The 118,953-nt window shown below is 37.9% G+C and overlaps 4 protein-coding genes and 1 long non-coding RNA gene across 10 annotated transcripts; 3 read left to right on the top strand and 2 right to left on the bottom strand.

Moving 5' to 3' along the window:
• Nucleotides 1-23,786: 23,786 nt before the first annotated feature.
• Nucleotides 23,787-26,654, bottom strand: zfp36l2 (zinc finger protein 36, C3H type-like 2). Of its 2 annotated transcripts, none has more exons than XM_058406641.1 (2): nt 26,394-26,654; nt 23,787-26,214 (listed from the first exon to the last, which is right to left on the bottom strand). In XM_058406641.1, the coding sequence occupies exons 1-2, from the start codon at nt 26,442-26,444 to the stop codon at nt 25,141-25,143; spliced, it is 1,125 nt and encodes a 374-aa protein (XP_058262624.1). In that variant the 5' UTR covers nt 26,445-26,654; the 3' UTR covers nt 23,787-25,140. The 2 variants fall into 2 exon arrangements, with proteins under 2 accessions (XP_058262624.1, XP_058262625.1); XM_058406642.1 differs by having other exon boundaries at nt 23,787-26,211; nt 26,394-26,653.
• A 17,077-nt stretch (nt 26,655-43,731) lies between these two features.
• ppm1bb (protein phosphatase, Mg2+/Mn2+ dependent, 1Bb) lies at nt 43,732-65,191 on the top strand. 3 transcript variants are annotated; one of them, XM_058405938.1, is made up of 7 exons: nt 43,732-43,889; nt 44,015-44,101; nt 55,636-56,481; nt 56,842-56,959; nt 58,690-58,801; nt 58,914-58,971; nt 59,639-62,039. In XM_058405938.1, the coding sequence occupies exons 3-7, from the start codon at nt 55,651-55,653 to the stop codon at nt 59,909-59,911; spliced, it is 1,392 nt and encodes a 463-aa protein (XP_058261921.1). In that variant the 5' UTR covers nt 43,732-43,889; nt 44,015-44,101; nt 55,636-55,650; the 3' UTR covers nt 59,912-62,039. The 3 variants fall into 3 exon arrangements, with proteins under 3 accessions (XP_058261921.1, XP_058261922.1, XP_058261920.1); XM_058405939.1 differs by lacking the exon at nt 59,639-62,039 and adding an exon at nt 62,128-65,191 and having other exon boundaries at nt 43,733-44,101; XM_058405937.1 differs by having other exon boundaries at nt 43,733-44,101.
• An 18,329-nt stretch (nt 65,192-83,520) lies between these two features.
• LOC131363429 (uncharacterized) lies at nt 83,521-100,943 on the top strand. Of its 3 annotated transcripts, none has more exons than XR_009206325.1 (7): nt 83,521-84,959; nt 91,616-91,688; nt 95,170-95,225; nt 95,743-95,807; nt 96,057-98,000; nt 98,153-98,212; nt 99,442-100,943. It is a non-coding gene; the product is annotated as an uncharacterized LOC131363429 (long non-coding RNA). The 3 variants fall into 3 exon arrangements; XR_009206324.1 differs by having other exon boundaries at nt 91,616-94,895; XR_009206323.1 differs by lacking the exon at nt 83,521-84,959 and having other exon boundaries at nt 84,969-94,895.
• A 2,322-nt stretch (nt 100,944-103,265) lies between these two features.
• six3b (SIX homeobox 3b) lies at nt 103,266-105,818 on the top strand. Its single transcript, XM_058405745.1, has 2 exons — nt 103,266-104,204; nt 104,985-105,818. The coding sequence occupies exons 1-2, from the start codon at nt 103,513-103,515 to the stop codon at nt 105,151-105,153; spliced, it is 861 nt and encodes a 286-aa protein (XP_058261728.1). The 5' UTR covers nt 103,266-103,512; the 3' UTR covers nt 105,154-105,818.
• Nucleotides 105,819-112,138: 6,320 nt separating this feature from the next.
• On the bottom strand, nt 112,139-114,938 carry six2b (SIX homeobox 2b). Its single transcript, XM_058405761.1, has 2 exons — nt 113,997-114,938; nt 112,139-112,847 (listed from the first exon to the last, which is right to left on the bottom strand). The coding sequence occupies exons 1-2, from the start codon at nt 114,557-114,559 to the stop codon at nt 112,505-112,507; spliced, it is 906 nt and encodes a 301-aa protein (XP_058261744.1). The 5' UTR covers nt 114,560-114,938; the 3' UTR covers nt 112,139-112,504.
• Between the last annotated feature and the right edge of the window lie 4,015 nt (nt 114,939-118,953).

Below are 118,953 nucleotides of genomic sequence, written 5' to 3'. Positions count from 1 at the left end.
TTGTGTGTAGAATTGTGAATGGTCAGCACAGATCATGAGCCTGCCTTAAACAATAACAAGGAACATTATTTTATTATAGTTATTTATTAAATGAAAATAATGGTAAAAATAATATTGTGATTTTCTTTCCTTCAAAGTAATGACCTTGATCATAAGGTGCATGTCAGAGTGCTCCACATGCTGAAGGTGGAAAGCTGAGAGGACTTTACTGAGGCCTTCTACTTTGAAAAGGCCCTGGATGCTATAGAGCTGCTTGGTAATAGGACTGTAATGGATGTGTACTGAGAGAACATATTGTCTGCGTTGACTGGATTGAATCAAAGCAATAGCCTATACCCATTACAACCCCTGTAAAGCAAACCTAATTTATGAGCAGTGCCAGTTTCACTTAAAATAAAACCTCACCACATCTGGAAATCATTTTAACCCACACATTCCTGCCTTTAAAAGTGACTTACTGCAGAACCCCATGAATGTTGGTCCGTTCCATCATTTTGACTGATGCAGATCGATTAGGAATAGGACAAGCGGGGATATTTAACCAGGCAGTGAGAAAGCTTCGGCCATTATCATGCCTTTGTAACATTTTAGAAGCATTTTTGATTCTAGCAACTTAAACTATAATATTAACACAAGCTAAACTAGCTCAAATTGTGAGGATACATGGCACAGAAGTGAGAGCTGGCTGCTCTGTGTTGGTGTATTATGTAACTAATTGACAATAAGGTGCACAATGTTAACAGAACAGTTTGGGAATCAAATTAAATTTGCATAGTTTTCCTCTTACAGCAAATGTGCTTGATCAGACAAAATGTTTGACGTATGAAGTTCTTTAGTGTTGCACTGGAGCTGCATGGTTAACTTAGCTTATAGCTTATAGCTAAAGCTTATAGCTGCCAGCTTCATGCACATATCATGGAAACAAAATCACCATGTATTCGCTCACTCTTACTTCAAACAGTATTTCCTGGAAGTAACACCATTTGTACACAAACAGTGTTGTAAATGTGCAGAGGAAGACTGAGTTAAAGATAATATGGGTTACAAATCAAATTGAAGCTATATATGTATATAATGAGATTACTGAACCACGACACAGCTTCAGTTGTGTTATGACTTAGACATGCAGTTTGCATGATACTGTACTGGTAACTATAAGCTACCCTTTGCTAGCTAAGTTACACAAAGGACTTTTATTTTACACATCTGTTTTCAAGTAGCTTTACTTTAATTTTCTTTTTACATTTTACTTTTACGCAATACTTTTCAAAAGAAAAATCTCTCCATCCCACTCATTTCTCCATAATCTACTTATTTTTGCAAATCACAAGGTCCCTGATTTTAGCATCAGACAGCTTCAAGCAGTTGATTAACATTCTTAAAAAATCTAAACTGTTACAGATGTGACAACAGTCAAAACTTGATACCTATCACTGTAATCTTTCTAAATGTTAGCTACATTTTGTATTTACTTAGGCAGTTATCTGTTACGTGACAGTTCTCAATTAGCCTGCAGACTAGCGTTCCTTGTCAGAGCTATTAGAATGCTAGTTTCCAGTTTAGAGATTAGGGATATAGCTGTTGTCAGTTAGCATTAGCTATTGTTCCTATATTCATTTACTGTCTGTAATCAATTCCATGTGTAAACTGAGGCACAGACTTCTTTCTCATTATTTTCTCATTCTTTCTTGTACTTTTACTTTCATGCTATATATAAGCATGAGTTTGTAGCTTTGTACATTAATTAAAGATAAAGATGTAATTTATTACTAGTAGTATTATTGCATTTTTTACTAGAATTTTTTTGTTTATATGAGTATTTGCACTTTTTCCACTGAATAAGGAGTTTTGTTAACTTTACCAGCATGTTCTGGCTGAAGGGGGAAATTGCATGAATTTGATTTTCTGTCTAACTATTGCTTTAAGAATACAAGTCCACTGGAGCTTGAAGGAGAGTCTGCTGTGAAAGACATGTAGGAAAAGTACATTGTAGGAACCAATGTTCAATGTGTTGACAGTCTTTCATTTTTTTCACTGGAATGCAGCATGTGAAAAAGAACATGGCACTACAACTAAAGCAAAGCTACTTTTTCCTTCTATAAAGCTTGCATTTTCACTATAAAACTCCCCAGTCTTCTGTCTAAGAGTGGGCAGAGATACTAGCAGGTCAGGGATCAAGGATCAAAAGGCTTCAGAGCAGTGTTTAGGAACAAAAACATCTATTATGGACAGTAAATCTGATGTGGAAGACCAGAATCAGACAATTGTGCTGGTTTGTTGCAAACTGAAGATGTATGTTTCGATTAAAAAAAGTCATACAGATGACAAACAAATGAAGCAGAGCACCTTTTCATGTATCATCACTAGGACTTCTACTCCTTTCCTGAGTTCTTATCAGTCCTTGTCACCTTCAGAGAGACAGAAAGATTTCTCCTCAGATCTGGACTTTCCATCCTTCACCACCCACCTCATCTCCAACTCTGATTTCTGCATCACTCAGCAGGTTTAGAGACAGAGATAGGCATTGCCTTTTTGGAAGTCATGAGCAAAAGAGTTTGCTTGAAGCAAGACATAGAAGCCCACAAAAGAGAGAGAGTGATGTTGTTGACTTAACCAGGTTGTTTTTGTTGTGGCCAGTTTCCTATATTACCCCTGGGTGCTGAGCGACAAGCCCACAGAGAGGAAGTGATCTGGCTGTGTTGGTCCTGGGTCCTCAGCAGGAATCTAGGTTTGTCCACCTGGGGTAAGGGGTGATGTGGGAAGAGTCCACATCCCCCATTTCTGAGCTGCTTCCTGTTCCTATAAACATCTGCAGCCCAGCAGGGTTGCATCACACCGTTTCATCTGTAGCTGTCAAGCCCCAGCAAGGGCAGCTTCCCCAAAGAGCCTGGATCCTTCTCCTGACCCCATCTTCCAAAGTCTGCGTCTCCTGAGTCCATACTCCCCCCAACCCCAGAGATAAACTGCAGCGAGTCAGATTACCCAGAAACTCCACTCCTCTGAAGCAGCCCATTCATGGGCCCCTGGAAGCCGATAAGAGGATGAATCACAGCTCTGTTTGGAGGTCTTTGTGGGAGCCGCACTGCTCCATCTCTTAGGCCCTCTTTGTGTATTGATGCTTCAGCTGTGTGTGTGTGTCTGTGTGCACGTGTGTGTTTGTGTGTGTGTGTGTGTGAGAGAGAGAGGTTGTCTGTGGTCTAGAATCTGTGTGTCTCTTTACAGACGTAGGGACATTTGTTTGAGTCTCCACAATAAAGAGCTGCAGCAGGAATGGGCTTTTATCCCCTGCAACCATGAGAGAGAAAGAGCACATCTTTCTATTTCCAATAAGGAGATCAACTGTGTGATCTCCATGGACTCTACAGTAAAAAGGATATCAGAGCATGTAAAAAGTGATGTTTTCCTTCACTAAAATGATGTTGTAGAATGTCATGGCTGTTTAAGAGTGTCACTGGGTAGCAAGTTGTCTTATAGTCTTATAGTAACCTTGCCACACCTTTCCCATTTCCAATATTTACTCTGATCTAAGATAAATAAATGAATGAATTAATTTATAAGGCAGCGTGTGTAGCATTACCACCTCACAGCTGCAGGGACTCTGGTTTGATCCTGAACTATGGTTACTGTCTGTGTTTCCTACTAAAAATATATCACTAGAAACTTCACTGACCTATTAGTTCCTCAAGAGGCCTTGGTTCCTGTTGTAGAAATGACATTATCAACAGTTAAATTATTTAATGTCTAGTGTCATGCAGATGAGGATGCCTGGTTCCTCTCAAGGTTTCTTCCTCATATCATCTTGGGGAGTTTTTCCTTGCCACTGTTGCCTCAGGCTTGCTCATTAGGATTTTTTTCTATGTTTCTATACTTCTGTAAAACTGCTTTGAGACAATAGCCATTGTTAAAAGTGCTATACAAATAAATTAAATTGAATTGAAAAGTAGGTGGATTGGCTACTCTAAATTGCCCCTATGTGTGTGTGTAGACATGGTGCTCTGTGATGAACTGGTATCCCACTCAGGGTGTACATACTTTATATCTTAATCTCAATTTATCAATGTTTTAGTTTTATGTACCTTTCTAATATTTTAGAATATTTTAGTCCAGATTAGACTCTTTTTCCCACTTTGATTGGCTCATGGATTTTGGTGATCTATTGTGGATTGTAATGACTCATGATCTAGATTGTTCTAGACTGCATCCAATGCATTTAATTATTTCTGCAAGTTATTATTAAATTATTTCTTTTTTTGTTTGTTTGTTTTAAATAAAAACAACTTTTAACTAGCCAACTGGCTAAACTCACTTTTTGGGAGGTCTCTAACACTAGTATGCATGGGGTTGTTGTTTAGGGAAGTCTTTTCAAGTGTAAACAACAGTACCATTGGCACAAGGGGGACAATATAAAGGTCTAAGTGGACAAGTGGTGGAGATAGGTATGTTCTCCGCTTTAGCAGAAAACATGGCTCGTATGGTTTTTAGCTCAGAGTGCTTGCAGGCTACGTAAAGAAGCCATTCATGTTAGTCATTCAAATGATCTGTTTTGACCAGTCCAAGAGGAACTTTTCTAATGTATTCTATAATTGTAGAAATGTTTTATATAATTCTTCAGTATTTTATAATTGTATTGTAATATTTATTTTCTATACAAATAGACATGAGTACAATAATATATTTCAGAGAATGGCAAGTGCAAAAAGGTGCCAAGGAATCAGACTGATTACATTCGAAAATATTTGTGTACAAGTCTTTGATTTGTGTAAAGGCTTTCAGGGAAATGAATAGATTGTGCTTCCAAACTCTTTATAAGTTATAATGCAGTTCCCGGCACTCTATCCTTAGATGGATCATTGAAAAGCCACAATGTATTGAGAGCAATAACAGAATAAAGTGCTAGGATATGCTGAAGTGTTAAACACTTTTACTACTTTTAATGGTGCTCCTAATTTTATTTTTTTTTATTTTACATTTGGATAGATCCAGCACCAAAGCAGTGAACTATGACGGTGTTTATCATGACCAGGTCAAAAATGCACATCAAATCATTCGGATTAATGGCAGACTCCAAAAGCTCTTACATCGTTTGTCATACTGGGGGAGGTTTAGCCCTGACAGTCTAATGACTGCTCTCAGTAAAGCCCTCACTTGGCCCCCTTGGTTCAGATTCCTCACTTTGTCACACCTGACCTTGAGCTGTCCATCAGAAGAGCCTACCCTGCCTACCCTGCTTATGCACAAAGCTGGGTGTCTGGTTGGCTGGCTGCTGGAATCGGTTGTCAACATTCAAAATCAAACACAATGGGAAAAGAGTATCTGTGCCCAAAAGCCTTGGCAGAAAATTTCAAAGGCAAAGCAAGAGAATGAATCTCTCAAAACAGCTCCTCTTTGGTTTGGATATGAGCTGGGAGAGATGCCTGGTGCTTTCCCTGGCTAAGAGATGCTCTTTCATGTTAATCTAGAACATGCACCCAAATCCTCACCATTATCATTATGAAAGAAATCGTGAGACTGATCTCAGATTATTATAAGACTACCAGCAGTCTGAGGCTTTCCAGTGCCTGTGCCACACAGCTGGCAAAACTCAAGCTGGAAAATACTTTCTCTAAGATGGCTCCCATGGGTTCATAAATAAAGCACATACTGAGTGTGTTAGTCATAATCCCTTCCATGAAAAATCACTCCTGACTTGTTTGGAGAGAAGTTGTGTGGGGTAATTGGCTATTGTAAACTGTGATAACTTATACCATCTGTGGTGATCTGTTTCCCTCTATGCTTTTGTAAAATCAGAGTTATTTTTGGTTTGGACTGATGTACAGAGAGACATCTGGGAAGTCGCAACAAAGAATGACCACAATTGCTGACGTTTCACTTTAGACATTTCCTTTCATATGTTACAATCCCTTATTATATAGACCTGTTGCTATAGTACAGTACAATTTCTGTTAGCTAAATCGTAATCAGATATGATATTTTGTTACTTGTGTGTACATTATAGATGGATACACTAATGTGAAATCCTATTAAACTACTGCAGTTCAAAGGGTAGGATGGATATGTATGCCTGGCCTGGATTACATTCGTGGTTTTCCTTTCCAGGTCCTGGAAGTTCAGTCTACACATTCTGTCTAGTGTACATTGTGTGGAGGCCAGCACTCAGAGTTGGAGAATCTTCTCTCCAGATGTGTTCCACCTGAAGAAGATCTTCTCTCTGACCTGCCCTCCCTCCACCTCCCCACTCTGTCTCTGGTGCCGCAGGCCATATAAACTCCTTTTCTCATAAATATTATTTCAGAATGGGATTTATTAACCTGCTGATGACGCACATATCACTCTGGAGATCCAGCAGCCATTGGAGAGACGGTACAGTGGAATGAAGTAGAAATGATTAACAATTTAAAATGTCAAACATTGGGGTTAGGGAAGAACAGAACTCTTTTGTAATGAGAAATAATTACTAAGCCATTTTAAAATTCAATTAGGTATATAAACATAGAATGAAGAGCAGGTCTCTGCACTATGAATTAAAATCACTGCAGCTTAAAGAGCAACTGCCTGGGCAAAAAGCTGCTAAAAAGGAACAAAGTGATGCAAGGTGTCAAAGGTTAGCCATCTGGATTTGCCATTACTTTATCCTCTGACTTACAGTAATGCTCTGTGTCCGCATTAAAAATGTTAACTGTTTACAACTTTCCCTTTTAAACGCCAACCTCTGCTTTCAGCTTTTTTCTCTCAGACATGGCCCTTTGCTCTGTTGTGTATCTAACTAGCAAGGCCAAAAATGGAGGCAGAGTGGAAGAGGTTTACAGGCTTGGAGTTGTGTGCTTGCTGTCAGTGCAGGATACTGGGGGAGTGGAGGATAAAATCCAGACCTCTTAAAACCCACACAGAGAATCCAGTCAGGAGAGGGTTCTGACCCAAAGCTTGCTTAATCTCCTGCTGAATTATCCAGAAGAAATATTTCACAGTACTCTCTCTCTCTCTCTCTCTCTCTCTCTGGGTGTGTGTAAATGGGAGGAAAGGGGGCAAGGGGCTGTCATTTAGTTATGTAACAGGCTCAGGGGAGAGCTGCAGCCTGGAGGGGGGAGTAAACAGGGAAGTAAGAAGTGGAAAAAAGAACTGAAACACACCAACAAAGCACTAACAGTGACATCATGACACAGATCCTTCACACACACACACACACACACACACAGACACACACACACACATGTTTGTCTTACAATTTTTGGGAGGATTTTTCATTGACATAATTATAAGTATTGCTGTAAACAATTAATGTTATGCCTACACCTAAATCAAACTTTATCCTTAAAATCAATAACCAAAGGAAACATAATTTAGGTTTGTTTTTCTTCTTCTTATTATTTTTCTTAAATAAGCTACTATTTTGAAAAAGCATTTTTCTTTGGTGGAATCAGCCAAACATACCCACAAGGTCAAAACTCTCAGTTATTCCTATCCTTGTGGGGACATTTTGCACATACTAAGACACAAAAAATCCATGTCCTCTCCTGACACACATATTTAAATAACTTTGATCATTTCAATTCTATCTGAGGTATAAGACCTAAAAAAACAAGAAAGAGAAGGTACTTTCCACGTTCAGCACAATGTACGAGTGTACAAAGAACTCTTTAGAAAGTAAATCAATTTCTTACAAGTATTATGTGTGTGCCTAATCCATGTAAGGCTGCCAATCTCTATCCCTAGCAAATGATTGAAGGAGCAATTCAAGGATTGCTGTATTCATCCTGCTACTGCCAGGCTTCCGATCAGACTTGCTTTCTCTCTTTTCCCCAAAAGAAAGCAAAGGGCTTTCATGAGAGGCATGCAGCTGTTAGTCAGTATTAAACTGGACATCAAAAGAGGCTTTAGAAGCTTCAGTGGAGGAGTGAATAGCATATGCAGGGGTTAGTGCTGCATTCCTGTGGATCATTATTCCCAAAATGCACCTTTATCTCTGTCTTGGGAGACCGAAAGGAAAATGGGTCTTAATCAAGAACTGTATTCACTTATTGATATTTTCTTCAAGATAATAATGTAAAGGCTCTGTTACTGTGGGAGTTTTGTATATGTATGTTCCTTTTATATCATGCCTGTAATAATGGCACCAATTTCACTTCAGTGCCTCTAACCAGTCATTGGCTTAGGTTCTAGGGTTTCACAGCACAGGTCTTGACCTTGCACTTGCCACATGCTTGGTTAGACGTCTGGAATGACATGATGAGAGGCCACCTAGACCAAGCTGTTGTTTGTGTGTGTGTGTGTGTGTGTGCTTTGTTTTGTCACAGCTGACACTTAACAGCCCACCCTACCTCACTTCACTACCAAATGTTTGTGTTCTGCTCTAGATACAAGCTTGTGTGAATTCCACCACACACTGATGTAGATATTTGCTAAAGTGTATACACACACAGACACACACACACCGAAACCTTCCTAGTCTCCACTGATTATGACATTTTGGTTTAGGAGGTCACCCATTAGTTATGAGTAAATCAATTACACACAATCCCCTTCACTACTGTCACTCTGCTAGCCCTGAAGGGAGTAGCACGTACCACCCAGGTTATTTTGGAGGGAGGCTGTGAGGCATGTCTCAGCTGTTAGGAGTGAATCTGCTTGTTTCAGACACGCATGGGCATGCCTGCTGCTCCACAATCAGCTGTGAAGCTTCATCTGAATACATACAGGGTGGTAGCCCAATTCTTAACGATCTCAGCTGTGCAAGGCCTGAACGGCTTTTTGTTCATCCCGACACCAGCCCGAACTCTACAATCAAATCCTGGTTAATTCAGTTAAACAGTTACACACAGTTGAGTTTGCAACTAATCCTAGAGAAACACCTTCCGAAATTAGTCACTCATTGCTAATGCTTTACTAAGTATAGGTAGATCGAGTATTTCTTGCATTTTGGTTTCATAAATGAGTTCTTCTAAACCATTTTCTGCAAAGACTCAACTTCTGCTACAAGTATTTTTTACATCAAACCACAGTTTTCAACTTCTAATGAACTTTACTTTATAGCTCTGTAATAATCTTTGGTTTATAAACAGTCACACTAGAGATGCAGTTTCCTTGAGTGTGGGGGAGTTAGCATTTTTTTTCACGATGCAGCATTTTAGCAGTGGTTGGTTTCACAATATCTGGAAATGCAATTCATGCACTTTCTTTTATATATATATATATATATATATATATATATATATATATGCAGTTTCCTTGAGTGTATATATATATATATATATATATATATATATATATATATATATATATATATCATCAAAGTAGGGCATTTAAGTAGAAGCACGCAATGGTGATTTCCTCATCTCAAACAATTTATTGAAACAAAAGCCAACTACAGTGGTGGGTATACCACAACAAAAAATGTCAATGACTCAATAATTTGTCATGTGCCCTTGACCATCAATTACAGCTTGACAATGATGTCTCATGCTGTTCACGAGTCGACTTTTTGTCTGCTGAGGCATGGCACTCCACTCTTCTTGAAGGGCGGCCCTCAGGTCATTGAGGTTCTGGGGTGCAGGATTACGAGCCTCTACACGGCGACTCAGCTGATCCCATAGGTTTTCTATGGGATTCAGGTCTGGGGAAAGTGCAGGCCACCCCATTTGAGGTAGCCCAACCTCCAGCAGCCGTTCCCTAATGATGCGACCTCGATGAGCTGGAGCATTGTTGTCCATGAAGATGAAATTAGGCTTGTGTTGCTCATGCAGGGGCAGAATGACTGGATTAATGATGTTATTCAGGAAGTATTGGCTTATCACTGTACCATTCACAAGATGTAGGGCAGTTCTGTATTGAGTAGACACACCTGCCCAGACTGTAACACCACCATCACCAAAGGCTCGTCTGGTGGCAACAGTGGCTGATGCATAGCGCTCTCCTTGATGTCTCCAACATCGTTGGCGGCCATCATTTCTGCTCAGCGTGAATCGACTTTCATCAGGGAATTTTCTAATTGAACCAGAAAATTTATTGGTCGATTTATGGATCAAACACCAGTTGTGAATTTTGCCGTTAAGCACCTTGTTAGAGAACAGCAAGTTATGCAAAAAGTACTGAAACACTGAACAGTTGGACATGTGTATTCAAAAGTGTAGGGAAGGTGAAATTAAGTTCACCTGTAAAGGTTATAGTGCATTTTAGGTGCATCCTGAAATTTCACCCAAAAGCCGAATATCCTTAAGTAGTGTATATGTATACATATATTTAAAGGTATGAGTTTATACTATATTGAGAGTTAGCAATCTCAAACAATACCTTGTTTGCTAGTTATACAATCTAATTCTGTATACCATGCTATGAATCAGTCACACAGTCAGACACTGTCTTCTTTATTTTAAATTCTTTATTAGGAATACTTCACCACATTTGTATAATTTCCCAATCAGCAGTCATGTGACAGCACTGAAGTGCATCTTTTGCATCAAAAAGCAGAAGTGGAACAAAAGAACACATTACAGTGAAAATTTTTTCTACTTCTACTCGTTAGGTAGCTGGCAGTCAGCCATAATACAGTGCCTCTGTAGTAGAGAGGTGTAAGGGCCTTGCTCAAAGGCCCAGCAGTGGAATCTTGGTTGTTCTGGGGCTTCAACCCCTGACATTCTGATAATTTATCAGTAATTTGTGCCTTAACCACTGTAAGAATTCAGAGGAGTATGGCAAAAGTAACCAAGTTAAGCAAAGTTGAAGTAGATGTGTGAAGTTTTGTTTTATTTTCACTGGGAATCTGTGATGTGAAAAACAAACAAACAAACAAACAAAAATAAACCACATTGATAATTTTCATCGAGTTCATGATGAAAGTAATTTCACTTTCATAACACTTGCTGTCAGCAAACTTCCAGTCAAGCGTCAAGCTTATGCTGCAATACATTTGCAAATACATTTGTTAACTCATGTGTGTTAGCTATGTGTCATTGTCACTATAAGAATGACCTTGCAGCTTAAAATATTTGTCACAAGATACCAAATCTGTTGTGTCACATTAGAAAGAAAAAAGAAAATCACACAGATATGGCTCTACTGCATACTGTTGGAACCCATGCATGCAAGCTGAAAGGTGTGAAGTATGAAGTTTTGAAGCATTGACAGGGTAGGTGCTAAAACCACATATACACACAGATTAAACACAAACATGCTTATTCTAGGTAAACTGGTTTAGAGTGACAATTGTCAAGGTAAACAGCTTACAGGTAACAAAATTGTTTAAGAATATCTAGGTCCTTAAAAGAAGTATCTGTATCTGTTTTCTGGGTAACAGACCTGTCCAGATGGACCTTATAAAGACCTAAACAAAACAATGCACAAACCTCCTGCCTCGTCAGTCTCCATAAACCACTGAATGGGATTCACAACACAGACAGGCCCAATGAGGGGAAAATAAACCCAGAATACCAACCACAACAACAAAAAAAACCTCCACAAAAGTTTAAGCACCCCTCCCCAGTAGCCTTGTGTGTTGTGAGGAGCAGCAGGAGGAGCAACAAGAGGCAAGAGAAAACAGAGCTGTAAATACTCACATGTCTGTCACCATGACAGCCAGGGAGCGCAATTTTAGGCAATCCCATGAGGTTTCAGTGCCAAGGGCTAGAGCAGCCAACTGGCACATTGCTGTTGCGTCTGACCGCTGGTGTGCCTGGTCCGGTCAGAGGCACAAGAGAGGTCTTCCTTCTGAGTGACTGCTTAAGATAGGGGCTGTGTTCTTATGTTGATCTGGACCAGGGGCCTCCTAATCTGTTGGAAATTAACATTTAAATAGCCTAAATACTACTCCTACTACCACTTTAAATATTAAATTAATTTAACTAAATGAATTCAAATGCCTGTGTTACAGAGCAATATGACATGTCAAAACATGGCTGTATGCTATGGAATGGACAAATTCCTCCAGTCTTTCATAAAGCATGTGGAGCTCATCTGCTACTATGGATTGGATCTTAATTTTGATGGGGCCACATTCACTGGAAATGTTAATGCAGCTTTTTGTCATGCTGTTCATTAGGGCGCCTGTGACTCTTGCTTAGAGTGCGAGAAAAAGAGAGGGAAAGCCTCTATGCCTTAGGGAGAAAAGGAAAAAAAAAGAAATCTTTTGGAGACCAAGTACAAAAGACAGAGGGAGACTGTGAATGTGGTGGCTGCCAAGCACTGGGAATTCATGGTTAGGTTTTTTATTCCCTCATTGGCAGAGGTTCTGGATTGAAAAGAAGGTCGATGGGGCGAGTTTGCTAGAGGCGACAGATTGCAGATGTCTCTATTGCACTTGTGAAAGTGCCACTCCCCTCCATCACTCCCTTGTATCAAAAAGCTCCATACAGTAGACTGTTCTTTAGTTAGTCTTGAGTGTAGGAAAAGAACATTTCCCGAGAAGGGAACGTTATACATTTACAAATTCACAAAGGCATCAGACTGATTTTTGTTATAATTTTTTTTTACATCTCACATATTTGGTACAAAAAACTAAAAGACTTTTTTTTTTTTTAATTTTTGCAGTTCTGTCAGAGTGTTTGGCCTTTTGTTTTCAGTGTATCCTGTCTCATTGTTTTTTGAGGTCTGAACATGGCACACTTATTCACTCACATGCTGACATTCTGACACAGTTCCCAGTCATTCGTTTTCTGACACATGTTCGGTGTTCCTCAGAAAAAACACTGCAGAGGGATTTCTAGAATTGAAGGGAGTGTATTAAGCACTTCATTCTAAATTCATGCAGAGTTTCCTATCACACATAATATAATACAATCTCCAGATGCTTGGAACTGTGACAAATGGTATTGCGTCAGTTTAAATTCTGCTAGCTAATGTCAGGGCCAGAACATATCTCAGTAACACTATTCTTGGGAATGCTCACAGGTGTAAATAAACTGACCTACATTGCTGAATATGTACCAAGGCCCAATCCTTGCACTCTGAAGGAAAGCTGTGTAAGCTTTTACGTCTTTGCTGCAAGAGTCTATGTTGATTAATAGAGTGATGATACTGACTCTGATATTTACTTGCGCTGGAATTTCTCTAAAGTCTCTCTGTGTAGTCAGGGGGTTGGTGAGATGTGCAGGTATGCTGTGCTTGCACTGCAATCCCTTGTGGCTCTGTTAGCTGAAATAGCGCCTGCCCGCTGAGTAATGGCAGCTCAGTGTGAGAGCTCTATAGAGCGTGCCCAGATGAGCAAAACCCTCCTGGGAGATGGCCGTTACTTTTCCACTCCATCAGCCTGGAGCCAGCCACAGCATCCACCAACCTGCCTAGAGGTTTGAGAAATACAAATATTTTTGTAAAACCACCACACGGATACTCTTGGGGTTTAAAATTTGCTTTAATTCAGCAGTGCTAATGCTCCAGATGTAGGCTAGGGTTTGTTACTGGATGAGGTACGAGATTCTAGTCCTAGTAATCTACATCACTTTAATGAGCAATATATGTCTTTTTATATTGATCATTAAAATCAAAGACAGATCAATTTCAATGGTCAGGTATGTGTGCAGTGATAATTCTGTCGATAAGGCTCTGTACTGTACTCACTGCAAATACAGCGTATACCAGAGAGAAAATGTTGTATCTTCTCTCAGTTTTAAATGTAATTTTCCCAATTAGGTCCACATATATCATGAATACAATTGTCAACAAATACAAAAACAGAAAAGTTAGACTTGACCATAGTGTTTTCCCAAGCACTATTACACCTAATTTAACTCATCAAGAAATCAGCAAGCATTTTATTGCTTAAAGTTGAAAGAGAAAAAATCCAAAAACACATTAGTTGTTGATGGTGGTGGGGGTGTTTCTTCTTAATTAATTAATTTGCTTCAGAAGTGTGAGTTGCGTTTAATTGCTGGATCCTAGAAGTACCATGCCCCATTAATGAACAGGTTTCTGGGAACTGTATCTGATCTGTCCCAAACCCTTTTGGATGTGTATGCTTTTCCATTTAACACACAACAAAGGGTTGTTAGGTTGGCCCATCTGGGGGAACCACTAAAAGTCCTATGTGGAATACAGCAACACTTTTTTTCACTTTTAGGAAAGATTCCAAATAGAACCCCTTTTGAAAGCTGCACAAACCTAAATTCTAGATATGTTTGAAGGTGGTTGATTATGTAAAATCTTACAATGGAGGGTTTCCCTTATAGAAAATATTTCATAACCACCCAAAGAAACCTTACAGAGCTCATTTTTATGTTATTTCAGTTTTGAATGAGGAATTGGATTTGAAGCACTTTTTTAATGATTTTTACCTAAATGGCTGATTCCATGCAGTAAGTAATCAATTATTTACACATCTGCTGGCCACTATATTTGAGTTATTGTGTCAGAGCTCTCTCAGAATATGGCAAATTTCACAGAGTAACAGCTGCAATTTAGCTGTTGAACTTCAAAGGTTCACAGTATCATGCAGTCAATCATTAATCGAAGGGTTAGCAATGGTGGCAGTGATAAAGCCATACAGTATGAGATCTCTTATGCTTCACACTTGTGCATGAGGGTATTTCCACAGTTCACATGAGTGAAGGCTTCAGTAATTAACACTACTCCTTTTCAGCTTTAGTCTGAGCATGCGTGTGAAAGCTGCAGTCTTTCTAAGGCAGTTCAACATTTTATGGCCCTGTGATGATGCTCCTGCAGAAGCATGTCAGTCGGGCCTACGCTGTTATCTGCTGTGGGGGATTGGGAGAGGCTGTCAGAACAAGTAAAAAACAAGTAAGTGGAGTCGGAAGACACACGTCAAAGCAACCAAGTATTTTTATGTACGTGAATATGCACTTGTCCTTAGGATGTCTCCCTTGTGTAATAATGGAAAGTATGCACTGTCGATTTACTTTCCACTGTGAGTCAAGCATGTAAAAAAACATTCTCTCTCTAGCATGACTATCTATCAGATGAATGGGATAAGTTCCTTCAGAATAAACATGCATGGGCACCTTGCCTCTTTCAGCATATTCATGTCAGTACTTTTCCAGTGTCAGTTCTGGAGCACCCCAACATGGCAAAACTCAATTTTACACTCAATCCTCTACGCTTAAGCCAAAACATCACCTCGTCATGACGGGGAACACTAAACTGTGCACATCAGGAAGTTATAAGGCCAATTTTACTTGACTTATCACACAGTATAGTCACACTCAGAAACAGCTGGAAGGTGTATGGTGCATGGTGTACATAGTGAACATGCAAAAGTGTGAAATGTATTTCTATATCAGGCATGTGGTTTTTGGCTTATGACATGTAAGCCCAAACACACACATACACACACAGATGCATACATTTGCATATATCTTGCATACATCTTACTGTCCTTGTATGGACTTCCTTTGACATAATTATTAATGCACTTAATTAACTCTGATGTGGCACAGTGAAAAGCATTGTTGCAACACAACTCTAGGATCCTGGGTTTGATCCTGAGCTCTGTTTGCTGTCTGTTTGGAATTTTGATTGGAATCATAACCACAGTGACCCTGAGACGGATAAAGCAGTTACTGAAGATGAATAAATGAAAAATTTATGTTATGTGTACACCTCAATTTGACAGTAATCTTAAAGTTGGCAACCAGTAGGAAATATTTATTCATAAAACCTGCTGTTCTTATTTTAAAATAAGCATTTGTCCATGTGGCCAAAATGTCTCCAAAAGGAACAAAAATGTTTAGATATCCCTATCCTTCTGTGGACATTTGGTCCCCAACAAGATAGAAATACATGGCCCCACCCTCACAGCCACCATACCACCCAAACACCCACTCACCCACCCACACACATGAGATGATATGAGCACATGCCTGACATGCAGCAACTGTGTGGTTTTCTGATTAACTGATAAAGCCCAAAATGCTCTTAAGATGTCTGTTCTTTTTCCTGAATCATCACACACTCTTCTGTTTTCAGTCTCTACAAACACTTGGACTCCTTGTTAATGATCTGTAGATCTTGGATATCCTGTTATTATTTGTTGTTGAACATTATCCTGAGCTGACTGTCAGCAAGAACGAAGTGAATGGCATAAAACCTTGCAAACATTTTACTCCACTTTAGCTCCCAAGCCCTAATGGCGAAAGACATCTTAGATTTTCTCAGTTAGTTGGGTGGCAGTTAGTTTTGGGTGGTGGTAATCACACTAATCATATACAGTTTTGCATGTTCTCCCAGTGTTCATGTATGCCTAAAATAAAGTGGATACAAATGCTAAATGAACAATTTACATACAGTGCCCAAGAAAATAGGGGCACATTTAAATAACATCATTGAACATCTTTGCATATATACAGTGTGTAATTCACTGATTATAAGACTAGGGTTTTTTGGACCATCAAGACAGTGAAGCCTGGAAAATTAAAGTAAAATTTACAGGCTGATCCAACTTACATTAATTTGATCATAACAACTCATAATTTAAGACAGTGGGGTTTATGGCCAACATGAACCTATATGCACTCCTGACAACATCTGATTCTCAACTGGATTCTGGTCTGGGGAACATGACAATGGCATCATTAGGCAGTTCCAGAAACTGCCTACACACTCCTGCCACATGAGGCCAGGCATTGTCATACACCAAGAGAACCCACTGCACCTGCATATGTTCTGACAATAGATTTGATAAAATATATTTTATCCCCAAACATAAATGCAGCTAGGGTAATGATTGCTAGCATTGTAGAGGCCTGTGTGACCCTTCAAAGATATTCCTCCCCAGACCATCACTAACTTACCACCAAACTGTTCATGGTCATGCTGGATGTTGTTGCTGGCAGCATAACGTTCCCCACTACATCTCTAGACTATTTAATTTCTGCCACATGCTCAGTGTGAACTTGGTCTCATCTGTAAAGAGAAGGGGCCACCAGTGGTGGACCAGCCAATTGTGGTGTTCTCTGGCAAAAGCCAATCAAGATGCATGGTGCAGAGAGTGTCAGGCCCCCATGCCACATTCATGTAGTCTGGTTCGGACACTTTGGTAATACACCTGCACACCAGTAGCCTGCTGAAGGTCAGTTTGTAGGGCCCTGGCAAAAACTGATTCACAATCACTTATAAATGTAATAATCACTTATATAATGTTCCACTGATACATTTACAGCTTCAGGACATAGTTTAGATAGAATCGGCTTTCTACAGTTTTATCTTCAGTTGTGTCTGAAATAGACACATCTAGCACAATAGAAAACCTGAAATGAACCCTTTGGTCTGTAGCTTTACGTATCTGCAAACCAAATCAAGCACTTCAGTTGTTGCTACTATTCTAAGTTTACTATCAAATTTAGAACAACCAGAAACATATAAACATCCAGAGAACTCTTTGTGCTTTCACACATACCCTTATTTAATTGGGAATTAGGGAAAAAAATGTTTACTTGATCAGGGTACATTTAGTTCTACACTTCATTTAGTAGTGCTGTACTGTACTGTCCAGGTGAAAATACTAATAGGGAACCTTCACTATAAGCCACCCCACCCCCCACCCCCATGTATGATCCCTTCATCGCAGTGTCACTTTAGGCCACTTCACTCTCACACCTAAATTAACATGAACTTTTAACCTCCCACACACACCTGGAGATGGAAAGCCAGGCCCTGGGGCAAAAAGGCTTGTACATACAGCTCTTCCAGTCCAAAAGTACAAGTGAAAGAAATATACATCCTCCATAAACTGTGTAAGCCAGTGCAAGATCTTTCCTACAGAATTACTGCATACACAAATGTATAACAAGGCTTTATAGCTCATGATTGATTTTTACAAGGCAAAATTACCAAGAGCATGAGTAGGTTTATCACTAATATATAATTTGTCTAGGACATGGTGCTGTGGCTATGCTTCATCTTGCTATTCATGGGGGACAAAGTCCTATACCGTGAGGCTGGATATTGTTTTATATGCTTTGGTGTGTCTGTGAGTATAGTTCAGTTCTCACAGACTTGTGTTTGTTTACTGGTCTCTCAGACACAGAGTGAATATTACTGAGTGTTACTAAACTACAACACCTGGTACAGGACAAAAACAGGGTGATTAAAATAATTAAAACCAAACTGAACACCCTTAGCCTTACAAGCTCTTTTAACTGTTGACTATATACTAGATGAATGATTTGTAACAGTTGCTTACACTGGGTTTAATAGGTAGTTATGATATTTCCTTATCCACATTGGTTGTTATCACCATGTTACTCCTCTAGTTAGATGCTGGTCTGTAATAGTCCCCTTGTTGTAATGGAACTAATAGATTTGTGTGAATAACAAATATTATTGAATAATTAAGCATTACATAGAGCATTCACGTTTAGGGGTTTAAACTAAATATCTCTAGCATTTGTAGCAACAAATGTAGCATTTTTATGGAAAAATGGTTTAATGGGAACCACTAGGACAATACCCATTAGGAAATTAAACAATGAATTTTTGATTTAAAACATGTCTCATCTGAACACACTCTTGTATCTCAGAATTTTGGGTTAAATATGGCACTAGTCAGTAAGTGAATATTAGGCTTGCAACAATGACAAGGGATCAGTCAATGCAGGTGCCACTGCAGAGAACCAGCTGTTCTCTAGCCTACAGATAATAGCAAACATAAGTGTGTATATATGATTTGTGAAATTATTACCTGACAATTATCTGACAAGGCAGCTATGCCTCGAAAACCCAACATGGGATTAAGTGAGCGTCAGCAGACATATTCAAGTGAAGCAGTCAGGCAGCTGGTTGGAGGTTTTGTAATCCATGCTTTTCCAACATTAAACTTCTCAACATGGTCACAGATTACACACATTCCTGCAGATTCTCTCTCCTTCTCACACAACACACCCAGATACACATCATTTGAAGTGTTTACTTAATCAAACATTCAGCAAATTCAAGTTTGAACAAACTTTTGAAGTATAATAGGATTTTTGCAGCATAATACTGAAAAATAAAACAATTTACTACTAACTTGAACATGACATTGGTACTGATTTTCTATGTTTGTCTGCAAACTTTGGTCTCAAGCAGTTCTTTCTGTGACCTATATGAGGGGGAAGTTAATGATTGGTCGTGAACATCTCATTTCCAGTCAGGTGAAACAGAGCAGCCATTCTCTCTCATCAGCCTCAAACTCAAGGTCAGTTTCGTGCATGCTTCACACTGACGTCAATGTAGGTTCCTAGCAGCATGTGTGCCTAGCTGCATATTATGCCTTTTGACCTATTTAGCATGCAAGAGGAAGACATCACAGAAAAGAAAACTCAAAAGAAAGTCTCTGCAGCCAAAGTGCAGTTGCATATTAAATAACCTAATCAACAACCATGGGAACTTTTTTCCTTCATTCAGCCAGCTCACTATATTTCACTCAAGCCAAGTAGATTACGTAATCACATCTGCAGGCCAAAAACATGGACTTTAGAGTAAACAGGTTGTGCTATTGTTCAATGCTATAGTATTCAAATCAAATCCCAGATGGGACCGCTCATTTCCTTTTGTTTAGATCTCAGCTAAACATGTTGCTTTTGGAGTGTCCCTGGTATTTATTGTTGTGCCTCATGATGTGGCAGATTTGCTGCACTTATCTGTTAATGTTTGTGCCAGAATCCACTGTAAGTCTATCTATATAATGATGTTCCCCTCCATAGATTAGAGATGATCACTTTTTAAACAGTATCATTGACTCCTAATGTTTACTGGGATCAAAATTCTATCTAATCAGCCAATCCTAGAGCAGCAGCACAACAGCCCACTGTAGTCACATAATAGTGACTACAGTGAGCACAGGCTTACAGAAACAGAAAACTTCCCTCAGTCTTTTTCCAATCTTCCAATATTTGTCCACTGTAGCCTCAGATTCCTGCTCTTGGAGTAGAACCTGATGTGTTTTTTTTTTTGCTGAAGCCCATTTGTGCCAAGGCTTAACATGTTGCCCATTCTGAGATGTGTTTCTGTTCATTATGGTTGTAACGAGTGGTTACTGGAATTACTGTTGTGTGTGAAAAACCCCGAAAATCAGCAGTTTCTGAAATATTCAAACCAGTCTGTCTGGCACCGACAGCCATACCAGGTTCACTAAGGTCATATTTTTATCCCATTCTAATATTTGATGAAAACATTATTTGAAAATTTGCATGAATGTGCAGGTATACAGGTGTTCCTCTCAAAGTGGTTGGAGATTGTATATCTATGTAAAGTTCTTTTCCATAGGTTATAGTTTATCACTCTTTAAACATTAACATTAACTCTTTTTTTATAGAGCAAATTCTGGGAGCAAAATGCATTATCATACACCTCTTTCACTTATCTTTATGATTTCACCTTTTATCCTTATGTCTATATGGACACAGTAGGCACTCTTAAACTCTTACATTACTCATTGTGCTTTATTGTTTTCTGTGCTGATTGCTTTCAGATAAGACAGTAAGTAAACAATATGGCTGCCACAGAAGCAGTTTGCATTGAATTGGTTATGGCCATGGCGCTTTCTTTAAGGAAGGAAATATTCACTCAGAGCTCTAGGACTCCAACACTAGAGGAAGAGGAAGAGGAAGAGGAGGGTGGAACTTCCTTGCCTTGTGCAAGGAGACATCACGGATCACTCCATGCACACACTTCTGTCAGCAAAACAGGAAACTCACAGTTAGCTAGTTCGTTTGTCACAGGTGCACAACCACTAAAGATAAGCTCGAGCCAGACCAAAACATGGTCCTTTAGCATTCAGTACAGCCATCCTGTTCCTGAAAATGTGGCCTTATTAAAAGCACAGCCACTCCCAATTTCTCATAAACTCTCCCATGCACTCCCCCAGCTTCCTAAAGCCTTCGAGGTTCATGTTTGATATTTGCAGTAAATATCTTGGCCTTTGGGAGGTAGCTCAAACCATTTCCCAGAAAGCACTGCTCTGATTACAAACATGGCCACCATGGTCTCTAACTGTAAGTTCACACGCTCAAGTTCGCCTGAGTACTAATATCTCACACCTGGTCTCAATCATCACCACACACATATAAACAGGCTTATAGCACCAAGACGTATTACTTCAGCTCTGTTCCTCATCTGATGTACCCAAGCCTTTTGTTTTATGATTGCTATTTCTGGGTTTTGACCTTTGTTTGTTTCCACATTTCACAATTATCATTTCATTCTCTGAATGCTAGTTTGAATGGCGCCTGACCTACTGCCTGACTTTGGATTATGTGATTACGATTGAGGTTTAGATTTGTTTGCATGGGCCAGTCTTTATTTTTAATAAAAGCATTCACCACAACTGTTGCTGTCTTTAATGCTTAATGAAAATATAGCAGTCTTTAACAATTTATGTACAACAACCCAAAACATCCACAGAAATCAACAGAAAAAGTAGTCTGGAAAAAAAGGAAACAAAACACACAAAAAACCCATGTAAAATCATCTTGCCATGACCATTTCAGTCTCCTCTGAAGAAAGACAGTGCATGACAACCTGCCAGAGGTCCTGCTTCAGGAAGCATTATTCAAATAGGAGGAGGCAGTTATTAAGGTACATGATTTAAATCACATTTTGAAAGTGATAGCTTTCTTACTATTAATATCAACATAACATACAGTATTTAACCATATTATTGTTTTTTATACATGTCTAAGTACAGATTTATTTTTACAAACCAAATATAGGCATGTTATTTAAATGTGCACAGTAATAACCATAATAATACATAGATTTTTTTAAACATTAGAAGCAGGTAAAATTCTTACTGGAGTCCATTTGGCATTATTCATTGGCATAGCTTTAATAATGCTGGGTTGTGGTTTCCATCACTGTAAGAAACTCCTTTTATGATTTATGGACCTCTGGACCCCACTACTGTATTAATAATAACTTTTCGTGGCATGTCTCATCTTACTCTCTCAAGCCTTAGTTTGAGTATTTCTGTGTGACTGTAGATATGTCTGCCTATGTCTGCCTATTTTCAGCTTCTTGCACTTCTGCTTCTATTGGTGTGTTGTTTAATTTTGCAAAGGTGCATGAAGTAAAATTACGTGTAGCTGCCACAGTTCCCAATCCAAAAATTCATTTTCATGCTGTGTTAAGCTTTACCACCGTTCCACTAAATAACCTTGCCATGCTATGTTTTGCCCCCATAAATAATGTTCATGTCCTGAAAGCTTGCCACATGTTCTGTCTTGATCCACTTTATACATGCATTATTTTAAATGCTAATTGCATCCACCTGAACACTGTACGGTCAAATAACAGCTACTCCCTTCATCCTATCCATCACTGTTTGCCATCTTTGTCAACTTATGCACTGATATAACACATATACGGGTATATTTTTGGTAAACATTCACATGTGGCCTTAGGGAGCATAGTGTTGAATATTCTGGCAGCTAATGTAGCAACAAGCTGAACACATGCATTTCGCAATCCTCCAGGTTGGAGCAGCGTGGGAATGCAACTCCATTTAGTATTAACCTGAATTGTTTACCAGGCATTGTTCACAGTGTCTGCAGTTGTGGTTCTATACAGTGAATAAAGTACTAATAAGTGACCATGACCTCTTTTATGCCCATTGATAAGCATTCAAACAGCAATAAACATCAGCAACAACATCCTGAGGATCACTTTTTTAGGCTCAACAGGGGTAACAAAGAACAATATCAGAATGTTCAATAATATATTCAATTAGGTTCTATGTAAGTTTGAAAACATCCAAATGTTCATAGAATGCTGTTCACACAAATTTCCCAGGTGGTCAAACCTACGATTATAGAACCTGCTATGTTAACTTCCTACAGGTTAATATATTTCAGCATCACCCTAAAACTCTAAATACCTTTAACTATCCAAAGGGTTTTTGAGAAATCTATTTTAAGAGAACTTCTTAAAACTGTTAGCTTAAGAAATGATTTATCCTGGTGATTGAAGAATTCTTTATTTTCAGCATTTCTCAAGTAGGAAAATTTTACTTTTAATTCAAGCAGAGCTAAAATAAGGCCACACTAGATGAAACACTTGTGTGTGGAAGCCATGGAAAGAAAAATGAAGAACAGCTTTGTTCCCAAGGGCCCCTAATCAGGGAACAGAGTATGTTTCCTGCTATTGTAATGCCAGGTTCATTAAGGGCTGACAGCCACTTTTTCCTCACATACACATCTGCACTTACTCACTCACACACACACACCTCTACACGCATTCAAACATGGTCTCACACAAGCTTAAGCAAACATTTGAACAAATTCAGATCTGTGAATGCACACTGGACAAAGCTCCTTCGTAATGCTTGCACAAGGTTAAGAGCTTTGTCTTAAGTCCGGAGGATGTTAATATTTGCTGACCTCCTTATCTTTGAGCAAACTCCTGTGCTGATACATTGACTGTTTTTTTGGTTTTTTTAAATTGCCCTCCTATGCGAATACCTGACTCTGAGAACTTTATCATTAGCCTGACTGTTTTTTTTATTAAATAATCTTTAGTAAGAAGCAATGGAAACTTTGAAATCCATTACAATTTGCAAGATTCTGCTTGCATGGTTTAGAAACTGATCACATACTTTGGAGTATACACACACACACACACAGTGCTTGCTATTCAAAGCAGACCAGTCTGGCTCTCTCAACCTTTTGAAAGTGTACCAAACTATGACTTTGTGGGAGCTGTTCTTCTCAAAGAAAGGCAAGAGGGAGGGTATTGAGACGGAGAATAGAGAACAGAGAATAGTCAATCATTTACAGTCCCATGCCAATAAGAGCTCTTTTCAGCTTGAATGAGCTCCATCCCAAGACTAAAACACATCCCTTTTGTGTTCTTAAAGAAATTTTCAACTCTCATCCTTTTATTTAAAAGGTATCTTTATTAGGATATCACTGTAAAATATTTCAAAGTACAAATTGATGCCTCTGCATACACAATCCCTCATAAATCAAACTGACCTGTCTTTACATTCAAACTTATTTACTTCTTCCAATCCAAGTAGTCCAACTGATCACTACAATTTAACTATGTTATACAACATATTTTCAAAGTACTTTCCCGACCAGCAAGTTTAGTTCATCTATATGAAGTGTAAATACAAACTGTATTTTTTAAAAATATTATTATAAGGAATGGTGTATTCAAAATTATCCAAAATGAAAACGATCACAATTGAGTAAAAGCAATTTAAATAGTCTAAATCAATGTAATCTTGATCTATATAAACAAAAGCTACATTCAACTGAATTTGCTTGACATAGGCACTAAAACATAATCCATAGTTAGGCAGATCTGCAGAATGTGAGATCATTTACTCTCCATAGGCACATTTTAGAAAGTTAACATCAAGATAATAACTGACTGCTACATTCTCTGGCACTTGACTGAAATAGTGCAACTATGTGCAAACAAAAGTTTTTATTTATTTTTTTGGTTGTCTGTATTGTCCCTATGTTTTGTGATGGTTTGAATTGTGAAAGGCTAGCCCAATATTACATGTTGTAAAGACTCCTATACATCCTATACAAATCCAATGCCCAGAGATCCTCTCAAACCCCCCTCAAAAAAAAATAAAGAAACGAGGCCTCTTTAGATGCTCCCACAATTTTAACACATATCGTAAACAAAACTATAATAAATAGCATACAATTTATAAATTATTAACTTATTTACAACACACAACCCCTCCAAATATAACAAAAATATATTATTAGAAAAAAAAAACACAAGTGATTCCAGATTAACAATGGAGATCATAATCATAATTTAAAAAGAAATATAAATGTATTGCTTTAGACTTGATAAATACTACATGGACTCAATTGATCCACAGAGGCCATATTTTTCACATGACAATAAATAAGTTAAATAGATTTCATAGCATGTAGCAAAGCGCAATGAGAGCACTTAAAACGCATTAATAAATGCGGAGACATTCCATCAGCAGCAAAAACTGCACTGACTGACACACGCCATATGGGGGCGCTGTGGAAACAAGGCACATCACACGTTTTTCCCGACGTAGCTACTTTATCGGACAAAAACAAGAGCCCTTGATTAGACCCTTTAGCTATAGGCTATATAAAAAGGCACCTTCTTGTTTATTTGTTGTTTTTTTAAAAAAACTCAAACCTGGGGTGACCTGCTTAACAAAACACCATCTGTGATTAATAATAATAATAATAATAATAATAATAATAATAATAATAATATTCAGTCGTCTGAGATAGACAGTCTGCTGAAAATTGGCAGACGTCTGTTTGAATCCAGACTGGGCGACTCGGAGCCACTGATCGTGCCGGACGAGCAGCGGGAGCCGCTGACGAAACTCTCCGGGTCCGAGAGGGAGTCCAGAGGGCTTGGCGGGGAGTCAAACACTGGTGGGGAATCAGAGATCAGGCGCACTGGTGCTACTGGGAACGGAGACGAAGTTTGCGGCCCGTACGAGGCCTGTCCATTGAAAGCACTTTGGGCGTGCGGAATTAAAGGGGCGAGGAAAGCCTTTAGGTCCTGCTCAGGGATCCCAAAGGCGTTTAGGCAGTGTGGACTCGGAGCCAGGGAGTCCTCGAAAAACGAGAGCGCGCAGGAGGTGGGCGGCGGCGGAGTGCGAGACGTAGGGCTCTCGATCATGGCACCGTGCGAGCTTGAGAAGCCCGAAAAACTCAAGCTGTGGTGCAGCCTGGGTCTGTCCTTTTGCGTAAAAAACGTAGCCGAGTCCTTCGCGGCAGGGAGTGCGCACTCGCCTCGATGGAGTCTCATCTGCGTGTTTGAAGCGGCTCTGCGCTCGTCGACGTTGTGGATGAAGTGGCAGCGCGGGCCGTATGGACAGAAACCAATGGTGTGAAATGTGCGGCAAGGTTCGGTCTTGTACTTGGGATGGCGGGAAAGATTACGCAGTTCGTGGTAGCCGTGCGCAAACTGGCACTTCTCGCCGTACTTGCAGGAGCCGTTTTCCTCAAAAGGCCTGCACAGCTCGGTTTTGTAGCGAGTGGAGTTGATCTGAGAGCCAGGCTTGGGTTGGAGCATTTCCTGCAGTTGTTGACCACGGTCCCCTGACTCGCTAAAGCCGCGGTCGCGAAACTTGTTCTCCTTATTCATATATGCTGGTGTAGGGCTCTCCTTGCCACCGCTGATGGAGTCCATGTGGCTGATGGAGTTGGCCCGGAAGTAGCCGCCCGCGTTGAACCTGTTATTGTTTTTATTGGAGGTGGAGAGCGGTATCCCTACGGTTCTCCTATCCAACACGTTGTTCAGGTGCACTGCATTTGAGGCTTGGCTTTTCTCCTGCTGGAAAAAAAGACAATCGTTTAGTCATGAGTCCGTTAGACTGATATATTAGTCTTTACACTATTGCCAAAATTAGTTACCGACACCCAGCTCTCACGTTACAGCGTCAACATGAGGCTTGAGCTATGCACAGTCTAAACAACTCTGACACGCTGTACTTTTTGGAGCGATTTCCTTACCCTGTACAACAGGTCGAAGTCGTAAACGGAAGATAGTACTGAAGCCGACATTTTCTTCAGCGAGTTCCAGCTCAAAAAAAAGGTGTCGGACCGTGAGGGATCCTTGTGTCCAGTAATGTATCCACGGCTGGTGTTTTTTCCTCTTGAGATTCTTATGGTGAATAGAGATGAGAGAGCAGACAGGTCACCGCACTGCTCTGTTCTCTTCAGTGCTCAGTGAGCCCTGGCTGTGGGGAGTGTCGCGCTTTGGCGAACTTCGCACATGTATATAAATGCCTTACAGTTGTTTTAGGGGTGGGGCTTGATGGTCGAGAGGGAGTGTTTTGGTGGTCTAGGGGAGAGGCTTATAAAGTTTTTGCGACACACTTGAGATTTTCTGTAATCTGGTGACTCAGAGACGCGCTGAGGCTTCTTTGAAAACTTTTACTACTAATACTCCTGCTTAAATAGCATCCTATGTTAATCTGCTATAAGTTTGCAACATAGTACACCCCGATCCAAACATCTACTGACAAATCCGAGGCAACTTTTCCAATGGAGATTTGTGTCCAATTTCCCACGATAACAAGGCTATATGGTTTAAGACGTAGATGCCCCATGCCATTCTGCAAACCGGAAGCACTCGGAAACTAATTGCATTCACCGCAAAGCGGTTTCCTCCAAGGCGTCCATGGGCTTTAAACAGGCCAACCTTAAATAAACCAAAAAGCAGAACGGTGCTCTGCTTCACTAAAACAGTTATTCGTGTGAAAGAAGAACATTGACTAGCCTAACAGCGCCACCCATCGGCTTATAATAATAATAATAATAATAATAATAATAATAATAATAATAATAATAATAATAATAATTTCACCCGATGATCCTAAACAAACGAAGAATTTGGTAACTTGACACTTCAGAAAATTTGGTAGCCTCACCCCATTAACCATTTAGTGCGTTATGTTTTTACAGCTTTATCATTTTGTTAATATTTCCGAAATTGTAGTGGATGATTTTGTAGTGCACTAATGAAATCCACCCAATGCACTGAGCAGGGTAAAGACTAATTATGTACCCATAAGATTAGAGAATAACCATAATTTACTTTGCCATGTAGATAAAAGATGCATCATTTCAAACTTTGAATTATTTTATTTTAATGACTATATTTGGTACTTCGTTAATTAACATTTCAATTTGTGTTTCTACCTATTTTAAGACTGCATGCTTAAAAATCAAATAAATATTCTCCCCCTCATTGGACACGCTTATTTTTCATTAACTTAAATGCATTAATTTCAGTTAAAAGTGTAATTACACTATAAATAAATAAATATTTGTAATAACTGAATAGCACAGCATTTTTGGCTACCACTGAAATCAAAATAATAAATCATTTAGGGTACTTTATTGTAGTAAATTAACACAGAATTTTTTAAAATGCAAGAAAACATGAAGACATGCTGAAGACATGGTCCTGTGCTGTACTGCATATATCCTGTCCTCAGCATTGCCACAGGAGAGACGTGACCTGCCTGAAATGCATGTCCTTCCACTCAGGGAAAAGAACATATGAGAAGTGAGAATTGCCTTGTGCAGACTCTGTTTGTGGGAGGCAGGCACAGAGGCTATTTAAACTTTAGTCCACGTTACAATTTTGTAAAAATTCCCATTCACCATAAATTGGCAGTTTCTCTTACTACAAGTGACCACACTGGCATCCCATATGGATGTTTATTTATAATTTTGGGGTTATGTAATGTGTTACATCAGACACAGGGACTGTCCCACATTGCATGATTCAACCCCTCATACAGGCTAAGGATTTGCTTCTCATTAGGTTAGAGAGTAAAGGGAAATGCATGGGCAGACAAATAAATAATTCTGTAGCAGAGCAAAAAGTGACAGAACACAAATCATAGGATGCAGAGATTGGCTGCAAACCATCAATTTATTTTTGTTGTTGTTGTTTTTTTTTTGTTTGTTTGTTTTTAAATTACACTGTGAGAGTGTGAGGCCTTTTTTTTTCTTTTAAAAAAAAGAAAGAAAAGTTGTCTAAGCCATAGGCCTGGCATGGGACATAGACAGCCATATTGAAACCACACTGTCCAAAACAAGAAAACTGTCTAACAAAACTTTATCCACAGCAACCACTCATCCATTACAAAGACTGTGCTTCTCACTGAGATGCTCTGATCATTCCAAAACATTACATCATTGCTTGGAGAGGGAACATCGCTACTATAGCCAAGACGTCTGTGTGCCGCTACACACTGCTCTCTTTGTGATGACCACAGAATGTTTCCAAGGCAACCACTCGGTATAGAGGGCATCCCACAAAGAAAGGGATCCCCCCCTTTCTACTAAGCATGCTAATGTTTGAACACACTAGTTCTTTGCTTTCCATGTGCTAGTGAAACAGGTGGACAGGTGCATGGTCCACAGCATGACAGTTCTGAAAGAAATTAATATAGCACTCTGAACTAATTTCTTTTGCCTTTCAAAGAGTGTCAATTGCTAGAGAATAGGGAATGTTAACCCGGTTTTTGCAGATCAACATTAGAATCATACATCCCTTTCTGCTTCTTCCTCTAAGCTTCCTTGTGCACAACATCTTCCACTGTGGTTTATCCAAACACACCTGCAGTGCAGCAGTGTCCAGCTATAGGATTTATGTAGAGGGGCAGCAAGTTGTAAATCAGATAAATTTATTCCCAAAGTCATCTTCCCAAACAGCAGGCAGTGGTGCATCCAGAAGCCCTGTTTGAGGTCTGCTCCGCTTGTTTATGTACGGTTACACCCAGAGCTGAATTTAACCCCAGCTACCATCTGCTGCAGCACCCAGGCCGCTGCCCTGTGCATCAGACTGGTTTGGGTTGGTTTGCGCCGCTTGCCTGCTACAGAACCCGACTTGCCACTCCGGGTTATTATTGTCAGAGGCGTCTCCCCTGTGGGGATTTTTTTTTAGCTAGGCTTTTTCTTTCTTTTTCTCATATTGTGACCCAAGGGTCAAGTGAGTTGTTCTTCCGCTCATCTTCAGGACCTTCTGAAATCCTCTTAAATGTTTATAACTATTGCTAAAATGTAAGAAAGAATGCTACACATCACTGGCACTGTCATGCTAGACAACTTGGCAGTGTATCTGAAATCTAAACAGTGTTTCTAATTCATGCTTGTTTACTTTCAGTCTGTTCTCTATGTTTAATGTTGACACATACTGTTCTGGACAACGACTGATCTCCTAAGCCAGTGTGGTGTTCCTCCCAGTTCTCAGTGCCACAGCGTTGGGTCACAGGCTGGGTATTCTGAGCTGCAGAATGCCTCGCTGGCCTCGCCACAGTCAGGAAACCTTTCATTAAAACAGCCGAGGGAGGTACTGTGGACACCCCCATCGAGGACACTGCCTCAGACTGGAGTACATTTTGCTGCAAAGCGCTCTGTGCAGTACTGTGCAGTGTGTTATATAAATCAATGCACAAATATAGACACTCACTGAATTTCATTATAGAGATATTTATAGCACCTAATAAAACACTATATCTTACTAATGTGTTGTGGAAATGTCAGTTTTCATTTTTAAGTGGATTGTGTTGCAGTAAATAAATGAAAAAGGTACACAATTACTCAAATAACTTGTTTGTTAATAATTAATATCACCCACAGGTAGACAGGTAGAAATCCAAGGCCAGCTAATGGAAACACACTGCCCTCTGCTGCTGAGGTGGCAATCACTTCTTCACCGCCATATGTTTACTAAAAAACTTTTCTACCTTCTCTAAAGTAATATAGTGCTAAGTAATAACTGCTTTCAGTCATTAATACTAGATCATTACTGTTTGTGTAAAGGCCATGCTGGTAGGAAAGTAAAACTGTTCTTGAATTATTAAAATCTATTCAATATGATAACATTTGATAAATATTTACGATTAAATCTAGTCTAGAACTTTTTAATAATTGAACCACTGTCTTATGCAAGCATCCTTTATTTAAATTCATATTATATTTTATTTTGTTTTCAATTTAGCACCCTTTAATGTTTTTGTTCTTCAGGAGAAACACTTAAAGAGTCCACATAGATCCATACAACAGTGTTTCTATCTGAAAAGGCTCACAAATGAATCCTTTTAAGAAGATAAAAACCCTTAACTATTCAATCATATGAGTATACTTATGATAATTTATTGTAATCACACTGAATTAATCTCAAGGTAGATAGATAATAGGCCTTTGGGCTTGTAGAAGTGAAATATTAGAGGATAATAATAGCCTAAATACAAAATGAGGCAGATTGAAAAGCCATGAAGTGTTAGGATTGAGGGACTAAATCAACAACTACGGCCTACATATAACTAATTTATCAATCCAAGAGCGACAAGGAAACTGCTTTGCAGACGGAAAAGTCATATTTTTATTGTTTTTTTTTTAAAACCCACAGTTGATGTCGTCTTATTTTCAACACCAGAGGGCGACATTGTCGTATTCTGCATAAGTCAAGGCCAGTGTATCTCTTTCCCATCACTATATGTAGTGGAACTAAGTATCTGGACACACTTATCTATCTATCTATCTATCTATCTATCTATCTATCTATCTATCTATCTATCTATCTATCTATCTATCTATCTATCTATCTATCTATCTATTTAACATAATTCCAGCATATATATTGACATCAGATTTGTACAAATATTATAGTACAAATATTATAGTAATAATAAAAACTTTGTGCAATATTAACAAAAAAAACTTTTGTATTCATAGGCACAAAAAGATATTCTACGGTATTTTAGTAAAAAGATATAATACATTCTTTAAAAGAGTTTTCTGGGGGCTCTATGCAGGGACTCTACTTGGCCATTAGAACCTTGGAGGGCAGTTAAACTTTATATTTAAACAGGTCTATAATTTAAAGAACGTGTAGTGAAAATAATGGCATTACTGGAATTTTAGCTGTATTTATATAATGCTGTAAGAAATGTTTTGAAATGGCATGTATTACATATTTTGGAAAAGATCAAGCAGTTTAATGTGGTTTTATGTGTGAAATAATGAAAAATTACAGGTAAGAGTTTTGCTGTTATCAATACTACATATAATATCTTTCCTAACACAGTGATCTTATTTTTGTTTCAATAATTGTATACTGTGTTTGAATTTGCTGTATGTTCTTGCCTTAAATTTGTATACAATAATAATAATAATAATAATAATAATAATAATAATAATATGTTGATTATTAATTATTAATTATTATTACAGCAACAACAACAAAAAAAACCTAAACCCTGACTCTAAAATGAACTGTCTAACTTAGATTCAAACAATCCCACTGGGTTTTTTTCAATGAATTTCTTCATATATTCAGAACCATTTTGCGGTTCCATATATGAAGCAGTGATGAAACCAGTTTAGTTTCAACAGAGAACCCTTCCTTTTAAAAGGTAAGTAAATTGCACATAGCATCATACAATAAATAAAAGATGCCGCCATTGCTTGGAAAGCTTTCCCACAGTAAGTAGAATCTGAAAGAGCTTTACAGTATAAATAAACGAAACATTAAACAGCACAGTAGAAAAAGCTACATAGCATTTTACACTCTCTTGGATTTCGTGTTATCAGATTAATAATCAGGAAGGAAAGGAAGGAAGGACAAATAAAAGTCACTCAGAAAGAGTTGCAGAATGTCTAGAAAGCAGCAGGAACAACAGTTCTTCCACAGAGAACAATAAGCAATGAACTGCACTACACTCCTTCCTACACTCCATATAACTCCTCTGCTAAAAAACAAGGAAGCACTGAGATGCTCATCTTAAAAATATTTAGACAAACCAGAACAAATTTGAAGCAGTATACACAGGTCAGATGAAGCAAAAATATAACTCTTTGGAAATAATTCAGCTCATCATTTACATACCAATATCTTAACTGCAGGCATACCCACAATTAAGATATTGGTCTCTTTCTTGGGAAATGGTGCCAGGGCATAATGTGAGGAAATGTGAATGGAGCAATGTACCAGGATATGCTATTGGAGAATTTATTCTCATCTGCCAAGAAACTGGATCTAGTGAGAAGATAGATGCTTTGCCAAGGCAACTTAAAACATACAACCAAGCTGCCTAGCTCATCTCCTGACCTTCAAACATTTGATCCATCAGAGGGACCTTTGTAACCTTGTGAATTAGAAAGCAGTTTGCCTAGAGGAATGGTCCCAATTAAACCACAATGCTGCAAAAAAGGGTATTACTGTGGACATTGTGAATTGCCAACAAAAGCTTTATAATAGACTACTAATATTGGCAAATGATGGTGTCCCCTAACAAATTGATTAGGCCATAACAAATTGATAAAGGCATACTCCTTTTTAGTCAAAACACATTTTGTGTGTGAATTTGAAATGTGCAAAAGTAGTATATTAAATTACAAAAGACTAAAGTGTGAGAATAATTATATTTTGTATTTAACAAGATAATAATCAAACCCTCAAAACAGTAATGAGACATGGCAAAAGAAAATTCATAAAACTTTTATGTGTATCTTTGAGTCTGCTGAGTGGATTAATGTAAGAATGCATGAAAGGCTTGTTGGCTCCGGCACCCATGAAGCTAAAAAAGTTGTCTCGGCAAGAATGTCCTCACACTGCAAACTTACACTACCTGGCAAAGTGAACCCTGACTCTCACCTGGGCCTAAGTGGGATATGACAAAGATGCAAGTCACCTTCCTAGAGGAAAGCGGAAACAGGTCTTTACAGTGAAGAAACTGCATTAATAGCAACCAGTAGTAAAATAATTCAGATGAGCATTCACCTTAATAACACATAGGAGTGAGGGCACAATAAAAAAGAAAAACAACAAGATTAAGGTGGCAAGGAGCGTGAGAACGTCAGTTCACAATAAACCACTGTTAACTGCTTTTGGAAGCTCAAAAAAGGTAATATTGTTTTATATTTGTGTTTACATTTTCTACACATGTACCTAAAATATACAGAATATGATTCATAATTACATTATGGCTAAAGTTTGGTTTAAGAACCTCTTTTTGATGAATGTTAAATATGCTGAAGACAAATGTAAACCAATCTCATCCCCAGATAAACAATGCATTTTTAGAACTCTAAGTCAAACTTCCTGTGTACATTTCACTGACAAACAATCTCACCAGATCTGGCTGCTAAACCGAGCACCTGCAGCTCCTCAACTATAGTGTCAGCTGCTAGTCACTTCATAGATTGCCACAGAGCTCTGAACTTATACTTACAATAATTTTCAGAAATCCCAAGAAAATCTCTTTGTGAGGTGGGCTACTTGACCATGATGTTTCAAATGTAATTAATCCATAAAACTCAGCGTTCTCTGAATCTGTATAAACGAAAGGAAGTACACAAACATTAACCTGCTACATAAGCAGAAAGCAACCTTGTGATACACATGACACATACATGTATCTGCACATACACAGTGGGATATAGACAGTGATCTTGAAATTAATCATGGTCTCAACAACAACAACTGAATTATTCACATGATTCTCCGTCAAAATTCTAATCCATACATTTTCAGACATGTTCAAGTGCATTGTTAGAATTAAAAAAGTTAAGAAGTATCTAAACTAAGGTTGTAATTCTTTATGTTAAGATGAACCGGCATTAGGTAATAAATTAGATAACATGAATGAACTAACTTCAGCATCATCACACCATAAGTGTATATGAACGTACTAAGTACTGTTTAATGTGGTGTTTTTTTGCATGTGCAAGTTTGCAATTACTTCTTTTGTCAGATGTAAAATATCATTTATATTTATATTGCAGAAATAATTTAAAACATTTTTAAAATATTTGCAGAGTTATGTTTACTACTTTTTGCTTCAAATAACCATCAAAATATGTAAATTAGCCAGGCGTGCCAAAAATTGTGCATACAACTTTTGTGAAAATACAAGAGTAAGAAGCACGAACATGAACAAATCACAGGGACAGATATAGTTTGCAATAATGCTGTACTCACCCACCCCTAAACAGGGTTTAGCATGATGGATAGTCACTCTGGATAAAGCTGTAAAGAAACTTTTTTATATTCTTATGAAAGTCAGAATTCCAAGGATTGTATGGAAGAATCAAGTACATGCAATTATATTTTCGAAGATACTCAATATGATATCACAAAGATAACAAAGAGGGCACAGAATACAACTAGAAGAGCAGTAGACGAAGCTCAAAACTTAAAGAGTAAAGAGGAAGTAAAGAGGAAGCTGTCGCTATGACAACGGATAAACTGGAGTCACTGAAAGTGTTAAGCATACAGGACTGAAAGGTCAAACCATGCACAAAAAAGTAAGCAATGTTTAAAGCATAGGAAATGGGTAAAATGATAGCATACCGAATCATACCGAATGCAAACTGTATGCACTGTGAAATCAGAACCGAATCGTAAATGCATAGATCACACATAAATGAAAACGATATGAGTCGTATAGTTTTACATTGATAAGTTCAAAACTGTATAAAAGACCACAAAAAGCTGATGGTGTATTGTATGTTTGGGCTCCGGCTGCTGAGTACTCCAATTACAGCAAGATTTTTTTTATTATTATTATTATTATTATTTTTTAGGGACACCGTTTTATTAATCATAATGCTCTATTATAGTAATGAAATTAATCATTAAACATATGAGAGTAAAATATTTTGTTGAAGTTGTGGGAATATTTTAGTAAATATCATCTTTATGTATTGTTAAACATTAATGTAACACATTGCATATTATGTGCAAAACTAAACTTTAAACTACTTTAACAAATCTTTACTTCAACATAATTAGTGTATGAATGCTTGAATGAATATGTATGTGTTTGTGAGTGGGCAATAGGTGGATTCAATTACACACAAAATCTTTTGTAATTATTATTATTATTAAATGTAAGGTGTTTTTTATTATTATTAATAGCCGGCTTTTTACTAGTTATAAGACAGAACCTCTTCCTTTCCCGCACAGTAGTCTGCTTTAATAGATGAGCAGTGATGCAATGCCTTGTAAATGTGAATGCTTGGAGGGGGTTCACTTCAAATTAATCATGCTGGCTGGCCTATACAGCATTAAATATTAAGTGGTGGAGCCATTTTGTTTGAATAATTATTTCCCCACAGGTGGAGTTGGCAGCCAGAGCGTGGTGACTTGGAAAATGCATTTTGATGAGGTTTGGATTGAATAAGCAGGGGAGACTGAAAGCCCTTTAATGTAGTACTCAGTTAGGGTGCTTATATGTTTCCTGTATCCACCCCATTCAGAGATGGTCCTGGTCCAGGTATGAGCTGATGATGGGCTTTTAGGCTTTAGTACCATTCCTGTCTTTGACCAAAGTAGGCTTAATGGAGTGAACAAGCCTGCCAGTATTCTAATGAAGACATGGTCAAGCTCACTTCTTAGCCTGGGAGGTTTCTCCACTTACCTTGAGGCTTATATAACAAATGCGTTTTATGCATGAATACTGATGGACCAATTAAGATTCAAACCTGCTGTGTGTATTTTAATGAAGTGAGGAGGTAAAGGCTTTGAGTAGATTGCTTTGAAAATAATTAACATACATTATGTTTACAACTATTAAGAAGATGCTTATAATGCTTGTTTACCTCTGACTGATGATGATGGGCTTAGTGTGGGTAATCAGCATCCATTGTCTGAATATGCTGAGTTTGCCTGTTTTGCTTTTACATGAAATGCATAAATCAAAAGATTTTAGATGTAAATACAAAATATTTTAATATACAAAATATCTATACACTATATAAGTTTGAGTACACCTTGCCATTACCCCAGGTATGTTGAAAGCACACAATTGCATAGGTTATTTCTTATACGGTAGCATTACAATTTCTATTTAGTGGAACTTAGGGATTCCAGCATGACAGTGCTCCTGTGTACAAAGTGAAGTTCATGAGGACATGGTTTGCCAAGGCTGATGTGGAAGAATCAAGATTTTTTCTTGTGAATAGCAACATCAGTGAAGTAAAATAAGGTGCAGCACTGTACCTGTAGTAGAAGTAAGTCTTTATTCTGATCTAAGCCTTAAAACACATTTATTCTGATTTAAGCCTTTCTTGCATTAATTACTGTAACTCACTGTTAACTGTACTGCCAAAGAAGCTAACTGATAACCACAGCCTGGGTTCTAACAGGTGCTGTTACATAATATTTCAGTTGAACATAGAGATATTATGTACTCATTATAGCTATGCACAATTACTACTTGTTTTGACTGTATACTGATATTTGGTAAATTTAAGTTTAACTACGATAACTCAATTATCTACAGCTTTTTAAAATTAATGTTTCTGTGTCTAACAGGTATACAAGCACAGACACAGAGAACATGATTCAGGTGAAATTACCAGTAACAATCATGATTATTCCAACACACTGGACAGTAGTGAATTCGTCACACATTGCTTCTTTATTCTTAACAAAGTCTGGCATTTGGAAGCACAAATGACCCATGGAAAGACCCAGTGTGGAAAAAAAAAGCATTGGCAGAGATTGTAAAAGGCTGGATTTTCACATTGCACAGAAATCACTAAATACATAGATATACAGCTCATCCCTATTTTAGGTTATATGACATCAGACGCCAGCTGTCATCTAGTTAGCACAAAGAGCACTGGCACCTCTGATCTGTCCTCAGTGGTTTCTTGTTCGCTGATCCCTCTCGTTAGGAAGTGATTATTATAATTAATGTCATTCAAGTTTCAAATAAGATACTATATGATCATCTGGGAAATATTCTGCTCATATAAACCAATTTTAACATATGTCACCTATCCCAAAGATGTCAAAAGGAATAATGGTTTGCTATTGGCATAGGAATTCATTGGAGAGAAAAAAAGAGTCAGAGCTAGTCAAATCCTTCTATTCAAGTGTCACATCTGCCCCTGAAATGTAAACCACTTACAGCACATTCATAATGTAGAGTGGTGTGGCACAATTCTCAAGAATCTTAAGAATCTCATCTGGTTAATGTTCAGAAAGCCAGAGTGACATGGCTGGAAATGAACTGAGATATAAAGAGACACATTAGCTCATTAACTTGGCTTCCTACAAGCACTATATCCTTTATACAATATTGTGTTGCAAGACCCTCACTCTGTCATCTAGTACAGTGTGATCAGCTAATTAGTGAAGAGGGATGGGACACTGTGTGATGCAGTTCTCCTGAATGGAGTCTGTGTTGTTCCAGATGAATCTATGGACAGCTCTCACAGGGCCTGATTGCCCCAGGGCTTTTGGGTGCCCTACTTTACTGTATAATGACCCTTTTGGGAGAACTAAACAGTGTCTAGCTTTAAACAAAGAAAAGTCCTTGAAAAAGGCAGAATGGCCCAGTTTATGCCCCCCTCTGTGCCCTCTGTCATTGGTCTATACATTATTATTGTAATAGCCAGAAAGAGAGCTGCCCATTGGGGCTGTAAACATTGCTGTACTGCCATGTGAATTATCTTTAGCATAATCTTATGGCCTTTTGCATCAGACTGCATTTACAGATGAGTAAATGCAATAAGGCCCACGTGTCATTCAAACCCCTAACCTTTCTCACTTGCCACCATACCCTTACAGTACATTTCTGAATTATATCCCTGGTGTAAAGGGGTACTTTCAGTTACAGTTACAGTCTATAAGGCAATTATCTCCAACTAAAGCATTCTATGAACCCCCCTCTTGGTTCCCCATTCACACTATCATGGTCCCCACTTTGATGTTCATTACAAATATAAATATAACCATATTATATGAGCAGCCTTACATAAACATAAAGACATTTCCACCTCTAAGAATTATAGTGCAGTAAAACTTTCATCTTTCAACAGTCATTATTAATTATACAGTTTTTGGTATACAGTGTGTCCTAAAAGTCTCTATACATAGGGGAAATGAACACTTTTTAGCCACAAAATGTTTTATTTAATAAAAATACAGCTTTATGTTTTATTTACAAAACATCACCTAAATGATCCATTAAATCCTTGAGACTGCTTCCTGATCCAGCCATGTGAAAAAACTACAAATAATATAAACTATGCATTTAAATTGTTGTATTACATTTTGCTAAAAAGTGTTAATTTTCCTTTTGTATGAACACTTTTGGGACACTCTGTAGTTTCATAAAATGTCTGCATACATTGGACTTTGTATACTTTGTGTGTGTGTTATCTCACAGGCTACGTGAGAGGGTGGGCTCTATCTCGTATCAGGATTACTGTTCATATATTTATTAAAATTATTACTATTGTCATTTTTTGTCCCTGTTTGTTGTCTGATTATGTCCAGACTTATGAAAAACTCATCAGATTGCAGGTCAAGCTCTCTTAGGATAAGAGATGTTTATGAGACTGAGGGCAAAAAGGGAAAGGTTTGCTATATTTAAGTATATGCAAGCCTGTAATAATGCTCTCTGCATGGATCAAATATTCTACTTACAAGATAAGCCATCATGGTTGTCTCAGGACAATGTGACACACACCTCATCACACACTTTTCACATTTTAGCTCTTTCTAGTTATACAGTAAACTCTGCAGAATGAAGAACATAATTCAGCCTTATACATCATTTAAAAAAAAAAAGGTTTAGTGAAAATGTTCATTCTTTGCTGATCTGAGGATTTCATTTGAACACCAAACATATGTAGATCTACATAAGGTTTCATAATTTCCATCGGTTTCATTTTGTAAAGTGCCTGGCCTTTTTCCGATCTTTATCTCTTGTGATTCCCCTTACTCTGATTGCTTAAAACCTGATTTGCTTGCTGCTCATAAAAATATCCGAACTTGTGATATAAAAAAGACAGTGGTGGTATTATCATCTTATAACAAGGATTCAGAGACAAATGAAAAATTGTCATGTATAATCTTCTTTGACCAAAATTACCAAGTGCAAGTGGTGCATGTTCTTAAATCTGCGTCCTGATCCCAGATGTTTACTGTGCTAAGCCCCAAGAGGGATCTGGATGCTCATAAATCCACGGTTCTGATTGTGTCCTAGAGAGGATAGGACACGAAGCGACACACTCGTTTTCACCTACTACAGATAAGGACAGCACATACACATCAGATAATTACTGTCTGTTCTTCTCCAGCTTAAATACACAGTACCTGAGTATTATTACACATATGCATGTAGAGAACACACAGACACAGACAGACAGACAGACAGACACACACACACACATGCGCACACACACACCTAAACCATTTCAATGGATGGATTGATCTGCAAGTAAGAGAAGCCCTAGAAAAAAATAACATTTTCACAGAAGACACTCAGATTGCTAGGGATGAGAATGCTCTAGTGCTCACTTCCTCTTATCATAGGAATCAAGGCCAACATGGAATTATTCATGAGATGAACAGAAATATCATGCATCAAACTGTAACGGCAAGAAAATCAGAGCAGCACAATGGGGCTCAAGTATATCTATTCATCAGACGGCAAGGATGAGGATGAATACAGAAATAAAAAGAGAGGCAGATTATAACTGCCAACATTCATTTATTCTTGTTAATCCTAAAGCAAGCATTCATCAATGAATACACTGAACCCCATGAATAAACACTGTTGTACATGTTACTTTATTGTATTTCAGAATTAGAAGCAGGAAATGTTCATTTTGTATTCTTATTTTTAAAATTATTAAATGCTGTATAAAACTGCCTATACTTCATATATATTGTAATTTGTTTATTTCTATCAGAGTATAATGCAACAAATTAAAACAGATAAAACCATGCACAAATACTTTATACACCCTGTTTTTAAGATTTGAAAAGTAATTTCTTGTTCTTATGATTTGTTAACTAAATAGTAGAACATGACTACAATTTCTCTTCTAAACAAGCAGCCCTATATTTTAAAAAAATATTACAGAATTTACAAATACCTTTGGCTGAAGAATTAATGAAAACATTCTACAACAGTGTGTTTCAGGTAAACATTTATTGACTATCTGCTATGACTATGATTACACTTCCATCATAAGTGAATTTCAAATAAATGTGTTTTCTGGCCATGGGGAAAACATGTCGAACTTCCAATCAGTGGTAATTGCTCATACATTAGAGAAACAACAGAGACCATTTGGAAAATTGCTGCAGTATTCTGTTAACAAATGGAATAGTCCCACATTATCCAGTCTTCACTAACAGATATATGTTTTAATTATACCCCCATTTTTGTCATGCTGATTAGTTATTAACATACAGTATGAGATGCGTCAGTTTTGAGTGTTCTTTGTATTGTAATGAACATATAACTTTCTGCATGGAAAATAAGATTTACTAGGATGAAGTCATTTTCTGACAGCTAATAGCTATGCAAGACGTCATCATTAAAAGGACATCAATAATCTAATCCCAGTGAACACAAAGACATATAAAGTTGTTAAAAAGACATCATTATTATGATTAATTGGTAAATTAAATCAAAGTAAATTTTCAGCCAGAGGGAAAATCTGAAGACAAAAGGCATACAGTATCATGGTCAAATGTAGGCCAAAAACATGGGGCATGTTAAGTTAATCCAGTCTTGCCTACTAATGGATGACTCTGTTCAGTCTGTGCCCATTAGGATTGATTTTTTCTGGTATCTGCCATAGATAAAAACTTTTTCATTGCTGTTTCGCATCAAATTATATCAAATTTATTGAAACTAAAAACAATAGGACATCTAAATCAATAAATGTGATCTAAAGCTTTTAGAATACAGTGAAAAGCTTTCAATGTTTTATTAAGTCAGTGTATGTTGTGGGGTCAGAGAGCAAAGTGCTCTAAACTACTGGTGACCACTTGATGGTGCTGTCAAGCAGTCAATGACTGTCCACTCTGAGTGCTGACTTTTGAAAGCAAATTATATTTAGCCTTATTTAAGGTTTAAGCTGTTATTATAGAGGTTCATATCCTCTTAGGCTTACAATAAAACAATAAATCTGAACCTTAACATGGTTTTGTCGAATTCTACTTTTTTAACTATAAATACATGAGTTACAGATGACACAGTGTGAAGCAAATGGAGTCAGATGTATAGACTAAATTAATCTGTAATTCAACAATGTGAGTACATTATCTATTGTAGCTTGGAGTTTATTACTGATTTTATATATATATCTTCTGTAAGCACTTTGTCCTGCTTAGGCTCACAGGAGATCATGGAGCCTCTCCCAGGAATACTAGGCATGAGGTGGAAACACACCCTGGAATCCACCTACTAGACTATTTTTGGAAGATGGGAGGAAAACCCGAGAACTTGGAGGAAATTTACAAAACTGCAAACCTGAACAACAGAACAAAATAACATCTGTAGGCACAAACTGTTGAGGAGTGAGCAAAGTTTGCCAGTAGGACCTACCCAGGAATCCTATGGTCAGAGTTTGGTGTGAGCAGAATGATTCCCAGAAACCATCCTGGTTACTGTAACAGCAAGGGGGAATTCCTGTAGGACGACAATTTACAGCGGTTTTACACTCAAGATCACTGCATCATCATAGGGAAAATGACACTAGATTCATCTATAAGTCACAAACCCAACCTCTACCTTATATGGCATCTTTGTGATGAGGAAGAAAAGACTTTTCACAACAAGGCTGTGCAACATTCCAAATAACAGCAACTGCGCATGGTGATTTCTCCATGGTACAAAATTTAGACAGAAAATATCCAGTGTGTAGTCTGCTATTATGCATTCTGTTAATATAATATTTTTCACTGTGTAATATAATTAATGTACATATTGTCCATTTCATAGATTACACTTAGTTTTTTTTTATCTATCTGCCTATCTATTTATATACATTTATATCCACTATATTTATACATACTATATACTATCTGTATATTCACTGTATATTATCTGTTACTGTTGCACATACATTGTACATAATGTACACATTTTTTGCACATTTATAATTACACCTGTCACTTTATCTGCTGTAAATACTACCTGCACATACTTTTCTATGCACACTCTAACATAGCCTTATTTATCGATGTACATATTTACATATTTATCTGCACTTGTTCATTTGCACAATTTCTACTACTTGCACTTCTGGTAGATGCTAAACAGCATTTCGTTGCTATGTACCTGTACTTTGCAATGACAATAAAGTTGTATCTATCTATCTATCTATCTATCTATCTATCTATCTATCTATCTATCTATCTATCTATCTATCTATCTATCTATCTATCTATCTATCTATCTATCTATCAGACAGATATAGCTATAATAAACTGACAACTCAGTCTGTGTTTCAGAAACATTTGTGGCCCAATTCACACAAAATATTCAAAGGAGCCCAAATTATAACTATAAGCAACTTGAATTTTTCTTCTTCTTCTTCTAGTTGTACATTGTACAACTACATAGTTGAACTGTATATCATCTCTCTGTCTCTCTCACACACAGATACACACATACTCTCTCTTGACTGTGTGAACATGCACACACATAATTTATATTGTTCATACTTATTGCACTACCTCAGCCTGTCATCCGCTGCTATAGTCATATTTATGTTTATTTCTAATTGCACTACCTCAACCACTGCTGTGTATTTTTGCACAATTTTTTTTTGCACAATACTTTTTTTTACATCATTTCACTTTATCTTATCTTATTTCACTTACATTCCAGTACACATGTATTTCTTTCTTTTCGGCGCTAAATGTCCTGTGTTCTTTTGTGTTGTCTTTCTTGTATTTATTGTCTTTTGCACTGTCTTGTCTATGCTCTGTTTGCACCTAGCTGCACACTGTGCACTTTACGTGGCTAAGACAATCTTCTGTCCTAGCTTCTTGAATCTTGAATCTTGACATTATTCTAAAGTACATATAACCCGTATACACTGGTCAAATAAATTGAATAATAATAATAACAACAATAATAACCTTAACATTAGTATAAACAATGTAAACATGAATAAAACTGCAATTCAGCTAGGAAACTCTGCTGTTAATAAAACATACATTTATCTACATTTTAGTACAGTGTAACTGATCTGGGACCTGTGGCTGTAAAGATCAGTAATAAAAAAAATCTCATAGCTTCAATAAATAAATGTGATGCTACCCAGCATATAAACAGTTAAATTGTGCTCATAGCATAAATCCGGGCCATTAAATGTTTCGCCCTGAATGATTCCCCTAGGTCTAGAAAGGCTGAGAATCCCTGAATTACTCGAGCTTGTGTGATTCAGATGAATGACAAGCTGTTAGCCAATAAAATCACAAGATTTCCCATCATGCACGCTGTTTGTCAGCAATAAAATCCAACCACAGCGCAAAGTTTGAAGATTTTTCAGCCAATCAGTGAGCTCCATCACATGCTCCCTCCCCTTCACAAGACTCTGACCCGATGAAGAGCTTGGCCCTCTCTATGGGAGAAAGATCATTTTTAGTATCTGCACAGTTGTTTATTTCACACCGGGAACCTTTATTCATGCGAGACTTTCAGTAATTTCATGTTTGGGGCGGTGAGTTATTTAGGGGCGCAAAAAACTAGCCCTAAAATGCCAAAGAATTCACGCTGTGAAACACCGAAAACGGAATTAATGGCTCTCATGTAAAGTCATATTTGTTTGATTGTTTTTTTTTAAAGAAGCGAATTGAAGAATTTGGGATAAAATATCCAGAGGTTATAAAGTGAAGTCGGAACGGAGCCCGTATATCCCTGGTATTTTACAAGGTAAGTAACGTTAGCTAGCTGCGTATGACTCATTAGCTCGGTTGTTAGCTTGAACGTTAGCTAGCTCTGTCAGTTTATTTAGCGCTGACGCTAACACGGCCTGGTTTTCAGCATTACCTAAACAGGTTAGCCAGTTAGCTGTGGCGCGAGCTAACACTCGCACACTTGCTAACTGGCGGTGTTTGTAGTCTGTAATAACGTTAGCAAGAGGGGGTGTTGTGTAACAACGGATATTGATGGAATAGCTTGTTTATTGTCGTTTATTTGCTTCTTAATTCACCAGTTTGTGTGTCTACCTATGAGTATCTAACGTAGTGTGAAATAAGACACAATGTTCTAGTTTGCTTGAGGTGTTTCATTGCTTTTGTTGTCAAGCGCCCGTCAGAAATGATTCAACTCGCTGTTGAGGAATATTTATAAGGAGTGTTTATTAAGAAAGTGTGTCTCTTTTTTTTATAAAACAATTTGAAACACTATCTCGGTTTGCTTTTGCTTTTAAAAAGGACGCATTTGGTGCCCTGGTACCTAGCTAGTTAGCTAATTTAGTACACATTATATTATACAGTACACGATATGTGACTTATGGAGATTTGCTCACTTTAACTTTATTTCCCCGATTGCATCTGTGTTGCATTGTATTAGAGAGTTATCGAACATTTATTCGAAACGATATTTAGCAAGTGTTGAAGTATAAGAGTTTACCGTGCTTGTGATGGCTCCAGGCCTGCGAGGCCTTAACTCACAGGCACGCGCACCGTTTTACACACTGCTCTGTGTGTGTAGTTCAGCAGTGTGGAGACGTTCATTTATGTTCATTTTCACAATGTTAACATACGAACTCGGCTGTTTTTTGGCCTTTTGTTCTGACCAGACAAGATTTAAGATCATTCAATTATTCACAAAGATGAGATATATATATATATATATATATATATATATATATATATATATATATATATATATATATATATTCACCATTGAAGTATAGTCACGGTCCACTATATCAAAACAGCACTTCAACCGAAGAAAACCCTCCCTGACATTTATCATACTTTGTTTTTGTACATGTTTTAGATGACTGAATACATTTCTTCACGTGTATGATTTAGCTGACCCTTAAAACAGAAACTGCAGTAATTTAAAATTATAAAATTTGTGGTGGGAATTTTCTCCTGCTCGTTCAGAACTCTTGAACACGTTTATATTTTTAAATCTCTGTATTCACGACATAGATATCTAGTGGTCGACTTTATCAACATTTTTTTCCTGGGCTATACCCATTTCTTCATGCACCAGTAAATAAACATTTAATTTTTGTAGACGTTAAAATAATGTTTTACTGTATTATATTTAAAGGAATTAGCTGACTATAGCCCTGGTATCAAGGTAGATTAAGGGAATGAGTTTACTATGTCCTCCAACAGGTGATAAAATACTTTTAGATTAACACTCAACAATATGCATTTATTTAAATTCGAACCTATTTGGTATGGTAATGTGCAATTTCTTAGACGTAGCACCTGCTGACAAGCATATTCTTATCTGTGGTGTGTGTGAGGAGATAGCGGAGTCCACTCCGTGACCAGTGTCTTCAGATTTTCAGCCTGCTTATTTAGTGTACAGTGCGAGTTGGGTCAATACCTGCCATTACGTTAACACCTCCTAACAGAACATCCTTGCTTTCACACATTGGCTAAGTTGTCAGAAACGTCTGATTGCACGTTTGCAACTATGATGAATGCAAACAACTAGAAAAAGAGGGACAAGGCAAGACTTGAAGGGTAGTAGTATATGTAAACTACAGTCATAAAAACTCCTAAACAAATAATGACCAATTAAGTAACTTGAGAACTGTTAGTAACTTTAGCAGTTAGTAACTTTGTTAATTTTGCTTTCAGTCAACTGATGAGAAATGCAAAATATGATGGTTTCTAAAAGGGAGGGAGGTTCCTGAGTAATTCAGCTGAAAAGATTTTACCATCATTGAGAAATTTTCACAATGCTGTCTGAGTGGGAGGGATGGCATGCTCTCTATTCCTTGTGAATCAAAGTAACCCTAGCTAATCATGGGTGTCCATGTATGTGGAAGAGGGCAGATAGTGCTGTCCTCCAAGGGTGTTGCACTGCTCTGTGACTCAGCATGAGCAACAGTTTGAAAAGCGGTTGCTGACTTGGAGGATGCATGTTCTAGCTGGACTAAGAAAATTAAATATAGACTTTTAGCCCTATCTGCAAGGGATTCAGTTTACATGGGGTCCTGGTTTACATGGTAATTTCCTGTTTTACAGGTGCTCCCCTGTGACTATTTCGATCTGTATTAGCCATGTCTGGGATTGTCCTTGTCCTTGTCGAATACATATGTCCATAATCTTTGACACAGGTGTCACCTTGCATTTGAAAAAAAAAATGTTTATATTGTAGGCATTTATTACATATATTAAACTGTTCTGTATTTGCACTTTTTGTACTCTGGAGAAACATTTGGTTCCAGTGTAAATAAGCTATATAGAGGAATGACAAAAACCTCACTTTACTTTGTATTTTGCTTTATTATATAAAATTCTAAATTATTTTATTTCATCATTTCATTATTGATATTTTGAATACCTTATTTTTTTTGTATGTTAGAGCCCTAATAGATACCTTGCAGTGTTTAAGGTGATTGCACTTTAGATATTTTATTTAAATGAAAACTTCTAAACACTTTCTGCTTAACAAAAGATTAAATGCACATTTTTGTTGAAACTTTTTATCATTTGAGTGGTGATTTGACTGTCTTAATCATATGTAAGAAATTAATTTTCTAATTGTTTATGTATGCCATGTAAACATATTGAACAGAGCAGATATTACTTGAATGTGTAATGCCTGTTCACTACACTTTATTCATTTATCTCAGTAACTGTTTATCTTGATCAGGGTCAAGGTGGAGCCCAAGAACACTTGGTGGAAAGTGGGACTACACCCTGGCTGCGACACTAGTTCATCGCAAGGCTCTATGCATGCACATGCATTTAAGAATTCCTATACAATTCATAATAATTTAGTGTGATCCAGACAGCAAATTAAGCTCAGGATTGAACTGGGAGGAGGAAATGCTACCTGTAATACTGAGTATATAGACTGTTTCAACAGCCTTTTTTTGGTTTACGGAAGTGACTACTTTGGTCCTTGAATGTTTCCGGTATATACTCATTGATATTGCGATCTTTCATTTAATTGTGCAATTAAAAATTTTAGTATTTGAATTAGGACTGTGTTGTTCAGTGACTGGGTGCTCTCTAAGACCAGAAGCTAACTTAGTTTTGGAAATGAAAGTGTTTGTATTTCCAGACATCAAAAGTCAGTGTCTGCCACTGGTTTTGGCCCCATCTAAAACAAATTGGTATTATACATTTATGAATCTACTTTTAATATATTGACAAGTATATATTTTTATCTAAAAGCAGCGACACAAGTTTATGCGTTAGCATTTAAAAAATAAGTCGCTGTAGGAAGCACTGAATTGCATGCACCTTCTTCATTCTTGACCACACACAAGTCTCAGATGTCACAGATGAAGCATTTAAACCCTCTTTCACTCACTGTTCCACAGCAACATGGCGACAAACTTCACCTAACCTTCAGAAACATTTTAGAACGTATAAAACCATTATCTTTGTTGTGGGTAGTAATGGGAGGCATACAGTTAGCAGTGTAATTTATTATTGGCATAGATATACAGACTGACCCAGCCGTGCAAGTGCAGTGTCCACCAAGAACCTCCCTTAGCAACAAATCATGCAGTATAAGTTTTTGACACCATTTGACTTGCTCAGACTGAACCACAGACAAGACAAATGTCGTCCACACTGTACGAGCAGATGCTCACAAATTTTCCATTTAGAAAATAGTTTTAAGCATCCAGACTACAATAAGCTTTTTACAACTTCTCACTCGGTTTCAACCAGATAATGATACACATCTGCATGTGTTACTTGAAGTGAATGGTTTAGGTTTTGACTGAAAAGTTGTTGCCTTAATGTCTTCTTTAGAGGGTCCAGTAATTCCAATTGATTGCTTATTGTGATTTATTTTTTTTTTAATACCTTAACTGTTGTATTCAATCTAGACTTAAAATGTATGCACTTACCAGGTTCTTTTCACAGATCTGTGATTTAAAAATGGTGCGACCAGAAATGCTCCAGTTCCAGACATGCACAGTAGCATTGCAACTTGTTTGTTATTGTTTACATTATTGAAATGGTCTCCTCTGTAAAGGTTTGACATAATTCTGCTGTGAAGTACAAAACCATGTTGGAGCATTTTAATGTTTAAATGAGAAAACTGGATGGAGATGCCAAAACCTTTACAGTAGTTGTTTTTTGTGTGTTTTCGATTAAGGTTAGCCTATTAAATTAAATTAGTGACTGATGGTACAAATAATCAAATATAAGTATGAACAAACATTACGCAATGTTGAACAGTGGGTGGTTCAAGTTGTATTGTAAGGCTCAAGTTGTTCTGTCATGTCTGACACTGACCATGATGTGAAACTTTTGACCTCTAAAGTGGTCAGTGGTGCTTTGCAAACTGCTGACTGGTGGTGCATGCTAATGGATGGGGGTTGCTGAAGTGTCGTCAGCATTCTGTATCAGTGAGTTATCTTAGATCAGTGCCTAGAAAGTGCATGTAGAAGGCTTGAGTATTAGGAACGTCAGTGGTCGTCAAGAAGGTTAAAGCTCAGGCTTATGGTGTAGGAAAATTACTAATGGTTATTGCTCTGTGTTCGTGAATGTCATTAGGAGAATGAATTAAGTGAATAAAGTGTTGACATGCCAGTGTTAAAGGTTCCGTATACATTAGTGTTAGTGAGCTGCATCTGAGTCTGCTGAACTCACAGCAAATAGCTGTGGTTCTATCTGGTCCTTTTAGCTACAATTACCTGTCTTAGTGAATTGTACAAGTTTGTGTTTAGGGGTACCCAGTGGTGGACAAATCATTCAGTCACCAGTGAATTCACTTGTCTACAGAAAATACATTTGTTTGTTTAGACGTAGCACCTCATCCTTCTAGCCCCCACCATTGAAACTTTTTATTATTATTATTATTATTATTATTATTATTATTATTATTATTATTATTATTATTATTATTATTATTTATTTTAGAGTGGTCTTGGACTGCCTTGAAAACCCTTAGGCTGTATAATCTGCTGCTTTTGTAAGCATGTAACATTGCAACCTCTGCTGTCACACATGATGGCTATCAAATAGACAGAAGAACATGGCAATCCTGACCTGAACAAAAACAAAACGTCCTATTTTTGGTACTGCATACTGCTGAGCTAGACTGATCTGTCGTCTTGCTTTTTTCCCAGTGCCCATTATGCCTACACTAACCAGTCAAGAACCTGAATAACTGGTACAGGTTTTGTTGTGGGAGAGGAAAACAATGTAGACTGTCTGAGATGGTTAGGGGAAACACTGCTCTAGGCACACATTTAAAAAAAAAAAAATCTCCTTCGAAGTCAGATCTCAAGAATCCTGGCCACAACTCTCAAAGGAGATGGAACTTGTCCTAGCCTTCATAATACTGAAATGATTTATAATGGGCTGTTACCCAACATTTTCACATTGTCTAGATTTCATAACAGATCTGTAGAGTAGCCACCGGAAGGTAGTTACCGTAAACCTACATATATACACAATTTCTTTCTATTACAACTGCCTTGACTATGGTCTGAAAGGCAGGCTAAAACCTTGCCTGGGTGCTGCTCTTGATGCAAGTCATACCCGCGTCCAAAGGCAATGCAGAGAGATGATTTGTGTAGTAGAATGGTCACCAAAAACTAATTTCAGAGAGATGAGGGAATATACAAAGTATATGATCCTGTTTCTGATTTGTCTAGGTTAAAGTAGTAAGTGTGATGTGCTTATACTTTTCAGGTGGATGTCAAGCAGCACTAGGTGATGGTGCAATTTTTTTTATTGATTGTCGAAGTTTACTTCAACAAGAGAAAGAAACTCTTCAACTGTTTGTCCATTATTGCTTTATTGCAATCACTAATGGACAGCTGAATCTTTATTGAATGTCATTATTAATTTAGCAGAAATTAAACATTCAGTGCAGTCTGAAAAAGCTGCCTAATGGATAGAAGTTCCTCATTTACCAAAATTATCTCTAGTCTGAAACAGTTGAAGGTATTGAGTTAGAAGAAACTGGGTGCAGACATGTACAAAATGTTAAGCCTCTATCCACCGTGCAGTGTATGACTTGTAGAGTACACTGAGTGACTCTTAAAACTCTCTGTGCTTAGTACACTACATCAAATTACACTTTGAAACCTAATGTAATTTTACAACATCCTACACAAGACAAAGCCCAGAGTTAAATGCGGCTAAACTGTCTCATTGGCTTCCACCTGATGATGCATGGCAAAATCGCTTTGTCCGTGTTAAACACCCCCCCCACCCCCCCACCCCTGTCCAGAGACTTGGAGTGGTCTGCTTTGGGTTTTTAAATCATGCATGTGCAATGAAAGTTTAATTAAATGCAAATTTGTCCTAATTTACCGGTTAGCTTTTATAGGTAAGCCGCTGAGATAAATCGGTAAAGGTGTTAGTTTGTACAGACATGGAAGAAAAAAAGCCCATTTTCACAGCAGTGGTTCATTCACACATTTACTGAGACACTGAGCTAAAAATATTGCACAGTGACTTGTTAGTTAGGAGACACATCAGCATGACGTCCTGACAAAAGCTTGGAATGGTTGACGTAATTTCAGAAATCACAAATGGATTTCAATTATGGCAGTCAAGTCAGGCAATTTGTCATTTGGAAAACATGCTATCTGAAGCTTTAACATTGAAGGTAAAGTTTGCTGTTTCTTGAAATATGCTTTCTTTTAGCCTATTGTATTCTATATTAACCTTAATAATCTGCTCTCTGACTTCAGGGCAGAGCAACAAATCCCCATTTGAATGTCTACTGCTCTCAAAACTTGAACAGAAATTGAAATTAAGAAAGTGATTTAGTATTTTGTCAGGGCTGCTTCATTACACGATAATTCAGTGAGTATCTCTGCTACGTCATAATTTACGTCATTTTATTTTTTGTAATAGCCAAGTTACCTTTAGACGTATTTACAGTTCTGAATTGCATCAACAGGTGACTCTTAACCAGCTTGAAATACTTTTCACTTTAATGTTACTGTTTTCTGAAACGTGTTATGTATATTTGTCTATATCCCCAAGCTGTTGTGGGAGCTTTAGGATGATGCTGTTTTATACACAATTTCATGAGAATTCCCCTGCATGTTGTCTTAAATTGAGATAAATAATTATTTGCATTTTAAACTAGAGCATCAGAAAGTAATTGGCAGCTCTTCTTAGAGAGCGAGAGGCTTTGTATTTAATTGAATTTTTTTTTTAAATAAGGAAAAGCTGTGAACTAAATGTGTACCTGCTGGCTCCTGCTAGAAGATGTGTTCTGGGGTTTTGACCTGTGCTGAAACCTAAGTTACAGACAATTTTGTAGTAGCTAACAGTTAAGATTTATATTTTATTTGCTTTAATTACAGCAGTTGCTAACAGTTTGAATGTCTTGGTTCTAAGTCTTTCGAAGCTTATAGCTATAGTGTTTTGTAAGTAAAACTTCAACTTCTCTTTTTCACTGATACTGTGTTTCTTGGCAGCTTGTTTGCACAGGAGACCTACATTTCTGGTTTCACTCTGTGGTTTGCACTGAATGACTGGTCAGTGACAACAGTTTCAGTGGCAGAAGGTCGAGGGTTTCATGGTTTCGAGCACGATAGATGGCTGGGTGGGTGCTTTGTGTGTGTGTGTAGTAACCTTTTGCACTATTGAGTGTGTACTGGAAAATTCTAGTGCAAGGTGTAGTAAGTGGCATTGGATGTTAAGGCCAAGCTGCGTTTACTCAGCCGATTGGAGCTGTACAGATATAGCCTCTCTATATAGGGCCTTGTTCATCTTTTGTTTTGATGCCTAGGTGATTCAACACATCATGTGCTACCTAGAGGTGTGGCTTGAAGTGAAAACATCAATGACTATTCTCTTTAACACTGTATTCAACATGTGAGGTCATGTATCCTGTAGAGTGTAACTGTGTTAAGGGGTGTTTGGTCAGTTTTGACATGTAATGTGTACAAACGTCTTATTCCAACTCAACAATAGTATCTCGCGTATCATGAAAATGTTCTCTTTTAAGTGTTGCGAAATTAGTTTTTAAGCAAGTCTTAGCTTGTCACTAGTCAACTGTCTTGGCCATATGAATATGCTGTATGTCAGTTTGTTTTACACTATATGTAGTCTAGGCATATAATGAGTTGCAGTACACTTTAAAATTAATTTGCGTTGCCTGTTGTAGAAAAAAGCTCCTCACAAGCAGTGAGCAACAGATAAGAAGAAAGTGACATTTAAGACTCCTCCTTAATAAATGGTGTATAGAGGTTGTCATTTGTCCAAATAAAACCATATTTTGTTTATGGGCCATTGAAGGAAATCAAGGTGTCCAGTCATACAAGACCACACTTTTGTTAATTTTCATGGAAAGAGACCCTACAGTTTAAAATGGAAAAACATCAGATTAGCAAATTGACATGAATTTGAAATGATTGACAGTTTGACAATTGTTTAAAGCTCTAATAATAATCACGCTTACAGCATTCTAACAGGGGTAAACAGTGGAACTCTGACAGGTTTGTGGATATACAGCAGGCATTAACGTTCTCAGTGATTTGTTACAAAAGCTCTTCTGTGTGACTGGACCAGACAGGCTAGCCTTCGCTCTCCATGTGCATTACTGAGATTTGAGTGTCCATGACCCTGTCCCTGGTTCATTGGTTGGCCTTGCTTGAACCACTTTTGGCAGTTACTAACCACTGCAAACTGGGACCACTTACAAGACCTGCCATTTTGGAGATGCTCAGACCCAGTTGTCCACCCGTTACAATTTTACACCTCAGAGTTGCTCAGAGCCTTACACTTGCCCATTTGTAGTGCCTGGCAATCTGCACTACATGGCCAAATCTACACACATTTGTTTAGAATGTCTTCGTAGGCTGTAGCATCACAATTTTTCTTTACTGGAGCAAAGAGGCACAGATATCTCACGAACAAGTGGTTACATGTTTATAGCTTGATATGCAGTTATCAGTTTAACCATCATATATATGATTATGGATTAGATTATGGAACTCAAAACAAGGAATAAGTGCACAGCAAGGTCAAAAGTTGGTCCTTGATGGCCTCTTTCTTTTTTCAGCCATACAAATTAGTTACATGAAGGACTAGATTTTTGTGGCTGAGGCATCCACGTTGACATTGTTGAATTCTTCTTGCTTTGTTTATTTATAAACTAAAATTATTTTTAGGTATTGCCCATCCCTAGTGCATCATCTTTCCCCCATCGGACTGCTGCAGTTTGTAAGCCAATCTGCATTTGTAGGGGTTATAAATAGTGTGGCCCACTAAACAGGTGGCCAAGCAGACAGCCTTGGCAGTCCCAGTCATGACGATGCACAACAATCTCTATCTTCTCTAGAGAACTAGCCTCGAACATGTCCTTCTGCACCTAGCAGCCTTTTTTGGGTGCATACCATACCCTGTCTGGTGTTTGCGTATCAGAGAGCAATGGAAGAAGGAGAATCGAAACAGAGACTTCCCTCTCCTCCTGTGCAATTCTGGGCTTGCCCTCAGGGATTGCAGGCACTAATTGTGGCTATTAGTTAATAACTTAGATCTACTCTATACTTTACAGTGGAGCTCGATCCACTTTCATTGCTGAAACTCTCAGCCACACTTACTTGTGCAGTAACGCTTCCGGAGAGGCAGACTGATGCGGATTGGTGCCAAAAAGACCTCCATATAAGAACTCCATATAAAGATCAGATTATAAAACATTTTTGGCTGCTGTGTCAGTACCTAGAGCAGTGATTGCATAGCTCATGCTCCAGCATCAAGCCCATTTACCTAATGGCTTAGTAATATATTTCAGTAGCTATTTGTGGAGGCATGTAATGGACTTAGGGGCTATGTTTGCTCAAAGCAGCTTAAAGCTACTCTAATCTTTAATACCAAGTTTAGATGGTGGATGAACTCGTGAGCAAAAAAAACAAAAAACAAACAAACTCATGAGCATTGTGAATTAATTACTGCTTTGGACTGGTATTGAGCTTTGTCTATTTGTTTCGCAACACTGATTTTATTTTTCACTGCAAATGTAATGGAGCATTAGGTGCCATCAATATTTGTAAATTCGTAATGCATTAATCCAGGTTTTTAATTTCATGTTAACGAATTTGGTATTAACATGTTATACATAGGCATGTACCATTGTTAATATCAAAGCATAAGTGTTTTAAATTGTACATTTCTATTTAAACAAATCTTACACAGAGGACCTTGCTATAAAAAGGCAAAACCATTATCTAAGCATGCATCAGAAAATTAAGCTGCAGTTTAAAATTGGATTGCAATTTATTTAAGCGTGGTTAATTTAGTTGTCAATGGGTATTCTTGTGTATTGCTTTTACAGAGCAGAGAGTTTTAGGATCATGTTGAGCAACAAAAGGCATGAATAACTAATTTAATGAGCTTGTTCTAGTTTTTATGTGAATATCTAGTGCTGCTGTCTTTGCTGAGCATGGAATGGGATGTGCAGTAAGAATGAAAGATAAGAATAGTCATCATTGGTCACATGTCCACACATTTTTGGCCATATAGTACATTGTATTTTATTTGTACACTTCTGTATTTGTGCACACTTTACTGTTTTTCTAGCAGCCAGTCTGGGCAATGTCAATAAATGTTCTGTTCAGCTAATTTAACATAAAATGTCTAGTAGAGATAAGTTAAGGTCACAAGTGTAATTTTGAATAAGATAAAGACTTTTTTGAGTTAGCGATTTTGCAATCACTTGCTTCACTTGATTTATAAGCAGCCTTTTTTTTGTGTCAACCGTACAACACTGACAGTAAGGCTCTATTCTATTCATTTCAAATGATGAGAGGTTCTTTAGTGTAATGTGTTTTGCTCAGTGTTGCAGCTTTGTTGTCTAAAGGAGCTAACTGAAAGCCATGTCGGTCTTAAATGTTGTAGACCGTCTTTTTTTTTTAACCTGCAGTCTGAGACATATAATAACTAATTCATACACATTGATCCTGTTAATAACAACATTCCATCCAAATGCTCCTGCATTCTGAACCAATTTGATTTACTTAGGAGGAAGTTAAATAGAAGCATCATTATTCTTTTGCAAATCTTTGTCTCTATCCAGCATGTGTGTAAAGCCTATGTAATGCTTGATGCTCATTGAAGCAAAGCTGTGCTACCCTTGACATTCAATTTGCTGGTTTGTTAAATAACTGAAAATAAGTAATGTTGAAGTAAAGATGTTTTTAGCAGCTTATTGAAAAATGCTACGATTTGTTTGCTTATAATACAAGACTTGAAAATGTCAGTGAATAAAATTCTTGGAATAAAAAAAAAAAAAGAATTTGTTTGAATAACAAAGAATTGTTTTCTTCTCTGCAGCTCGTGTCCTAAGCCATGGGGGCATTTTTGGACAAGCCGAAAACAGAGAAGCACAATGCCCACGGTGCAGGTAATGGCCTGCGCTTTGGTCTGAGCAGCATGCAGGGCTGGCGGGTGGAGATGGAGGACGCTCACACAGCAGTGGTGGGCCTCCCGCATGGCCTGGATGACTGGTCCTTCTTTGCCGTTTACGACGGGCATGCTGGTTCACGTGTGGCCAACTATTGCTCAAAACACCTACTGGAGCACATTATTAGCAGCAGCGAGGACTTCCGGCCTGGTCGCGACTCGGTAGAGGGTGTAAAGAGCGGAATTCGCTCTGGCTTCCTGAAGATAGATGAGTATATGCGCAACTTTTCTGAGCTGCGTAATGGTATGGACCGTAGTGGCTCGACAGCAGTGGGCGTGCTGCTCTCGCCAGAGCACCTCTATTTCATCAACTGTGGCGATTCTCGTGCTGTGTTGTGCCGTGCTGGTCAGGTGCGCTTCTCTACTCAGGACCACAAGCCCTGCAACCCCCGTGAGAAGGAGCGCATCCAGAACGCTGGCGGCTCCGTTATGATCCAGCGTGTCAACGGCTCTCTCGCAGTGTCACGTGCCCTTGGTGACTACGACTACAAGTGTGTGGACGGAAAGGGACCCACAGAGCAGCTGGTGTCACCTGAGCCTGAGGTGTTTGAAATTCCTCGTGTTCCAGATGAGGATGAGTTTGTGGTGCTGGCTTGTGATGGCATCTGGGATGTCATGAGCAATGAGGAGCTATGTGATTTTGTGCGCTCCCGTCTGGAGGTGTGTGATGACTTGGAGAAAGTCTGCAACTCTGTGGTGGACACGTGTCTACACAAAGTAAGTGTGTGTGTGAGATTTTATTTTAGTTATTTATTTATTTAGTGGTTTTGTTTTTTTTAATTCCAATGTTAAGAAGTTCCTCTTTCCTCTATTGTTTCCTAAAAAAGGTCATACTAGCCATTGTTCCCTCTGTTATGTCTGTCTGATGCAAGTGTATTCATTCATTTTGGAAAATCTTTATATCTGAATAATTTGGTTTGTCTCTCAGTCTAAATACACGACATATACACATATACAAATACACACTACATATCCATGCAGAGTGAATACTGGTGAATACTGAGATTTACAGAATGTTATACATTTAGTATTAGTTTATTTTTCACCTTTCCTGCCTCTCTGATTATTTCTATCCAGGGCAGTCGTGACAACATGAGTGTTGTGCTAGTTTGTTTGCCCAATGCACCAAAGGTATCGGAGGAGGCAGTGAGAAGGGAGGCAGAGCTGGACAAGTTTCTGGAGTCTCGTGTTGAGGGTAAGCAAAATTTGTCAGATTACCTCTAAATAACCTTACGGTGGAGCAAATTTTTAATTTCTTCACAACACTGCATTTTATTGGAAAGAAGAATGTCACTTGGTGCTCTTAAATGTTCTTTTGCACAAACCGGAAGGGTGCTTCTGACACAATCCATTTTTGACTGATGTATTGGCTTGTTTAATAATTCATGACTAATTTAACAGCTGCACTCCAGTCTCCAGAGGAGACTTCCACACACATGACCAGTCACCAAGACATCTATGATTAATGTAGGGACATCAGAACAAATATTCGAAGGCCTGGTTAACTATTTGAGACTCTCTCATAAATGTCTCATATGTTTCTACATGGAGTCATTGAGAATATATGAAAGTTATTATAGTATGACAGTATTTTGTTGCAGGCAGAGGTACTGCCATATTTTGCATGTTTTAGAGGTATAAATCTGGACTAACAGCATCTCAAGTGTGGATAGTGTTCACTTCTATGTGCATAGTCCAATAATGAGGCTTGTGGAATGACGGAGATGGTCTTAAATATCAAGACACCAAATCAGAAGTGAAACATGGCATATTACATATCCTTTATTTTATGTGTTAGTCTTTTAATTTGAAAACTAACATTAATATATAACATAAACATGCTTTACAGTTGTAGTCATAGGTTTTTTTTTTTTTTTTAATGCGATATGTCATTGGTTGCTTTTAATGCCTGGTAGTAAAAGTTTTTGAAGAAGTTCTGAAACAACCACAGTATCACGGACAGAAGAAACACTCAATTGGCGTAAACAACTGTGCTTAATTAAGCCATGTATGCCTTTTCTTTCCCTACCTATTAACTGCAACTAATCTCTAAGTAAACAATACCCTTAGTAATATTCCATATTTTGCTTTAGTTTTGCTTTTGTGATTTAAATTCTATTCTTTCTATGCAAAAGCAAAATTGCTACTTTGTAGGACCAGTTACAATGAATTCATATTTCTCAGATCTCGGTAAGCCATAGCATATTATGTATTGTAATATCCTGTCAAATTGTTGTATAAAAAGATACTTACCTTGCTCATATCACTGCCATAGACAGACATATAATGAACATGTAAACAAGAAAATTGTGCATTGCGTGAGAAATTGTCCTTTACTAAAATAGGCCTTAACCTCAAGAAAACATTACTCCGTTTCCATTCAAATATCTTTAGTTTCCAGAAACTGAGAAATAGATGTTAATTTTATAGTGTGACATTGCCTCCAACACAATTCTTAGACAGGTGTAAAATTTTACCATCTTCCTCTGGTGCTCCATGTAAATCACTGGTGGATTTCACTCCTTTTACTTGAGCCCTTTCTTTCTCCTCACTTTAATATTTGGCAAGTGTAAAAAAAATTGAGTTATCCCAGGAGTCCTAGAAAGTCTCCTGGATGTGGAGGTTTATGATTCTGTCATCGGTGCTTCACAGATGTTTAACAGATCCTGGAGGCATTAGAGGAGGAACACTGATTCATTACGTTTGTCATGCTGTTCTGCTAGGAGCCGTATTCTGTCATTCTTAGCTCTGTTAACAAAACAGTGGAAACATGTTAACATCAAGTGCTGTGTCTTCAGGAATGATTAGATTGTTTTGAATGTGCATCCGGATGTTTCCATTCTGAGTGTATAAAATGATCGGTTAATATGGGTCAATTGCAGTGCCCGTCTGTGTAACATTTTTGTTGCCTGTCTTACCATTCAGAGATCATGGAGAAGTCAGGAGAGGAAGGCGTCCCAGACCTGGCTTGTGTCATGCGCAACCTCTCTGTTGAGAACATCCCAAACTTGCCACCAGGAGGTGGTCTTGCGAGCAAGTAGGAGAACTTCAATTAAATATTAGTGTTGCTTCTGTATTTTTTTTTTTTTTTTAGAAGGCCTGTCGTTATTTGCAGTGCTAATGAACCCCATTTGTTTTTCACTTCCCAGACGCAGTGTAATTGAGGCCGTGTACAACAGGCTTAACCCACATAGAGAAGATGATGGGGTGAGTAGCTCTCTTTATACTTAATCTTAAAACACTTAAAATACATCACAGTACAAAGTCTTGTGCTTAGGTGCTTTAGACTTGGCTGTCAGTCCAGAAATCCTACTGTCAAGTTCAGATATTATCAGCAAAGCTCATGCATATGAATTTACACGAGCAGTGATGATTTGATGATGGGATGTTTTCAAAATAGCTGTATGATATGATGAAAGTCGAGTGTATACCTTCTTTAAGGAAGGTCAATTCAAAATAGCTTGAATTGATAATCTCCTCCCTGACAGTCCTTGTCATTTTCTTGTCTCTTGCTTTATTTCAGTATTCTCGTGTTGCTTGTAAATGTGTTTGTGCATTTCATCTTTGATACATGGTTTAAATTCAGAATGCCAGGAAATTTTTGTTGCCTGAGAGTTTGTTTTTTGCTATTGATCAGAGGCCTGCACATGTGGTGTTCAGTACATATCCTTGCACTCCTACACTTGCACACATACTGCAGCTCTCAGCTTTCTCAGAATTGGGTCTACCCCAACCTTTTTTTCTGAACTCTATTCTGAGTCATTTAATATGAGCCAAGATGAGGGCAGTGTAAGATCTCGGGCAGGTGGCCTGTTCTGATCAGGTCCGATTATCTTAACCTGCTCTCTCCACTGACGCTGGCGTCTTGCACCAGGACGACCAGGGAGGTGCGGCCGGTGAGGATGAAAAGAGCAGCGCTGCTGCCCATCTCCTGGAGGTGCTCCGGCAGTTCCGCCTCAGCCATCGGGGCGAGTATCGCCACGTCCTGGAACAAGCTCTCTCCACCTACCGCCTGTCCAGTGCTCCGGAGGAGCGTTCCTCACTCCCACCATCCACTGCCAGCGAGTCTCTAAACGCTGAGGACGGCGCAGAGGAGGCAGCCATGCCGGCAGCACTTGACGAGCTTTCCAATCCTCCTGTCGCATGACCCTTGATACCAATTTAGCCAAGTTCACACCCAAAATTTCCTCCTTCCTCCCTGGCTCAGAGCACTAGTCAGCTATCCCATGGCATGGCTCCCTTCCAGCACAGTTCCAGCGCAGGTTTTTGGTTAATTATTTGGTTATCTTTAAGTATTAATGAGGAGAGATAAATTAGTGGCCCGGAATCAGGGTCAGTCATTTTTCAACAGGAATGTCAATAAAAGGAAAAGTTAGATCGTTATTCTTGTAACTGAAAACCTGCCCAGTAACTGTAAATGATATCCTTGGCATATTCCAGCTCTGTCTACAAGTCAGCACTTTTCTGATGTACAGCACTTAGAATTGATCCAATTGACCTTGACCTTGTGGATTTCTATACTTAGCCATAAGTGAAATTTCAGTGGTGCCATGGAATCGACCCTTTGTGATAAAATAAATACAAAAAATCCTCACGACCCTTTTGAATTTGTTATTTCAGTTTACACTATTGGACAAGATTAAAAAAATAAATAAAATTATACAAACTGGAGCTTGCCAAGGAGATTGATTGCTTCTTGCTCTCATGCACAACAGCACATGCAGCTTGCCATGCACTGCATATGTATGTTGTATTTTGGTTGTAGGAAGTGTGTTTGTGTGTTAGAAATTAAGTTTTGTTTCATTGTGATGCTGGATGTGAGTTTTAATGTTTGTTTAGCCAAAGATTGGTATGGTTTTGAACAGTATATCAGTGACAAGTATTGAGTAGAGTATGTGTGTCCGTTTCATTGACTACATGTGTATAATCAAAGTCTCACATTTGCTTGCTGTTGTCTCTGAGTGTTTGGGGAGGAAGCAGGACTCACCAGAAAGTTGCCACTAAAAGCGCCTAATTGTAAATGCAATCACATATTAAAGTTCAAAATGGATTGATACTGGACAACCTTATTTCTCTTTTTATTTATATATATGATTATGACTCAAAAACACTTGATGACAGGACTTTTAGAAAAAGATGAGCTTCGTCATCACATGACAGTTCTCAGGTTAATTGACAGACATTACTATTACAAAGATACCGGTCTTTTGCATTGTTTGCACATAAATGCTTATCTGTCAGTATGTGAACTAAACGTAGTGTGATCCTGTCCAAAGTTTAATTATCTTGACCAAAGATGATATTGTTATCTTATTATTTTTCTCCCATGTAAAAAGGGATGTGGAAATAATTTGTGAGAATTTTGACTTTTGAGTTAATTGCTTACTGAATATAGTGTGTAATCCATGCTGTAGTTCTCCTAAAAGTGAGCGTAACTGCATGTGTAATACATTTGTCTCCATTTAATCCTTTGTCCAGGCCTCGGTAAACAGTACAGTCATCTTTATGGTTGGGGTTTGTGCTTATATGGGTTTGTTGATTCTGCAGTCATTTTCTAAATAAATTGCATTGAACAATTATCTGTATTCTTTTCTCTGGTTGTTTGTTGCTTGGTTTTTTGGGCAAACACAATGACACTATATATATATATGGTAAGTGGTTGTGAAATGTCTGCTATTTTAGCCCCAGATTTTTTTTTTAATGATTTCATTGGGCAGGTAGGTATGGTAATTAAATAAACCATACACTTGGATAGCTGACATTAAAAGTCAGAATTTGAAAAAAAGCACGATGAACTTAATATACTTTACCTTTTTTTTGTTTTTTGTTTTTTTGTTCGTTTTTGCTTTACTGTAGCATTTAACAGCTGTATTCCACTTAATTTTACATTTATGGGATATTTTTGTTTTCATTAAAACTGTTTGTATAATCAAGTCTGTTTCTCTTTCCACCTTGTTTCCACTAAAGCAGGTTCTGTCACATTTCCTGTGAGGTACCTGGTTGTATTGAAACTATGCCTGGGCAGTTTAAGGACTTTTTGTTTCTTAAACCAAATGTTCTAAAATATTTTATGGCCCGGATATAGTTGTATTCTGACAAGTCGTCATCTGGCAGAATGATCAGAGTGCTTTGAACTATACCCCTTGCTTAAGCTTAACTTCCATTTTGCATTTGTAATTAATATTTCTTGATTTTTTTTTTTTTTGTTCCCCCTCTCCACATGCTTACCCTTACTGCTGTTTCCTTGCTTCTTCCTAGGCGGCTATTTCTTATCATATATATATATATATATATATATTATATAAAAAATTTCTTTTTAATTTATCTTATTCCTTCTCCTCTCTTGTTTTCTCCCTGTCACAGAGTGGAGGTGACCTGGATGACCCGTGGTAGCCAGAGACACCCACGACTGCAGTCTTCACACGAGAATGTCCTCAGTTCACACAAAAAGAAAATCTTTACTCTTACGTTTTGGTTTTGATTCCAAGAGATTCATAGGAAAATTCAAAGCCTGGAACGGAAACACAAACGCATCAAAACACTTATTTCGACAATGAGGAATCTACAGAAATGGCAAGATTTTTTTTTTTTTTTTTTTTAAAAGAACTGCACCATTGTATGGTAGAGAGAAATAATTTCACTTTTTGTTTCATGATTTTTTTTTTTTTTTTTTTGTTCCCCTTCCCACTGTAAGTTAATAGAGTGATGAGACTGAGGATTTGTGACTTCTTGAACTGTAGGAGAGACTCTGGACTTATTGCCTGGTGGACAGACTGCAGCACCAGTGAAAGCTCTGAGAGGGAGAGGCGAGGTGTTTGGACCTCTGTCAATGATGCAGGGTGCTCTAGCATGATGAGCTTCCCCTGCTCTTCCTCACCTGTCTCCTACATGGCTCTCCTCTTCACTTTACGCATGCACAGCTTTCCAGAGACATGACCGATAGGCATTACTTATTTCGGAGTGTTCACCATGTTCAGCCACCAAATGCCACCAACTCTACTTAAACCCTGCATTTTACACTCTTCTCTGATTTTTCTCTCGTTTGTCATCCTCCTGCTTGAATATCCTTATATATCTTTTTGCATTTTGTTAGCAGTTATAATTTGTCAGATGCTAGTTTTGGTGCTTGCAGTAAAAAAAAAAAAAAAAAGTAGCACTCATTAGAACAAGTGTTAACTAGGACAAGTGCACTCAGCAGCTTGGGGGGAAATGAACTACTGTAGGGAGTGTAAATATGGTGAGCTTTTGGGTGGCCTCGTGTGCTGTCCTTCCACTTTCTGTGGCACTCACTATAAAACCGATCTTAACAATCCAGTTCTAAAGGATCCTCAGCCGAATCCATAATTTTAGCATATTCTGCAGTCTTTGATTTAAATCTGTTTTAATAAGTGAAATCTATTTTTGTGCAGTAGATGATTTAGTACAATTGGGGATCCAGAAGAACTGGCTTCAAAGCCTCTTTTAAAGCCTCCAGATCTTTTACCTTCGCATTTCTCTACTTGTGGTCCTGACTTTGTGGCTTGCCTTCTGTTTTTTTGTTTTCCTCTAAAACCAATGTATTATGTAGAACCATTTAACACGAAACATTTTAACTTAATTTTTTAAACAATTCTGCATTTTAAAGCTTTTTTATTAAAGCTTTTTTTTTCATTATGATCTATGGGTATAATTGGTATTTTTTGCGGTTAGATTTGGTTGCAGGGGAATAGCATGATTTTGAATAAAGTACTTGAGACAGTTGAGGTTGGTAGAGTATTTCTAAAGGAAATCCGCTGAACTGCATGCATGCATATAATTTTGTGATGTTTGCCAAGACAACAGTGTGCAGACACTACTCCAGTAGGACTCTAGTAGGTACTGGAACTATTCATGGGTGATTTTTTTTTTTTTTTTTTTTTTTTCCTTTTTTTTTTTTCTTTTTTTTCTTCTTCTTCTCTTCCCCTCTCTCCTCACCCCCTTTTTTTTCTTGCACCCCCTCTTTGGCAATGGGTTGACATTTATTTAACGTAACAGTATTTTTGGTTTCACATGTTAATCTGTGCCTGTGAGAATCCTTGGCATTAAGGGGCTTGCTTGCAGGACACTTGGCTATAGATGAATGTACCCCTTTGTTTACACATTGATGCAAACATGCATGTATAGTGTTGAACAACTTCTGTGTTGCTCATGGCTTTCATGCCCAAGTATCAAGGTAGCCTTGAGATGTATGTATGGATGACAAATTAAAGGAAAAATCAGTGGGTCTCTTATGCTGTGGAGGGCATTTTGTAGTATGAAAGATCTCTGTCCTGTTGGGAGTGGTTAATTCAGGAAAGACTTCAGAAAATGCTCCCATCCACAGGGCATGAGGATGAGTTTGAGTTTGAAAAGAATGTTGATCTCATGCTCTGACCATCAGAGTTTCCAGATTTCAACCCTGTTGCGTGCACACACATGGGAGACTAGAATTATGTGTTACTGTCACTCTGCCCCACCATCATCAAAACACTTATTGAGGTAGTATATTTTATCATCTCTCCAGGACAATTTTAGAGACTGAGAATCTGTGCTAAGGCCTGTTGAAGTTCTTCTGATAGAAGATTATGGTGGCTTAACCTCCTTAAAACACATTTTTAAAGTTTTTCTTTAATTTGTCACCTGTCTGTGTGATAATCAGACTAAATCCTGTTACACACTTGTCATATATGCTCATTTGAGCTAACTTTGTCCAAGCTAGAGAAGCTATGACTTTTATTCGAGGCCTTTCTTTAAAAAAAGAAAGAAAAAAAAAAAAATTCTCCCCTCCCTTCTGATTTCACTGACCTCACCTGATCTGGTGTGCAGCTTTAAAATGTGTCTTTCAATTTGAGATTGTTTGTGTGTGTATGTATATAAATATAAATATAAAAAAATATATATATATATTAAAAAATATATATATATATATTTGCAGTTTTATTTCCCTCTGGTACAAATAAATTGCAGCTATATGCTGGAAAGCTTAATTTTATGATGGTTAGAACTAGGAAATAAATTTACTAAATGAATTGAAATGGCAAAAGATATATTTTCTGCTGTGGGTGCTCACAGATATGCACCCGGTTTTTTTGTATATCTACAATGATTGATTACTAGATTGATTGACTGTTGTGACAGATTTTATTTATTCAGAAGATGTGGCTTTATGAGGTGTTTTGTGAGAGGGAGGTTTGAGAGGAGCTGGAAGGGGGAGATTGTGATGCAGGGCTGTCTCGCTTTTTTTTCCTCAGTCTATTAAACTCTTGCACTCTTTCTCGCTCCCACATTCTCTCTTCCTCCCTCACTCCATCTCTCTGATCTTCTCTATCCACCTGCTAACATCCATGTAATTATAGTCCCCAGTACTATGTTGTGTTTCATTAGGATACAGTGAACCTGATCTGTTATCAATAAAGGATTGTTAAAGGTTTGTTAATACTACGGCTGCTTTTTTCTTTTCCCCCCTCCCTTCCCTTTCCCCAAATCTTTTCAGAAATGGACTTGTGTGTTGGGGCTGTTTGCTTGCTTGTGCAAAGTTTGCATATTTTGACTTCCCCCCCCCCTCTCTTAAGCAATTTTTCTCCAACTTCATTCTGAAGTGTTGACCATCTTTAGAAGTCTTGGGTCTTGATATGTCAGTGTGTTATGTCATTTTTGAGACACAAGAGGGTACTGTAACTGCACTGAGATTTGTTGAAGCTTTAATTACACTCATCAGGAGGTATGTAGCTGAGGAACCAAACTGTTGTCCTGTGTTTGAAGATACTGAACTTTTAGCAAAATCCTGTCTGTATTTTGTTGAAAGAAAATGGAAAAATTAATTCTGAGATCATTAGCCAGTAGCTCAAATGTTGTTCTGAGACTAGATATACTTTGTGAAAGTAGACCTGATGATTAAGAAGAACTTTTTTCAATGCATCACATTCTATGAACAGTCAATTTCTCTGGTATTCTAAAAGTTTTTAGAAATGAGGAATTTGGATAGTAGGCTATGTTGTGATTTGTACACCACTCCTAAAGTAAGGTTTTTTACTTATATCTGCTCCTCATTACAGACCCCCCCCCCCCATCCCAGCAGAGGCTAAATCCTGCTAATGGTCAAGCCAGTCTTTCCTTTTTTTTTTTCTTTTTTTTTTTTTTTAAAACAAAAAACTTCCCACTCCTGGTAGTACTGTCTTGTTTTCCTTGGATCAGGATGGCAAATGTGTGGATTAAAGTAATCCTCACTTTTCAGGCTAGAACAGTAGGGGGGAATTGACTAGAGTGCACACATCCTCAAGTTTGTGGATTGGGAGGATAAACTATTGAACATTGCATAATGCTTTGTTAAGAAGTAGGGTAATTGACAAGGGGTGAAAATGCTTGCTGCTGATGAATAATTGCCACATAATGCAGTATTCCATTACTCATGCGATTCTTACAGGATTCCCCATTGTAAATTACCTGACCAAGAATGATGTGGTCTTTTTTATTTATTAAAGGATTGTCTGGTTTGTGACTCAGCTTTAGCTGAAAATCCCAGCTCTTGTAACAGTTTATGTATTCTGGCAATAAGCTCTCACTTGAACAAGCCCTTATTAGAAAAGCAAACATTTCCCCAATGTGCTGCAGATGTTCAGTGAAACAAGCTGTTTACCTAAAACAAATAAGTGATAAACCTAGTCTCTAAGGATGTTTTAGAAAGTGATTTATTACTTTGTTTTAAAAAAAGTGGCGTTATATAAAACTTCACTGAGTGCTTCATGGACAAGGTGTAGCTTTTAATTTGGTTGTTTTAATTAGATTTTACAGGTTTCAGAATCTGTCCTTTTGTAAATGTGGAAGTGGCAGTGCTGGTTTGATTAGCAGGTATACTGAGCAGGGGGTAGGGATTTACTCCCCTTTCCAAAACCTTGGTTACACTGCAGAATTAAATGAGCTGCTGAAAGAATGCACACGGGTGGCATGGCTGTGCGTCCTGGGGGCCGGGGCTTAAAGCACAGCCCGAGTGGCAGGATTATGGAGGAAATGAGAGGACAGAGCAGGGGACCTAAAGTCAGGTAATTCATCTCTAATTAAACACACCAACTGACCTGCATGCATACCTCCCCACCTTTTCTCTCATTGGTCAGGATTTGCTCTTAATGTTAGCCATGCATTCTCAAATGTCGGTGTTTTGTTTGTAACAGATTTGTAATTGTATGCTTTTTTTTTTTGCCTTTTTTTATTTAACTTTGTTTGAACAGGCTCAAGTGATGGCATGTCTGTGGCCCCAATCCCATTATAGACCTCTAAATTAACACTTCATTTTAATTATGCAAGTGTATACAAATCACATTTCTCTGTGCGAGACGTCATCTCTGAGCATTCCCTCCCTCTCAGCCACCAGCCCACCAGCCGGCACTGTCCTGACATGACGGCTCTTTGTGTTTGTTCAGCCAGGCCGAAAGGCCTGGCCACAGGAAGGAATTAAGGGAGGAGAGGAGGGGAGAAGTAATTATGTTTAGTCACTGAATTCTGGAGATCCTTGTGTTAATTATGCGATTCACTACAAAACACTGTCAAGTCGAGTGAAAAGAGCAGGAATGTCTGTGTGAACGGCTAAGAACATGACACCTCGGAGCCCCCAGGAGGCCATGGCAGAGCTTTGGGGTGCAGGACATCAGGTTAAGCCCTACATGTATAGCAGGCTTCAATTACAAGCCTGCCTATTAACATGCAGCTTTGTACCTCAGCATGTCTAGCTCTTCTGGTTTGTCAGCAATTTTGTTGTAATTATAAGTTCCTTTGTAATACTTTGTGGAACAAATGAAGCCCTGTGCATGCAAAAAGTGTGATGTCTTAAAAAAAAAAAAAAATACATGTAAACTATTTCAGTGTAAAGGACATTTATAGAAAGTTTATATTCACAAAGCCTCCAGCAATTTTACTTCTCAAGTGCTAAATATGGGATCACAATGGTAAAAATTTTCTCATTCACATTCCCTTTGACAGAAGTACATTGCCCTGAGGAGAAAGACTCCTGCTATCCTAATATCTCTCTCCAGATTATGCCTCCTCTTTTGTAACCCAGGAAAGCGAGTGGGCTAGGATCAGGTGCAGGATCCAGAGACTGCAGGCAACGCGGCAGAGTGGAGTAAAGTGCAGGACAGGAGAGGAAGAAGTCATTTACGGCCTGAGCATGTTTCATGCCTCAGAAACCTTGTTGAATTAAATGGAGTAATCACAGCTTGGGGCCACCTCTTGCTGCTTCACTCTCTCACTCTCTCTCCCTCGCTGCTGAGTGGAGCAGATTACTGCTGGATCAATGTGGTCTAGGACAACACACTACCCCACACACACGTGCTTCGTGAAGAATTTCAGCTGAATTGGTTCATCTCCCGCGACAGATCTCTGGGATTAGTTTTTAGTGTGATATCTTGATTTGTGTTTATCGAAAGTGCTACGAGTCGTTCCTCAATCATTTTGATTGCACCCAGCTGAAGAGAGGAGAAACACAAGGTCAGGGGTATAAGAATAGTTTTGATTCAGATCAAGTGAAGCATTTAATTCTGGAGCTCCCCTCAGGCCACTTCTGTGAATACTCTTAATCCACTGTTGTAATGCACATTGCCCAATTGTGTATGTGCATTATCTGGACTCAATGTGTGCTCCTTTGGGCAGTCGTTGTGAAGCATAATGCAGCCTATCTTCTGTTAGCTGTATGATTTAGACGGCGACAGTCGAGCGTTGAGACAAGGCCATTTATCTTATTTAAGGGGGGGGGGTAGAGGGAGCTTGCAGCAGCACATGGGTGTCATTGGGAGTGTAGTGGATGAGAGTCTAGAAGAGAATGGCATAGGATCTCTGAGAGGGGGTGGGTGAGCTGCTGCGGCTACTTGTGGAGGTCCTTTAGAGACAAATGCATGCATCTAGTGCAACATTGTAGATGGTAGATATGGCTGCATAAAAAAATAAGTCTCCTAGATAACATGACTACACAAATACACTTAATTGGTGTTGAGGTTTTAAACATGCACAGTATTAAAGGCCATTTAGATGTATTAATCGTATATTTATGTGTATATAAACAAATTAATTCTACCAGCTTCGAAGCAAGTCAAGTGCCAGGGCCAGGTTCACAGAGCATTTCTGTACATGTGCATTTGCATTAACATCAATAGGCTCTTTTTTCTGGGTGACTTAGTGCTTAGTTATCTGTTTGGAGAAGAAGCATAATCCTATGTTGGTGTAAATAGACCAGTTGAATAATGCCAGGTAATAGTGGTCATGTATATGGCCAAAATATCCATCACTATGTGAATCTAAGAGTATTTAGGTTTTCTATATAAAGTGCAAGAAAAATTTGTTTAATCAGAATTATTGATAATCATGTGTGATGCTGTCAGAGAATTCTGTATTGCGTTTTCACAATATTAGTTCTTTCCTTAATTTTACCATAATTATATTGTACCTTATTACTGTTTTGACAAACAGCCTTTAATGTGCTAATTTTATTAATTAATTTTATTTTATTTTTTTTATAATTTTTTATGCAACTTTCCAATATGCTTGTACTTAAATTCTGTATAGTTACCGAGCATTTTATCCTTTTGGTTTTTATACTTCCCTTGCTTGTCTGGTTTCTTCCCAAGGTTTCTCCTTTATTCCATCTCCGGGAGTTTTTCCTGCCATGTCGGTCTTGTTCATAAGGGATCTAGGTCTTTGTTGACTGTCAATTGTTCGAAATATCATACAAATAACATCAAATCAAATAGCATGCTTTGGAATTAAAACTGAAAACAACCACTGACCTTGATCTTGAATGAATTATCATGCAAAATAGTTTTGCTTTCTGTGTGGCTGCAAAGCATAATTTTTTTTTTTTAACTTTACAGCTATACGAAAAACCACTGAGCCACTATGTGTGTTCAGATGGGTAGTGAAGGAAAGCAAGTAGGAAGTCAGTTTAATGTGGTCTACCAGTGGGTGGCAGCAATCTCCACACTTTTCATGAGGTGGTGTTCTTAACGTCCTTTTGACTCTGAGAAGTGGAAAGTTCAACTCTGAAACTATGCAATACTCCAATTTCAGGAGGGCACAACAGTTCCCAATGTCTCCTGTAGATTTGAAGCCGGAGCAATCAGTTTGAAGAACAAAAGCAAAAACAGTTACTTTAGAAGCGCTTGAGTCTCAATACACAAAAGGCATAGGTGAAAGGTGAGTGTGCTGGCAGCAGTGGATGTGATTAATGTAATTTGTGTGTATATGTGAGTGCAGTAGTTCTGATGCATGTCTGACACTAATGACTGTAATGACGGTAATGAGTGTAGCACAGAAGATGGGAACTAATGCATAGGTGAATAGTAGCATTTGTACAAGACCTAGTCTTAATACACTTTATTTATATCACTGCTTTGTGGATAATGGAAACAGATGAAAGGGTCTGTTCCCTTTTACTTTTTCTACATCACCTTTTCATAATTCAAAAAACACCTGATTTAAGTCTTTTGCTATCTACCTCATTGTATAATCATAGGCCTGACTGTGGTGTACTTTTATAGGATTATCCCTGATTTTCTGATGATCGGATGTAGCGCTTAATTGGAGTGGAAGATGTGCCTAGGCCTAGCTGGAGATTTTGGGCTCAGATAGTGGTCACAGATCAAGAATACAGTACAGACAAGAGTCAGGATATTAATCATTCTTTAAGGACAAGTAATTGTTATTAGAAACTCTGGGATAGATTGATAAGGCAAATGATGTGCCCTTTTGGATATGTTTAAACTTCTAAGCTGACTCTAAGCTTACCGCCAGCCTGTTCATTATAATGCATTCATGACTGAAAGGTGTTCTCAATCACTATTGTGGATTTAGAGATTATGCTATTATTGTTGTTGCCACCCATTATTTTCAGTGTAATTTGGTGATGAAGGGCTGGTCTATTTCTGTAGGTCACCCTGGCTAGGTTTGCAGCAGGTGTGTCCCCTCTAATGACAAAAATACCATATTGATATAATTGCGTCCTTTTTTGTGATTAATTTCATATTGTAATGGGACAGGATTAAGCAAAGCTCCTTCAGCCCTTATCACTGGCAGGGAGAACTACTGTATGTGTTCAGTTAATACAAGTCATCCCACTGAATAAGTATATGCATGAGTATATATACTTACAATATTACAATATATACAGATCTACCGCCAGCATATCTACCACCAGAATGACTCGGATTACTAAAGCAGAATCGGATCTCATCCCTGCCATGTACCTGGCTGATGCATTTAGAGACTTGGGATAGTTTAAAAGTAGAACTTGTCTCTGCTTTTCCTCTGAACAGATTGCCCTTGCCCTGGGGCGCCCCATGAAAGTACAAAGCCATCTAGCCACTCGCTAAAAGCCTGGATTAGAGCCTCTGAATATTACATGCGAGTAATGGGGTTTTAATTTGGAGAGCACCAATATTGTTCATTATTCACCAGACTGTTTAGCGCTTCTGATTGAGCTTATGCACTTTCTAGGCACTCAAACTATGTAAAAGAAAAAAACCATTGAGATTGCATTGAAATCTTGACCTCTTATGAACGAAATATACCAGGTCCATTCCATTCCCCTTTCTGTATAGAATATAAAAGCTTGGAGAATTGTGACACAGTGGAGGCGTTAGTTGAAATGGCCCTTGACAGAACCTTATGTCAATTCTTGTTGGTGATTGTGCCTCATCTGGTTTTGTGTGCCAGCTTTTCTCCTGCCATTCATGGTGGTCTCTATGGCAGCTCTATTTGGAGAAATGGCCCCAGTAACTGACCCCTCCATTCAGCCTAAACCTCTTTGCTATACCCAGTGTTTCCCCATCACCCTCCATCTTCCCTGGCCTTCACTGTCTCAGCTGGTCCATTTTCCTGTGTGGAATTGAACTCGATTCCTGGGGGTCAGATCATGCAGGCCTGACTGCTGACCCCAGTTCTTTCATGCTCCAATCAAAAAGACACCTTTACCTTCACATGCTATAACCTCCTAATGACCCAGCACTGACATCAGTGTGACAGTCCACACATGTACATTGTATAGCTAATATTTTTTTTCAACCACAGATTAATCTTAGTCCTGGATTTGAGAGAAGACTTTCATCTTCATCGGTTGCAATCGGTCCACTGCATTTTAAAGCATGGCTGATGTGCTCGGTTTTAAACATAATACTACCATCATTGTGGATGCTGAGCTTAAGGCATTTTCTAAATTCATCATTCAGAAATCGTTCATGGTTGCTGCAATGTGGACAATAAAGTAATAAAGTGTCATCCAATTAGAAAATGAAGCTGTCATGCAAAAAAAGTTCCCCACATTGTTAAAATGATGTGGCAGTTGAAGCTCATCAAAAAGACGAAGCTTGAAGACATTACTCGACTATTACTCTTAAGTGCCTCTTATGTTTTAAGAGCTGTGCTGTCCATCAATCTGCTATTATGTCTCCTGCTTTGCTGCTCATCTTATGGGTTTTACTGCAATTTCATAGGCGAGCACTTTAATACACGGTGAGGTTTCAATCCACTGACTTCTCCTGCAGTATCAATTGAAGTATATACAAACATGCACAGGTGCATTGAAGCAAGAGAACGTGGTTTTCAGGAGGAGATGGAAGACCAACGAGGTCGCTTGCCTCACTACCGCTCTCTTTTTCTCGCTGTGTCGGTCTGTCTGATAGTGGAGACTGGAGGATGAGCAGGTCTCGGTGGAGGGAATAAATACGTAAATGCAGGTTGTTCTCTAATCCACAGAGGTGCGAAAGCAGTGAGCCGTTAAATAAGCAGAGTGCTGAGCTGCTTTCCTCGCTGTCTGAATATTGACCAGAGACTTAAGATGATTAATGCACCACTTTAGTGCCAGAGGGGGATGGGGGGAGGAAGATGTTTGAGGAGGTTAATTGTTTTGTTTTACTGATAACAGTTGCATGAAGTCAGAGATTATATACTAGATAGGACCATTCACATACGACTGAGTGCATTAATGTAAAGGCGGTAGGAAAATTCACCAGTCATCAGCACACATGGGCCTCAATTTGAGCACTTCCCTTGATCGCTAGAGAAGATGCCAAGATAGAGCTAGCAAGTCCTTACATTGTTCAAGCTCTCAAATTTTGTAAATCCAGGGAACTGACGCTTACTGGCCAATCTCTGAGGAGCACACACAGCAATGAGAGGGTTTATAATTAAGTGCTGACAGGTGGGGTTAAGGGTCAGATGCAATCGGGACACAGGTAATTTACTGCTGGAAGTGATTTGAGTGTTTGTTTGTTTTTCATATTCACCACTGCAGGAGCAATTGCTTTTGAACTGGGAGGGAGGGAACACAAAGCTGCTGGATGTTGATTGCTGTGTGTGTCTGTATGTGTTTGTGTGTGTATGTATGTGTGTTACAGATGACATGTGCATATGGTCATTCACCAGCTTAAGGCTTTCTTTTCTTCCTAACACAGAGAGTTATGTATTTGCGGACTGAGAATTCGGGCTGGAGAACTAACTCAGAGCAGCTACAGAATTACAGGAAACCTGTTAGCAATGTGCCTTTTTTTTTATAGCATAGCTTTTTGAAAAATCGGACCCATTCAGCACTGAGGGCAAAAGAAGAGCGCTGTAATGCATTTGATGGAGAGCTCCAGCCTTTTATTCTCACCAGCTTAAAATGCATATGGATAAAAAGGTAGCAATTTGAGGCAGCTAAAAGTCACAGAAGGCCAAAAAGAGAAGGCTACTGAGTACATAGAGCTCTGGTCTGGTAAAAAGCTGCACTGCATAGGCAGTCGACTCGATAAACAGTTGCCTTTAAGAGGGTCAGGTAAATGCAACTCCATTACCCTTGTGTGAGGTGTTGGGAAATACTGTCACTATGGCCATGGATCCAAATCTAATAATAGTCAACCTTAGACTGAGGAACATGTTAAATATGATGTGTTACTCCATAGATGCTAAAGATGGCACAAGGGTATGACACACAGTGATTGGTTTCAGAAATGCTTTTTACTATTTAGTTTAAACGTCATTTGCTTTTAACCGGTATAAAGACTCGCCTCAGACATCTGAATAAATGTTAGACTCTGCAGCTGTGCAAGAAAAAGCTGCCCTGCTCTCTGTAGTGTTTCATACAATGCCAATAAATTCCTGGCACCAAGTTAAATCTCAGTGTCAAATCTCTCTGATATCTCTCTGTAGTAGATAATGAATAAACTTATTCTGATAAATGCAACTAGCCATGCTGTTTATTTTTTTTTTACTGAAATGATTTTTCTATAACAGCACATCCCAGTGTGTTTTATTCCACATAGAAATTTATAACTCTAATATGTGTGATAATTAATTACTCCTTTGTTAATAAACAGCACATTTTTAAAAGCATTATTATTATTATTATTATTATTATTATTATTATTATTCTTAGATTACTCGGGTTGTCTGCATTTCAGCTTCTGTGAACGAGCAGATCAACATAAAAAAGAAACAAACATATTTGTATATAGAAACAAAAATATAATTATATATTAGCAAATGATTTTGATTCACACTGGTATAAATCTGTGTATCTGACTATGGTTCATGCTGAAAATTCTTATCAAGCCAAATTGTATACTTGAGACTATGCTACATTATAGAAATGAGAAAAGGCTTATAATAGAAATCTAGGTGCAGCTGTTGAATTCCATCAGTAAACAAACTATACAACTACTACTATTAAATTAATAACCACAAATTTCTCCCTTTTGTAAAAGGACTCCCCTCTTTAAATGGACAGATTATACAGATTCAAAACTTTTGACTGACATTAACTGATCAATTTGTGAAAACAAACAGTTATTGACTGTGTTCAACAGCTACTCTAATAAATGAGTTTGGACTAAGCAGGCTTGCCTGTAGTAATCACACATACGGTGGGCGAAAGATGTGGCAGATAGAGATTATGTTGGGGGAAAAAAATGTTGGTCTTTAAGGAGTTTATTCTTTTAAGGCTTTTAAATATTTTTTCTGCAATAATTAGAAATAATGCAGGTAGAAGATTCAGATAGTTGGACCTGTCAAACAGGAGTGGCAGGAGTCTGTGGGGAATAGCAGCAAGGATAAGGTAAAGTGCTTCAGGGTCCCTGGGAGCCATTTTGAGTACTTTCAGAAATAATTTAAGTAGAAGAAATATATTTTTGTTTTAAATCACAACCTATATATCCTCAGCATGTTTTTTTAATGTCAAAGTAAACTTTGGACCATTTATGTTTTCCCCCTCAAATTCTCAAATATATTTTCATCTCTGTACGCGTTTCTGTAACCGCTTTTATTTGTTCTTCCATCTGCTTTACACACTTTACAGTTTTTCTTACTAAAGCTCTCATTCTGTTTTCAGGTTTGGCTTTATTGTAAAACACGGACAACAAGTTTAAATGGACTTTGTACGACATGCTACAATAATGATGCTTGGAATTTGATGAAAAATCTTGCAACATGTATTCCTAAAGCGTACTTTTATGTCTTATTATCGATTATGCTAAAAATAATTTGTATTGCACAATAGAATGAGCCATATGACAAAGTGGATTACTATTAATATTGATTGTGCTTTTTTCCATGAAGAAAACGTAATTCTCTAGCACTGAATGTACAGCTGTAAATTAGTTTTTAATATAAACTATTTTAACAAGGAATGAAAGTGCTGGTGTACTGAGTGTATGAGCCTGTGTGGCAACATTAGTCAGACAAAAGTCAAAAGTGGAGAATAAACGTAAAAGGTGTTCTCGTCAAATCATCCTACACTGTTGTTAAAAGGTAATTGGGGACAGTAATTACAGTAAGTGGAGGGTTAACAAGAAATTAACCTGAATGGAAAGGAAGAGAATGGAGGAGACAGGACATGACGGGTCTTATGAATAAAACGTATCCCATTTGAATATGCTGATCTTTGCCCCTCTGTCATCAAATGTTCAGAATATAAGGATACGCTCTGACCTGAGAGGTCCAAGAAAATGTTTCTCGCTCTCTCTTATGGACAGAGAACGTGCACTGTATGATCAGGCAACGCATTATAAAATGTTTCGCCATTTAACCTTTTAAGAATATTAGGACTGTTAAAATGAGTGGACAAAGTGGTTGTGAGCAACTGGAACCTACAGGGCTGAAGAACTTGGTGTAGATTAGAATGTGTTGTGTGATGATGCTGAGAGGAGAGGCATGTGAAGACAGGGGGCAGCTGGGCATATGGTGGCCGTCAGCTCTGGTACACCAAGGGATGTGTCTGCGTTTAGCACAGAGAGCTCCAGGCCTCACACACTCACACCTCGCTGCTTTAACCCAAGCTGATGTGAACAATCCCTTTGGCTTCTCTCAGATGTGGTGTGTGTGTGCGTGTGTGTAGCTTATCAAAGCTGAAATGATTTCAGCCTGCCAGTGTTTGAGGATGTGCTTTGCCAAGCAGACTGGATGAAGTTTTTCAAAGGCTAAGCTTTTTTTCTCAAATAGGCAAAAAAAACATTTACATTTTAACGCTACTTATATTTTATAAAGCTGACCACCCACTCTTTTTGTTGACCTTGATTTGAATGTTGTGTGTGGCGGATACTGTTTATAGCTCTGCCTCTTCGCCATCTGTAATCCAAATCACTCCAGACCTCTCGAAGCTTTGTAAGTGTGTCTGAGGTAGGCGGCGAGCACCGTAATCACATATATGCAGTAAAGTTGTCTTCACCCATTTCCTCTCTCTGCTATCAGAGACTCATCCGCCAGTCACCTGTGCCATGTTAGAGGGCCTTTAATGTATCTGCTGGAGGTTATTGTGCCGTCGGCTTTAACACACACACCGAGTCCAGTGGAGTGTGGAGCAATCATCAGCTTCTGTGCAGGAAGGATAGGGCCAGAGTGCTGAAAAGCCTGCAGTTTTTCTCGGGTGTTACAGTAGCTTGTGCATGCACATTTCCCGAGTGGCAATCTTCCAGTCCTTTTTCCGCTCTGAATAAAGGTGATGAAATCCCTCTCGCTGCAGCTAATCTTGAGCTGACAGAGAGGGCTGCTATACAAGTCAGTCTCTATCTGTTGTGAGAAGCAGTGGACGCCTCCTTGTAAGCCGCTTATGATATTGACTGCTTGCCTCCTCTCCTTTTCAGCGTGGCTCAGCTGCTGATGGGTGCACACACACACACTCACACACACACACTCACACACTCACTCATATCCTTAAAACCTTCCTCATGAGGCAATCTGTCCCCCAACCCTTCGAGAGAGTGCCTCTGGAAGTTAAGAGGGCTGAGAGAGCTTGCTCTCTTCTCTTATGCTGTCAAGTGAACTGCATTGACTATTGATTAATGCTATCAGCTGGCAGTCAGCTGAGCACTCGGATAATTCGGCTTGTGTTGGCGGTGTTATTCTACTGTATTGATATTATCCTTACCGTTAAATCAAGTGGATACCTGTAACCCTAACCCTATCCATATTAACAGTGATGTCTTCTTTACAACCGCTGCTGTCACCACTGAATTGTTCCAACTGTATGCAAAGAAACGGGAAGAAGTCGAAATGTAAGGAACGTTGATGACAGTAGAAGAGGGGGTAGCAAAATTGTCAGCAGGGGAGAGATGGAGAGAAAGGCTGAGGATGGGAAAAGGGAGGGTGCTGACAGGACAAGAATAGGTTTATAAAACATAATCAATCCACTCTGGCCTGAGCTCAATTATCCCAATCAAGGTTAATTCTTTTGAACCATGGCACAGTTAAAGGGCACAAATACAAAAAAAAGTGTGAGTGCAGGCTATCGAAAGGATTCACTGAAGGAAAAGATGCACACAGGTGGAAGTCTGGAAATCAATTACTTCTCTTCATAAGCCCTAGAATTAGCTTTTCACTTGCACTTCTATGTCACTTGTGGCCACATGTTGTCCTTCTCCCAGGGACTGAGAGGAAGGAGAAAACCAGTCTATATAATGTAATTGAGTTCTGATTGTAGGGAAGCATTTAAAGCAATAAGTGTCTTCTAGATGCCAATGTATAGTCCATTTACACCAGGATTCTGTACTTGCAATTTGATCTTTTTATGTAATTTTGGACACTTATGTAGTAGTGTTAAGGTCACATAAACAATACCACTTCATTCAGTCATGAGCTGCATTCAGACACAAGTTATGTTTATGGTTCCATTCTTGAGAGTTGTTAACAATCAGATTTCAATTGAAAAGGAAAGGCTGGATTGTTTCTAACACTGTGAAGAAATTGTCAAGTGGACAAATATCATGAACATGTTCCATGTGCCTTGACCATTTATGAGATGTCTGCAGACTTCATCTTCTCAAACTTCTCAAACTTGTAATCAGAGAGAGAGAGACCTAAAACTAAAGATCTGAATCAATTAATATTGAAAGTACTTAAAACACTGTTATATTGCTTACGTTGCATTTTCATAATCTGTAATTGTGGAGATTAACACTGATATATTAGAGGCCAATATGGAGAAATACCATAGTACAAAGTTACATGAAGGACATGAGGTAGGCAGGGCAAGCGAGCCCATGGCAGAGTGACGGAACTGCACGATGGCTCTGACTGATAAACACTAACCTGCAAATGAAAGGCTCTTCAGGCCCCATCATCCCCTGTCACAATGCAATTACTCTACAGGGCGATAGCAAGATAGAGGCTCCCAGGCTACCAGATAATAAAGCTATTGACTGATGTGAGTTAATGATTAGAATGAAGAAAAACAACAAAAGGGCAGACGTATGGGTAGACTATAGGGGGGATTTGTGACATTTTTAAATATGTACTCTTTTGTGTCCTCCTGTTAAAATTTGTATTATGATATTCTATTTAATGAAGAATATCATATGTAATGTAGCAAGTCAATTTATTTATTTTTACGTTGCACTAATTATTAACAATATTTTTTCATCCAAGGTCCAGATATATCTGTGTAGTGCTCTGAAGATTAGTGTACTCATTAGTGTCCTTTTGAGTGCTTTTGACATTGGACTGTTGGAACACCCCTTGTCCTTCCTGTGGTGCCTCCTTGTGGTGTATTTACACTCAGAGACGAGATTGCAGACATAAACGTGTTATTTAGTCTCCATTGTTTTCTTTGTAGATTAGGAGCACCTTCCCAGCGTGTAGTTGGAAAGGGCTGGGCTCTGCTGCGTGATTGGCTGTAGGGGGTGAGTGGGGGGAGAGGCTGGATTGGGCACCCTGCCGGGGGAACAAATACTGTTTCCCCCTCAGGAGTAATTTTAGTGTAGTGGGTGTGAATAATGAGTGATTATTAATCAGAGCCTGCCAGTGTGAGCACGGCCTCTTCACTCAAAGATCACGGATTTCATACTCGACTATATAACTCCCTGCACATAAAGCATTCAGGGAGGATAGAACTTGATTTAGGATGGTATTTAGGGGAAAGAAAGTCATGCATGTAACTGAATTTTAAAAAAAATGCATCATGCAACTATTGAGTGAAGTAAAGAGGAACACTCCAAGCAGATGTTTGGGGAAAATGGGTATGTGCATGGCTGTCAGGTTGTGAGAGCTCCACGCTCTTACAGTTGACAGAGATGGTGTGTGGCTGGTGCTAAAGGCCAGGACTGAAGTGCCATCTCAGGCCATCTGTGCTCTCTGCCACCTCTTTTGCTTTCAATCCCTGAGGAAAGATGTGGATCAGATGGTCCCTGCCACACAGGATATTGTATCACGTCACTTTGAACTGATGCACAGTGTTCAATAACATCTTTTTATGCATCACTGTGCAGCGGTGACTGGAAATAAAATTAGCATGGTGGGAAGAAGGCTGATAATTGCGCTGGAAATATAGATTAGGAAAGAGGAAAGATTACGATGTGTTGAACGGTTTCTTGTCTCTTGATGTGGATGATTTCAAGGACTAAAAGTCTGTAGACTGAGTGGCATGTCAGCGGCAGCTTGCATGCTTCTATTTGATCTCAAACGGCTATAGTAATCCCTATTGACAAGGAAAATGTCGCTTTTTCTTTGCATTTTTCCTACATTTGTTCATATTTATAGAATATGTATACTTTTATTTCTTATAGAATTGTATTTGTATTTAATTAGAAAACCCTTATTACCTTTTACTATCCTGCATCGTTTTTCTTGTGAGCACTTAGAAAGCACTTAAACACAACACCCATAACCCTGATATTGATACAAAAACCCTTTCACACATGCATATCTTGAAATGTATAGAAAATGATGAAAAAATATGATATGTCCACCATTCTTAGAAAACCATTGCCAATAAGGAGCGAAAATATTGCTTTCTTTTGAAATATCACTCAATTACATTTTATTCTAGTTTATCCTTTAATATTATTAAATATACTTAGTCATTTATAATGCTGTAGACATTATAAGGACACGAAAATCTAAGGATCTTTTACAGTAGCAGGGTTTTTTTTTTTCCATCACTGGTGGAATTTTGTTTTTTTGAAAAACTGTTTAAAAATTGCATTTAATATTAGATTACCAACAACATTTAAATATTAAAATATGACCTATAGATACAATAGTGGACCAGTCTCATTTATCCATTTGATTAAATGATTGTCATATGAATGATGCCGGTGTTAAATGTGCAGAAGATGCTGTAGAAAATATGGTAAATGGTCCATCTGCAGAATTAATTTAGGCTGTAGACAAAGTGTACTTAAATTTCTTGTACCCTAAAATATAATTTAACAAATTGTAAAGTATTAAAGATAATAAAAAAAACAACAACAACAAAATAGGTACTCAGACCCATCTAACCCAATCACTTCTGCATGGACACACATACCATTAAATGTTTAATCACCAAGTGATGAGTGATTAGAATAAGCATCTCTGAGCAATGCCATATGATTTTAGCTGAGTAATTTAGCAAATGTGCCACTCTCCCATTTTTCCAGACGATCACTTGGGTTTCATTGTCCAGATGAGGTGAACAAGGGAGAGATTAGAGCAGATTATAGCGAGACAAGAGGACAATGTGGCGGACAGAAGTGACATGGCGGCTATATCTGCCCTTCCCCTGTCAAAACCACAACCAATTCAAGACTGTCCCAGGGGTAATGTCCCGTATTAGACATTTTATGTCTGTGTGTGTGTGTATGTATGTGTATAGCACACATGTGGTATACACCACTAAACCAATAGTTTGTTGAAGCACCTTCTGATTGACAACCCTTTCCCAAACTTTCTTGGAAAAAAAACATTTTTGTTTCAGGTCACCCCACAGATTTTTAGCTGTATTCATGGCTCTGGCTAGTTCATTCAAAATCACTCATCTTTTCCTGAAACATGACATTTTTAATCTTCAGTGTACTAGGGGGCACCTGATATTTTTGCATGAAAATTAACTGGTATTTGTAGCTATTCATGATTCCCTATCTTAAGAAGAGCAGCTCTAATCCATGCTGCACTGTGGGCATGGTGTTCTTGTAGTGTTTCTTTTCTTTCTTCTTTTTTTGTTTTTTTCACCAGACATATTTTTGGAATTGAATTTTTATTTTGGAATTGAGCTCATCAGACCATAACACATTTTGCTACATGGTGTGATGTGCTTTATTTAGATAGTTTGGTGTGATTCATTGAACATGATTATTTTTTTGTGAGAAATATGGGTATTGTTTAGTTACCCCACCCCATAGCCAAGACATGTGAAGCATATGAGAGACTGTTGTCTCTGTTGACTGTTGTACCGAGTAATCAGTACTTGTCAGATATTTCCGAAGCTCCTTTAATGTTGGTCTCTTGGCAGCCTCCATGGTAAGTTTTTTGTTGTCCCTTGTAAATGGAGGGATGTTACGTTCTTGGTGATGTCAATGTGGTGCTCAACACTGGTGCATTTTCTGTATTTGTTGTTAATGGTCTTTACGGTTGTACACTGGTACATCGTTCAACAAGTGGTAATAGCTTCAGCTGTTGGATGAATCCAAAAACGTGAAGAAAATCCTAGAGAAACAGTTGATCTTTATTTGGGGTTAATCAGAATAATAATTAAAGTAAATAACCATATCATATTTTAAGTAAGTTAACTATTAGACATATTGTATATTATGTAGTGCATTAATTATATAAGTCGCTGTGAACAAGCTGTTACTATAGAAATATTATAATACTATACTATACTTATATACTATAATATACTATAATATACTATAGAAATACTATAGAAATCTCATTTTAGAGAAAAATGTGTTAATTTAGTCTATATTCTAATAGTTCTAATATTCTATAAGAATATTTGTGTGAAGTATTTAAAAGTTGTTCTATTATATATTTCTACTTAAATTTTTTAAGGCATGTACTATCAAATCTAGGCAGAAACATATTTCGCAGTCATAAGAAAGGTGCCCTGACCGCAAAATAGAGTTTTAAATCGAATGAAAGAACTTTCTTCCATTTCAAATTCCAAAACTCTTCTTTTTCATCATTTTTTTTAACATGATGCATGTTCTCTTTTTCAGCTTTCCAAAGAGGCAGGAGTTTGATGATTAAGATAAATAATGCAATGACCAGATTAATAGAGCATAATGCTTTAATATTTTTCATATGCAATTTGGATTTATTGTCCTTATCTGTCTGATGCCTTTGGCTAATCTAAGCAGAGCCCCCTCAGCTCCCAGGCTGAAAGATAAGGCACGGCTGTGCTTAGTGCAGAGCAGGGGGAAAACATTAACCACTGAATGAGATTATTGTTTATCTGCACAGGGTCGGACTATTCACTTTGATAAAGAGACACGTTTGACTGCGAAAATAAGGAGCAAATTGAATACTCTCTGGGGGATGTGGCTCATTTGTAACCCCTTTTTGACTGCAAGCAGACACACACACACACACTCACTAGGTTGGAAAATAGGAGGAGCAAGTGACTGCATCCTCATTTACCTAGTCATTTTTTCCACCCTGAAATTAGGTTCACAGATTGAATCTATTTGTGTGTGTTCTGGAGAAAAAACTGTCCCCTTCACATGTTTGAGGATTCAATGTGTGCATGTTTGTTATGGAAATCTATGTAGACAGCATTAGATAGAAAACCTGTTTCCAGTCCAGAGGTTATGGTAGATATAACAAAGACCTGTTCCGATGACTGGGTTTTGTGGTAAATGATGGATGGCTGTGTGTATCACTAATACAGAGGGCATGAGAGACAGCTGTGGTACAGCAGAGCCAGATGTTAAATATTTTTGTGATGTTTGTACCCTCTGTGTTTATCAGTCTCTAATTAAAAACAGCATTAATGACAGTATGAAAATATGGAAAATGTGGTATTTAAGGCTAATCTTCTTAATAGCAGAGCTGTGGATCTCTCCTTGATTGGCCCAGATTTGAAAAATAATGGCTTTTGTTTTATTTCATTTTATTTACATTTATTTATTTATATATATATATATATTTATATATATATATATATATATATATATATATATATATATATATATATATATATATATATATATATATATATATATATATTATATATATATTTATATATATATATATATATATATATATATATATATATATATATATATATATATATATATATATATATTTATATATATATATATATATATATATATTTATATATTTATATATTTATTTATATATATATATATATATATATATATATTTATATATTTATATATTTATTTATATATATATAATATGAATATTATATACACACATATATATAATTATTCTGTTTATTGTTCAGAGAACATCAATTTCCCAGTATACAGTTTATTTGCACCTATGTGCAGTCCTGTCAGTCTTTCTTCAACAATATTTTTGCACGTTTGGTTTGATGATTATTTTTTTAATTAATTAATTTTTTTAAGATTATTTTGTATGTGTATTACGTTTTTGCTATGATGTGTATCACTGTGTATCTTGCTAATAATAATAAATAACAAATAATAATCTTCTTCTGTAAGTGATATTGGCCAGTGTAAGTTTTACAGTTGTCTAACAATTACATATGCACTGAACTCTAATTGCCAGTTTGCTCTAGAATACTTTTCTTGAATGGAATCTTGCTGTTAATTGTATACTGTGTGTGTGTTTCCTTCAGTCGTTGTTTTGCTGATAGTTGCACTGTAATTCAAATGTGTTTTCGATGTAGAAACTCTAATGAATTTCTACACCTCACTAACACAAAAACAACACCTTTTGAGTGAGTTGATCCGCAACTGCCTCTCATTCCTGATCACTTCTCTCTTTTCAAAGTAAGCGGCATTACAAGATTTGGCAATACAATGGAGGGAGGAGAAAGTGCAGGCAGGGGCATGTAAGAGTGTGAGAGAGTCCGTGTTCAAATCACCAGGTCTGAATAGGCTGAAACTGAATACCGTCAAGCACAGTACCGATGGATATTTTTGTGACACTTGGCACAATTTGTGGCACTTAGGTTGCATCAAAAACTCCAGATTAACTGGCCAGCTAGGGTTACCCTCCAATTAGAATACAGGATCAGTAAGTCAGGTGGAGTTACCCTCCAATTAAGGGCTAGGATCAAGCAAGCAGGTCAGGTTTCGGCCTAAATTAAAGTGTAGGATTAAGTGCCCAGGTAGAGTTACCTGCTCTCCACTCCAGATTTGAGAAGCTGTGCTCAGGTCATGCAGCGTTCAGCTAGTGGTCTTAGTCAAGCTGTCACACCTCTCTGTCCATCTCTTTTCACCTACTTGCCAACATATTCATCACTTTGCTTGCTCTATCCATTCATTTATAGAAAAGATAAAAAGGTGGAAACTAGATCCTTTAGCAGCAGGAAGTAGAGCATGTGGAAGGTCTGAGGTTTGGTATGTATATGTATATGGGTGAACTGGAATGGGCAGGTGAGGATTAGTCTCTGATTGAATCGTTCCCCTTATCTTCCTTTAGACAGTGTTGAGCACAGTGTTCAGCCTGTTAAGATTACATCCACTGAAAATATCTTTGATAAAGTGACTTTTACAATACAATAAAAATATAAAAATATTAAATACTTTATCAGTCGAGTAATCTATTATAATATTATTAGCAGATAATTTTGTTCTATTTGAACATGGATTTCTACAAAGAAGCAAATTGAGTATTCTTAAAATTAAAATTAAAATTGTTAAGGTGTTATTTTTGGATGAGGACTGAATGAAGATCTCTCAGCAGCTGGCAGAAAATCTGGAATGAGCTACAAAAATAGCATGGGCTCTGAAGGCTATAGAGACTTTAAACCCCTGCCTTTGTCAGTTTCTTCACTACAGGTTTGAAAATTTTTTTATATTATATTAAAAAAAATTAATTTATCTCTAACCTTTTCTGAAACACAGCCAATCATAATTTCTTAGTGAGATTAGTTACACATGTTTCAGAAATTTAATGCATACAGTAAATGGGAAATATTTACGCACTCCTGTAAAATGGCAGCTTTTGTGACGTTAAAATAAGAATAAAAATAAAACCATTTTTGCCACCCTCAATATGAAACTACAGCATATACTATTTAAGTGAAAAACTACCAGAAAAAAAAAACATTTAGGGGTAAAAAGAAAAATTCTGTAGGATTTCTTGGTTTAATCTAACTGCTGAAGCCATGATTCAAAAAGAACAGCATGGTATCACACTTGTTGAAAGGTATCAATCAGGAGAGGGGTATAAAGGGATTTCCATAAATATGAGCTCACCATGGAACACCATAAAGGCCATCATCAACAAATAATGAGAATAGAACACAGTGATGTCACCAAGAGCAGGACGTCTCTCCAAAATCTATAAAAGTACAACACAAAACTTTGCACTGAGGCTGCCAAGAGACATATAGCAACATTAAAGGAGCTTTAGAAATATCTGACAAGTACTGATCATTCTGTATGGCTGGCTATGGGGTGAGGTAGCAAAACAATACCTATATATCTCACAAAAAATATCATGCTCACTAAATCACACCAAACTATGCAAATAAATCACATCACTCCATGTAGCAAAATGTGTTCTGGTCTTATGAGCCTAATCCCAAAATGTATAATTGCATAATTCCAAAAGGTATGTTTGTTGCAAAAATTTAAGAACACCATACCCACGCTGCAGCATCATGCTTTTGAGCTGTTTTTCTGGAGCTAGGGCTATTATTATTATGAATAGCTACAAATACCGTTTGATTTTAGTGCAAAACCTTCAGGTGTCTCCATGTAAACTAAACACGAAAAGGAATTTCACTTTTCAGCGAAACAGTGACCCAAAGCACACATGAAAATGGCTTAACCAACAGTTTTTGACTGAGTTAGCCAAAACCCAGACCTGAATCCAACTAAAAATTTGTGGCTTGAGCTAAAGCAGACTGTGCATATACAGGAGATGCCCTTACAGTTTGATGGATCTAGAACACATTTGCAAGAAAACATTGCAGAGTCAGTCATGAGGTGCCAAAAAGACACCTAAATAAAATCAGAAGGAGCTTCAAGTCAGTATTATTTTAGGGATGTGCAACCAACTATTTTATTTTTTCCGATTTTCCTGATTATTTTTTACTTCATTGTATACATTGAAATTTCACATTGAGACTAGAAAAAAAGTTCTGAGATGATTTATCATGGCTTCATTTTTTAACAGGGGTGTGTAGACTTTCAATTATATGTAATTCATTATTATATTAATATTATTAATTATCCATCATATATTATTAATTGGAAAGAAAATGCCTACATTTAAAGCAATTCCTCCTTCTCTGCCTTTACATATACAAGCACCTGCTTCCTCCCCAACATCTTATGCTATGCTGTTTTAATACCACTTATTTCAAGTCTTGAGTGTATTTCATTAGCTGTAAGCTGGGAGCCAGTTAGCGATTGGGCTTCTCCTGGGCACTGAGTGCCGTCTGAGGGATATGAGGGATTGGTTATGAGTGGAAAAGCAGCCGGGTGACCTGCACTCCACAAGCCTCCTCTATTCAGCTCAACCGGGACCCAGTTATCCTCTTATCCCTCCAGTCTCAGTGGAGAGAGCAGGCAGCATAGAGTACGAGGAGAACTGATAATGCTAGCACCCCCTTCCCAACCCATCGTAATCTTTTTCTTATACAAATGCTTTCAAAGAGAGCCATGAATTTTAATATCGCCCCCTCTACCCTCCTCATTCGTCCTTCTAACATAGTTCTATGCCAGTTTTTTTCCCTGTGTGTTTCACTCCTACACAAATATCTGTGTTTTTTAAATATTTTCAGGTAGCCTATTATTCCTCCTCCTCTAAACTAACGCACTTTCCCGCCTTCATAATGCCATTATATCATGGCATTCCCTTGCCTGAATAATTACCCAAGACACAGTCATCTGTTATCATTTGGGGTTTGAAGGACACATCGGGGGTCCCTGTTTCGCAGGCTCTGAATCAGCGGTGACCCTGCTCATGCCATGTGGAGCCACTGTGAGAGCAAAGGCCTCGCTAATCACAGCTTGTTACAAGGCTGCTAATTGAACAAGCTCTGCCCTTTTTTTTCTAAGTCCTGAAAACATCATTTAGCTCTGCTATTTGAGTCACTGATGAAAAACATTAGTGAGTGCAAAGAAGCACTAGCCACCATGGAAAGCTCAGGCTTGTCACAGTATAACTGCATTTGTATGTAAGTATGTAGTGGCACAGTCATGCAGTATGTGTGAATGAAGCATTGCTGGTTTTGTTTAAACTGCATGATATTTTGTAATGGCTGAAGTGGCTGCCGCAATGTGTGTGTGGGAGAGAAGGAAAGAGAGAAAGAGTGGCGTGTCTTTTCTGCTCTCCTCCATCTTGACACAGCACACTCAGCCTAATCACACATAATTGGATGGGAGGAGTAAAGGGCTGCTGAAGCCTTTGTGTGCAAAGGGCAAGTGGTCAAGTTAATGGGGCCCTCATTCTGAGTAGATGGAGATCTCTCTCTCTCTCTCTCTCTCTCTCTCTCTCTCACTGTGTGTGTGTGAGTGAATGTGAATGTGTTTCTCTTTCCTTGGTTTACATTTTTTTATGCAGTGATTACAGTGTAAAAGAGGATTTAGGAGGGAAGAGTTTAAACTGTGGACCCACTGGTCTTACCTTTTTTTTCTTTTTACAATAATTATTGAAATATTAATTTTACATTCTATTTTTAAATTTAAATTGTCTTGAATTTAATATCTTAATTTCTGTAGTAATTGCTGAAAGGATTTCTTTTATTTGATTGTAAGGTAATGACTAAAGGATTAAACAATAAGTATTCTGTGTATGAAAAATAAAAGAATGACTGAATCAATTAAAGTTGCTGAGGTCTCTACCTTGATGAAGACCAAATATACTTTGTCACTGTTTTAAAATTGTTCTGGCCAAAATAATGGTGCATCAGAGTCCCTATAATGGTTTATTAGTGGATTGGGTACACCTCATCTTCAGAGGTGGATTCAATGCAGTTGTTGAAAGTCCTTTATCCAGATATTAATCCATTTTCTAAAGAGATCATTCTACCAAAAACTGAGCCCATCAGTTACATTACTCTAGATACTATAAACTCAGATGTATTGCTATATTACCTTATCACATCTTTTCCTGCTTCAGACTTCAACCAGCCTATCAACTAATTCTAAACACTCTGTCAGCAGTGTGTGGTTATTGATTTGAGTATCAACTTCTCTCTTAATCAGGTTTATGGTGATGTTTAGCACATCTATAGACTATCAATTCATCCATAGTCTGTATTTCAGCTCACATGGACTTAACTGATACATTTTATTATACGCTGAACATGAACACCATTTGAGATGTTGATAACTGGTAAATTTGCTGTCTAATGACAATCTTAGGATGATTTGTACTATCTAAAGTAGACTGTCCAAATAAACTTTTACCACACTGGTTTGCTTTCCTTTAAAGAAGCTCCATATGCATTATACATAATAAACATATTATGTTGCATACTAACATGATCATACTTCAAAATTGTTTTCTGTTATCATTGTACTTTTAATGATGGGACAGCGTAATTTTTCATTCCCCTTCTCTCTCTATCTTGTTCTATCTGTTTTTCTAGAAGTTTTTCTACAGTGTTCATCTTCCACTTTTCTAGACTCCCTATTTTGTTATACCTTATAACTTTGCCTTAACTTAAATCTGTCTACCCTGTCATACAATCCAATCTCCTCAGCTGGGTAGACTCTAAATGTCATCAACAACATCATGATGTTCCATTCTTTCACAGTTGAGGTCATTTTGGCACTGGCATAAGGCATATCTAAGTACCGTAACGCTGCTGTGTGTGTTGTAGCTCTTCCCAGCATGCAGTAACTGGGTGAGGATAAACAGAATGATAATGCTGTCAGACGTTGTTATTCTTTCTGGCTAATTTTCCCCCGTCTTGGCTTTAATTCAGATGTCAAAATGGAGCCTGTCACATTGTGTCCTCCCAGTCCTTCGGCTTCCACATTCTCTCGTTACGCTCGCGCTTCCTTTCTTTCATCTTTCCATTCATCGGAGGGAGGAAGGGAAAATGTCACTCTCTTAGTGCTGTCCTCCAGCGCTTGTCATCTTAACAGCATCGGAGTGACATCTGCCCCCGCCGGGAGAGTTCCCTCGGTGACAAGCACCCGTTACGATGCCTCTGTCTGATTGGATAATGAACTGTAAAATTCCCCATCAGTCAATCAGTCCAGCTTTATTATTGTAGCTGTGACACCCAACACAATCGAATTGTCACTGATTGTGTTATGATTTACACAAAGGCACTTGCTTTTAAATTCCTTAAACAGACACGAGGAATATAAGACTTAAGGTCTGGCCATGAACCATGGATTTATGAAAGGTTTGTACGAAAAGAGCTCCTTAATTTGCAACATCTTGGATCATGTACTGGACTCCGGACTCTGACCCATGCTGGTTCCAACAATCAGTAGCATCTTAAAGGAGATCATGTTGTACAATGTCCTGCTCTCCCTTGGCTCCTCTCTACAACAATGCCCTGACTGAGCCTTTCACTACGGCCATGCTTGGCACAAAAGCACAACGGAAATTGGGGTAACTTTGGGGAGGGCTTAGTGGGCCACTCTATAAAGACAGGGGCCTCTTGGGTCAGGATGGTGGTTAATTTAAAAGCAGGAAGTCATTGTCCTAAGAGGCAAAACAGTTGGGTAGGACATTTCTTTATTTCTGAATGGGATGGCTCCTTTTTGACGTTGTTTGTATTCTGTTTGTATCAGACCTCTGTGTCTTTGTTTGAGGATGTGAGGTATGTTGAACCTCCCTGGTTTGATTAGATACTTCCTCTGACCACACAGGGATGGAACATTGCCACTTCTGCACCAACCAGCCAATTATTCTAGTTGTAAAATAAATAAAAATAAAAATCAACAAAGTTGCTGTGTCATACATTTATCCTCAGGTTTATTTAATTATCATTTTTTTTATATTATAATAACATATATATTTCTTATGTTTGTTACATTTTATTGTTTTTCTTTACCAAACAGTTTTTCCTATCTGTCCAGTTTTGTTAGATTTGGTTACTATATAAAAGGAATCCATTCCGATCATTTTTAATTCCCATTAATTTTGTTTACTCAGCTCTGCACTTTGTGTTCTGTTGTGTTTTTCTTCTATTCTGTTTTAGATTGTGCTCTTGGTGCTATCACCTTTTGTCTGAATGGGGCAAATATTTAGCAGCACCTCAGCATGGCTGAATTGGGACTCAATTGGGGCTAAATTGGGGCAGATGGGTGCAGAGCAGCACTGATGGTAAACAGAGCCTGTTTTGGGGGCCGCCATGTTTGCCTGGCAGGTGAGAGAGGTGCTCTTGTGTTAAGTGGGCCATTGCAGTGAGGGGCCCGCATGCTGCTTGAGAATGCCTAAATTCTGCTCTCCACCATCAGGCTTTGTCAGGCCTGCCTTTCTCAGGGCCCCAGAATCAGGACCCCCCCACCAACACCCAATGCGCGCTTCACATCCTCCCCCTGGCATGCTTGTAAGCGCAAATGTGAAGTGGTTCATTACAGACAGCCTCCTCTCTCCAGGTTCTGGATGGATTCCCAGCACTCCAGATCTGTAACAGGAGGTCTGTCTGAGAAAGAATGGCAGGGAGTTGTGAAAGGAAAACGTGGCTCAGAAAGGTCTTGTCGGCACTTCCTCCAGCAAATTAGCAGCTCTCTGAGGGTACAAGTACAACTTCATTGACCTGGCCAATTCTGGAAAATGTCCCACGCTGTCCTCCCCCATGGCAGCCCATCTCTGTTCTTCTGATGACATACCCCAGTTACTTCACCAATTAAGAAGAGAAATAGACCAGCTATGAAAGCATGGTGCTGTGCGGTTACGCACTGCCCTAACAGAGGAATTTCTTCATGCAGGTTATTCTGTTTTTACACAAGTCTACATTCCATCTCACATAAAATCTTTGTTTATTTATGATTCCGTATTTAAGGGTCCTGTACACGTTTTGATAACCTCACCATTTTGTCAGCACCCTCATTCACCTTTTCAAATGATCATTTGGATGCACATGAATCAGAGACATACCCCCCTTCCCCCCGTCTTAGTCAAGGGCATCTTGTGAAAGCCTTTCTAACTGCTATCTTTTGCTCTGATTATTCAATCAGGAACAGATAAAGTAATCTAACCTTGGACCAAAACACCACTGGCATTCCTGCATTTAGAATCCTAATGTTCTATTACTATTATAGTCAAACAAAATTCTATACATTGTAATTTAGCATTTATTATGCCAGGAAAGTCTGTCTGAAATTAAAGCCCTTTCAGGTGTCTGTTTGACCTTCTCAAAATTGCTTTGCTCTGAAAAACTTTATTTAAAAAAAAAAAAAAAACTAGAAAGAAACCATTCCATATGCTAGGAATTCAGCATTTCATGTTTAATTTAAAGTAGCTTTTTCTATTTGAGTGTTAACAGACAAATATTTTGTCTTTTATTTATCAGAAATCAGACTTACGATAGCCCTGGAGATGAGGAAGGCTGCATTCACTTCAGAAGTGTGAAATTTTTTCTGCATGTAAGTCTACGCTTATTGTATGTGGGGGTTGGGTATATCCATGTACCAGAAAATGGGATTTTACACCACATCAGGATACAATGGCTGATGAGCTTCCAAAGTGGGATGAGAAGGAGAAAGGGTTATACCCTACAACCAACTGACTGTCAATTTGCTTACATGGTAACCCTTATGTCCATGCTAATGTCAACTAGACAGACAACATTATTATTGGGTAATTTGTCTGGCTGCATTTCTGTTCGAGTGTGTGTGTCAGGGCCAGATAGTTTCCCATTGCTGTGTGTATCCGGCAGGCTTCTAGAGTATCTTATCTTTTAATGCCTTCAACTGATCTTCCAATTATCCATGCCACCTAATAGCCTGGTTTTGGGAGGTGTGTGTGTTTCTGGTGGTGTTGGGGAGGCTGAAGGTGAGGAGTAGCACAAGGGGTGTAGACTGATGAGGCCAGGTTTTAGGGTTCAGGCTTTAAGTGATAGTTCTGCTTGAGAGAATGGCTAAGGGTTTATTGTGTAAGGGGGCATGGGCTGTGTTCAGGTTGCCTTGTTTCAGGGCTTGCTGATAACACCACCTCAGCCCTTGAGACATCATTCTGCTATGTATATTAACACTGCTTATCTTCACTCAGATAAAGCCATGTGCCAATTGCCTTTCGGAGGAATTAGCGCCTCATCCCCGGCTAACCAGCAGTGATTAACCTTTCCACTGGCCAGTATCCTCTCCGTTGCCTCTTGGCTCAGATTAGACTAGGCATCATTACTAGAAGTAAGACTGGTGAAATGAGCTGCTGTGCCTTTCTCTGATACTCACAGGAAATCTATGTGCGTTAGAACAGTATGCATATCTGACAATACTGTGTATTTCTGCCTGTAGTGAAAACTTTATTCCACATCAGCAGAATAGGCAGACAAACATATGCAATTTATAAACTGTCAATCACTGGCAGTTTATTCCTGTTGAGACTTCTCTCTCCAATAGCCATTTAATCCATTAACCAGCCCCCCTCCTAACCACTACCCATTATTCCACAAATATCATAATACGTTTTTCCACACACCCAAGACACATACACAAATCAATTATTTCCTCACAAAGACTTGAAAGTACTTAGCAAGATGCCTGAAGGAAAAGCTGTGGGTTATATCAAATTGAACCTCTCATTTGTTTTTCTTTTTTGGCACATGCACAGTCTCCGAGCACAATTAGCCAGAGCTAAGCACGTTTGTTTGGCCTGCTTTAATCCAGCCGGGCATATCTGTGTTATTACAGAATAAACCAGCATGCAAATACTATTGTTGGAGGTTTTAGGGGCATCAATAGGACCGAGGCAGTGAGTAGGCTGGGTGGGCTGACTCAATCTGCTGTGGGCAGGAGATAAAGACCGGCGTTCAGGCACACTTTCCCATCATTAGCAAGACGCAAATAAAGAAAAGAAACACAGAGCTGACATGTGTAGTTAATTGTTAACGTTATTACTGTTGTATTGTTCTTTAGCTCTCACTGGGATGCACATCTGTGGCTAGATGTACAATCTGGCTGATCCTGGCAAATGCAGAAATCTTTAAGTGTATTCCAAAGCAAAAAAAAAAAAAAAAAATCTATTTTCACTGTCTCCACTTGGCTATCCTTACAGTGCCTATTGTCTCTAATTTTGCAATCTTCTGTGCTGTAACTGACATATTATCTCGGTGGGTTCAGTGCTGTTTTCCTTATGTACTTCACCTAGGCTTTTAATGAAAATGTCATAGATGCAGTGTCAAATGCTAAACACTTTCTGTAGTTGAGGTTAGTTAGTGTAACTGGACCTGCTGTGGTTTTACATTCAGCATAAAATTTAGCATTCTGCCCATTTAGATTCCTTAGTATAATTATTCATCAGTGGAGATTCCCAAAGCAAAAAATAATTAATAACACAGCAAAATGGTTCCAACAATCAGTTGTCATTTTCCACTACAGCACCTGAACATCATCCACTCCCTAGTGTGCAAACACTGAGTGTGTCAGACACGGTTAATGCAGCCTGATTAATATTACACTTTGCTTCTCTATTTCCACTGTCAACTGAAATGCAATATATTCAGTGTCACTCCCCTGTGACACAGCCCATTATATCCTTACTGAAAAATATATAATCTCATTCATGTCCCTTTATGCACGGACAAGTATGCTTGTTGACCAGCCTGTAGTGATAAATATGTGTGTAGAGCAAATATGTGGCCTTGGGATGTATTATATCCTTACACAACAAAAATAAGCCAATTGCATATTTTCCTTAAATGTTAAGAATAACTACATAATAATACAAGTCAGTAAGGGGAATAACACAGCTAGGTATACTTGTACTAAAGCCTTTGTGTAAAGAAGTGACCGTTTGTTTGCTTCTATGACTAAAGTATTAGGGTTTAAATGGCTCTTCACTTTTCACATTTCATTGTGTGAGAGTGACAGAGAAACAAAGCAATGTGGATTAGTTTCCTGAGCAGGTGAACACTGAAGAGCTTTCTGTCTCTTCTGTTCATTTCACCCCTTGTGCCAGAATAAGACCTGCAGCCAAAAACCACTGACATGTGGGGGGTATGAGGGGACAACGTCTGGGAAGTTAGTGACTCCATTTGGAAGGGATTTCCTTAAGAACACTCAGCCGAGACAAGAGGGCAAACAAACAAACGCAGACACACCAAAGGCTGCTTCCCATCCATCACATTTCAGCCGCTCAGCAAGTCATATGGTGGCCTGAGGTTTCTGACTCTGGTAAACTTGTAATAACATCCCATTTGACTTGTCTGGATAATCAGAGTGTGTGTTCTCTTACCACCTCCAGCCCTTGGGCACCTGCTGGCTGTAGTTTCTGCTTACTCTTCCAGCAGCACAGATAACACAGTGGTCAGTGAGCGCACCATTAGCATTACTAAAGCCGTCTCATTCAGGACTAATTGATTCAGAGGCTTATTTGCCTCAGCCGTGAGGCGTTAAGTGCTGATATGTTTACGTTGGCTGAATAAGAACGGCTTCATGCAGCCATGAATTACTGCCCAGTCCTGTAGAAAGAAGTGTTCCTGAATTTTTACTTTATATGTAGGTGTTTTTATAATGTTGTACATTGTTTAAAGAGGAATTACCACAGAATGACTCATCTGATAGCAAGCCAGCTTTCACTTCTTACTCATATATTCCACGTCTGGGATGGCTGCAGTTTCCTCATTAGCACTGGTATGTTGCACTAACACACTTCACATTACATTTTCAAAATGAAAATGAGGCATGCTTCACCCAGTCAGTTACTATAGCAAACTCTAGACACTGTCCATATCATGGCTGAATTTATCCAGAGTGAATCGGTTACCATATTAGCTCTCCTTTTTGATAACACTTAGCTGTTATTTCATCTAGTCATTCTCCATATCTTGGACAGATTTCTCCCATGACCACTTTGTGATCCCTCCTGCGATTCAGTGTTTCTTGTTTTCTCTCCCTTTCTGACCAGCTCTGGAGTACAGAGGGTGCAATGGACTGTGAATAGCAAGACAAGACAGCTCCCTGGTGAGTCGCCTGTTATCGTCTCTTTGTCCTGGAATAGTCAGACATGATGAGTCAATCTCTGACACCACACACCCCTTACTCTGTCCGATGGCTAACATTTCTCACTGAGTCTGTGGACTTTTCATCCAGTCTAATGAGCCCGTATGGGGATAACAAATAAAATTGAAGGATGAAAGCAGCAATTAAAAGATATGGGAAAGAACAAGAAAAGAAATATTAATCTAATGCCGCTTTCTCCCTCAACTTAATAAAGGCAGATATTACTTTATTGTGCATTTCAGATCTTTGACAAGGTCCTTTTTTGTATCATCTCTATTTGTACAAAAAACTAAAGACATGGCAGGGTGAAGCTTGTGGCGCAAATTCATGAACTCAAAAAAAAAGAAAGAAAGAAAACGAAACCGTCTCCTAATATCTAAAACTCAGTGTGTGCTGTATGTGAGGTTAGAGGCTGAATATACTAAATTTGAGGTTAAAAGCCATAACAAGGTCATTCTAAAACTTTTTTTTTTTGCAGCTATTACAGAACTGAAGGAAATAAACGACTGTGAACAAACTGACAAAGTGACAAGAACCACCACGGTCAGTGTAAACATCAGGACTAACAATTTACAATCACCCTTCTTCCTTCACCTCCTGCCTTGTTTTCTTGTTGCCTCATAAATAACTCAATCAAGCCACTCTGCTTGGCTTTCATACCAGGAGGCTGAAAGGGGGTAAAATTGTCATCAGACTTAAAAAAACATGGTTTATTCAAAATCACACTGTTAAAGATGCAAAGGGCTTTTCGCTTCGTGTGGTAATGATTTTCAAATGTGTTCCTCACTTCAGGAGCGAGAGGCTGGAGTGAGGGCCTTACAGCTGTTTTCTGGAGATAATTGATTTTGGAATAGACCAGAGATGAGAGCGGACAGGCGGGGGTGATGGCGCGCTGCAGCGGGGTCCAACCAATTTCCGCAGGCCTTGTCCCTTTAATTACTGTGGTGCTAGAGCACGAGATGCGCCCACTCTCCCATCCAGGTAAATTAAAGCCACTTGCTCAACCAACCCTGCTGCATCCCCCATCACCCAGTGGTCTGATGAATTTTTCATGGGTTGGCCTCTCTCCTTCCCTGGTCTGCCGCTGTGGCTGGAGGCAGTGCTGTTGGTGCCTTTTCTCATGCACACTTAGAGCTTTCCATCTGACAGCTTATGAGGAGAATGTTGCATAGACATGGATAAATCAGGGAATGATTCTACTGTTGACTTTTTTTCAATCTGTCTGGATTCTCAAGACCTAAATGAGCAATAATAGCCTACAGATTTGTCAATAAGAGCAACAACATGCTCAGATGCCTTAAGTGATAATTTGTGCTTATTTCATTATTAGGCTCTCAAGAGGCTAACATGGACATAGTTTAAGTGGACAAGCTGCTTGTTTTGTACTCTGTTTTGGACCCCTTATTAACCCTAACCTCTCATCTCCTAGCTGTACCCATCATGCCTCCCCTTGACTCTGTGCACAATAGGAGCAGAGCAGTGCATCTTATGGAAAGAGACATGTGGTGGTGTGTTCTGCAGGGTTAATCCCCCCGTGGGGGAAGATGACAGGATCTCGGTGGCCCTGAATATGTATCAAACTGCCACAAGTCACATTCCAAACCAGTTTAAATCGGACGCTTTTAGCAAGAGTCCTGCCTGCAGAGCAGTTAGGCCCCCCATTATAATATTATAATAGTCTATTAATGTTGTTACAACACTAGCTGTGTCTAAGGCATTGTTTGCATCCCAATAATGTCAGTGCTTGTTTTTCTTAGTATTTGTGTTGATTTGACCTTCTGCAGCTGTGTCTTGAAGTGAGTTGAATCTCCAGCTTCAAGGGACAATAGAGCTGACAACTCTGACAGGTATTGAATGACAAATAAGAGTAGGAATGCAATGAGATGTTGATCGATATGCCTTTGTTTAAATCAACTGCTTGTATTCTATTTCATTTTTTAGCATAATATTTTGCATATATCTAAAATATATATAGGAATCCACCACAGCTAAATTATTTGCAGGTCTACAGTATTCTCTGTCTGGTTTACTCACCGAGAAGCAGTAGCTTACCATAATCACTTGAGTGCAGTTGTTTGAACACCCTGTGGCTTTTGGGTGAAAAGAGAATGTAACTGGATTCTAAATTTACCTTCAATAAAAATAAGATGGAATGAAGTGTGGCGATATTCTGTGGCAATCCAAAACAAAAGACTAAATCAAGTGTTTCAAAGCAATGATTAGTGAAGACAGTTTTTATACCAGATATTAAAGAAAATATTTACAGGATATCACAATCAGACTGGGTGATGTGAATTAATTGTTGTGGTATTAATATTGAAACCTACACTAATTGATCCTGTGATAATAAATGCAGATTTGTAAAAACCCTACCTGGTACAAGTTTAATTTCTTTGTCTTCCTCATTTTGCATGCAAAGGTTATGCAAACATTTGCACTCAACTGCACATCATAATTATAATCTCACTTAAGGAGAATGTTGTCAAGTTCAGGGCTAATGACTTTTATGGGTCATGGATAAAGTCAATTATTTTGCTATGATAATTTCTGAGTTCAGCAGACCTTCAGATTTTGCCCTTTGGTCTTGTTTCTTTCAAGGTAAGAAACTAAAAATCATAGTAGGTATGGTTTATTCTGTCTGTCCTCTCATTTTCAGAAAGAGAGACAGGCTGCTAGACAATGAGCATACCATCATAATCCATCACTATTTAATGAGACCAGGAGTGTGGTATCAGGGTGAGACTGTCTTCAGCATTCCAAAATCAGCTTGTTTGATGAGTGCATTTCCATGTTGGTCCAGTCTGTGGTTTCCCAGCACTCTGTTCTACTGTGTGTCATGTGCTTCCAAACATTTCTCCATTTCTAACCTTCCTCACTCTCACCCTCAGAAAATCTCCAGGAACGCACAGTAATGAGGATATGATATCAAGGGGGAATCGGATACCCAGGTGGGCATTTTTACACTTGATTAAATGCAGGAGCTTATAAGGGTCTAAAAATGATCTACTTAAAAATAATCATATGATAACATTGTATCTTCTGCATTGAACTTCAGGTGGAGCTTGATATCTGGCTGATGAAAGAGAATGAAGCATTAAGAATGTTGCAAGGCAATAAACACAAACTATGAGTTTTTGAGCATAACAGAGCTACTTATGTTAAAAAACTGAACAGGATGTGACTGTTATATTGAATGGAAAGGGCGCAAACAAAAACAGACTGTAGCAGCGGGTGGGGGCAGCACATTTAAAGAATGGTAGGCAACTTCCACTGCAGGTTTGCCTGTTGCAATCCGAACTGAACATTTTAGAAATTATTGAGCTCAACCCTGTGTACTGAGTGCTTGCTGCATTTCTCAATTGAATCTTTAATTAATATCATGCCTCCATTGTTTTTTGTGACCTGAGGCCTTTCCTGTTACCATCAGCATTGGAAAAAACGGAAGAATAGAATAGTGAGTGAAAAGGGGAATGTGACCTTCAGCCAAAGCATGCTCGTTTTCATAGCCTACATTCTTGCACCCTCCTGGTCAGTGAAGCTTCTCCTGAATGAAACACTTGCACCTCATGGTGAAAGCATGTTGAAGGGCAAAACATTGTGTTTGACCTAATGTCTAATAGCATTCATCATGCATCACCTCTATCTGCACTCTTGGATAAAAGAACCAAATCAATGAGTTGTATGCAAGTGGTTGGAAGTAAATATGATCATAAAATCATGTGGAAAAAGATCTTGGGTCATTTTTCTCTGTCAATCAGGAAATCTCATTATTGTCATCTTATTTGTGGATTTAGTACACTACACTTAATTGGCATTAATGGTTTAAGTATCAGCATAGCTGTCTCAGTAATTATTGGATTTCTTCCAGTCATTTCCAGAAAGGTTTCTTTAAAAACATAGTACACTACTATGGTTTCTGTGTCTGTGTTCTTTTTATGCTTAATGATTTGCAGCATCTCTCAGCCAGTAAAGCTGTTTTTAATTTGTCACCTCTATCTCCTGCTCTTTGCTGTATGCCTATGGTCCGAGGTCTTTCAAAATCCTCAATTAGCCCTTGTGCTAGCATTCCATACGCGTAGCACAATTGTTCGGTGGTTCGGTATTGAAGGCTGTGCCAATTCACTCCTTTCCTCTTTCTGTGGCTGAGGCTAGTGTTTTTCTGTCTTTTCTCTTGCAGAAACGCTTGGTCCCATCTGCATTATAAAAGGAAGAAAGGTTGACAATCACAGTTCATCACTCCCAGAAATCCAAGGAATGATTGACAATTTCACAGGCAGAGCAAATTACAGTGAAGATTTGTGTTCAGAATTAGACCCTGGATATCGCTTTAGATGACCTTGAGGAAACATTGGCACAATGGTTGAAAAAAGTTTTAGTCTGACTTTATAAATTCCAAAGCCTGATGAAAATACAGTACATAAGTATAAGAGTATAACAGTACTTTATATAGTCAGGAAATCACATTAGGTCAAAGGCGTGTCATTCCAATCAGCAGTGATGGCATTAGAAAGGGTCACCTGTTTAAACCACTTGGATACTGATTAAGAACATCTGAAAAGATTGTATAGTTTTGTTAACAGTGGTATTTATGAATTGCACATGGTTGACACAGTGGATTACAGATGGTACTGCACTGAGTTATGAAGAAAAAGAAAGGAGTAAGAAGTGATGAAAAGAGCAGGAAGTACAGATTTCCGAGTATTAACTGAGAAACAAGAAGGGAATGGCTACAACGCATGAATGTGCAATACAGACACCTGAAACTTCCACAAAGACGCACAGACAGCTTTACACAATATAAGTGAGATACTATCTTCCTGATAATGTCTGCTTTAGAAACCAGTGTTGTGGAAAAACACACCTCAGTCAGAAAGAGCATTTTAAAGACCACATGTTAAATTTGGACCAAACTTGCTGGACAGGTTTATGCCACAGTGTGCAATTTCCACAGTCACCGCTCCTCACTTGGACATAGTATAATAGAGTGAACTTGACAAAGGACATTTAATTTAATAGAATTTTTATCCAACTCCTGCATGAGTGCTGACAGATCTGACTGATTGAGAAACTGCTTAAAAGAGTGTTGCAGTTATATGTGAGTCTATCGAAAATAAGATTGGCCTTGAAGCAGATGGCTGTTTTCATAATCTGAAAAATTAAGAAAATGAATTTGATATCATAAGGACTTTTTTTTTTGTTAGCCGTACACTGAAAATGGTTGTTTTGCTTGTATTTTAATATAATTAAAATATACAAAAGGCAAAGATAAAATATGAAAATGCTTTATTTTTTAAAAATAAAGTTGTCTCACTCTGTTGTCTGCGTAAAGATATCAAAATAAATTTCATCCTGTGAGAGAAATAGCTCATCACCTTTGATTAGCTAATGAGGTTCTTGTAAATACACGTTATGAATATTTTAGAAATGGACGTATGTGTGTAGGTTGGTGGCTTTAGACAATTAGGGCTACATATAAATTTTTTATTCATTCAGTGGCCATGTGCTGTCCTTATATCCAGCTTAACTGTTCACACGTAAATATTATTCTGACACGTCCAGTGATATCAGACATCTCCACATCTGCTCCAATATTGATTACTAATGCACCATACAGCATTCTAATTCAATATACATCAAATTTCTAAAATTAACAGCTGCTTTAGCCTTTGCTCCTTATTTAGGCAGGATATATATATATATATATATATATATATATATATATATATATATATATATATATATATATATATATATATCCACAAGTAGGCCTGTAAAAGAGAGAGAGCATTTCATTTTGTTTGTTGTTTTAGTTTGTGTTTGTTGTAGCACAGCAAATGTAAATTAAAATAATATAAATAATAGTAAATAGCACCACCACTACAACAACAACAACAATAATAATAATAATAATAATAATAATAATAATAATAATAATAATAAATGTATGCTGTTTCATGTAACAATGGCTACATGAAATTAATAGATAATTGAGACCTGCTCTGAATGAAATCTAACACAATATAATATCTGCACAATTTATTAAAATATCTTTAATTGAAATGTTTTAATTACATTTATTGTTCACCGAACACTGAAATGGTGTTCTGTGTCCGGATGATTTTGAAATGTTTACTTACCTGCGAAAAAGGCGCAGAGCTGAAACCTCAGCCTGACAAATCGGATGCGAGAGCGACCTGTTGCACACAGCTGAAGGTGCGTGAGCGCGCGTGCGTGCAAGCGTGTGTGTGTGTGTGTGTCTGTCGCGTTTTCATGTCCCTTTCATTGAGCTAGTAAAGCAAACTGCGCCCCAAACGAAGATCCTCTCCGACAGTCGCAACTCATTCGTGTGTCCGTTCACTCGGTTCACTTCCGAAATTCCCCTCTCACCTAATAAAGGACTGACTCTTATCGCATAAGGTGCATTGCTGAAGCTATTTTTAAATTAAAAAATTAAAAATTAATATTTTCAAGATAGGATAATAATAATAATAATAATAATAATAATAATAATAATAATGTTTATTACTATTTAACAACATTCAACTTTATATTAATAACATTTAATAAGAAATATGATTCATATTGTTATTATACAGTTTTTGATAGCAACATTGTTTTTTTTTGTTTTTTTTCTGTAGATATTAGCTCTGTTCTTTTTATATACATGTTTAATTTCTTACAACCATTAAAATTTTGCTGAATGTCATGCTTAGATTCTTTCTGGCAACTATATACCTTGATATGTTTCCCTACAACCTTCAAATAATTACTGCTCGTGTGTGTGAAAAATCACCAGTGTAGGAAGTCCTGGGAGAAACAAATACATAGTTATAAATATATACAACATGGAGGGTTATTTCTAGCCTACTGCATTATTGATGATAGGTAGAATTATTAATATTGTCCATGCATTGCCATGCAGTTATCACTGTTTTTTTTTATATTTATATAGTTGGTTAGGCAGTTAGCGTCATAAGGTTCTTACTCAAATATTTGTGTATTTGTGTCCCCTCCATACACGTTTTCTGTACGTAAACAGAGGCCTGTGTTCGCAATAAACAGGACATTCTTCCAGTTAACTAATCCTGATAGACAAAAGCAGCCTCATTACTTACCTACGGGGTGCAAGATTAGTGCTTCTGTTTACAGCGATTATCATGTCAACACCTGTGTATATTAAAAATACTTTAAATCTCACATTAGCCATGCAACTATTTTGCGCATTCCAATTTTATTTAACTGGAAATTATTTTAGCAATTCCTTTAACGTTTCATTTCCCATAAAAGAGTAAATATAAATGGTTAATTTGTTATAGTGACGTTGCTTTGGCCGTGAGAGGCGTCTCCGATTGGAGAGAAGGCCATTAGGCGCTAAGCCTCAGGATAAACAGACAATTAGGCCAAGTGAATTCACTTGTTTGTAGCATTAATTACACGCTTTGTGCAAACAAAAAGGGCCATGTAAAAGAATGCTATTTAACTCAGGTTTGGCAATCCGATCTGGTCGGATTGGCAACTTTTATTTAAATTTATATTTAGATATTTATCGCTTCAATTATGGATTGAATTTTTTAAGTGATGTCCTTGAGGGCATTTTTATTGTGCGTAATGTGCGTAGCATTTTTGTTTTCTGTTAAATAATAATAATGAGGGATTGTGGTTTTCCTAACAACGTCCCTTGTAAATAAATTATTATTATTTTTTGCAATCTGGTCAGTATTCTGAAACTTTGATTACGATATTTTAGCGATAATACAGTCTATGATATTTTACCTTAACTATATCTAGTATCTCAGGTAACACCACAATTTATGTTACTTTCTGTTCAAACAACCATTCAGTCTTCACCAGACGCCTTGAAGTACATCGCTTCGCTTTCTTCACCAATGTGATACTAAAATAATACAGACCCTCTCCCCCTACGCTGTTGTGCTGCGCGGCGTGTAAACGGAAGACTGGTGCGTTCTGATTGGCGCGTCGAGCGGAGCCAAAAGCTGTGGAGGCTAATGACTGGCACTGCTTGACAGTGATTGGCAGGGGCTGCCATGACAACCACAGCACGACACCAGGAAGACCAATAGAAAAGCGAAACAAAATGTTTCAACGTTACACTTGAGTCTGATTAAGGGTAGACATTACAGACTTTACGCGACCGAGCGGTAGAAAGGCGAAAACTGCGGAAGCGGCGAGTTGTTAACCTCGCATCTTTTCTTTCTTTCTTGTTTGTTTGTCTTCGGCCGGTCGCTCCATGGTTTTCAGGTCTCCGTTAGAGCTTTACCCCTCTCACCTGTTCCTCCCGAACTTCGTGGATCGTCCTCTGCTCCTAGCGGCCAGTCTCCCTCGCCCAAGGTCCCCGGACGATCCGGCCATGTTCCAGCTGCCCACACTGAGCTTCACGGCCGAGCAGGTGGCCAGCGTGTGTGAAACCCTGGAGGAGACGGGTGACATCGAGCGCCTCGGCCGTTTCCTTTGGTCCCTGCCCGTGGCACCAGGCGCATGCGATGCCATCAACAAGCACGAAGCCATCCAACGAGCACGCGCCGTAGTCGCCTACCACACGGGCAGTTTCCGTGAGCTCTACCACATCTTGGAGAATCACAAGTTCACCAAGGAATCGCACGGCAAGCTGCAGGCCATGTGGCTCGAAGCCCACTACCAGGAGGCCGAGAAGTTGCGCGGACGCCCACTCGGACCCGTCGATAAGTACCGTGTGCGCAAGAAGTTTCCACTACCGCGTACCATTTGGGACGGCGAGCAGAAGACGCACTGCTTTAAGGAACGCACGCGCGGCCTTCTGCGGGAGTGGTACCTGCAGGACCCGTACCCCAACCCGAGCAAGAAGCGCGAGCTGGCGCAGGCCACCGGACTCACCCCTACCCAGGTGGGCAACTGGTTTAAAAACCGACGACAACGAGACAGAGCCGCCGCCGCCAAGAACAGGTCAGTACTTCACTCCTGAAAACTAAAGTAAAAAAAGACGTGTTACCGACAAAGGAAATTCTTCTTATTCTTTATTCTTTTAATAAATCGCATTTATCCATCCTACCTGTTTTCCTGATGACATTACAAGGCAATTAAATCTTTATATATTTCGAAAACGTATCTATGTGTAAAGAGTGTGCTTCATTTCTGTAGTTCAGCACTAATCATCATGTGGATAGTGTTTGTTTCGGATTAATGTAAAGTTTAAAAAAATGTTCTGAATATAAAAGTATATGAAATAATTGGTTATTTAATAATAATAATAATAATAATAATAATAATAATAATAATAATAATAATAATATTATTATTATTATTATTATTATTATTATTACTATTATTATTATTATTATGTTGGAAATAGTAATGTTATAACTGTTTATTTTGCCCTTTTTCAGCAAAATGAAAAACTATTATATATCTATCTCTCTCTATATATATATATATAATCATTTAGTCCATTAATTTAATAATTATTATTATATGTTGTGGTTCTGGCGTGTTCAGCATAAAATAAATTTTAAAAAATGTCTGGCGTATGTTTGTGTTTTATAAGCGAATGATGTTGATAGTTGCTGAATTTACACACTACAATTTGCTCAGTTGTAGTCAGCGTAAAACTCGGCTATTATAATATTGCTGTAATAATACACTACACGTGAACTACAGTAACCTACCAATAAATAATGATGTGTTCCTGTATATGAATAAATGTGAATTTCTTTATGTTTGTTGCAGGCTGCAGCAGCATGCCCTGGCTCAGAGCGCTCTCCGCTCTGTCTCGGGTCCCGGGTGCGCGCAGCGCGCCTCCGCCTCTCCCAGCAGTGCGAGCGTGTGCAGCGGTGAGCGGCCTGACCCCGGCACTGTGCTCTCCGTCACCGACAGCGACTCGGACTTCGACGTATGACACAACGGCGTTTGAAAACGGGGAAATTTGGACCTGTAATTAAATGAATTAAAAAAACTGAAAAACTGACAGCGTGGGTAGCGGCCATTTTGGCCTTTGCCGTTGTTCGTCAAATGGAGAAAAGCATGCAGTTTTTTCAAGCGCTTCAGTGGACAGACACGCTCTTTCTTTCATCTCCCTTTTGCATGGTCATTTGTGAATATTTCTGGACGGTTTATGGAAAAGCACTAGGAGGATGAATTGTATAGAGACGCCATTTTACCTCTTTTCTGCTCCCGTACCCCCCGCAAAGCGGACTGTTTGAGTTTTGTATTTATCAGACAATCGTGGAAGTCAAAAGCACCTTTAAGCCGTCTCCTTTGGCTTGACAGCAGATGTTCAAAGTTTGAGTTTATCTCGAGATTTTATATTGAATTATCAGTGTATGATGCGTTTCTCTCTTTGGTCTAGGCTGTACTAGATATGCTTGTATAATAATGCAATTACGCCATCCTAAAGCATCTTTCCTTATTTTGTGTCCTTAAGAGTCAAAGTGTCTGTAAAGTGCTTTGAGATTTTTAATATCTGCTCATTTGTTCGTTTTTATACTGTAAATGGGTTAATGGCTCTGAAAACGCAGTGTTATGGGTCACTTTTATGCAAATAAATATAATTTAATATTATAACTATAGCCTATTTATTTGTGGTTGTATTGAATGGTCAGATTTCCTAAAATATAATAAGTTTATACAGTGCGAGAGTCACCAATGGCTTGTGAAAAATTAAACAAGATCCAGTTCAATAAAAAAAAGAAAAAGTAATCATAGTTTTATCGTTAGATTCGTTCTTATAATAATATAATTTCTATGAATTTTGCTTGAGGTCCGGTTGATGATATGGGCATTTCTGTAATCAAAGGATATAAATCAAAGTTTTTGTTATAACTCAACATATAAGTTGTATTATTATTATTATTATTATTATTATTATTATTATTATTATTATTATTATTATTATTACAGGCTTGTTTTTAGTATTTTAGTTTCTGTGAGATTGGAAAGCTAGCTCTAAAAATAAATTTAAAAAAAATCTTATTTTCATTAAATTGGGAATAATTATCACAAATTATGCCTATGTGCCTATGGAGTTTATGTGTGTGTGTATATATCTATATATATATATATATATATATATATATATATATATATATATATATATATATATAGATATAGATATATAGATATATATATCAAAGCCTGATTTTTTTTTATCTAAAGATTTTATTAACATATCTAAACTCGGTTATGTGTAATGTGTCATTTGTGTCATTTATGGGATATGGGACAAATATAAATAGAATTCCATCAAGCTAGAATTTCTGGCACATGACCAAAGTTTCAATGAAAAGAGAAAGGTCTTGATCATTTCTCATCGTCTTTCGTACAGGAGAGCTGTGTCTATTATTCTGTGCATGGTTTTTCTGTCCTGTTTCCCCTTTTGAACACAACTTCCCATTGGTGTTTATTCACGCGGCAGTTCCGCTTGACCTGCATTCACTGCTCTGCATGCACCAACACAAAACGGGTCTCACCTCTGAGTAAATTCAAGTAGGGATTTTGACTCACAACTAACTCTCCAACACATTAGCTCACTCTGAGTCGCCTAGAGAATGGGCAGTATGCTATTGCATAAGCGAATCTTATTTGTTGTTAAAATCCCCTCTACTAATATAGACTAATATTATATTACCATCTGTAATTGACCATCTGTAATCTATCATTCGAAAGGTGTTACGTGTTTACTTGGGATCATGCCCATGGGTATTTCAGCACATAATATGATGGATTACGTTTTTAACGTGATCGCATATTTGTCAGATAATCACATGTAGGGGAAAATATTTAAAATTGTATGTGATCTCCATCAAGGAATAAAACAATCGTAGTTTTACTTTATTTATTTGTCGGAGAAAATGCACAGTAATAAGCATCATTAATGATATAACATTGTCAGAAAGGTTGTTGTTCATGGGCAGGTTGACATTTAAGAAAATATTATCACATGTTCTGAATTTATACTTTAACATATGCATGTGAAAAACAACTCTATTGAAACTGCATAAAAGAATGGAATTATATAATGCTTTCTGTGGTGGATTCAGCTGTCCACTCGTGTCTAGCCTATAGAATATTATTAATATAGGCTGCATATTCATATACATACATATACTCTTATGCACATCCCTATTAGTGTAGGAGTATTGTTAGGAGTATTGTGTTGTGGTAATTTCAAGGTTACATCTCTTGTAATTTTATTTACCTGGGGAAGTAAAGGTATCGTGCTGACCTTTGAGATTATATTTTACCATTGTTTATTTCTTAGGAAGACGAAAATGTCTGACTCCGGAGCAATCTGTACTTTTCTGACTTCTTTAATTTAAATGTTTTTGAATAACTAGAATCATAAGGCTGAATCCAAAGCGGTGAACTATGTGCACACCTTATTTTAGTTGTAATTAGTTTTATCTTTTCGATCCGTCCGGTTAATGAAGGTCAAATCAGGAGAAAAACAAACTCCTGTTAACAACTAATCATTTATCTTTTTGTAAAATCTTTAAATTACAAATGTATCCCATGAAGATTCCCTGAATGTGAATATGGGATAATAACCACACACAGAAAGTCTCAGCTAACATGGGGTCTAAATTGCGTGGTTTTGTCTCCATCGTGTGGTGAATATTTGAAACTGCAATATTTCTTTTTTTATCAGTATAGACGTGTGTGTACAGCTTAGGTTTTTACCGCGATCATTGTTTGCTACAACTCACGCTTTATGGAAGACACACTTGTAAACTATTATATTGGCAAATATTTTAAATTTCCGATTTTTCTCATTTTCTCGGCTTGCTTGCCATCATTACCCATCATACATTTCTGAAATGCTGAAGGTGTTGACCAGTTACATGTGAAGAAAAAATATCATGTTAAATTTTCAAGAAGTGTGGCTTAACCTTTTGTCAAAATCATTTGTAATAAAAAAAGAAGATTTTAATGACGTTTAGAACATTATTTGTGTTCTTTTCAATTCTATCAATAAATCATAATAATTTTAATATTGTATGAACAGTAGACTCAGTGGTAAAGACAACATTTTATAATGCTGGCTTGAGTTATTTCTTACAGCAATAACAATAATTACAGATTCTTAATACATAACCAATATTTTCTCTAATTCAGTATGAACAGATTAAGTAAAAAGAAAACTGTACAAAACTACCACTGAAAAGGTTTTAACAATTTATAAATAACTTCTTGCAGTATCAGTATAACACAGATTTTTTTTCAAAACATGTTTTATAATATGAACTAAATTCATCTAAAATGAATTCATTAAAATGTCTGCAAAATCTCTGCATACACACTAGTAGGCCTAAGCAACATTCTGTATTTCCTTTATTACTCTGTTTATTTAATGTTTCATAAAAAACACCATTTAAACAAAAACTAAAATCCAACAATGCATCATTTGATTATAGTTGCTTTCTGATTTATGGATCGGTTATATCTCTTCTCGCTTTGTCTCTTTAGTCGTTGTGTTTTGTGACTGTGCTAAACTGCAGAATCATGTCACAAAACCAGCATTTCAAAAATGTTTAAATTACAACCATTTATACATGAGTTAAACAAATGCCATGTTTTCATTGTACATCTTATACATATACATTAGAAATTGGATAACCTACTGAAAAAACTAGACAAAGCATATGTATTTTGTCACATGAATTAAGCCATGTGATTTCTATCAAGTAGTTCCATTGCAATAGCTTAATGGCATGTTTGGTTTTTCATTTTAGGCCAGAAATTTAACAATGTTTAGTTAAACTGTCCCAATTTATCAGATGATTCAACATACACTGTATTGTCAAAAGTGTGTAGACACATGACCATCACATCCACATGTGCTTCTTCCCTAAACTGTTGTCCCTAAAAGTTGAAAGAATACAATTATGTTCAATCTCTTTCTATGCTGTACAATTTTAAGACTTCTCTTCACTGTAACTAAGAATCCTACACAAAGCCCTGATCTCAACTCCACTGAACACTTTTGGGATGGAATGGAAAACCTTCCTAGAAAACTGGAGCAAACAGGAACACAATATAAAATGGGAGGTGTTCAAGTACAAAATGATGTGATGGTCAGATGTCCGCATACTTTTGGCTAAGTATTGTACCTGAAATCACTATTTGTTTCATACAATATTTCAAGTAAAAGTCATATATCTAAGTTAAAGACGACCAGGGCACATTGTTTGACAGGTTATTCTGCTGTAACAAGAATTTGAACATTTATACATTGTTATACTGGCACCTGCTGGTATGAAGTGGTACCTTTGTGTGGCGCAGATCTGTGAATCCTGAATGTATACACCTGCTCCTTATACATGTTTGAAACCTTTCAAATAACACTACTATAGTTAGAAATATCTTCTTCTTTTTCTTTTTTTTTTTTAACAAAAATATACCTAGATTATCGTCACACTTTCGTCAGCCTGGATTTCTTACCTTTTCAGTTGCTCAGTTTACACGTATTTATATAAATGTACATGTACTTTAGTTACCATTAAGCTTCCATGTCATACTGAGTAGTCTATGTCCTCATACTAAGCCTAATAATTATGTATGGTTCACTAGAAACAAAATTTGGTCTAAGCATTTTAATGGAAAACAATGAAAGGCTATTTAGTCTAAAAAAAAAAAAATTACCTAAAAAGATTTCATATTTGTTGTTTAAAATTATGCTTGGAGTTTTAACTGGTAAGCTAAGTACCATAACACCTTTTCCTTCTTTTAATGCATTATACTTTGTTGTTAAACATCCTCTTATAAAGCACGTTACAGCTCACCTAGGATCATTGCAGAGGGTTTCTCAGACTCGTGATGAGCTCTGCTGGTCTGAGAAGTAATTTGTTAATAAATAAACATAATAAACATAATATTATTAATAATAAATAAGGAAACTTAAAGTATAATGTTTTATTATTAATAATTAAACATGTATTCCAAAATTTTAACCTGATACCTAAATACAAACACATTACATTAAATAGTCCTTAATCAATCTTTAATTAAATTATGCATTACGTGCTTATAAATAAATAATCACCAAGCCATAAATTACTGTAACCATTTATGTAGTAGGTTCAAACAGCACCCACAGGCCAAGCAATCTTATTTTAAATAACCATGTGATAAATAAGACAATGAATTTTTATATTAATTTTTGTACCAAGGAGCTGCCCTAACTTGATTAAGTTTTGCTCATGTTGTTTAGAACAAGATGCAGTTACACTAGACCAACACTTCTAGCATTTGTCAACCTAGAGTTAAAATTAAGAGGCAAATACTGGACACCATACAAGTCTTAGCTGATTTACATGCATTTGATGCTAGTAGGAAATGTGCACCCTGAAAGGGATACCCTGTAGTTGCACAGGAATATTACACCTCCACATTCTTGCATGATTGGAAGGTAGGAGAGCCAGGGGAAAACCCATGTGGACATATAAAGAAAATGTGAAACTCCACAAAGTCAGTATCAACATCATTAAACCATGGAACCTGGAGCTATGATGCAGTAACTCTACCTGCTGCACCAAGTCATTGCCCTCTTCATGAACTTATCTTCACTATTTCAGCTAATATAATATAAAAAAATATAAAAAGCCTGAGAACATTAATCTATAAAGATGCTCCCTCAACTAGACTGACCGTACAGTCACCATTAGCAAAATTGGCATTATTAACCCTCATTTAACACCATTGAAGACGTTTATATATTACTTGTCTATTATTGTTTAGATACTTTTGAGCTATTGACCATTTCGTTCACTTCAGAATAAAATACTTCAGGTCCATTAGACTCAGAATAGAGGATTCATGATGGGGAGATGTCAACACTAGATGGCAGTGTAATCACAATTTTAGCTGTGCATTCCCTTTTAACAATAAATTTTAGCGATTAGATTATGGATGTAAAAACAATACAGTTTATTTTCCCATATTCTATACATTTTCATTGTATGTCTAAAAATGTCTTTCTTTATACTCAAAACTCTTTAGAAGTCAACTTATAAAGTTACTTATAAAGAAGACGAAGTTAATATATATATAAAATATAAAATACTTGTAAAGTAGGGCTTTCTCCATTATGTCTAAAAGAAAACAGACTCTCAGTCGTTTAGAAAGTTGTGTGTTTTTTATTAACTGGCTTTGACTCAGCTGAATTAATCTGTAGGTGTATGTAGGTGGTGTCCAGTCAGAAAATCAGTTTTGCTCCGTTTGTCACTAGAGACTCCGTGAAAACTCAGACTATAAGAATGTTTATGTTACTGTGAATCGTAATTTGTGAAGATTTAGTAGTTTAGAATGAACTTCTACTGTGTTTATTTAAGTTCAACTGAGTGTTTTAGTTATTTCCAGAGGATCCAGTTGCAACCCATGACGCGTGTTAGATATTCTTGGTAGAAGGGTGGTAAAGAAATCCTATAAAAGTACAATTTTGATGCATTTGATTGAATTATTTCTGTTTCCATATTGGATTTAAAGTAAATAGCCTTACACATGGCACGGATGTATTGTTTTCATTCTTTTCATTTGAATATTGTATTTAATATTGTTTTGACATCAGTTTTCAATAAATACTTAAAATGAGTATTAGCTGAGGAACAAGATGATTCTTTATACTATAGTGACGTAGCTCCATATCTGAATTTCTCAACGATAAGCTATAATAAACGGTATGGTTAAAGTAGGTCCTTAGACTAAAAAATATTTAATTATCACCATGTTGAAGATTTGTGTATATGGATATAACTGTGGGCATCACGTGCATATGTTTCTTTTTAAGTTTAAAAAAAGTGTTCCCTCTCTTGTGCACTCTTGTGAATATCAGATTCAGTGTAGCTATGTATCATCTCAGTAGTGCAAAAAGACAACTCTAGTCAATATTGTATTTAGTCAATAGTTGTATATTTTATTCATGTATAGCAAGATATATCAAAAACTATCAGGTGATTTATAATGACTTAAGCTTAATGCTGAAGGCGTACCTCCTCTTCTTGCATGTAAGGCACAAACAAGATGGGTGTCGCCCTTCGCTCTTTGGTCTTTTTTTGGAAATCGGTTAATGGTTTTGTAAGACTACACGGTGTCCCAACACATAACATTTTCAGTGAAGACAGTTCGGCAAAAAAAACCGTATTTTCAGTTTAACAGTTGGGAAATGAATGGATGGTTGTCTTCGTCTTCTTTGGTTTCAGGAGTTAAATGGTCTTTTTACGCATGGATCATGCGCTGCAACACCATCAAAATTGTTAAGAACCAAGATCCACCAGGCTGGCCGCCATGGGGTTGAGAAGGCCGTCGTGCAGGGACAGATGCTGCTCATGGTGGCTGTGCTGCTGATGAGGGTGAGGGTGATGAAGATGAGGATGACTATGATGCGTGTCGGAGGCGCTGGGTCCGGCCGGTGGCGCGAAGCTGTGCAGTGGTGGCAGGCCTGAGCTGGAGGGCAGGAGCAGCGCAGGACTCATGGATGGGTGATCTGGGGTCCCTGGTGGAGATTTATCGTCGTCCGAGCTCTCGCACTGAGATTTGCTCTCGGTCATTTGAGACGGCAGCGGGTTGTGCCCGTTCTGATTCGCGCCCTCGTTTTCCCTGAGGAGCAGATAATTGATTCATTAAATAAGCACTTCAAACAAAACAGCTATGGTGTTTTCATTGCTCAAATAATAGATAATTCTGCAGTTAAATTTGTACCTTAATTTGTTACGTAAATAAACTAAACTAAAATAAATCTTCTATTATTATTATTATTATTATTATTATTATTATTATTATTATTATTATTATTATTATATTGTTATTGTTATTTATACTTATAATTACAACAGCAATAAAACTAACAACTGCTACGTTCTACTACTAGTAGTACCACTATTATTATAATCATTATTATTATTTCATAATGATAATGATGATGATGATGATGATGATGGGTTTAGTTTCTTTTTAACTTGAATATAAAATGAAACGCTTATAAACTTGCCATCCTTTAATCTGATAATCAACTGAAAAGGAAATCTGGATATTGCTAGTGGGGATCAGTTGAATGTCTGAGATTGGGTGCTTTACTGTAACTTGCATGTGTGAGACTGTCTGTTTAGACCATGACTTAGCAGATCTCTAAATAAGAGGGATCAGTGCATCAGTCCGAGTTCCCCTGGGTTCGACTTACAACAAATTCAATTACACCTTTGCAACAGCCTCAAACACGTTTCTGAAACTTCTATGGGGCACCTGGTTAGTGACAGTTAAACAATTTTAACTAGTTGTACTAATTCGCGCTCTTGTCATTTAATTTGAAGAATGAAAGAACTCCTATAAAAAAGGAGTTCAGTTTAAAGGTATACTTTTCACGTATATTGACTGTAAAACATAAAAGACTATAGATGTTAAATCACCACTAAAATAAGTGCTCTTAAAAAGGCAAATGTGAACAATTAAAACCAATTTTAAATGCTACATAGAAACCAAGATTTACAATCGAGTTTTCTGTGATAGAAAACAATTTAGTTTAACTTGGCAAATGAAAAAGCCATGCGCTTTGGATATCAAAATGATTATCCTACTTCTTGACGCAAAAGACCCCTTTGGGCACGATCTTCAGTAGTGTAGAAAGAAATGTTAAACACGACGAAATATTTTCATATTAAAGTGTAACAGATCTTTAAGCATATCATAAAAATAAAGAAGTTTTTAAATTGTGTTAGAGACCTTAACTCTAAAAATTAAAGAGAATGTTACCTCTCCTTGGCCTCAGCGGCGCGGTCTCTCTGCCTGCGGTTCTTGAACCAGTTGCTGACCTGCGTGGTCGTGAGCCCTGTGGCCTCGGCCAGTTCGCGTTTCTCTCTCGGTGATGGATAAGGATTATGGGAGTACCATTCTTTAAGTACGCAGCGACTTTTCTCCTTGAAGCAATAGCTCGTCTCCTCGCCGTCCCAGATGGTGCGCGGCAGTGGGAACTTCCTGCGCACCCGGTACTTGCCCACGGCACCGAGCGGTCGCCCGCGCAGCTTCTCTGCCTCAATGTAGTGCGCCTTGAGCCACAGCTGCTGCAGCTTGGCGTGGTTGTGCGGCGAGAACTGGTGGCTCTCCAGAACCTTATAGAGTTCGCGAAAGTTCCCTCGGTGGAACGCCACTACGGCCTTAGCCTTGAGCACGGACTCGTTCTTGTGCAGGTGCTCGCAGGCGGGCAGTGACCACAAGAAGCGGCCAAGGCGCTCGATGCTCCCTCCCTGCTGCAGCACTTCGCACACACACGCCACTTGCTCCTGCGTGAAGCCAAAGGTCGGTGGCACCGCGGCCATAGTCTCGCGCGCTTCGCGTGATCCGTTCCGTGCTCACTCTACTCCTCTAACTCGCTACGACTTAACGTACATTCACAAGTTCACGCAGGTGACTCAGGTGTTAGAGTTGTTCCCACGGGCGAAACTCGATTCTCGAAGGGTTTCTGAAAAATGCATGACCGACGGCACCAGTAAAAACTTGCTGATTATCACATTAATTGCTATGCGTAAAAGTGGATCATTTTGTCCATCAGATGATTACATGATCTAATAAAGCTAATAAAAGTGCAGATGATGTTATTCCTGCTGTGCGTCTTCACGTTGTGTGCAGTAGTCTACATTATTTCCTCGATGGTGTTGAGCTGTTAGCCCGCCCTCCGGTAACCGAATCTCCTTACAGGAGCGCGTCCTCATGAAGGGCCATTCGGCCAAGTTCGTGGATCAGTTGTATATATCGTCTCGATATGATCAAAATACTGTGTATATTCTATATTGCTGTACATTTCAATGTATTAAAACATTGACTAGCCAGTGAAAATGGTATGGCAGTTGCTCAGTTACTTTCTTTATTCTGGGCACCCCTAATTGACCTCGCTGTCATGTAAACAAGATAATCCATCCTTCTGTAATTCCAATATTCCAAAGTCTTGTATCTTGGTAATACTCAACAAAGCACATAATATATTCTTCAAACAATAGGGTACAATCTGGCCCTCTAACCCAGACCAGAACATGCTTTAAATGGGAAAAAAAATATATACAAGCAACATACAAAGGTCTAGTATAGTTAAAAACAACCAACAATAACTGAAAACAAATGCATAAACCCTACAAGAATCATATTCAGCATATAGGGTCTCATTTGTTATAAAGATATGAATTTAGCAATCAATGAATCCTTCCTGAAAATGACTAAGAGTAAAGAAAATATTAAAATGATTGATTTAAATATCAATCTGCCAGTTTTTACTAATCAATACATTTTGTAAAGATCAGGCCACTGGTGTGAAGGTGTATCATTAAAAACAAGAAACAAAATGCTGTCATAAGTGCCACTCAGTTGGCCACTCTAAACAAGCCAGCCACCAGAAGTGTGTTAGACTGATAGATGTGACGAGAAGTCACCGGTATCATGTATCTGTTGAGTTATTTTGGAATGTAACATTAGGCCTGCTTACTTTTTCATATGGACACTGAAGCATTTGCTTCCAAGGGTACAGTGAGATGTTTACTAATTTAGCTTTACTGATTTTCTTAACTCTCATATATTACTTAAACATAACAAAAATATAAATGTAAGTTGTTTGTGTTTATATATAAATATTTGAAATAAGCACACTGTATTAATAAAATAAGTGATAAGAAATCAGATAAGTCATAAGAAACATTGAGAAATGTTTATTATAAAATGTTTAACAAATTTTTAAATTTTTACAGTGATAAAGGCCAAAGTCTTTCAGCACCACATATTTATTATTATACATTATAATTATTACTAGCATTGTCTATGAGTCTTTTCTCGACTGGCCCATTTAGAGTCTCATTAGGATCTGAGCGCTACCTGTTAACGTTTCACATAGTAATTATCCTGTAATAACACATCAGAAGGTGTTTAAAACTGATTGAAGAGTATGTAAGATCAATGAACACTTTATTAGGAACACCTGTATTCTGTACTCATTCATGCAATTATCCAATCAGCCAATCCCATAGCAGCAGAGCAATGTATGCAATCATATACATTACATACAGATTGAGTGCTTCAATTAATGTTCATCACAACATAAAAAAGCAATCTCAGTGACTTTATCCATGGCATGGTTGTTGATGCCAGAGAGGCTGGTTTGAGTATTTCAGAAACTTTGCTAAGCTATTGCGATCTCACACAATAGTCTCCAGAGATTGTTTCCAAAACAGACAGTTCTGTTGGTGGACATGGGAATGCCTTGTTGATAAGAGAGATCAGAGGAAAATGGCCAGATTGGTTCAAGCCAACAGAAATGATAACCGAAGCCACTGTCCTGTATCTGCATAGTTTTATGCATTGCATATTAGATATTATGATTGGTTGATTAGGTGATTGCACCTATAAACAGTTGTGCAGGTGTTCCTAATAAAAATGTTTATATAATTATCAATGCTACAAGTCTCTTGGGACTACACTAGTTGGATGAACACCATTAATTCAGAAGATTACTGTTGGTATTTTGATGATGGTGATATAGAGCAATGTCTGATATGTCACTCCAAAATCTCCTGTAGGTGCTAAATGTGGTTGAGATCTGGTGACTGTGAAGACTATAGCATATAAACAATATCATTTTCATATGAAAGTATTCAGTGAGCCTCATGCCCTGTGGTTGAAGGGTGGAATCATCCTGAAAGAGATTATCTATTCTATTATTAATAGAAATGATTCATCACAGGATAAATTTGATCTTAGAAAATTCAGTGTTAAAAAAAGCTTTATTATTTATGTTGAATAATGGACCATATTAAGTGATAAATTGTTCACTCAATATTCATTTATATTTCAGTAAGATGAGTAAAAGCTGCTTTTTCTTGGTCAAGGTCAAGGTGGATTCAGAGCCTAGCAAGAAACGCTGAGTTTGTGGTGGGAATGGGAATGGGAATCTGATGAAAAAATAAATTAATAAAAAACTAAATCATCAAGGTTGTCTAGAATTTTATTTGCAAATCCTGAAGAAGTGTAGTATGTTCTCCAAGAGGTCTGGAACAGCTTACAAGCTGATTTTCGTTTTTTTTTGTTGTTGTTTGTTTGTTCTCATTCTGTTTATCAGTTGTTTTACTATATGCTCAATATAGTTCATTTTGTTATATGAATTAATGAATGAATGTATGCACCCTTACTTTAATTAAATTCATTAATTATTCTTTCATCTTAGATTGCATTATTACATTTCAAAATATTCTTGGATCTCTTGGAACTATGCAGGATTTATTTTAGGTTTTTACTTTTTCTATTCTAATATTTTTGGTATGCTTATATGTTAAAAGATTATGCACACACCAACTCACTAGCTAACGTAGGGCTGAGTTTGCAGTAAATGGGGCTGATTGATTGGTCAGTATCAGTTTTCCAGATGAAGGGACAGCATTGGGGTAGGGGGGCATGCATGAGTAGTCGATGACTGTAGCAGAAGTGCTGTTGGTAGTTTAGAGAAAGTATAAGGTTGAGTTAGTCTATTCTAAACAGTGTTGTTTATTATTCAGAGGCCTGGTCTGCCTCTAAGCATGCTGCGTCATTCTAAACCCAGTGGCCGAGACTATAAACCGGGTCTGACTGCTATAACCAAGCTTGTGAATTAAGTCAAGAAGACTAAGAAATACTGAAACAAAACCTTCTTGCAAACCTATAGCAGATGAAAGTAAATATTTCTCAGATATTTTTCATCTTCATGAAGTTTCCATAAATGTAGGTTTAATTGGTCTGACAGTTTATAGTATATAGACGTGTACAAAAATTTGCATTCATAATAGTTGAAAACTGGACCTTTGCTCTGGCTTAAAAAATCAAAATATACTTATTTTAGAATTTAACTACAAATGAAGATTTCCAATGATACAAAACCTAAAGCTAACTCTACACAAATATCCACAAAAAATATCCTCTTTTAGTCCATGAAGATTTTATATTTTTGTACTCAATTATGCACATGACAATTTCCTTACATTTTCAATCAGTTTCCCTAAGAGTCTGCCAACTAGAGGAAGCTGTTCCCCACTGTTGCATTTGGCACTATGGGGTTGAGCTTCCTGTAAAAACTACATCACTACCTGGGCCAAAGGTAAGAATGAGTAGGTCAGCCTGTGCTCTGCCTCCATCTGCACCTGTCTCCTGTTACAGTGGGCTGTGAGAGAGGAGGAACTCTGTTAATCCAGACGGCTCTGCTGTGCTCTGTTTCAGTAGAGGCCTGCTTCTGACTGTGCTATGGCCTAAGCCTTTTTTCTATTCAAATCAAGGCAGTTGTGTGGGGGCTATGGGCAGAGACACCCTACACTCAGCAATCACACTGACCTCCACTCACAGCGCACACTCTAAATGATTCATGAAGCTGGCTCACCTTCCCTCTCGGGAGGGACGCGATACCTGATAGCACCGGGAGAGGCTGCCGCTAAGCTCTCTCTCTCTCTGTGTGTGTGTGTGTGTGTGTGTGTGAATAGTGGGGGATGATGATGGCCCCCTAAGTTCATAAGTTTACTTCTAGCTAATCTAATACAAGCAGGATTCACTTTGGTTTTAGTTGAGGGTTTTTAAAAGCAATGATTTAATTAGTATAAAGCGAGAACTTAAAAAAAAATACTCGTAGCATCCCACAACAGTTGCTCAGGTATATCATAAGAGCATTTAGTTTGTCCGACTACTTTTTCATATTTCTTTTGGTTAATGCATA

Source organism: Hemibagrus wyckioides, linkage group LG13 (genome assembly GCF_019097595.1).
Source record: "Hemibagrus wyckioides isolate EC202008001 linkage group LG13, SWU_Hwy_1.0, whole genome shotgun sequence".
Taxonomy (NCBI): Eukaryota; Metazoa; Chordata; class Actinopteri; order Siluriformes; family Bagridae; genus Hemibagrus; species Hemibagrus wyckioides.
Note: the sequence above shows the minus strand (reverse complement) of the source record. Positions and strands in the feature narration are given on the sequence as shown.

What these genes read in the sequence shown, in the direction of transcription:
- zfp36l2 (XM_058406641.1), bottom strand. Translation starts at nt 26,444, where the DNA reads ATGTCGGCTTCAGTACTATCTTCCGTTTACGACTTCGACCTGTTGTAC. An exon ending in ACTTCGACCTGTTGTACAGG is followed by an intron (nt 26,215 to 26,393) that starts GTAAGGAAATCG and finishes CTTTTTTTCCAG; the next exon opens with CAGGAGAAAAGCCAAGCCTC.
- ppm1bb (XM_058405938.1), top strand. Translation starts at nt 55,651, where the DNA reads ATGGGGGCATTTTTGGACAAGCCGAAAACAGAGAAGCACAATGCCCAC. An exon ending in TGGACACGTGTCTACACAAA is followed by an intron (nt 56,482 to 56,841) that starts GTAAGTGTGTGT and finishes ATTTCTATCCAG; the next exon opens with GGCAGTCGTGACAACATGAG. An exon ending in GGAGGTGGTCTTGCGAGCAA is followed by an intron (nt 58,802 to 58,913) that starts GTAGGAGAACTT and finishes TTCACTTCCCAG; the next exon opens with ACGCAGTGTAATTGAGGCCG.
- six2b (XM_058405761.1), bottom strand. Translation starts at nt 114,559, where the DNA reads ATGGCCGCGGTGCCACCGACCTTTGGCTTCACGCAGGAGCAAGTGGCG. An exon ending in GCCGCTGAGGCCAAGGAGAG is followed by an intron (nt 112,848 to 113,996) that starts GTAACATTCTCT and finishes TCTGCTCCTCAG; the next exon opens with GGAAAACGAGGGCGCGAATC.
- six3b (XM_058405745.1), top strand. Translation starts at nt 103,513, where the DNA reads ATGGTTTTCAGGTCTCCGTTAGAGCTTTACCCCTCTCACCTGTTCCTC. An exon ending in GCCGCCGCCGCCAAGAACAG is followed by an intron (nt 104,205 to 104,984) that starts GTCAGTACTTCA and finishes TGTTTGTTGCAG; the next exon opens with GCTGCAGCAGCATGCCCTGG.